This window comes from Paramisgurnus dabryanus, chromosome 24 (assembly GCF_030506205.2).
Source record: "Paramisgurnus dabryanus chromosome 24, PD_genome_1.1, whole genome shotgun sequence".
Taxonomy (NCBI): Eukaryota; Metazoa; Chordata; class Actinopteri; order Cypriniformes; family Cobitidae; genus Paramisgurnus; species Paramisgurnus dabryanus.
The window spans coordinates 15,120,700-15,264,878 of record NC_133360.1 but is presented as its reverse complement, the minus strand read 5'-3'; the positions used below and the strand labels follow the sequence as shown (position 1 = coordinate 15,264,878).

Here is a 144,179-nt window from a genome sequence, read left to right as displayed (position 1 = left end):
AGTCAATCAAGTAATAGTTCATCAGAGAATAGATCAGAAAGTGCAGCAGGTTAAGTAAATCATCCTGTAGTTCATCGGAGAAAAAACATCACAAACAGCAGGCAATAAAGTAGATGATCTAGTAGATCACTAGAGAGAAGGTCAGATAAAGTTGTAGATCAAGTCAATCAAGTAGTAGTTCATCAGAGAATAGATCAGAGAGTGCAGCAGTTTCAGTAAACTTCATGTAGTTCATCGGAGAGAACCTCAGATAGAGCAGCCAATAGATTGCATGATCTAGTAGATCACTAAAGAGAAGGTCAGATAAAGCTGTAGATCGAGTCAATCAAAGTAGTAGTTAATCAGAAAGAGGATCAGAGAGAGAGCAGCAGATTCAGTAAATCATCCTGTAGTTCATCTGAGAAAAAACATCACATACAGCAGGCAATAGAGTAGATGATCTAGTAGATCACTAGAGAGAAGGTCAGATAGAGCAGCAGATCAAGTAAATCATGTAGTAGTTAATCAGAGAATACATCAGAGAGTGCAGCAGTTTCAGTAAACTTCTTGTAGTTCATTGGAGAGAACGTCAGATAGAGCAGCCAATAGATTACATGATCTAGTAGATCACTAGAGAGAAGATCAGTTAAAGCTGTAGATTGAGTAAATCAAGTAATAGTTCATCAGAGAGGAGATCAGAGAGAGCAGCAGATTAAGTAAATCATCCTGTAGTTCATCGGAGAGAACATCAGAGAGAGCAGCCAATAGATTACATGATCTGGTAGATCACTAGAGAGAAGGTCAGATAAAGCTGTAGGTCAAGTCAATCAAGTAGTCATTTATCAGAGAGGAGATCAGAGAGAGCAGCAGATTCAGTAGATCATTTTGTAGTTCATCAGAGAGAAAATCAGATACAGCAGGCAATAGAGTAGATGATCTAGTAGATCACTAAAGAAAAGATCAGATAAAGCTGTAGATCAAGTCAATCGAGCAGTAGTTCATCAGAGAGAGCAGCAGATATAGTAGTTTATTAGAGAGATCAGATAAATCAGTAGATTGAATAGATAATCCAGTGAAAGATAGTAGTAGATTGAGTTGATCATTTGGAAAATGATCAGATATAGCAGCAGGTGTTGTAGATCATAGTAGATCATTAGACAGATCAGCAAGTAAAGTTTGTTCTTATCTTCCCTCTGATGATATATTAGATCAAGCAGCATATACAGTTGATGATCTAGAAGATTATGAAATAGAAGAGAGTCATAGATATAGTAATAGAATCAAATTATATCATTAGTATCCCATTGAGCTGAAGACACTAAAATGAGCATCAGGTAGAGCGACACATCTCAGCATATAGACCAGGGAGTTGAGGAGGAGAGTGTTAATGTTGTATGAGCCATGTTCAGGGAGCAGGGAGCGATCTGACTGTTGCGTGAGTGACATTGCATTCTATAAATAGAGCTTGTGTGCATAAGAGCGAGAGTGAGAGAGAAGTAAGAAAGGGAGGAAGAGGGAGGACTTTGTGCTCCACTGCAGTAATTCCCTCCTGGTAGCAGCCCATGGCACGGCAGAAGAGAGGTACAGAGAGAGCGAGGGTGCAAAATGAAAGAATGGGAAAGAGGAGGAAGAGTAAGATGGAACAAGGCAACAGTTGCAAAAAGATGGGCTTCACCACACCCACATCCCCTCTACGTATAATTTGCAGATTATTCAGTTGTCGTGGTCTGGTGACACCAATTATATCTTGGCATATATCCTAGTGGCTAGTATATCACTTTTTCACACCTCTCATCAGCTAACTACCTCTCCCTCCCGTCCTCGCCAGCCACGGCTGCAGGACGCAGTTGTGCTAATAATTGGAACTGCTCCCATTTTATCTGTTTTTGATTAGTAGTTGAGAGCGTGGATGGAACCGATTGTGATCCGGTTGCCATTTCGAAAGTGCAAGTTTGCGTGCCGGAAAATGTTTTACTCTTCCATTATGGTTGCATTGTAAATCTTTTCTCGGATTCGTTCTTATTTCCCCGCTTAATTATTCGTCGTTGGTGAAATTCTTGTAATAATTGGTGATCATTGCAACATTGCCATACTGAATTTATTTTGTTGTTAGTATTCCGTATCCTTCTATATGTGTTTTTTTTGTATTGCTTTGTATTGTTTTTTTCCGCTATTGTTTTTATATTAGTTACCATTTTAGTGTGCAATTTCTATCGAACCGAAATCCAAGCTTAAAACAAGCTAAAAATGTGATTGCGCACAACATTGAGGTTCAATGCCTATGAAAAAGAAATTCGTAAAACATCACAATAAAGGGAGAAAACAGCGCAACTGTTTTAAATGCTTGTACACAAAACGTAAAGAATTGTAATATTAATGAAATGGATAACCCTGTACCATGCTATTGTCAGGTATCTCCAAGCTCGCTATATTTATATCCCTTTTTTTATTTATAGTTTTTTGCGGTTTGTCGCAGATTTATTACAGTTAATAATTGTTAAAAGGTCAATAATATTCAGATTATTCGACATTGAAACAGCTGTAGAAGTGTTTTGGTAGTGGAGCTATGCAACCCAAACAAGCACGCACGAGAATCTGATTGTGTCTCTAGCGCTCAGATGCAACGGCGATAATTAACACATGCAACCTCTGTATGTGCTGTGCGATCGGTGCGGTCCTGTGAGAGAGAGACGGAGGGGAAAAAGGGTAAACCCTCCTGAACATGCTCTCTCTCCAGACTTTCCTAATCTGTACCTCCCAGGCCCAGACTCCCAGCAGCCTCCCGTAGAGCGAGAGAGAGAGTTTAGGGAGAGACGCACAAAGCTTTTGTCTTGGCGCCCGGCCCGGATCTGCAAATTTTTTTATTATTTTTTTTATAGCAGGGGTCGGCCCGTTCAATAATCTTCACCCCGAAACTCCACTGCACCAGCTACTCTTGGGAGGACAGCGAAGGGAGGGAAGGAGGGAGCAAAGAAGAGTTTCTAGTTTAGCTGGAAACATTTGAAATAGATGGGGTTTGAAAAAGGTGGGAGAATTTCGTCAGTTTTCTCCCACAAAACATCTAAAACTTGGAGACAGCCGAAGGTTTGCTTGACAGTCTCTGGAGAGGCACGGTTTCATCAGGGTTAAGGATTTGAGGATCTTGTTTGGACTTGCCGCCACAATGCACGGGAGTCTTGGGACGTTGATGCAAGTGTCCAGTACTGTTGAGCATTGTGGTCCGTTGATGTACACATATGCTTGCTATGGAGGTTACTAGATAGTGGTTTCTAGATAGTGTTACAGACTATGGAGGACAAAGTGCAGGTGCATGCAAACTTTAGCAGTACCTTAAATTGAAGTGTTTTGATTGAATCAAAATTTGTGACAAAATAAGTCCCACCCCAAATGTATACTCTTGGTGTTACTGTCAGTCTAGTTGGGATGGTCAAACAGATTTGTTGAATATTTTCACAATAAATTAGTCAAATTATTAGCCTATAGTTTGCCTATATCTAAATTTATAATAGATTTTCAATACCATTTTTGCTTTAGTAACACACAGCTCAAGTCCCCAATTCATAGAATTGGAAACAATTTTACGTAATGTACACGGAGACAATGAAATAAGCATTATGTTTCTTCTCCATGCTTTGTTTTGCTTAATGCTTTGTGTCCCGACTGTAACTTGGCAATAGCTACACACTGCCCCCTTTTGGTCGGGAAGCAGCATTGCTTCCTCGCAATGCTCGGGATCTCTGGTTGCCGCTGTCCTTTATGCCACTGTCCCGCTAGGAATACTCTGCGCTGTTCCTTTTCCTAGGTAGGAGGGGTCTCTCCTGATGGGCTCGTAGTTTGGTGCCAAGCCGTTATCTTCTTAGCTGGGTAGAAAATGATTTTATTAATTGCTTCATTTAACACACACAGCCCCCTCCGCATCTAAGACATACACATACATAATCCAACCCAAGTTGTTCACTCTACAGGGAGGTGAAGCACAGGAACAGGCTTCTCTGTAAAGGCCATATGCCTCTCCCACAAACCCATAATGGACCCCATCAAGGGACACGGGAGGCCTCGTGGTGGAGCTCCGTTAAGGGGTGGGATTGAGAGCCTGCAGCAGCTGCCCAGCCCAGTAGGAGATGCCCTTTGTAAAGGGAAATCGGGTTGATTAATAATTCTACCTAGGCGTGAACAAGCAACCGAAATCATCATCTGGTCTTGCTTTGTAGTTTTAAGTAAAAGCAACTGATCTGCACGGCAGACTTAAACGTAGGACCCTGCTGTTCACCAGCATATGTTGTGTCATAGCAGAACAGTAGCCTACTTCAACCAAGCTGCATAAATGGCATTAACTTGAGAATTTATCATTGTACATTAAGCCTCAGAATCATTAAATCGGTTTTTGTAATGTTTTTGAAGGTCAAGCATTTCGGCACCACAAATGGCAACCAATAAAATCGCATTTTGAACAGATTTACATAAACAATGCAAGTAGCACTGCCCCAAACTCACACCATTGGTTGAAACATTATCACGAATTTGCATCCAATTGGGCAACCCTTTAAGAAAATGACCATGGTTTCATTATAGTAAAAGTGTAGTAAGATTGCTTTTGTGTATTGTTTACCATTCGTAAAACTGTGGTTTTACTGCAAAAACCACGGTTACTGAACCCAGGGTTCCCACAGGTCCTTGAAAAGTCCTTGAAAAGTTTTGCATAGTTGTGTTTGACACATGAAGACGTCTCGGGTTACGTATATAACTGTTGTTCCCAGAGAAGGGAACGAGACGCTGTGTCTCCCTTGTCATACTTCCTGCATCCCTGTAATGCCGTCTTTGGCAATATTTCAGATAGCAATATACCTCCTGGCTCCCACGTCACCCTGTCTTTGTCGTTAAGCCTCACCATTGGTTGAATTTGATATACACATTCAGGCGCACTTACCCCCAAAGTCTCACCGCAGTGACGCAGCACGAGTTCCCTTAAAAGGGAACTGTAACAATGTATCTTAAAAGGTAACACGATGTAACCTTGCTCTTACTTGAAATGTGTCCCCACATTTAGTCCTTGAATTTGAGGGTATTGGACCTGGAAAGTCCTTGAAAGGTCCTTGAATTTGAAGTTAACTTAGGTGTGGGAACCCTGAATAATAATTTCTGGAAAACAACAATAAACTGCCGTGTTAATTTCAGACAAAAGCAGACAGGGCACATAACATCAGTGTTATTATTGGTCAGGTCACCTGTCAATCAAACTCCCGTAAAGTGTCAATTAAACAGCTCAGGTACAGCTTTTTTAATTTCAATGATTTTTTTCATCTGTTTCTTAGGGCCCACCTGGATCACAACCGTCTCCACATGCACAGCCCCCACCACACAACCCTAACAACCCCATGATGGGTCCACATGGCCAGGTAAGACCCTTGCTCCGTTTGCCCGCTCTATCCGTGTAACCTCCTCACATTTAACCTGTGGCATAGACCCATGCTGTCTTGTAGGGTAGACATTATGGAGCAGTTTCCCGGACAAGGTTTAGATTAATCCAGGACTAGACCTTCATTATTTAGGTAGTTTTACAAACAAACATTACTCTTATGCATCTTGAGACCAAACAATGGCACTGAAATATGTTAAGATATAAGCCCTGTCCCTATGTGCATTAACTTCTTTCCTTCTCCACATTCTGTGTCTGATGCCCTCCCTGTCTATCGGCGAAAACATCCCATCTCTTCCCTAGCTAGAGCACATCACCTGTTTCTCTAGTAAAGCGCACACACACTTCACGCGAGCGTGTATCTAGATAAATAATGCAGACTGCGGTGCGGCCTGGCCCGTAAGGAGCGGAGGTTCATCTAGCCTGGACTCGACAGACCGGGTTCCTCCCTACGGCCTGCACTCAGTCCCTCATAGTCCATCAATATCCTATAAATAATTCAACACGCACGCGGATAAACACACACAAACACGCTCTCACACTCGCATGTGCACATCGCGCATAAACACAGACACAAACACAAATATAGAAACAAAGGCGTATGGAGCGGGACAGATTATGTAACCTTTTTTTAACCAGACCCTTACACATCAGTCATTCGATTCCCAAATGCATAAATGTAAACGTCTGTAGGTACAAGTCTCACCTTTTGTGTGCAAGAATGGGTGAACTTTTGAAGTTTTTTGCCCCTCCCCCCCCCCTATTTTAATATACCACATTTCCTCATCTAAACATTTTAATAAAAGGACTGGCACTTTATAAGTGTAAGCTTCAATGGAGGAGGGTTAAGTGAAGTGCAATTGCGCCCCCTGCTGGTTGCTCACGTGCTGTGCTTCTCAAACACTATGACAAACACTTCACATTAGGCTACAGCCTTTAACAAAATTAACCTTTTCTTAACTTTACTTCAAATTTAGATAAACCATATGCTTGTTAAAGGTTTTGATTGACAGCTTTACTGCTTTCTATCCATAGCCTTTCATGTCTCCACGGTACCCAGGTGGACCCCGCCCATCACTCCGCATGCCAAATCAGGTACAAACCACGCCCCCTCACCTGAATAGTTTTTCTTAATCTTTAAGTTGTATGTATTGCTATTCGTGACTTTTATGATGCGTCTTCATTTACCATTTTCTGATCTCCTCTCTCTATTCGCTCAGCCTCCGGTTGGAGTCCCAGGGTCACAGCCACTCCTGCCAAACAGTTTGGACCCCACCAGACCGCAAGGTACCCACATAATAGACATTCAAAATCAATCTCTAGTATAGAGCCGTTGCTCGAGCATTTTTAAACTGACCCTTGGTTCTTCTCCTCCATCAGGACATCCGAACATGGGTGGCCCAATGAGGATGAACCCGCCTAGGGGAATGGGCGGCATGGGCCCACAGGTTGGTTATTATTATTATATATATTATTGTTTTTTTTGTTTGTTTTAGTACTGGTACTGAATTCATGTAATGTAATGTAATTATAATATATAAAAATTGATAATTTTTGTTTGTAGAACTATGGTGGTGGAATGAGACCTCCTCCAAACTCTCTTGGTGGTCCCGGTATGCCTGGCATGAACATGTGAGTCTATGCCACAGTATATACGCTGAAGCAATCTATGCCACATGCACACAGTAATGCTAACATTGTTTTTATTTCAGGGGTCCGGGAGGTCGAGGGCCTTGGCCTAACCCTAACGCAAACTCGGTAGGTACCCCTTCAAATAAGTTTAATTGTATCGGACGTAGTGATTTTATGTTAAGGATCAGTGATGACATCAATGCGTCTTTTTCCTACAGATAGCATACTCGTCTTCATCACCAGGAAATTACGTGGTAAGATTTTTGTCGCTTTTTGTCCTTTTTCCTTTGTTCTGAAATGAGCTTTCTTGAGAATTAATTTTCCGTTCTCATCACGCAGGGGCCGCCAGGAGGTGGTGGACCTCCGGGAACTCCCATCATGCCAAGCCCAGGAGGTCAGTTTGCTTTCGTCTAATCCTGAGGATTTAGTGGTAGTTGTATCCTGAATTTCATTATTGAATTCTTAAAGTTCATGAAATGATCTCCGTGGCTGGAGATTAGCTTAAAATACAAAGCTTTTGTTTTGTAAGACATGTCAGCTTGTCAGTACAGTTTGCTCTTCAATGTTTCTCAGAAACTTGTATGTGATTTCATTCCAGACAAAAAAAAATTAAGAAACGCAATTTGTTTTCTCAGACTCAACGAATTCCAGTGAAAACATCTACACAATGATGAACCCAATTGGCCCTGGTGGCAACAGACCGAATGTGAGTTTAAAATTTTTTTGCTAAAAGAGAAATAGTCATTGTGTGGGTGAGTCTGATCGTGGTCATGTATTTGTAGTTCCCTATGGGTCCCGGGCCTGATGGTCCAATGGGTGGAATGGGATCGATGGAGCCACACCATATGAACGGGTCTTTAGGTGAGACTTCTTGATAAGAATAGCTAGGATATTGCGTTTCTCAAAGTTTTAATACAGTTTGTGTTTGAGGTGTTTTTATGTAAACACTAATCATAGTTGCTTGTTGTAATTACAGGCTCGGGTGATATGGATGGGTTGCCAAAGGTGAGTATTAAATTATTTGATGGATTTTTATTTCCAAGTTGAACTAACGGATAATCGTGGCCAGTTTACACGAAGTGGCGATTTCGTATGAATTTGTACGATGTAAACTGTACTTGTAAGATTTTAAAGTAAAAAGCAGAATGAAACGTACGAATGAGATTTTGTTTTTTGTAAAATAGTTACGAATTGCGACGAGATTATGTTGTGAAAAATTTTATTTATTTATTTTTCTTATATAGCATCTACAGCCTGGAGTATAGTCGTTTTTTTACGTGTACACAAACTAGGGGTGTAACGGTTCTCGGTAAAGAATCGTATCGACCTGTTATCCTCCCACGGTTCTGCACGCACGTGCACCGCGGTGCACTGTGTTTGATTCGACCATGCATTTCTAATATAGTTTGGTGAAAAAACAACGCATAAACCGTTAATGTATGGTTCTGAATAAGCTCTGCGTGTGTTTACGTAAGAGTACCTGTCCAATCAACTCGTAGTATGCAAATCTGTTGCCAACCTCACAGTTCCTCCTCACTTGTTGGTGTGTGTTGCGGACCGTTTAGCGCAGCAAGCGAAGGAGAAAAGACGCTAATAGAGGCACTGCTAGCTTTGTTTAAGTCTACTGCAGCAGCGTTGCTCAAGAAAACGTGGACAAAATTGTAAAATTCGCGAGTGCTTTATGCTTAAGGCAATACATCTAATATGACGAGTCACTACTTGCGCTGTCATCACCAGGGTGTTGTTAATAGCACGCGATCGCAGGTGAGACAGAAATGGCCAGTGCGCATGTTGGTACATGTAGTATAATAATACATGTGCTCTTAAGTGAAAATGTTGATTTTGGCAGAGGTTATAAACTTCTTAGGTTTTGACCAAAACCCAAGCCTTGTTGTGACCAAAGTGTTAGGTGTTCATAACTCAATAAATATATTTTTTTTGACGGCACCTTTTTTTGTCCCTATAAACATACACACACTGAAACGTACCAAACCATGACCCTAAAACCGTAATACGCACCAAACCGGGAGTAATTTGAACTGTTACACCCCTAACACAAATGTATGCGCACAGTCGAACGCACAGCCTTGCAAAGCATAGTTTTTCGACTCGTACGATTAAACAGACGTTCACACATGTATATTGCGACAAAATGCAATGCATCTCCTGGATTGCATACTACATTCTCCTGTACAAAGCATGTACGTTTACAAAAATCTGGCGGTGAATGTAGTATTTAGCCCAGGAGATGCGTTGCATTTTGTCACAATGCCCATGCATTGAACGTCTGTGTACATGTATGAGTCGGAAAGACTATGCTTTGCTAAGATGTGCGCGTTCGAACGTGCGCGTACATTCGCGTACGGGGAAAAAAACGAATATACCACATATACGCAGACCCTTGCGTATGCCTAAAACCAGGACTATACTTCTAGCTTCACATAAAGATACAAATCGCAATTTGTAGCATCACGGAATAGAACATGTTACATAAACGTTACGGCAAGTTTAGTACCACCCTAAAGTAATACCATTGGTTAAAGGGACATTCCACTTTAAAAAAAAATAAAGGTTCATTTTCCAGCTCCCCTAGAGTTAAACATTTGATTTTTACTGTTTTGGAATCCATTCAGCCGATCTCCGGGTCTGGTGGTACCACTTTTAGCATAGCTTAGCACAATCCATTGAATCTGATTAGACCATTAGCATCACGCTAAAAAATAACCAAAGAGTTTCAATATTTTTCCTATTTAAAACTTCACTCTTCTATAATCAGATCATGTACTTAGAACGTAGGAAAATTGAAAGTTGAGATGTTCTAGGCCGATATGGCTAGGAACTATACTCTCAAACTGACGTAATAATCAAGGACTTTGCTGCCATAACATGGCATTACATGGTACGGCGGCAAATTCCTCGAGAATTACGCCAGAATTAAAGTATAGTTCCTAGTCATATCTGCCTAGAAAATCCCAACTTTTAGTTTTCTGTCAGTCTTAGTACACAATGTAACTACAGAAGAGTCAAATTATAAATATAGGAAAAATATCGAAACTCTTTATTTTTTGTAGCGAGATGCTAATGGTCTAATCAGATTCAATGGATTATGCTAAGCTATGCTAAAAGTGGTACCGCCAGACCAGAAGATCGGCTGAATGGTTTTTAAAACTGTAAAAATCCAAAGTTTAACTCTAGGGGAGCTGGAAAATTAGCATATTTTCAAAAAAAATGTGGAGTGTCCCTTTAAGCTAGAGTTGTTGTGTTAGGATACTCAAACAAACAGAGCAATGTTAATGTTTTGACCCAAATTGTTTACAAAAATCAACCTACGAATGGTTTACATTTGAACTAAATGTTATTCAGAAGAAAAGGTTTACGTCTTTCAATATTGTTTTCCATTTTTTCATATCTAGAATTCTCCGAACAACATGGCAGGTATGAACAACCCCCCAGGAACCCCACGGGATGACGGGGAGATGACGGGCAACTTTTTAAACCCATTCCAAAGTGAAAGTGTAAGTACACATTACACCAACCCACTCTGTATCTCTCCTCCCTCCTCTCCTTTAACCACTTGAAAAATCTATCGCTTCTGATCATCTGTCACTTCAGACCTGAAATATTGTCTTTTGCGGCCACATTATGCTAGAAAGTGACTATATAGACGGATAATGATACAGTATGTAGACGATTGTGATTTTTCTCAGATCTGAATATGTGGCTTACTTGTTATATATGTTATTGAAGACATTCATTTCAAGAACCGTTTTCATTGACTCATCTTTGTCCCTCTACTTCCCCCTTCCTCTCTTCTCATTGCAGTATTCACCCAACATGACGATGAGTGTGTGATTTTTCTTTTTTATTTTGTTTTTTATTTTATTTTTTTATTTTTTAAACCCCTCCTTCCCGTCCCCTCTGCTGCGTCCGGCATTTTTTATTTTGCTCGATCATTACTACCCTTTCCTCCCCAACCATCACCCTTCGACACTCTGGGCTGGTGCGGTGGCGCCCCCTAGCCGGTCGGCATGGCCGCGGACCGAAGGACTCACGGTAGAACCACCCAGTACAAAGCTGGCACGATGACGTCGACTGGAAGAAAGCACGGGAATAGCTTTCTCGCGGACTCTACCTGCTTCGTCACCGGTTCGGGACAATAAAGGTCCCTGATGAAACCACCGCACGTGTGTGTTTGTATGTGTGTGTGTGACTGTGCCAGGAAGACGTTAAAACGCTGCTCATCAGCATTGAGACTGGTTGCTTTACTTCGATCCTGTTTTATTGTTAATTTTTTTTTGTCATTTTTTTCGGCAATCGAACACTGAGGCGAGAGAGAGAACACTCTCGCAGTTTGATTGCTGTGTACATTTTGAAACGCTGAACTGGTGATACGCTAAAGGGCAGGAATGGTCTCATTACAATATATTTGTATATTATTGATAATATTATTGTTATAATTTTCATAAGTGATATTGCTACGATGTACTCATAATTTTATCCTGTAAAGGGCACACTTGTATCTCAACAACATCAATGACAAATAAGCACACATTCAAAAATGCACAATGACACTTCTGTTTACATGATTTTAGGTATTTTGTCTATTTGTTTTGTTTTAGTTGTTTTGTCAAATGTCTCTTTTGCATATACCTCTTTGTTTGTTTTTAGAAATGATGTCATCATCACTACAAAAAGAAGAAAAAAAAATAACGTACCAAGATGTTCAACCTCAGTTATCTGTCAACAAAGTGGCTTGTCATTGATTACAATCACTGGTTTAATACACCTGTATGGCACTGTATTTAAAAATTGGATTGTGTTTCAAATTTGTTCATGCGTATTAATGCATCATCCTTATTTGGGCCTAAAGGGCTGCATTGCATTCACTGCTATTGCATATTTCATCATCCTTGCCTTGATCACAAAAGGATCTAAACGAATACATTTTACCATCCGTTCTAGATCATTTGCTGCCTATAGTCTGTTGTGATATCTCCACTATGTGTTTGCCACATTGTTTTGCAAATCTTTTACGATATTACCCATGTGTTTGTAATAGTAGTTGAAATATGCAGACTGCTCTTACAAGCACAAGTTTTCTTGTGCTCTATAGTCCCATGTCTGTAAATATAACCGTTTGGTCATGGACCTTATTGGTATTTTCAATACACTACTTGTCTGTGAAGTTTGTGTGTGGTGCCATCTCTTCTTTTTTTATACAAGGTTGCATTCTGTTGCTGTTCATTTATGGTATCGTACGAGGATTATGATAAAATGGCAAAACTGCTTGATCTCAGGTAGACGTGCCTGGGTCGTATTTCACCTAAAAAATATTCAACCAAATCAAGTCGTCTTTCTACCAAATTTGCAGTGCGATTCATGCTTTTGTTGGTTTATTTTTTGCCACTCCCATAATTCTTCACACACTCAGAAATAAAGGAACAAAAGCTGTCACTGGGGTGATAAATCTACACCTTTGTACCTAAAGGGTGTATATTGGTACCTCAAAGCTTTATACACTCACCTAAAGGATTATTAGGAACACCATACTAATACTGTGTTTGACCCCCTTTCGCCTTCAGAACTGCCTTAATTCTACATGGCATTGATTCAACAAGGTGCTGGAAGCATTCTTTAGACATGTTGGCCTATATTGATAGGATAGCATCTTGCAGTTGATGGAGATTTGTGGGATGCACATCCAGGGCACGAAGCTCCCGTCCCACCGGATCCAAAAGATGCTCTATTGGGTTGAGATCTGGTGACTGTGGGGGCCATTTTAGTACAGTGAACTCATTGTCATGTTCAAGAAACCAATTTGAAATGATTCGAGCTTTGTGACATGGTGCATTATCCTGCTGGAAGTAGCCATCAGAGGATGGGTACATGGTGGTCATAAAGGGATGGACATGTTCAGAAACAATGCTCAGGTTGGCCGTGGCATTAAAACGATGCCCAATTGGCACTAAGGGGTGCCAAGAAAACATCCCCCACACCATTACACCACCACCACCCTGCACAGTGGTAACAAGGCATGATGGATTCATGTTCTCATTCTGTTTACGCCAAATCTGAATGTCTCAACAGAAATCGAGACTCATCAGACCAGGCAACATTTTTCCAGTCTTCAACTGTCCAATTTTGGTGAGCTTGTGCAAATTGTAGCCTCTTTTCCCTATTTTTAGTGGAGATGAGTGGTACCCGGTGGGGTCTTCTGCTGTTGTAGCCCATCCGCCTCAAGGTTGTGCGTGTTGTGGCTTCACAAATGCTTTGCTGCATACCTCGGTTGTAACGAGTGGTTATTTAGTCAAAGCTGCTCTTCTATCAGCTTGAATCAGTCGGCCCATTCGCCTCTGACCTCTAGCATCAACAAGACATTTTCGCCCACAGGACTGCTGCATACTTGAGGTTTTTCCCTTTTCACACCATTCTTTGTAAACCCTAGAAATGGCCGTCTGGCACCAACAACCATGCCACGCTCAAAATTGCTTAAATCACCTTTCTTTCCCATTCTGACATTCAGTTTGGAGTTCAGGAGATTGTCTTGACCAGGACCACGACCCTGAATGCAATGGAAGCAACTGCCATGTGATTGGTTGATTAGATAATTGCATTAATGAGAAATTTAACAGGTGTTCCTAATAATCCTTTACGTGAGTGTACGTGTACCTAAATGGTACATATTAGGACCTTTTTAAAGGGATAGTTCACCCAAAAAAAAAATTCTGTCATCATTTACTCACCCTCATGTTGTTACAAACCTTTATAAATTTCTTTGTTCTGCTGATCACAAAAGAAGATATTTGTTATGAAGGAAAACCACCACTGACTTTCATAGTAGGATAAAATCCTACAAACATTGCTTAAAATATCTTCCTTTGTGGTCTTCAGAAGAAATAAATTTATACAGGTTTGTAACAACATGAGGGTGAGTAAATGATGACAGATTTTTTATTTTTGGGTGAACTATCCCTTTAAAGGGTAGCTTTTCTACAGTGCATTTATTTCTGACCGTGCATGGTATGTCACATTGCTGTAATAAGTTGCATTACTGGGGAAAATTATTGCTAGATGTTACTTAAACAGGATAAAGATGGTATAACAAATACTAGATTTAAATAATTTACATTAATTTAATAAAATTAAAAAGCAGAAGTTGAAAGGTCCTAAAAATAGGTTTCCTCTTATGCATAATTAAAAATACTCCTGGTTAGAAAATCCTTTGTTTTTGTCAAATTCATCTAGACTGGAAATCAAATAGGTCTTACACGCAAATTTCATTTGGCATATTACATCATTAATTCAACCACTCCATGTCTACATTTATAAGGGATCACAGGATCTATAAATGAGTCGTTGCATTGAGCTCTCAAAATGATTTCTATCTCACTTAAATTGTTTTTATCCAGCGATATGTTAAGTTTGAACATCAGAGAGGCAGGTACAGCCTCCTGGTAAGTTTAGGAGAGGTGTGGAGTGTAATATTTTCTTCAGTTTGCCTGGTACGCAGCCTCCTGCCTAACCTTTCTTAAACCAACCCCACTCTTTGTTTTATTGTAAATACTGTAAAATGCATTTTGATATCATTGACATGTTTTGATATGTCAGTCACAACCAATGAGTAGCTGAAAATAAGTTATAAAGATTCTGTTTGTGTTTTTGTATTTTAAAGAGATGCTTTTGCTGTAAAAAGAAAATGTAGATCAATGGTCATTCTTTATTGTAAATCCTTTTTTTTTCAAAATGTTTTGCAATATTTCTTCAGAAATAAGCAACTTAACTTTAATCAAACCCTGAATTCCTCAAAGATTATGTTGGTGTGAAAAAATGGCTTGTGTTGTGTGTTAAAACACACACACACACCAGCATATGTTCACAAATGAAATAAACCAATATGCTCTTTTTTTATTTACATCATTTTAGCTATTTACATCAAATCAGTTAACCTTAAGGAAGTATTTTCGACAAGAAACGTTGAAACTATGAAAATTCTTGGTTACTTTTACTGATCCTCTTTTGGGTTTCAAATATACAATTGTCGGCCATCTCTGCTCTTCTGTTGTGATGTATTATATTGTAACATTAGGAAGATGTTTTGAAAAGGAAATGTATATTATGGAGCAGGAAGGGTGATATGAGGGAATGAGAGAAAATCTGTAATTTTCGTTGTCCTTTCTTGCAACATGACAGTATTCAATATGAAGCAGTCTGTCACATTGGGTTTGCTTTGTATTTCATAGTAGGTTAGCTCAGATCATTGTCCCTAGGGCCTTAGGTGTCTTGTGTAGGTAAATATGTCCTTTGTATGTTTCTTTATATTGTAAAGTTTCTTTAGACTGAAAGAGAAAAAACAAACAAAATTTGCTTATCAAAAAGAAATGATTGCATCAATAATAAATGTAATTTGATATTTTATGTGTTTCAGTTTTGTTTTTTAAGGGAACTAGATTCTTGTCCCATATGAAACACTTAAATGTGTTCGAGCTGAGGTCCTTTATAATTGTTAAAATACACGAGTAAATGCATTTAAAAATGTCATTACAAATTACAAGTCCCTGCAGTCATTGGAGCGACCTTGACGGCGTGACTTTTATTTTGAATTTTGTCGACTTGACCTTTAGCTCTACCCGGAAGTTGCACTGATTGATTCTTGTTTTGATGTCAAAGTTGTTGCTGCACGTCTCTGAGAAGATATTCCCACACACAGATGTGAGTATTCCCACATATTTTCATGTTTCGGGACACTTTTAATACAATTAAAGCATATAAACAAGCACGAAAGACTTATGTCGACACGCTGTTAGTAACGTTAGTCAGAAACTTTTAGCGCGTGGAGAGCCTTTACACGCGAGCAAAGTTGCTGGAACGTTCTGGAAATACTTCTGTTTCTAGAAATGCACACAGTTGGTTTAATTGATTTATAAATGTAATCACTTAATCTGCTTATCTGAGACGACACTCTTGGAAAATCTTATTATACAGCGCAGTATGGTAAGGTTGTTAACATTGGTATATTACGACATGATATTAGCATAAACATGTAACTTGCATTCAAAATACTGTCACTTTTTAAGAAGATTTATTTCTGTACTAGTTAAATATTAAATAACAGGCTTTTTACCATATCTAGCGTTATACTAGTAATTTAATACATAAAAACTAAAAAATTTTATATGTAAAACGAATGTTTTTCAGATATAAACCATGTTCTTATAAGTGCCATTTAAACGCATGGCATGAATATAGGTATTTTTTACTGTACGTAAGCTACGTAATATTTTGAAATGCATAAAGTGATGCATGCAATTTATGGCCATTCTCATTCACAGACAGTTGGATTCTTTATAAAGATTATTTGTCATACTTAAGGACTTTATTAAATACATTAATAAGGGGATTTGTACGGCATTGGTATGCCATTGCGTTTGCAACGCAAAGGTCAAGGGTTTGATTATTAGGAACACACATATATCACTTTGGTTAAAAGCGCCTTTTAAATATAAACAATTAAAGTTATTTTTTTAGAAATACTGGTTATAATTTACAATATCACTTATACCATTCTGCAGATCGGCTAACTGTTTATATAAGATTTTGTCAATGATTTACAGAAATGGTCAAGTTTAAAAATCAGAGCTGCTTTGTGCCTTCAGCAAATAATGTGGGCTGTTTTCTGTTTTCCATGTTAAGTTTGACCCATCTAAGGTTACAGGTTGACCTTCTCATTGACAGACTTTGCAAAACTTTGCAAAGTTAAGAGCTTCTGACAACTTGTGAGGAAATGTATTAACATTAAACAAAAGGTAGGAGGGGGCAGTACTTTTGCACTGGTTTTAGTCATTTTGCACCAGTATATTTTTCCTTTGTGTTAGACTTCTGGTGATGAGCCACTAACGCTAATAGTAATAGTAGTAGTATTGCATATGATATATCAGGCCACTTCTTCATTCATCCTCCCACTGGGTTATACATGGCAGGTGTAAATTTTTACCATGACTGTTTAAATCATGTTTTATGCATGCTCCCACGACATTGTTTTCTACTGTCTGGATATTGAAACGGACGTCTCGCACAAAAAAGGGAAATACGTCACATCTTTTACTTTAGCGTTCAAAAATAATGTGGATAAAAACTTAGCCAAAGTTTTATTTTTAGTTATATACTATTTTCTACATAAAATCATCCCATATAATGTAAAGATCATTCTGTGAAAATATAACCTTGATATTTTTAATATTGACTGAGTAAGATCATGTCAAAGAAAGAAATCAATGTTGATGCAAAAACTGTGATCTCACTTTAACCAGAATTTCACAGACAGGATCACAAATTTTACATGTGTAACATGTATAAATCATCTGCAGTGACAGTCTATAGTTATCCAGAGTCCTTCAGTTGTACATTTTCACAATCATGATAAGTTTCATTTTGTTTTTCATTCTGTTTCATCAATCTAAACCTGTCATTTCTCTTTTTTCTTTCATAGAGTTTAAGACCAGATGGCCGACAGCAAGGATGTGAACGACTCTGCCGGTGATAACAGGGAGGCAACGGTGTTGGGTAAAAAATCAGGGCATGCATCTTTGTTGGACAGCGGGGAAGACTTTGAGATGCTAGAAAACATGGACGATAATGTGGACGAAGACCTCCCACCTTTAGAAGATGCAGGTGGGGGGAAGAAATCCACAAAACCAGATGCAAATGCAGACCAAGCGCCTTCTACAGAACCAGAAGAGTGGCTGGATGTTTTAGGTACTGGGTATGCTATTGTGTTCAGTAGCTTAGGGCTAGATTCACTAGACAGACATTATAAAGGAGACATATCATGAAAATCTGACTTTTTCCATGTTTAAGCACTATAATTGGGTCCCCAGTGCTTCTATCAACATAGAAAATGTGAAATAGAGCTACATAGTTACTTCGTTTTTGTAAACCATTCAAAAAAATAGATCATTGAAATTTCGCTCCCCTTGTGATGTCAGTAGGGGATAATACCACCCTTTAATCTGCACTGTCTGACCACGGCACTGCCATTTTGTGCAGAGATAAACTCTTTTGCATTTAAGAACTGCTAATTTTTGCTCACAGCTACGAAGGGTCTATTTAAACATGTTTTAATAAAATAAAGACAACATTTTCATTTTTGGGTGAACTATCTGTTTAAGTCATCAGTGTTGCCTCACATGTTTTGTGTTCAACAATAGAAAGTCATATGGGTCAAAAATGATAGGAGTTAAAGGGATAGTTCGGCCAAAAATGATATTAAACCCATGATTTACTCACCCCCAAGCTGTCCGAGTTGCATATGTCCATCGTTTTTCAGACAAACACATTTTCGGATATTTTAGAAAATGTTTTAGATCTTTCAGTTGATTAAATGTAATGTTACGGGGTCCACGACCTTCAAGTCCAAAAAAAGTGCGTCCATCCTTCACAAATGAAATCCAAATGGCTCCAGGATGATAAACAAAGGTCTTCTGAGGGTATCCGTGCAGTGTTGTTGTAGAAATATCCATATTTAAAACTTTATTAAGGTAAATAAATACCTTACGGTAGCGCCGCCATCTTAGTCGCGTCCGCATTCAGGATGAGAGCTTACGCAGCCTACGGAGGCTACTCTGCTGCTGTTCTGTGCCCCCGCCCTCCGAATGTGTCATACGTCACTAAGAAAAGTTCGTACACTACGCTAATACTCTCTCCTGAATGCGGACGTGACTAAGATGGCGGCGCTACCGGAAGGTAGTTAATTACATTAATAAAGATTTAAATATGGATATTTCTACAACAACACCGCGCGGATTACCCTCAGAAGACCTTTGTTTATCATCCTGGAGCTGTTTGGATTTCATTTGTGAAGGATGGACGCACTTTTTTTGGACTTGAAGGTCGTGGACCCCGTAACTTTACATTTAATCAACTGAAAGATCTAAAACATTTTCTAAAATATCCAAAAATGTGTTTGTCTGAAAAACGATGGACATATGCAACTCGGACAGCTTGGGGGTGAGTAAATCATGGGTTTAATATCATTTTTGGCCGAACTATCCCTTTAAAGATGAAATAGTTTTCATTCTTAGATATTTAAGATTTTATCTTTGTCACTGTACAGGAAATGGACAGCTCAGAAAGAAGGTTCTGGAACCGGGTACAGGTCCAGACAGCAGACCTCAGAGAGGCCAAAACGTCACTATTCATCTTAAAACCACTCTCACAGATGGAACCGTCGTAGAAGAGCAGCCAAACTTATCTTTCACTCTTGGTGATGGGGATGTCATCCAGGTACATTTATTTTCTGATCCCATCTTCTGTGTCGTGTGACCACAAGGACCTCCAGATATCCGAAATTACAATATTAATTTTGTAAACATGTCTGTTGTTGTCGTCATTTGTAGGCTCTGGATCTCACTGTGCAGTTGATGGAAACCAGTGAAAAGGCTCTGGTTGAAGCTACTGCTAAATACGCATATGGTGCTCTTGGAAGGTTAGTATACGATGCCAATCGGACACAATTACAAAATTACTTTGGATACTTTATTGTAAACATTAATGATTTCGTACTATATATGATAATAGATATAATAGATTCTGTACCTCCATAAAGCACAGATTATTCCCCCCTTCTGGTAAGCATGTCTTAAAACAACATAAAATCAAATTTGGTCCTTTTTTACTTTTCTTTATAATTGATTGCTTGATATGCATATATACACACACACACACACACACACACACACACACACACACACACACACACAAACACACACACATATATATACACATATATATATATATATATACACATATATATACTTATACATATATATACATACATATACATATTTCTCATTTTAATAGACTTTATTGGACCCCACAAGTTTACAGTTTCAATGCAGTTTAAATTTGGTATCTAAACGATCCCAAACGAGGCATAAGGGTCTTATTTTGCAAAACAATTGCGCCTGAAATGAGACAGTTAATATTTATTTATTTATTTATGTTATTTGACAGGGACAATGCACAATATATAATTGGACCAGATTTTAGCCACAAGGCTAATTTACATCTGTTGTCCCTGGACAGGAGTTGATGTTATAGGTCAACATTAAAAGTAAAACAAAAAAAATTATAATAGTAATTCAATTAAGCTAAATGATTCATAAAAATAATAATAAATTTACTAGTTCTTATGTTGGCAGTGTGCACTATGTAGGGGAAATGGAACAATTCAGACAGTGTAAATATGCTTTCCATTGATGTGAATGTATGATATCTGCTACAGCGCACACACATACAAGTGTGTTCAGTTTCAGGTAGTTTTTACCAGATGATGTTATTTTTCCTGTCACGTAGCGCATAACCCGGTTTGTACATCTCCTCTATCAGCTCTTCACCAGCTGTTCCCCCTGATGCTGATCTCACGCTGGAGGTCCAGCTGTTGTCGAAAGCTGATGCGCCGGACCTGGAGCTCATGTCGCCCTCTGAGAAAATTAACCTGGCCAATAGAAAGAGAGAGAGAGGAAACGTCCACTATCAGCGTGGCGACTATGCCTTTGCTGTTAACTCGTATGGAATTGCACTACAGATAACAGAAGCAAGCTCCAGAGGTGAGGGGTCGTGTATTCTCAAAATTGACATGCTAATAAATGAATAATGATATAAACAACCCTGTGCTCATTTTGTAGAGCGTTCATTTCAGTAAGCTATGCTATATTTTTTCAAAATGTTTAAAATTAGGGGTATTTAGTCACAAAATGCCACCTCCATCAAAAATAAGATAATGATATATTAAAGAAATAGTTCACCCAAAAAATGAAAATTTGATAAATCATAAGAATGTATTTTTTGGCATAGCATGCATGCACTTATTAGGGTTCCCACGGGTCCTTGAAATCCTTGAAAGTTTGTGAATCTGGGGGAAACAATTCAATGCCATGGGAAGTTTTTGAAAATATACATACATAGATACAGGAAAGTGCTTGAATCTCTTTTATGTAAGAAGTTTTTTGGAAAAAAACCTTCATATTATTCCCTGTGTAGTGTAGTATTCCCTTCTTAGGGAACGTGACGCTGCGTCTCCCTTGCCATACTTCCTGTGCCCCTGTAAAACCGTCTTATTGGCAATATTTCAGATAGAGATATACTTCCTGGCTCTCGCATCAACCTGTCTTTGTCGTTAAGCCTCACCATTGGTTGAATTTGATATACACATTCAGACGCACTTACCCCCGGAGGCGTCCCAAAGTGTCACCGCAGTGACGCAGCGCTGTATCTTAAAACATAACTTGATGTAACCTTGCTCTCACTTGAAATGTGTCCCCACATTTAGTCCTTGAATTTGAGCTGGACCTGGAAAATAAATCCTTGAAAGGTCCTTGAATTTGAAGTTAACTAAGATGTGGGAACCCTGACTTATAACATATCTTTTATCTCAGTGGACATCAGTCAACAAGAAGAAGACGAGCTTTTGGATATGAAGGTGAAATGTCTCAACAACATGGCCGCCGCTCAACTCAAGCTAGACCACTATGATGCTGCGTTACGATCTTGCGTCTCCGTCCTGGCACACGAGCCAGACAATGTCAAAGCCCTGTTTCGCAAAGGCAAGGTTGGTTTCCGGGTTCCGAACATATAATTTTCACTCGCTCTCATTAAATAGTCATGACTTTTGTCTGTTTGGTTCCATTTAGATTGGCGGTCGGGGAAACATAAACCTTGATGGGGAAAACAGGAAGAGATTTAGGTGTGCTGAGATTAGAAACCACTGACATATGATGTGTGTATTGTCCGCAGGTACTTGCTCTGCAAGGCGAGATTGCCGAAGCCATCAGAACTTTGAAGATGGCCTTGAAGTTAGAGCCCAGTAACAAGGTAATACTAAGATTTGAAAAAAATAAAACATGATAATATCACAGATGACTGAGAAAGATGTAACCAAAGTCCCTTTGGTCAAGTTGCGCCACTATGCGGCCATGTTTGCTATGGGGAAAGAGTGATATCTCTAAAATTGCAATAAAACAACATATTTTTGACCAACACTTCCAACTATATCATAATAACTTTAGCTTCTTAAGCATAAATTACACACAAAAAACTTTTTTGAGTTTTTTTTAGATTCTGTGTTAGCAAGCGTCTTTATCGATTATTGACTGGTTCTTTAAACTGAAAGGCGGCCCTTGCATCGTCTCTCAAATTTTGCATTGTCTCCTATTCATAGTATAGGAATGCTTAAACTTGTTCCAGTCTCTTTGATATAAGCTTATAAATGGATGTTTTAGCTGTAAAAATTTTGTAGTTAATTATCTCGACATAATCTTTATACAAAAATCTAGTATAAACTACACTTGCATTCCCCACTATAATCAACAGATGGCACTGCAGACTCCCAAATGCACACTGTCCAAAAGGAAGACAGAACATAGTGTTCGCAAAGTCCCAGGATCTTATTTCTGTCCATGTCTAAAAATAGCCAGGTCCCACAGTACACTTGCCATATCTAAAGCAGCGTTCCCCTGCTTTGCTTACACAGGCAGACGGATGAGATTCCCTGTGTCCTACCATCTGACTGCTCTATGAGCGTCCTATCACTGCCAACCCACCCACGTCTGCACGTATACACCCCCTTGTTCTCATGTGTCTGGCCTTGACAGAGGCTCCAGTATAGCATTCCTTAATTCGATCTAATAGTCTTTGAATTTGTTTGCTGCTATTGGTGTTAGTCATTAAGTAATTACATTTTACAAGTTATTATACGAAATGACAGGCTATCGTGTAATATGTTGACTGAAGACACTTGAAAGTACACATTCCACAAATCATTGCAAAGATTGATAAAAATGTGTTGATAAAAAATATATTAAATATATTGAAAAAGCATTCAATAAATTGGTGATTCTGTATTTTAACATATTTGTTGTAACATGATTAAAATGAATTAGACTTTTCAAACTATATGAACCTGAAATAGGGTAGAGACTGGAAATTACAGCAGGAAAGTGTTTCACAAAATATAATAATTTTAAAGCCCTGTTCAGACTTGAAGCTTGGCAGCTTCTGGTGAAACGAGTCACGGTGACCCTGCGTCCAAAATCGCATACTGTGAGACAACGTGCCGAATTTGATGAAGTACCTACTCATCGACCGTTAAAACCGTACGTCCTATATAGCAGTGGTTCCCAAAGTTTTCATTTTGCCATGCACTCACATGCAGGTGTTTCCCATATAAACTACAGCAGTGTAGATTTAACACTGGTGATTTTGCTAGGTATAATCTATCTCATGACCCACCAACATATTTTTGGAACTGTATGAAAGAAATTTATATCAATTAATCATAAAATGGCCCTGATATGTCACTAGACATAAAGATATCATTTTCATTTCAAATACTTATATCACTGACAACAGTGGTCTGGCCAGGATATTGTCATATAAAAAGTGGAGTTGCAGCCCTCAACTGATGTTTATGTTGTCATGTTGTGTATTGGCCACCAGTTGTGTAATTGCAATACCAGTTTTGACCACAAGTTTTGTGATTGCAGTACCATTTTTGGCCACAATCCTACATACTGTTCCTTTAAATGAAAATATGAGAAAAATATACATTTGATCTCTTTGTAATTGAGTAGTTTTTATTTTCCTTGTCATTTTATTAATAAAATGTAAGTTCAATTGAAATAGCAAAATAATTTATACTGTATCATATCAATATTATGGTCATTGCTAGTCATTAATTGAACTAAACACACCCACAAGTGGGTCCCGACCACTGATCTATATAAATGACTGGATTGCGCATGACGTCACAATTGTGAAGCCACTGCGCCGCCATATTGGTATGCCCAAAAATTGTATAAAATCAATGGACGTTATCTGATTTTAATGATAAAACACTTCTTTACTAGCCTGACGTTGTCATACTCAATTTTAGTCGGAATTTGATACTGATACCGCTCCATTGGGCTATGATTATGAGGCGTGTCTCAACCAAAAAATGCCTCTGCACTCAATTGGATAGACCTATGACCAATCAGAGCAATGGAGTGTGTGGCGTAAGTTGAAATGACGTCTTTTGCAGCCTGACCGAACTGCTAGTCATTTCGCTACAATGACACTAACATTGTGATTATACTAAGTCTGGGTTCCCTGAGAAGGTAACGAGGGGCTGCGTCTCCCTTTCCATACTTCCTGGATCCCTTTAATGGCTTCTTTGGCAATATTTCAGATAGCGATATACTTCCTGGCTCCTGCGTCACCCTGTCTTTGTTGTTAAGCCTCACCATTGGTTGAATTTGATATACACATTCAGACAGCGCAAGTTCCCTCGAAAGGGAACTGTAACAATGTATCTTAAAAGGTAACACAATGTAACCTTGCTCTTACTTTAAATGTGTCCCCACGTTTAGTCCTTGAATTTGAGGGTATTGGACCTGAAAGTCCTAAAAAACGTCCTTGAATTTAAAGTTAACTAAGGTGTGGGAACCCTGATTTACTAAAAGTTGTACATTTTTGCATTTTAAACAGTAAGTAACTATACATTTATGATCTTCATTACAGTATCAGGATCAGATCAGCGGACAGCCCACAGCATATTTCTTATTAACGACAAACGTGCTCGTTAACAGATTGCAGCAGACAATTACATTAAAGGTTTTTTTTTTATCCCTGACGGCGCATTCACACGGGATGTAAGCGTTGACGTTTCCCAATCACTTTTAATGGGTGACGTCAAGCGTTGGGGAACTGAAATGTGGATCCGTCGGCGCCGCGTCAGTGCCGTTGCTCGCGGCAGAAGTTGAACATTTCTCAACTTTTCAAGCGGCAACGCGTGCGTCAGCCAATCATATGGCCTTATGCAAATGACCTAGGCAGAGCCAGCCAATTAGGTTTATGGAAGACCGGAGCTTGTGTTGCGGCCACAGTGATTGGCTGTTGGCCACGCTTCGGACAAGCCTTCCGTTAAGCGTTAACGCTTACGCCCCGTGTGAATGTACCGTTATCCTGCCCTATTAAAACATAAACATTGCAAATAACACCAGAAGTAACGATTAATTTACCTACACATATACAAAAAATTAATCTTGTGTGACTGATACACTGTAAACCGGGTGAATTTAGATCATGATTTTGAATTTAAGTCAATGACGCCCTTTGCCGGTTGGGCATACCAAGATGGCCTTCGAACTCTGCGCTGGATTCACCTCACACTGTTGCGTTAAGCGTTCTATGCGCAATCCAGTCATTTATATAGATCAGTGGTCCCGACCCAGAGTTTGAAAACTGTTGCTATATAGTATGAATATGGATAGTGTAAATGAAATTTGGACGTAGTACATCCTCCGTGTTGATACATCACGTGACACATATTGTCATAACAAAAAGTGCGTCGTAAACTGGGATGATGTTAAAAAAGCGTAATTTAACTACAAGGAACAACTGTTTTTCTTATTTTTAACACTTAAATAAAGTTGTGTTGCCGCTTTTTGACAGTTTTGAATATGACAACATCTCTTCTATTCGTTTTTCTCATTTGGGTGACTCCTCGGCTCTCCCGGGGGCTCACAGGATAGTAAAGTGTCCATCAAATGCGTATTAAGTAGTAGGTCATCCGGGAATTTTTTACCTATCACTGTAAAAAAAAATGCAGCATTTTTGTCAAATCAACATATATTTTTATTACTTTAAAGCATTACCAAAGAGTTTTTTTACCTTAAAATAACGTTTCCAAAAACGTTTCATCCACTCAGGGTGAATGGCACATTCACTTTGCAGGCCTCTATCGGCCAAAACCGCACCAAAGAAGTTTCCAACCGTCGGGTCGCGGTCCTGTAGTTCAAGTGAAAACTACAAAAACTTGCAGTGGTGATGGACCATTCCGCTTCCAGGCTGTAGGGGGAGCAAAGAGCAAAAACTCTTTAGTGTTGCTTTAACTAAAAATATTAAGTTATACAATTTTAACTTGTTTTTATAAGTTATGTCAACTTATCACAGGTTAAAACTTAAAATAGTAGGTTGAATTTAATTCCAAAACCAAGTTGTTTTAACTTCATGCTGCATTTTTTTTTACAGTTTACTGTTTTTTTTTAATAATATGAATTCGGACATACTACTCTCCTCACATACTGAATTTCGCCTACTAAATAGTAAGGACATGGGATATTTTTTATGCAGTGTGACTGTTGGTGTGGGCATGTCCAGCGAAAAGTTTAAATGTATGCAAATCATGAGTGACTTTCTGGAGCGACTACCAATGAGATCCCTTCATCCATCTCTCGTCATTAACTGCAGTACTAGACACTACTTGTTTGTTTATAACCAGACAACCACATTTAAGTACGTCGCCTCAATTTAAATAGATGGGAGACACAGAGTGAGAAAAGTTGCTGGTGGTGTGAAAAGGGATTTATTCCTGTATCTTTTCTTTGTGCTGACTATAATGAAATGTGACTTCTGTTTTTTTTTTTTTAAATAACATTATCATATATCGTCTATAATGTAAATACGAGTAACTGCAATGTCACTGGCTGAGAACATAGTAGATTTAAGCTTCCTAGGAATGCAAAGAATGAAGCTCAAGTTTCTTGTTTGGAGGTCATATAAGGGTAAAAAACAAGCATTTCATAGTAAGCCATACGTGCATGACCCACATTTCTTTAGTGCAAGCCACATTTCTTCACTTCTGCTTTTATCTTCTAGGTAATATTGAGAAACTATGAAGCTGTTTACATCTTGAACTGTTCATTTTTTGTTCAGTTTCTGTCAGCGATTGCCCAAATGTGTCTGTGTGCTGGCTTTTTGTCGTCACCACACACAAATTTCACTTTTTGCCCTCTTCTCGGCAGACCATCCACGCTGAGCTGTCGAAGCTGGTGAAGAAGCACTCGGAGCAGAAAGGTGCCGAACAAGCCATGTATAAAAAGATGCTGGGCAACCCGACGAACGCCAGTGTGCAGAAACACCGTGCCAAGTCCTCATGGGTGAGAGAATAAACTGTCCCTATTAAACTATTTGAGACAGTTCACACTAAGCTGTTTGTTTATGTGGTTTCATATCTTCGCAACAGGAAGTGGGTTTAGTTATTTACAAACGAAACACCACTCCAGTATGCGCTTACCCATTTGTTAAGTCACGTTAATTTACATGTTTGTCTTTTTAGGGTCTCAGTTGGAAGTGGCTCTTCGGTGCCACGGCTGTCGCAATCGGAGGCGTAGCTTTGTCAGTCGTCATCGCAGCTAGAAATTAACAGAAGTCACTGTGACAAGATGGTCGACGCGGTGATGCAGAAGACAAACAAAATCCCGGAGACACCTTACAGACCCGTGAAACAAATAGTTCATAAAATTTCATCGTAATTTTAAAAGGTGTTAATCTCTTTCAAGCATGAAAGATCAGAGAAATAGATATTATAAAATTCATATTTATGTACAGAGACGTTCCTAGTTAAAATGAAGAATTTATCTATGTACAGTAGGATGTCAAGTCGCTGGATAGAGTTTATGTTTTGTTGCAAATTGTCCAGCATTTCACTCAGAAAGAAAACGACAGACCTCGCTTTTCGTAAAGTTCAGTATCGTATTTTAAGGTACTGAAACTTGCTTGTGAAAAGTCTTCAAACGTTGAAGAACATGATTGTATTTTTCTTTTGCAGTATCTAAAGGCATCTACTTTTATTATTTTCTAACACTAAAGAAATCAAGCAGTTCTTACAATGTGGTACGTTGTTGTGGCTGGTGTTTAGTTTCTTCTCATTTATAGGTTGATGAATATCATGCAGTCGCAAAAGATGTGTCACTTCCCTTCATTTATACTTTGGAAAACCTCTAAGATATTCCTGAAAGGCCATATTGACATTTTGGCTATATGTTTTGCAGCTCGTACACGATAATAAGCATTTAGTGTACAATTTATTTATTTAGTATAACACACTGTGCATTTTAAAAAAATGATTTCCCATTCCTGTTTTGTAGACTTAGAAGCTTCCAACATTCCTTGTTGTATTCCATCCTAAAATAAACTTTTGCACTTTGAGTTCATAGAGTTGATTTTTATTCATCGCAGTTCCTAATGAAACTTTTAATGGAAACTAGATTTGCATTTCTTGGAAAATAAGGTTCGCTTTGCTGTGTTTACTGTACAGTATAAATGATTAATGCATGCAAAGAAGACAGGACCAATCACAATCCACGATATAAATAGATTAAAAAAAAAGGGAGGGCAATTGCAATTCAGTATGCAAATGTTAAATTACATCACTATTGTCGGCAGGGGCGTAGGAATGAGTTTAACATTGGGGGGGACACATATCGGAAACCTGACAGATCCGTTAATGATTTGAACAGAAATATGTCATACACTGCAAAACATTCACCGACATACTTTATTCTACTAAAATGATATAATTAAAGTGTTCACTTCTAATCATGTTCAAACTTTCCTTTAATGATTAACAATCTAAAATCACCTCACCCTTCATATAACACCTACCTGGAGCTCAGTGCTAGCTCTCCCTGCATTACCCTCACCAGTGTCACCACTGTTAGTTTCCAGCTGAACTTCATCTTATCTCTAATATGAAAGTAGTGGAAATGGACAAGGTATAGAAAAATCCTGATGGGAATGTCATCATGAACAAGCAAAAAACACACAGACAGACTAACTCATCATGTTCTTTTACAATCATCATCCTAAATACTGTCTTTAGTGTCAAATCGCTTTTCTCCATTACATTACTGGAAAGTCTGCCATATTTTCGCCAGCCTTTGTTGGCTAGTAAGGTTAATAGTAACAACGTTTACCTAGCAAGAGTGTAGCGTTACTAGTTAAATGTTGAATCACAACATCAGCTTAATATCAAGTCTAAGGCATGGGTTAAAGTGAAAAAAAAATCACAACATGGCAATTTTAACATGATAAATTATCTATATGGTATTTTGAGCTAAAACTTCACATATGTTCTCTGGGGACACAAAAGATTTCACATTTGAAATCTTAAAAAAGTCTTGTGAACTGACACTTTATGTAAATAGGTGAGACCAATAGCATTTTAAGGAGAGATGTTTTAAACTGCTTTAAAATTGTCAGTTTGCATATTTTAAATGGCATTTTTAATCTCTAAAATATACTTCAGTAAATACACTTTCAGTGCATGTTTATATTTTATTTTCTTCTGATTAATAGTAAGCTACCACTTTTTTTGCTATTAATGCAATATTGAAGTCTCATGTGGCATATATTGCCAACTGTCACTATAAAATACAGGACCAAAGGTGGGCTACAGCAGCAGTGCAAGTATGGTTTTGTGTAAATATAAATTTTATTGTTTTAAGCCATTTGTCAAAATGATAGTTAATCTCCTAATTTATAACTTTTATGCCTACAACATATGGTAGGTTTATTAATAGTTTGTAAATTTACAGGTTTACTTTTAACACAGTCCTTTAATTGAACCATTCCCTTTACTATATGTCTAAAACAAACTTGTGACTCCTGCACTAAGGGTTAAAAAAAACGTTATCCCCTTCATGTTAATTTTGTGACAAACTAAAAAAACATCTTACATAGATTTTGCTATTTAAAACACACGTACAGGCTGTGACTCACGCACGAGAATGTCCAAGCAAAGTTGGAAATGCTTTTGGGGCATTTCAGATTGAGGCGAAACAGCTACAGTAAATTACCCACTTTATAAAAAGAAAATATGAAATCGTATATCACCCCTGTAATGTACACTCGACGGGACGGGGTCTGTGATTGGATGACAGGTGTCGGTGATCATTATCATGTGCCGTGATCAGCAGCACTGCTGCTTATGCTGCGGGTTCGACTTCGGGCAGCGGTGCTGGAACCGACAGGCGGATGACATCAAAGAACCGTAAAAGCATTTCGATAGCAGTCTCCTCGTATGTTTTCTTGAATCGCTCTCACAGGATTTTGATGTCATCTGCCTCTAGGTTCTTGTGACGCCACATGAAGTTTAACAAACATGTACAGTCACTGATTAGATCAGCGTATCAGTTAAAAAACGGGACGCGAGTGGTCATGTAACGGGACAAATCCCTAGGCATACAGTGCAAAGACACCAATTTTACAAGCTTAACACACTACAGTCTGAAAACCCGGAGCGAAGTGATTTACAGAATGCTTACAGTGAAGAGAAGAACATGCTTTCGCTCCACTCCAGGCTTTGATCAAATCCCGCTTAGCAAGGGGAATACACGTCTTTATGAAAAGTGAATTTAAAAATTTTGCAATTGACGAAGAACTCCATGGCTTACGTTAGACATAAAATATAATTATCCTCCTGGACAAAATTTATACCAACTGACATTTCCTTTCTTTCTTTTCTTCCCCAGTAGAAAGAAATCATTTAAACTGAACTGCTGCTGTCTCTTCATATTAACCTCAGACGACCTGTCGCCAGCTTCAGACCCCACTAGCTGTTGAGGGGGTGGGGCGGGCCGGTGAAAAGACGCTGTGTTGCGCTTTCAAAATAAAAGCACGCGAGTTAAAGATTTTAAAATCAAATATTTTTCAAATAATTTTTGGGGGGGACAAATGAAACTGTCTCCAATATTGGAGGGGACACGTCCCCCCCGTCCCCCCCGGTTCCTACGCCCTTGATTGTCGGTAACACGTTGAATGCTGAACATTTTTTTAATGTCAGGAGATTCTCGTCAGACTTACGTTTGTTTTGAAGTGTAAAGTTTACCATAAACATGCCACACCCAAAATAAGCATAAAACAGTTTGAATTATGTTTGTACATTAAAAGTTTAAGGCTGCTTTTCTTATTGAGAGTCAGTAGTGCTGTAAAAGTTGTGCGTAATAATGAAACGTATTTGAGTGATGTAACCATCCCTTTCCCTTCCCTGGGCATTCCCTATTCATAGGGGTATTTTCACACATTGACGTTATTCTGACGCAGCTCTGAGTGAGTAACTAGCGTCCGCTCCAAAAGCTTCCCCCACCCCTAACCCTGAGTTTCCCGGTGTGCTTAAAATACAACTTACAATTTTTAAATCATACATTATATATTTCTTCCAAAATATTCCTGAAAAATCAATATCGCGACTATAATCTCTTTATAATGACACCATTCGTTTTTCTTTTCTCTCATTTGGTCTGTTCGACTTCAATCAGCGCTGCGCAGAGCAATCGGCGTATGAGATCACAGATATCGCGAGAGCGATTTACAAGTTGTGCTTTCCACCCACTCTCGCGATACTGTGATGTCTAACCGCGTGAAACCTAACACACCCCTAATCACCGAGAAACCACGCCCACTCCTGCCTGTACGTAATTCACGCCTCATGAATAATCATAGCCGTTCACTCGCTCGAGCTGCTTGTTGCGTTTACGGCAGAGGCGCGTGAGCGTGGTGGGAAATGCGAGCAAGATGGCGGCGTTGAAGGAGGAGCAGTGCTACGGACTGTCCTGTGGAAGAGTGAGCAATGGCAGCAATATATCCGTCTATCATGTCAAACTGACTGACAGCGCGCTGCGAGCCTTCGAGGACTACCAGGGCACCAAGGTAAGGCGCGCGTCGAGCACAACGCGAGATCCTATCAATAGTGCTAACAGGCTAACCGTGCGCGTTCACGGCGAGTAAGCAGCAGGCGACAGTTATTTCCCTGCCTGACAGCAAATCACCCACTCAGCTAAACAAATTCCCCTCAAAGCGAGAACGAACTTACTGTCTTAGATCACCTGTACCAGCTTTTCACTGTCGTTGTCTTACTCGTTAAAATACTCCAAGCAGGGATTGGATCATCAATTAAGCATCAGTTAATAAACCTAAATATAAGTTGTGTATGTTGGCTTGGTCGTGGTCTGGTGGCAGTTTGTTTAAAGAAACACTATTCCCACTATCATGGGAAATAGTTATTATTACGTATATTTATATATACAGTTATTTTTACCTTATGTTTAAATAACTGCGCATGAGTGAAATCCATAGAAATGTATTGTTCACAAAGCTTTGTGGTCTGAGCTAAATAACCTTATTACTCCATGTTATATTTAATATCTCTTAGCCTAGTTTTACAAAGCCACGAGCTTATCTACTTTAAAAACAGATAAAGTTATGTGATGTAGTCAGGATTTTACCAAGCCCGTGTCATTGCTGAGATAACACTGTTTGCTAAATGTATTAGTTCAGTTTGAAACACAGACCTTAGTAGTTAATGTTAACTGAAGTGGGATTGATTTGATGTTAAAAGACGCCTGCGACTTCAAACCAATTGCTTTTACTTAGTCTTGAATCTGAAGTAGCGAATGTTTTGTATTATTGGAATCTATCAGCGCATGACTGAAAACATGCTTGTCATCTTTAAATGGTTCAGGAAAATAAGACAACTTTGTGTATGTCAAATACATTTACATTAAAAAACCAGACACAACAGGTTTGTCAGGAAGGTGATATTTGATAACCTGCAGTGATAGGACTGTGGTGTTTCAGACCAAAGGAAGGCCGTAGTGGTGAATGGTTAATATCAGGTATAATAAGGCAAATGCAATTCGATACAAAGACACAACAAGGGCCAAGACTATTCGCATTCAACAAAAGCTGAAGTTGACTCGCACTTATGATGATGTTGGTAAATTGGATGATAGGGACAAAAATTCAAGCGTTCAGTCTTAACCCAGGCAGCTAAAATAAATGTCTAATTCGATCTGATTTGAATCTGGTTCAAGCATTGCACTTCTATGGGGCGATTAATGTGGACTATTCCTTGGATGTGATATGTGAAATTGAAGTCGACTGGTTACATGTGACACTCCAAAGCTGAAGCTTTGCTTGTGAGTATTTTTAGCTTTCAAGCAGAGTGCACCAATGGTGTACAAGAAAGTTTAAAGCAAGCCTTAGTTTAGTATGTTTGCATATTTGAATTTGTTTTTATTGCTAAGGGCATATTAGCTGCTTTGGGAAAATTTGACTAGGTCGATGATTTAACTATTTAAGCTTTCTAATTAACATGATGTCTATTTCAACAATTAGGAAAGTGGCTTAAACCATTTGAAGGGTCTCGGCTCATGTTTTAAGTAATGTTAGCTACTTGCCTGTCGGCTATCATGTAACACAAACATACGTTGATGTGGTGCCTATGATACGCAGGACCTATTTGCCCAATTGTACGTAGTAAAAAGTCTCTAATGTAATAAGTTGGATTTGGTATAAAGTCATATCCCGACTTGATTTTTATATTGGTGGTTTCCTTTGCAAAACCTCCCGCACAATGCTAGTAAGTTCAGGTGGTTGCTTACTGACTCAAGTCAAAAGATCCCAACCCTAAATCTATGATATTCTAGTTTTTAGATTTGATTTGGGTCTCCCCATCAATATTTTTCCTATTTTATGATCATCCAGTTGGAAATTGATAGTCGCTTAAATTTATAGCGCGAATAAATTGTACATATGGCTTGCTTCCGTTTCTACATGAGATTATTGGTAAATATTGTTCCTGGATTATACACAACACATGGATATATAGATCAATTGTGGCTCCTCTTTGTTGATTTTGACCCAAACAAAGTATGGATCTGAATTTGCAGGAACAGTGCTGTGCATCATCTTGTGGCAGCCAGATTGCATCACTTTTACACTTAAGATTCCTGGAAGAAAAAGTAGACCGTGTCTGTCGCTGAGTCATCTGTTGATTGCTGTATCAGGGCAGGAGCCGGGCTTTACATCTGCACTACACTTGACACTCGATGGAGAAAGAAAATTATACTCACAATGACAATGCACTGCAAATAAATGGGTCAGCCCTGCTGTTTGCACATCAATAGGCAAACGTTTTGTGGCACCTTTATTATATTAAGTTATGCTTTCCTGTGGTTGTCATAACTCCGAGTCCAAAGGTTTCGTGTTATCCGGCTGTTGGTTGTTACATTAAACGTTAAATTTACAAGCCAAAATCGTTTTGTTTACAATTAGCATACTCTTAAATTCTCATGAAGGCAAAAGTGGACTTTGGTTACTACTAATGTATATTTAATAGAAGTCATTTGTGTCCTAGTCAGTCAGTTTTATTGGGTCATAAATCATAAGTTGTTCTAAAGATGCGTTAATTTGTGGTGAATTTCGGCGACACAAGCAACTGTGACTATTTGCAACGTGAAGTGGGCTTGTCCAACGACTCACAATTTATGCAAATGGAAGGCGACTATCAATAAGGAATGAAGCAGTGGATATCACTTCATTCATGTCTCATCGACCGTACTGGGGTGTGTTTCCCAAAAGTTCTGCTGTTATCAATAGAGTTCAATAGAATTTACGACCATAGCTAGCTAGCAGTGCTTTGGGGAAACTAGAACAACCAGAATTAGGAATGCCTCCTAAACATCTCATTAATCGATTCGCGCGACACAAATCGACAAAGTCGCAATGGCTTCTAGGCAGGGTTTACAGTAAAAAAGCTTGAGCATACACGTATTCAAGTTTTGCCACATATAAGGCATTGAGGTTAACCTATTTGTTGTAATGTTTAAAACATTTTATACCACGTGTCTGTTGAATGCTGTATTCTGATTGGCTGAGAAATGTTCCGTGGGTATGCATTAATTTCTGATAACTGCACACCTAACTTGTCAAATGTCTTAAAAATAGGCACCCGAGCAATGTTTGTGGTAACCGTGGTATAAAAGGAATAATTGACTCCGGTCCTTTAAATTATTTGAAAATACTCTGCTTTGCGTAGTGCCGCATTGCACCTTGGGTGTGCATTATTTTAATACTTAATAATACTTAAAGGTGCTCAAAGCGAATTGACGCGTTTTAGACCATAAAACATTTTTTGTTACATACAGCAAACATCTCCTCACTATCTGCTTGCTGCCTGTCCGCTGATCAAACTGTAAAAAAACGCGATCTCTGTAGACAGCCCCGGCTTCACAAACGGCAATAACAACACAGTGGCCAAACCTACAAACAGAAACCATAACAAAGTGTTCCAGCCAATAAACGACGAAGGATTTGGGGGTGGGGGTTGGGCGCGTTCATGAAAGCACGGAGGGGAGGGGGAGGGGGAGGAGTTAGCTACGCTCCGTCTGTTTGAAAACAATTAAAACGTCAACAAAAACTAACATCTCGCAGATTCGCTTAGAACGCCTTTAAAGAGCACCTATGGTCGTATTCACGTTTTTGCATTTCCTTTTGATGTGTAAGTGTGTATTAGTACATGTTAACAATATGCAAAAGTTACATACCCCAAAGTAAATGATGACGCGAGTCATCAACAAACACACAGATTGTAGGCAACTGTTTACTTCCTGGGATTGGTGATGTAGACAAGACCGACATTATCATAATTCCTCCCTCTTCGCATTCAGCCTGTAAGTTAACTCCTGTTAGCATTGCATTGTGACCGAATCTTTCAAACATGGTAAGGAGTGTCACATTTCCTGCTGACATCAGAGGTATTCAGGCCAATCACAACGTACAGATTAGCTGGCCACGTAGGGACACAGCAAGCTTTTATACAAAATCTGTGCGTTTCAGGAAGAGCGTGAAATCTGGAGCTATAAAACTGTACGGTATGTGGAAAATAATGTGTTTTTTGAATAATAAACTACGCAAATACATTGTATTATACCAAATACACAAAATAATGTTGTTTTGTAGCATTGAAATGGGTGCACTTTAAGGGACATGAAAGAATCAAATTGGGCCTGATCTGCTCTTAAAGTCAAAGCCTTAGCAAAGAGTTTTAAGGTGCTAAGAAGTAATGAATCGGATATTCTTGGATCATGGTTTGGCTGTGTAAATTTCTTCATTACATTCTGTTAAGTCTATGCCAGTCCTCTTGAGAATAGCATGTACTGATCGCTTTGGTCAGCAGTCTGCTGAAAGAGTCATCAGGAGGACCTAATGATTTTCTGAGAGACTGTTTATCTGTTCCTTCATAGCAGAACTACATTACATGTGTGAGTGTCTGGTTTTGATCAAACCAGCAGCATCTTCACCCTCCATTGAGTTTGTTTTTGCTTTTCCACAGATGACTGCCATTGATTTCCTTGTCGCTTAAGTGGTAGATAGCTTTATAGGGAAGTTCCAGGCCAGGTAATAAACAAGTGTGCAAATAGTATTAATATTTTGGAAGTACTACAAGTTGTAACTAGCTTAGCAACATTTTTGGTAGTGTCTGTCACTGTTTTAATAACGCAGCTTTCCGGGTAATAAGGTAATTTTCCCCAACAAGTAGTATTGTCAGAAGTGCTAACGAGACCAGTTTGACCAGAGTTTCAGTCAGATGAAACTGTTGGTCAGAATGCTCATCTTGGAAAATCTTGGAAAGGTGAATGTAAACAGACCAGACAAAACCTTTGTGTCAGAATATTGGTTCTTTCAGTTGTTGATCATTAAATCTAACTGCAATAATGTTAAGAAAGAGAATACCACCAAGTATTTTTTGTAATATTACAAACCTTTGATTAGATATGTTTAGTAATTACTAGAAATTCGAATGATTACTTGAATAACATTGATAATAAAATGTACTATATGAAATACCTTTGTTCTGATATAACTATTTAATTATGAACTTTGTGTTTAGTTGCGATGGAATTGAAATTGATAAAGAGAAATGTGAATCGTATAAGTTTTGCTTTTGTGACGAGTGTAATGTTGGGCTGCCTGATTCCATTCCAACTTTCAATTTTTCGTGCTTATTGTTTTATGCGTTCAAGTTTGATTTTCTTATCCCAGGTATGCAACTTCCAAAAAATATATAATAGTTGTTTTAAGCAATAAGTCTTGCTTATCTGAACGATATTGACCTCCTAAGTGGCTTCAGTGTAGTTACTGTAAGTACTTTCTGTTATCTAACCACTTTTTCACTTCAGGGTAATCTAACTACTTTGAAAATGTAGTTTGCCAAGCTACAGGCTACTCATAAAATCACTTCCCCAACGCTGTTTTTTTATGGCATTAAGTGGTAAGAGTTTGTGTATCCAGATTTAAAGGTCTTCAAGTGCATTTACATTACGTGCATTACAGCATGCATCACTATAACACTGCTCGAATTCAGATGGGATTGAAGCCAAACTCACTATTTGTTAAGGCTTGTGTTGATGTCATTCTTCGTGGCATTTGTTGCACATCTTCTGCGTGTGTTGTTGAGACTGCTGTAGTTTTAGTAGATTGTGGCTGGATTCACATGGAGGTCAGTCACTGTGTCATGGATATTTAGGGAATGCTGAGTCTACATTTTTCAATTGTGGGACTTGGTCCTGGTGGACCAGACTTGGTGCCAAATATGACACTGAAATGTCAGGCTGTCATGAGACTGCTGGCTTGAGGTTTTGACCTTTTTTGACCAGTTTTGTCCTGTTGATGCCAAGCTTAAACATGTGGTAAAAACTATTGTGTAATATGTCATATGTCAATGACATCAGTGGTGGCTGTTTATTTTTGTATGCTGATTACACATATTTTATTTAAACCAGGTTTTACTACTCTGAATGTGCTAATCAAAGGGATGTAACGATTCAACCGTGTGTCCCATTAAAAATGCCTGTCTGAAATCGATTCTGATTTGCAAGGCTGCGATTCTTTGTTTAATGCACAGCTTGTGCGTGTACTACGGCATTTGGTCAGTAGGAAGTCCTTATCAATTTAAAATCATAACGAGTTGGAGTCGTTTATAACGTGCATTTAAAAAAGCAATACTCGTTAAACCAAATCATTTAAAATATTCTTTATTATCATGAAAATACCTGAAACAATTTGAAGAACAGTGATATAAATATTCCTGTACACATTTCCTGGAGTAGCATTCGTAATGCTGCTACTTCTGTGGCACAAAGGAAGTTTCTGCACGAGAGCGCCCCCTGGCGTTCGGATGTGCCTGGATTTCACCATAATTCATTCATTGAGAACGCGCATTTGCACGGTTAATCGTTACACCCCTAGCTAATAAGTAATAATTTGTCAATAAAAACACAATGCTGTATAGATGGTTTTAGCAGCAGCAACAAAAAAACAGCTTTTGTGGATGAACTTTTGGTAGACTTCCACATAGATTCAAATCCTTTAGAGTAGTTTATTTCAAATAAGAAGGAAAACAAATGATAAGTAAATTACCTTCATTCATATATCAGACTAATGCATATCAACGATTACACCAAAAGTTACTGTGTAAAGTTAATGTGTACAATGTTAGCTACAGATTCTTGAATTCTTGCCTGGCTGCCAAACCTCTCTGCACAGTTGTGATACATGCTCGTCGTCGTCTCTTCTCGTCTTTAGCAAACCAAAGCATTTTATTTTCGACAATATATTTCTTTAAGAGATCATTTAGGCACTAGCCAGACAGATAAAGAAAAAAAGACCGGACGTTTACTTTGGTGCAGGCGTGCAAACGCGGCAACGCGCTATGTCCGATGACAGTCTCTATAAGTCACCCTAGACTTATTTTTCTTTACATGATATGAATTTGCAGGTCTCTACACGAAAAGTGTAGAGTGACCGCCCCTTAATACTGACCGACATATCAGTTGTTGCTCATAGAAAAAACTTTGTAGTTCAAGGACAAAATCTTTATGTTGGTTTATAATTAGTCTTGTCACTCCATTGAGATGACTGAACTGCTGGGTAGGTACCCAACAGTGAGTGTTGGTCAGGAGCCATCCTCTGTCCCAAGGTTTGCTTTGGGGAACGTTCTGGGCTCGTGTCCCAGCGAATAGTGATATGTCAGCAGCCCATTCAAACAAATGGGCTGAGGGATGCACTCTTTTTAGGGCTATAGAGATTTAGTTTGATGCCTTTATTTATGATGCTTTTATCGATACAGTATCTGATCTAGATTGTCATGTTATCGCTTACGCTCATATTGAATGACCACTGCAAGAATTTCACATGAATTGGAGTTGATCTAAAATTGGACCCTTTATGAAAAAATGCATGTTCAAATTTGTCACTTTATAGCACTGCCGCTATGGTCGTACATTTAGGCAGACATTTTTGGCTGTTGTTTGATGTCTTATGCTGTTTTAAGCATTGTGCCAGATGTGGCAAGTCAATAATCCAACATTTCAGAAATGTGTCTCGAGTCAAGGATTTGTCTTTTAAAAACGCTAGCTGTGAAACATGTCTAATTGGAGTCAGGTGAACACCTTTAATAGGCCTTATTATACAGATCTTCCTTTAAAATAAGTCAACTAGTCATGTAGTCAACCCACAGATTGAATCCTGGTATTGTTCCCTACGTAGCATAAACATTAATATTTCCTGTGTCCTGGCTTCTCTGAATGTACAGATGCCGGTAATTACTGGTGGATTGGATGTGACGTACACAGCCTGGACCCACAGTGTAGCAGTGTTTCCATTACGTAAGCCAATCTCAGTCACAGATGGAATAAAAAAGATAATTTATTCATTTCCTGAAATGAGCCGGAACCCCACGGATGAGCACAGCGTTTGTACAATCTGCATTAAATGATCCATGGTAGCATGCTACTACAGTCTTATAATTTCAACTCTAATAGAGATTGTGAAAAGGTTTGGATCTGTGCAATATCAAAGATATTGGATATAAGAAGATTGAGCACGTGTATTATTGTGAATAGGGGATGTGAATGGGCCGCTCTGGTTATGGAAGTCCCCCCTTCCAATTAAAAGAATTAATCATCAATTATGCTTGCCAACTTTGAGCATGCGCAGTAGCTAAAACGATGATGTCGAAAAGGTTTTAATGTAGTTTGAGCTTAAAGGTGCAGTGTGTAACTTTGAGAAGGATCTCTTGACAGAAATGCAATATAATATACAAAACTATATTATCAGTGGTGTGTAAAGACCTTTCATAATGAACCGTTATGTTTTCATTACCTTAGAATGAGACATTTTTATCTACATACACTGAGGGTCCCCTCACATGGAAGACGCCATTTTGTGCCGCCATGTTTCTACAGAAGCCCTTAACAAACAAACTTTTGTACTAAGTTGTCTCGGACAATGACATGTTTGTCCTGTGGCGGCTACCGTTGCTTCTCCATGTGTTTCTGAGACGTTGATGGCAATTCACAATCTCACTGCTAGATGCTGCTGAAAATTACACACTGGACCTTTAAGAAACAAGTGTTATGGTACAGCTGATGCCAGGTTTAATTATTGGTCAGAAATGCGTTGTTTAATTGTGCTTTTAGCAATGAAATACCTGCCTGGAAGTTTTGCAAACATGGCAACAAATATAATAAGACAAACAAATATAATAAGAGAGCATGACAACCTTCAAAGGTGGTTTTTGCTATTCAGCATTTATTTTATTTACAACATTAACTCAATTTTTACATATAATGGATTTCTTTATGCAGGTAATTAATAAACAATCGGTATCGGCCTTTCTCGTGCTATTGCCGATATGCCTATGGTTTCAAATTAATCAAAAATCGGCCGATAAATATCGGCGGCCTTTACATCGGTGCATCACTAATAAGAACAAATAAAGAAATTACAAACAATTTTAAAAAGATCAAAGTTGCACATTAAGTAATGTTTAAAATTGGCATTAGGTACAGAAATCGAATCAAATGAATAAGAACACTTATATTTAATTTATACAATAAACATTGCAGAAGTGATTTACGCTTTGTCTTGGGTTGTTTGATTAACATTAATGACAGCCTTAATTCATAGGTTAATTGAGGTTACTGTTTCTTTAAGACTGGGATAAGCACGGACTGGTTTCTGCCTCTACTATATAGTTCATATGCTTAATGGAAAACACCATCATTTTTCACTATTTAACTATGTTCTCACCTCAATTTAGACAAATTAATACATATCTTTTTTCTTTCAATACGTACACTTAATCTTTGTGCAGCGTGTCGTAAATATGTTAGCATTTAGCCTAGCCCCATTAATTCCTTAGGATCCAAACAGGGATGAATTTATAAGCCACCAAACACACTTCCATGTTTTCCTTGCACGATTAAGTATGGTGGCACTAAATAAAAACTGGCATTTTTTTTTAAGTGGATAAAAATGAGAACTATATTGTATGGTGGAAGCTCACTTAGTTTGCAGCACTTCGACCTCAGGCGCAGTAATATTGACGGAAGCTTGAGCGAGAGGGAAATTAGTCAGGAGTGACGATGTTACTGTGTAACTGCAGTTAATAAAGTAGACTTTAGTTTCCCTCTAATTCTCTCCTAAAATGTATGATTTCATCTTGTTGCTCTATCAGTATCATTTACTGCGGGGATGTTTCTAAAGTAGGGAAACACAATGAGCCATTTAACTTTTTATGCCAAAATAAAGCAATTTGAATGATCAGTTCTGCAAATGGGTTTAAAGTTCAGAAAATGTTTATTCAATGTAACCTACGGCTTTTCTTCATTCAGATAAATAGGACAAATCGTTCGAAAGTTACGTGACTAAATTTCAACTTTCATAAATAAACTCCACAGCAAGATCTCCAGTCCTCTTTGCTAATGCCACCTTCTGCTTTTCTTCACAGTTTCCTTTTCTCCTCAACCCTATAATCTAAAGAAGGAAATCCGAAACATTTAGTGGTTTGAGAAACATTTCCTCATAAGCAACAAGTCCTTACAGGCTGGTTAACCAGATTGTTCACGGTGCGAAAGCTAAACAACAATCTCGTTCTTGGGTTTTTTGATATCATTCAGGCAAAACCAGCCAGACGGTTGTTCAACTCATCTGCCTCGCTAATAAGCCCCGAAGCACCTAGTTTCAGATCCAGCCATTTCATTGGCCGATTGAGTGGGACATAACAATCGATGCTACTCAGCCTTTCCGCCCCAACGTTAATGTAATATGTGCTCGATTACGGTGCTGAATCATTACGGCCGAGCAAAAGATGAAGCGAGCGAATTAACAAAAACTTTACGGTCCTACGCCGCTCGCCCTCGGATTGATTAGGCCGTTCCTGGTGCATCTAGACTGTTTACTGAATTACTTTGATGTCGATGAATGCTTGCATGTTATTTAGTATGAAGTGGGTTGTAGGTGGCATGATTGCTTTGGATAGTTATAAGCGAATCTGAACCCTTCATTTTCAAGTAGCCGGCACATTTGAAGGGCACGTGGCCTGTGTAGTGAGCTCCGGGACGTAATTGCTTCTAAATGGTCTATATAAATGTCACGGGTGACTATAAACGCCAACCTTTTCATTGAGAGCAAAGGCTCTGATTTGTTTACCTCACAGTGTTGGGTTTTCTTGGCACATGCTCCGATCTGGTTAGCCGCTGTTGAAATTGTGCTCTTACCCGATCTAAGGCTCTTTATATTGAGAAACAGGCCATGTTGTGTAAATGAGGAATTACCTGTAAAGTGCTGTTGTATTGCACTTGTTGGCCATTCTGCTCTTGTTTGTGAAGATTGCTTATTCGTTTTTTGTGATTATGTGCTGGTGTTGAGCAAACCTAGATGGTCTGTGTGATGGTTGGTGTTTGATCTCCACTTTTTGAAATGTCAGTGAGCATCATGTAAATTTACATTTGACTAATGGAAAAATACTTGGATTTGGCCCTATTGGCTGTGATATTATTTTCTGTTTCAGATGGCTTTCTTTTTTAGCTTTTTAACCCTTAACAAAGGCTAAATTTACCCTGTTTACATTTAAAACACATTCTTTGACTCACTCTTTGCATTTTTTCCTGTATCATATAAGTTACAGTTGTGTATCATATATTACAGAAGTCAAATAGGTTTTTAATGCAGGTGTGTTGTTGTCTTCAGTTTCTAATGTTAATATGCATCTTTGTTTCTTTCACAGGGCCTGAATGCTAAACCACTGATAAGATTCACAGGAAATCAAGGGGTGAGTGTATTCCTTTTTTTTTTATGTTTGCGCACTGCCTCTTTGGCAATGTATGGGACGTTAAATCTCACACAACACAGACTTGTTTCTTCTTTGTCTCATGTTAATCTACCTATAGAGTACATCCTTTATGTTTTTAAAAGATATATCGTCTGTGCCTACTCTTTCCAAATAATCCCAAACTGATGGAGGCGTACGGCAGGTGGCGCGAGTCACGAGCAACCCTTACGAAAATTAACCATGGTTTTATTGTGGTAAAAGTGTAGTAACCATGGTTTTTTGGTCAATTGATTACTATGAGCAAAACCATGGTCTTACTACAAAAAAAATAGATTTTTCGATTAATCGTTTTTTTTAAACGTGGTCGATTAATTAATAAAATTAATTTTTATTAATTACGCACTTGTAAACTGCTGTTCACTGTTCTTTTTTATTCATATAGTATGTGTATTAAAACTATATTCATTGAGTTGAATCGAGAATCGAGTATAAAAACCTACCTGAGAACCGGAATCGAAAATGTAATTGAGAATCGGAATCGAATCGATTTGATAGCTTGTGAATAGAAATCGAATCGATTTGGAACATCTGAATCGATACCCAGCCCTACTAACCATGGTTTAACTATGGTTTTTGAAAACCATGGTTGTCAAAACCATGGTTATTTTGTGGTAACCATGGTTTTACTACAGTAACCATGGTTTTTTGGTCTTAACTGTAGTAAAACCGTGGTTAATTTTCGTAAAGGAAGCCACAAACGCCAAACATTATCCCACTATCTCTGAATAACTTGTGATTCACTATAGGTTGGTGTTGTTTACATTACATTGCGGACATTTGATACAGTTTTACTTACCGCCTGTGACTCATGACCTGGTTGGGACCGCCCCATTTCAACAAAATCCAGCGTCAAAAAAACACACAAGCACAACTCCCCTGCTAACCTGGATAAACTATATCCATTGTTTCCATAAGGCTGGGTTCTTTGGGAAGCTGAACAAGCTGAAATTTCCCTCACAAACAACAACGCACTTTTTTGGTGACGTTGATTTTGTGTCAGCTCTTGGTTGATGTGGCATGCAATATTCTGTGACTGTGGCAGTATTTTACCCCCGGGAGGGTAATGCACCATTTTCTTTTTCTGCTGGTGGGTGCTCGTCACAACATCAAACAATGCTTAGGTCACTTAGCAACGACTAACAGATGCTCTGGAGTGTCAAACGTTATGGACATCGAAAACGTTTTGCGCATGGTTTAAACTGTGAAATGTGAAGTTAATGTGAAGCAATTGAGCATAATATGCTTGGCCATTTTGATGGGGTGCTCGATCCGAGCCCTGGAGCACCCACGGGATTGGCCCCTATGTGCTTTGTCTTTATTGTAGCACTTCCATCCATGAAACAACAAGTGAGAAACCTTTTTGTTATAGCACATTCTGATGGTGTACTGGTAGGAAAGATTGATACTTTTTCGCAACCTTAAAGGTAGGGTAACAGATTTGATCCTGAAACATTTTTAGTTATGCTGGTTAAACGTCTCAACACAGTGATTGCTATCAGGATGTGAGAAGTTATAAATGTATTTGTAGAAATTTATGTCATCGGTGAAATGCGTAGGACCAAAAAATGTTCAACCAATCACAGATTTAGATCCGAAAACGGACGTTTCCTTTTTTGTCCCTCATACGTAAGCGTGATTTGATCGTGATTTTATTGCTAGGCGGCTACCGTTAACATTTTTCCAAAAATTAAAACCTACCTTTAAGTGACCAAGAGAGCGTATCTTGCCTCAATGTTCCGCCCCAAGCCAGCGGGTCATCATTGATATTTTAGTTGCGCTCTAGCTCTGAGTCTGCTGGCTGTTTGGGTTCACGCGAACTTGAAGACATCTTGCTGGGCGAGATTGTACTTTATATTTTTCATAGTTTGTGACGTGCACACAACTGCAGGCCACAGTTCATCACCGTGGGTCGCATTTCACCACCATGATGGTGCAGTGGTAATGAAAACCGGAAAACCCCAATAAGGACTTCCATTGTTCTTCTACACAGAAATTGCCCATAAAAGAAATAAAGCAAGATTGTTACATATGAATCTTTTATGTTGGGAAAAAACTTTCAGAAACTTGGCAAGGTGCATTCGGTACAGAAATACACCAAGGGTCCAACTGCTTTTTCTTCTTTGCCTATGTTTAACATGAGGAATCCAACTCTTTAACTGTGTTAAGTCAGAATGCACAGAATAGATTTAAACACTATTTTTTTGAACGCATTTCACTTCATAGGTGTTCAAATAAACACCTGTAAAAACCCAGCTAAAGTCATTTTTAGTGATTACATTATGTAGGATGATTTTATGTATAAAACGGTAACAAACTTTTTGTGAAAAATCAGCTTGATATCTTTAATATTGACCGAGTAATGGCACCATTAAAGCATTAAAATCTCTATCTTTGGTAAAAAATAGGGATGCGCTGTTTGATTGGCTGCAGATCGGTATTGGCCGATTAACAGCATTAAATGCCTCGATCGGTACTCGTTAAATTTGCCGATCTCATGAACTGATCTTTCCGTTTACGTTTATCATCATCATGCGGCTGCAATTAGAGACAATTTTACGCAGTGCAAGCTTTTTTATAACACGTTGCCCATGTGCAACGTTTCTCTCTTTGCCTTTTTAAAGAGATGTGTAATTTCGATGAGGAAGCGCTCCAGTCCAAACAGCGCGACGCGTCTTTACATACCATCAAACAGCGTATACAACACATATCTATCGCGGACAATTGTATCCTCATGCCGAAAGTTTATTGTTTGCATGAGTTTTAAAGATTTGACAGTTTCAACTTTACTTTTCCTCACAGCTGCTCTTGTCTGCGTACACCCGGCACGTGCACACACAGCAGCCTTACAGCGGCGCACAATTACAGAGCGATCTTTCTTACGTCTTAAAGCTACAGTAACCTAATTCATCTCTCAATAAAATCACTCTCTGCTCTTCACTGAAGAACTGTTGTACTTCATACGAAGGCATATTAAATTTTTCTTTGCAGAAGAAATATTTGTTGTGTGCTTATTTATTTGATTCTCTATTTAAACAATAATATACCTAATTACTGCAAGCAATATAACAAAAGCAACATCTGCGGTATTACTTTTTCTAGAAAAACTGTTAAAATATTGATCAGAGTATCCCTAGTAAAAAAGACAACTGACACCGTTATACATCAGATATGCCTACTTTTATTTTGAATGGTAGCTATAAACCTCGAAACTTTCTTTGAAACGAGCTTTGTAGACCTGGGTCTTCCCCTAAGGTATTGTAAAGTGTCCTGTATGTGAAGGTAGGTAACAGAAAGGCTGATGATAACTTTCTGCTGCACAGTCATCCTTCACATTAACCACAACATCCTTTGCTTTGTTGCGAAATCAAGTCACAGGCAGCCGTTGATGTGTGTGTCATTTGGACAACCGGTCATTGAGTAGCACTTTAAAGTAGGACTGGGCTCTGTGTTGAATATTCACAATATCTTTGTGATGATTTTTGCTGTATCACCCAGCCCTACTTAGTGGTCTTTATTTACTGCACTGGCTAGGAGAAGAGGGCCACATGCCATCAAAAAGAACCACAAAATGAATTTCAAAACATGTGAAATGCGGTCAATGCCCATTTTCTTGCATCTTCTTTTTAACCACCCTGAGACAGGAAGCAGCTGACAGACAGTTTGTTCGATCAAATCCTGACCACATGCACCACTCTGCCATTTGCCGGTCCACATTGCATCCAACAGTTTCTCCAAGAGGCTGTCATCGAACTGTCATCAAAACCCACGTTTTTCTTTCATGCATGGCCCTGATCAGCAGATAGCCTTATAAACGTTAACGTTGGTGCTGTCTAATGTCGAAGAATGTAGTTTGTCTAGCTCTCGAAGATTTCAAACCCTCAAGCCATTTAAACCGAGCTCTTCTCCTCCACACACACACACATCTTACATAAACATGCAGCAATACAAGTGAAGTTTCGTTTAATGCTTGAATGCAACGTAAGAAAGCCATCTTTGTTAAATAAACCGTTTGGTAATATCATTCAAAAACAGTCTTTTTTATTATTAATTTACGCACCCTTAGGTCTGTTCAACCTGTTTGACTTTTTTTCTTCATTGAAGCGCAGGAATATGGAGAACGTTCAACGTTCGAATGATCAAAAGTGTTTCATCAGTGCTATTTTACTATCAAAGTGCTTGCTGACTGCGTGCAAGAACTGCACAGTATTTGGCTCTGGGAACCTTAAGGAGCAACTAGACACTTGTATATGTTTGTTAACATGAAATGTTTTTGCGTTGTAGGCCCCATTTCAGATTGGGTTGAAACAGTGCGTGAGAGACGGGGTGTGTTCGCTCCCCGCTTAACTGAAGTTTTTCTTTTTTTTTATAATTAAACGTCTCTGCGTTACGTGACACAGCGATTCGATTATGAAATTCGTTGCCAACTCTTAGTAATAGATTTTTTTATCGATTTAATCTATTCGTTCTTGCAGCCCTAATCCTAATAATCACAAAAAATTTAGGGATGCTTAACGATTAATCGCGATTAATCGTTAGCAGAATAAAAGTTTTTGTTTACATCATATATCTGTGTGAACTGTGTATAATAACTTTGTATAAATAAATGTACACACATGCATGTATATGTTTTAGAAATGTTTACATGTGTATATACATTTGTATATTTATGTATAATTTATATTATATTTAAATATAAATACTTGATATATAAAAAAAAAATTCTATATATAATATACATATTTATTATACACAGTTTACACACATATGTGATGTAAACAAAACCTTTTATTCTGCTAACGATTAATCGCGATTAATTGTTTAGCATCCCTAATTATAATTTAGATTATTATTAGGGCTGTCAAAAGATTAATCGCGATTAATCGCATCCAACATAAAAGTTTGTGTTTACATAGCATATGTGTGTGTACTGTGTATAAATATTATGTATATATAAATACACACACATTCATGTATATATTTAAGAAATATTTGCATTTAAATACTGTATATACATTTCTATAATTTATATTATATATAAATATAAATATTTTATATACAAATATAACAATTTTTTCTTAAATATATACATGATTGGGTGTGTTTTTATATATAAATAATAATTATACACAGTACACACACATGTTATGTAAACACAAACTTTTATTTTGGATGCGATTAATCGCGATTAATCTTTTGACAGCCCTAATTATTATTAATCTAATGTATATTTGGCTATTGGTACAAATATACCCGTGCTACTTATAATTGGTTTTGTAATCCACGGTCACATATTTAATTTAATTTATAATTGTGAAAAAAATTTGTGTGCTTCCCAACGAGTTTGATCTCAGCCTTGATATGCAATCATTAAGGCAATTATATTTAATAGGCTGTAATTGTTAACGGTAACAATTCCTAAAGTATGTGTCAGTATTTAACCTGTATGGTTGGTTTTAACTGCTGTTTGTCCTCAACTTTTTGGCAGCTATAAGACTGGTTGGTTCTGGTTGGTCTCTATTATTCATCCCCTGCAAAGTTACTCACACTGACTATTAATTATATTGGATTTCGTACTTCAAAGTGCGTCATTTTTTTTTGGCATGTGACGCATGCTCTTCCTTTAAAAGCATTTCCTCTCTTGTGGTTTGTTTTTCTGTGCATTACTGCACCAATGCTTCTGAATTTATTTGCTGTCTCATGGTTTCTGGAGAAAATCTATTGAGATAAAGAACTGCAATTTAAAAAACTATGCATAAGCAATTCATTGGCTGTAACTAAGTTGATATAAGTCACCAGTTTTCATTGCAATGCCACTGTTAATGACAGAGCTTATAGACTCTGCTGTTGAATCTCTTATGTAGGAGTGTGAAAGGAGCACACAAGCCAGCTCATTGAAGCGTTGAGCGGTGCGAGCCCTTGGGTTAGCGGTGCAAGGCTCAGACATTGGTTGTTATTTATAGCCGGCCACCTGCAGGCCACACACGTGTGAGGAACCTTGGGTAAACAGAGCCAGAGCACGGCATACGTCAGAGCCGTTCGTGTGTATGAAGGGAAATAACGCGGCGTGTCGTGTTTCGGTTCACTGTGTGCTTTTTCTTCCGCTGCAGGGATTTGGCATTTCACTCCAAAATCACGTCACCCTCACTGTCGCCTCCACACCTCCGGTACCTCCAATGAAAGGTCACTAGGAGTAATGTAACTAGAATTACATTCATAGACAAAATGATAATCACTTTTACCTTCATTTAGTTCAAGTCTTTAAGTTATTCAGTAGTTTTATAGCTTTATAGAACCTAAGTATGCAAACAAAAGATTCAAAGGATGCACTTGCATAGTAGGATTAAAAAATACTATAGAAGTCAATGCTGGCCAATCAGGGACAAAGCGCTTTTCAGATCGATGAACTTTGTACAAAATGAATGCGTTTGAGGAAGGCAGGATATCTGGAGGCTATATAGTGATTTCTTGAATTTGTACAATGAGCCTTAAGAACAAAATATGATCCTGTTTAGGAAAAGAAAAGCTTTATTTCATATCAGGATATATAGTAGGTGGCCTTTTGTGGCTGTTAAACACATTCGACCACATGAGCGTCTACACCACAAAACCAATCCGGTCGAATGCGTTGTTTTTTCAACTACTACAGAATGTGGTCGAAAGTGGACGAGCTCAAAGGTTTTACACCCCATTAACATCTGTATTTAGCATTTTCCACTTGTGAACAACCGTCTTAATATCAGGTGTAAACAGCCCCTATGGAAGGCCCTGAGAGCCACCTAATAGTGTGAAGTTTACACCAATGTTTGTCACCCGTTCTTAACTCGATATTCTTAACTGATATTATAGAGATGCCAAGATAAGAGGTGATTCGTTTTGTGTTTTTTCCATGTCTTCAAATAAGAGTAAATCTCTTCTATTGTAAAAATTTGAAATGTCTCCTCATTTTCCAGTTTTAACTTACCCACTGCTTGTAACAGACAGTCTGCTCCCATCTCTTCTCATTGCCTATATTGGCTGCTATTCTCTTCTGTCAACAGAAAATCTCAATACCGCAGTCAGAGAATCCAAATGAGCTACGAACGTTTACGTTCTACCTGTCCAACGTGGGGAAGGACAACCCCCAGGGCAGCTTCGACTGCATTCAGCAGTACATTACAAGGTAAGAGTGAAAACAAAGCATGTTTATTTAAACTTGCTGAAAATTCACATGCTTAAGTTAGCGTAACAATTTCAACTGCGTTTTGGAGTAAGTTGTGTTGCCATGGAAACCAATTTTATCAATGTTATTCAAGTTTTCCCTAATGTTGGGAACTCTGTGATTGCATTCATGTCTTTCGCATCGTTTCAAGTGCCATCTGTTCCTATTACTGTTCATCTCTGGCTGAACACCAGAACAGAGAGGATAAATTAAATTTGGCCAATTGTCCAACCAGACGAGAAATCTAACTGCATTCTTGTGGTTTAATGTCCTCTGTTGTTTGTAATAAAGGGTCATTTGAAGTTCATAAATGATACTTTCTTGTAAACTCTTAAATTCTGTAAAGACACTATACGACAGTAATAGAAAGCAAAAGAGCAGTGGTCTCCAAGGTTGCCCGCACAGAGTCTGTGAGGTGCCTGCCAAAGCACATTCTATTAATAGTCTCGATTGATTGATTGATTTTTATATTAGTATTGCTGCTTTTATGCTTGTTAACACTTTTTTTTACTTTTCATAAACTGGGAAACATTAATTATCACAATATGTTCAATTATAAGTGTCAGAAACAAAACCTCACCTCATAGGAGAAAAGCGATATGTAAAATGACTTTGATAATGTAAAATCTCTAGAGCAGTGGTCTCCAAGGTTGCCCGCACAGAGTCTGTGAGGTGCCCACCAAGCACAGCCTCTCGTACCTTATTGCTTAAATATATCATACCTGAATATACTCCTACATTTTAAGAAAACTGTATATACCTTCATAATTATACATGTATGTGCCTTACATACATTTACACACCCCATGTATCCATACAAAAACATTTATAATTATACACGTGCGGTTTGTTAACATTTTAAACAATAATAAAACATATCAACAAGTAAAATAAAGTTGTGAGTAGACTATGTCGAAAAGTAGCCCTCCAGATTGTTTTATTCATTGTTGTAGCCCATGATTACAAAAAAGGTTGTAGACCCCTGCTCTAGAGGTTTCAAAATACTAGTCATGTCACATTTTACCTTTTTAAATGGCCTCAGGAAAAATTGGGAGTCACATACTCATACTCCCTATTCAGACCACCAGCGATTTTCTCACTGCGTTGCCCATCTCTTTCAATAGCCATGTTTCCATCACACTGATTTTATGCAAATTTTAAAGTATAGTATTAAAAACGAGTGATGGAAACAATAAAAGCAAAGTTTATATGCACGCTTTAGAGCAGTGGTTTTCAATCTTGTCCTAGGGGACCCACAGCTCTGCATATTTTGTATGTCTCCCTTAACTGACACACCCAGATCTGTTCATGGATCTCTGCCTTAATGAGCTGATGATCTGAATCAGGTGTGTTAGATAAGGGAGACATGCAAAATGTGCAGGGCAGTGGGTCCCCTAGGACAAGATTGAAAACCACTGCTTTAGAGGCAGTTCATATGTTGCACCTGAAAACGCTAGGCACGTAGGTTTTTGTGACATGACCTGCGGTGCGCTTGAAAAGTTGAAAAGTTTTTAACCCGATGTGGATGCGCTTGAAAAAAACTATCACGTTGCACCACATCGCGACGCATCACTTCCATTATGAATGTGCATACCACATGCCTACATTTGAAATAACGAACTTGAGTGCGCAAAAGACGCAATATGTGAATCACCCCTAAGGTAACAGTGAACAATGGGAGATGGAAACCCATTTTGCCTGAAACATTGACACCTGTGTTATTAATTATCACAATGGTTCAATTATAAGTGTCAGAAACAAAACCTCACCTCATATGAGGAAATGGATATATAAAATGATTTTGATAATGTATACAAATGTTATATACCTACGTAACATGGGTACATTAAACCCATGTTACTGAAAAGTTAGAAACATTGCCAATCATGTACTACATGATTTTCTCTAAAATCTTGTCGACACTGGGTCCAATCGCTTCCTAATTTGTGTAGAGAAATCCAGCCTGAAGTTTCCAGAACTAAAGCACAAACTAGTATTTCAGCATTTTATCTCGCGCAAAGTTCATCGTTTCATGAAATCTGTCGGCTTCTTTAATTTGGGTGTCTGAGCTGAAGAATGTCGTACAAAATTTCAATTTGACCTTTTTGTTTGTAGATTTATGTGTTAATCGGCTCTATCAAAGAATTAGTCAGAAATTTCAACATTAGCAGCCAGTTACACATCATCATTGAGAAATTTGTCATTTAGCTGACACTTTTATCCAGACAAATACGCTTATTAAAGGGTAAGGTCTTGCCTCAAACAATCTGAAGTTATCTACTCATTCAAATACGTAATTATATTGATAATAATGGGAGCTGTGTGTGCGTTTGCATCTGGTATAGACAGCATAAGGGCACACAGCTGAAAGACATTTGGCAGCGATTTGGGATGAATGACCTGGTCAGATGCATTGCTGTATGATTGCACCTTATTTAAAACTGATAACTGGCTGGTTAATGTGGGTGGTGGCAACATAATCCACTTGCATTTACATTTGGAGTGTCTGACTGGTTTGGTCTTTCCCCAGTGAAGGGAGCATACAGCTGGACTGCTTGGGAGGGATCCAGGATAAAATCACGGTGTGCGCCACAGATGACTCCTACCAGAAAGCCAGGCAAAGCATGGCTCAGGCCGAGGAGGAAACCCGTAGCCGAGGAGCTATCGTCATCAAGCCTGGTGGGAGATACGTGGGTAAGTAACCAAAGATGACCCACTCATTTTTTGTAACTTACTGTTTGTTTTTTTTACATAAAATAAAATGTAAAGAACATTCTGTGAAAATATAAACTTTTATTTAGACAATGTCAACGATTTAAATCAATGATTAAAATCAAATTTTGATGCTCTAAATTTCATAATTCGATTATGAAACTTTACTCTGGATTTCACAGACAGGGTCACAAATGCCTTGTTTTAAAGAGTAACACACACTTTAAATTAGCAGCAAATTATTGTTATTGTTTGAAAGTTTGTTGTAGCCTCTTTTTTTTTACGCAAGCCACAACTTCTTTAATGCTAGATCAAGAACTTAATTTTGGCCATCTGCTCATCGAAAGTCAATTTTTACTCAAGCCTCAAGTCTGTCCGTCTACTCCATTTTCCGTCTCCATGTCTGGAACTTGCATGCTGCATAATTTACGAAGCTGTCTGTACCAATGCTCATGATGACAGTGCCTAAAAATATTACCCAGAGAAACCTGGCGACTCGAATACAACCTGCACAGAAACATCAATACTTCACCAGAGAACTTCAGCGATCGGTCAGTTTAATATCTTTCTGTTGCTGCGTTCAATAAAGCATGCCGTAATGAACTAAAACTGCCAAGCTGACCTGTACAATATTCATGAACCAGAACGTGACACACCACATGCTTTCAACACATTAGCTGTCACGTATTCGTCAACCGTGATTAGGTTAAGCCCTGTCACGTCCTGCACGTAGAAATTAAATACTTACCTGATCCTGTTGTATTTATGACCAATGACCGATCTAAACCCATATTAGTTATCTTTTTCACCTATCCACCCGATTGATATGCCACCAACTGAAACACTGAAGTGAAGTAATATATCTGGTGCATTTGTTCTGACTAAATGATAAGTGTTAAAACATGTAAGCCCGGATGATATTAACTCCTGTTTTAGTGAAAAACTGCGAACTCTTCTGTTTTAATGTCAAATGATCGTCTTTGAAATTTTAGAGATTAAACGCTGCCATCTAGATGATACTTTAAACTTCAAGCAAGTTTTCACACTCCCATCCGAAGCACATGCAATGAAGCAGCCGGCTCCTTTTCGTTTATGAACATGACATAATCAAAGACAAATTACGTTTTTTTTTATTGCTTTTTTCTGGGAAAACCGACCCGACAGCTCAAATTATAAATCATTATAAGCGTATTGTGAATTGGAGAAAGGTAAGGAGACCATTTTAAACAGATTTTTAAAAATCATATTCAATAACCGATCTTTAAGGAACACGCCCACATTTTGGGAATTTAGCTTATTCACCGTATCCCCCAGAGTTAGATTAAGTCCATACATACCTTTCTCATCTCCCTGTGTGCTGTAACTCTGTCTGACGCACCCACCACTAGCTTAGCTTAGCACAAAGACTGGAAGTGAATAGCTCCAGCTAGCAAACTGCTTCCAATAAGTGACAAAATAATGCAAACATTTTCCTATTTATATGTTGTGATTTGTATAGTCACACCGTGTACAAATAACAAGGTCATATGAGACACAGCCATCTTTTAACCGTATACATACTGGGAACTCTATTCTCAGAAGGCGAAGCACTGCTACTTGGGCGGAGTGATTTGCTCGCAGCACCCGAGAAGCCCCCTGGTGAGGAGTAAAGAGTTCAGTCAGAGTTGTGCAAATCACTCTGCCCAAGTAGCAGTGCTTCGCCTTCTGAGAATACAGTTCCCTGTATGTTTACTGTTAAAAGATGGCTGCGTCTCATATGACGTTGTTATTTGTACATGGTGACTATACAAATCAAACACATAAATAGGAAAATGTTTGTGTTATTTTGTCACTTATTGGGAGCAGTAAGCTAACTGGAGCCATTAACTTCCAGCCTTTGTGCTAAGCTAAGCTAGCGGGGTCTGCGTCAGACAGAGTTACAGCACGCACGGAGATGAGAAGGGTATGTATGGCCTTATCTAACTCTGGGGAATACGGTGAATAAGCTAAATTCCCCCCCAAAAATTACTGATTGCAGCTTTAATAATACAATGAAGTAGAGATGTGCAATATAGCAAAATTATCGAAATTCTGCATATGTGCCTAACATAATATTCAATGGTTAGCAACAAATAAGCGATTTAATTTAAATAATTTATAAAGTAACGTATGTCGATGTAATTTAGGATAATTTAGTATCTGGCAAGGTGTATGTTCGGATATGCGTACATGATGGCAGTGATGTTTATTTATTTAGTTTGTTTACGTTGTTAAATGTCTGATTTATTTTATGCAACAGTAAAACATGGCTGTCCACTTTCAGAAGTTGTTGTGATGCTTTCTTTTCCAAGAAATGTGAAATGTATTTTAAAGTGGAAATTTCGCAAGATTTTAAGGTGTCAAATAAATCTTTGGTGTCCCCAGAGTACACATGTAAAGTTTTAGCCCAAAATACCATATGTTATACTTGCCACAGTACGTGTGAGCAAAAATGGGCAGTTTCTGGGTGTGTATTTCAAAATGCAAATTAGTACTGCAATAAATGGCAGTGTTGTGGTTGGATAGTGAAGATTAAGGGGCTGTATTATCCCCTTCTGACATCACAGGGGGAGTCAAATGTCAATTACCTATTTTTTTCCACATGCTTGCGGAGAATGTTTTACCAAAACTAGGATACTGGTTTGATCTTTCCCACATTTTCTATGTTGGTAGAAGCAATGGGGACCCAACTATAGCACTTAAACATGAAAAAAGTCAGATTTTCATGATATGTCTCCTTTAATACAATTTAAATACAATATTTCTTTTTCAACCCTGTCGAATACCACATTAGTTAGTATGCTATAGCAATTTTCTACAATATCACACAGCCCTATGTTGGAGTGTATTTTTAACCAAATGAATTTTAAAAAATCTCTATTTTGACCGATTTTCTATCTCTGCCGTTTAGGTAAGCGGGTGCAGATCCGGAAGCCCTTAATGGGCGTATCCGACGTGGCTCCGTCGCGGCGGACCTCGAGACCCGTTATTGTCTCCAGCAGTCAGAAAAAGAGCCCACCGCGGCCGCTGAGGGAACGGCTGGTGCACTTACTGGCCCTCAAACCCTACCGCAAACCCGAACTCCTGGTGCGGCTCACCAAGGACGGTCTCTCTCCTCAGGACAAGGAGACGTTAGACAGCCTCCTGCAACAGGTTTGTTTATTTCCATTTTTATTTTTCATGCAGCTGGTGGCAATTACTGATTATATGATCCTCACAGAAGCATGAGTGACATTTTAAACTGTAAATCACATTTATGGATATGTCCAGAAACTGGCTATGTTTGAAATTGTAAATCGTAGTTGATGTTAAAACATCATGTCGTTTCACTTGAATGTAAAAGTTTTGGCCAATGGCTTTGTGGGATGCAGTATCCCTTTTGTTATATATGTGACACTGGATGAACCACAAAACCAGTCATAGGTCGCACGGGTATATTTGAAGCAATAGCCAACAATCCATTAAAGGTACAGCGTGTAATTTTTAGAAGGATCTCTTGACAGAAATGCAAAATAATTTATAAAACTATATTATCAAATGTTTATAAAGACCTTTCAAAATTAACCATTATGTTTTATTACCTTAGAATGAGACGTTTTTATCTACATACTGAGGGTCCCCTTACATGGAAGTCGCCATTTTGTGCCACCATGTTTCTACAGAAGCCCTTAACGGACAAACTTTTTTAACTGGGTTGTCTCCGAAGATGACATGTTTGTCCGGTTGTGGCTACCATAGCTACTCTATGCATTTCAAAAGCCAGGGGTGAGCTGTGAACTGAGCCATTGGTCACAATTCGCAACCTCACCACTAGATACCCCTAAAAAATAAGATATTTTGTAATTTTCCTACTGTAAATATATACATTTATTTATCATTTAGTAATGTGTTGACTATTTGGACAACTTAAAATGTGATTTCTCAAGGGTTTTTTTTGCACCCTCAGATTGCAGATTTTCAAATAGTTGAATCTGGGCCAAATATTGTCCTATCCTAAAAAAAAAACACAAATTAATGGAAAGCATATTTATTTTATTTATTTATTTATTTGATTTATTTATTTAAATCTCAATTTTAAAAATTGACTGGTCCGGGGTCACATCTATTTTACAGACAGTGTATCAGGTCAACCAAGTACCTTTACTGTGCATGCAAAATGCAAACACTGACCATAAATAGCCAAAGCATTTTTCTATTGCCTTGTTGCTGATTCAATAGGTTCAGCACTATTTTTGCAAGCATGTTTGCTGTGCGTTTCCTGCATACTTCAATTAATATGGTAATGTGCTATTTTGAGCATGGCCACTGATGCATAGACTAAGCTGTGTGTGCGCAGTATACATACTGTAAAAATAGTACAAGCGGTATGGTAGTAAGCTATTCTAGGCATAGTCAGTACGCCAGGATTGAAATGGTTTAGTCATTTTGAACCGTTTAGAATTTTGATGTATAAACCAACACGCATTTGTTATAAGACGAACACTGCAGACTCCTGTATTAGGCCAAGTGCACTAAACACAGATGTCATTAGTTTTTTTGTGTGTGTGGAAAAGCCAAAGACTGAGGCCTCTTGTTTCATTTTGCTTTTTTCACGTTATAGGTGGCTAACCTAAATAGTAAAGACAGCACCTTCACATTGAAGGATTGTTTGTTTAAGGAAGTTCAGAAGGATTGGCCTGGTTACACCGAAGTGGACCAGCAGATTCTGAAGAGAATTCTTGTACGGTAAGTTTCGGTTGCTATCTCCTGTATGCGATTGTATTTATATGTATACACTACACTGTCACGTTATTGTACCTATATGGTGGCGGCAACTGTAGATTTTCTCTTTGTTTTGCTAATGTGAACAGTATACCTTTGTGTTCCTTTTGTAGTCATGTGGCTATGACCTTTTCTTCTCCTGTTTATGAGAGGTGATATGAAACCAGTGTAGGCAAATGTTAACATTAGCATTTGCTGTCTGCATATCTGCATTTCGGCTCTACATGGAAAAATCTGTGTTCCCATGAACTCTGCTTGTGGATTACAGGTCCCTGGTTGCTAAATATAAAGAGGATGTGCTACGTGCTAGGCTGGGAAAAACATGGCGCGTGCTTTATCTGCACAAAACGAAAACAAAATATTTGTCCCAAGCAAACGCCAGGCATGCAGTAAAAGAGGCACTTGCTCGTTCGCCAACTTGCACTTTAAACCTCAGGGTTACACTTATCAGCTGACTGTGTTTTTATGTCCGTATACCCCCTCTCGTGCCTTCCTACATTTCCATCTGCTTTGCTTGAACACCCGGCTGTCACGCAAGAGCTGTGGCTGTTGTGAAGTTAGGAGGTTAGTGATGCAACCCTATTCTTGCACATGCTGATCTGTCTATGTGTGGCACAGGACCAAGGTCCAACCATGCATGGGCACACCACAGCAGCTCACGCCCACCCACCTACGTGCAAGCACAGTGTTGATCCCGAGTTTCAGATGAGTTGGCCCCTGTGTCAGACTGCCCTCTGTTGACATGCCCACAGCTCCCCTAGACCCAACACATGCTTACAACACTGCGTTAAAGGATTACTCTACTTTCTTAATAAAAAATCCTGCTAATTTACTCGCCCCCCATTTCGTCCAAAATGTTGATGTCTGTCTTTGTTTAGTCAAAAAGAAATGTTTCCACGGGTAACATTCCAAGATTTTTCTAAAATTTAAAAGCGTGATGAGTGATTTTTGAAAAACACTTTGGAAAAGTGAGTCCGGCCGAGTACCAAAACACACTTGTAGCCAATCAGCAATAAGGGCTGTGTCTACAAATCGACATTGTTGCCTGGTTTGCGTATGTGTGGGGCGGGTCTATCAAAAGAAGGTCCAGATTCTATTGAGGTAGGGGTGTTTAGGTGATTTCAAATGTCAACATTGTCCATCAGAGATCATGCACCGCACCTTTAATAGACTTTATTGGACCTCAACAGTTTAAATGCGGTTTAAATGGCAGTTTCAACACCGCTTTGAAGGTCTCTAAATGATCCCAAATGAGCCATAAAGGTTTTTTATATAAATGCACTTTTATACCACAACTTCTCATCTTGCACCAGCCTGGTAATGCGCCAGCGCGACCTTACTTAATGTGTAAGCACATCGAAAGGTCTCGCGTCACAAATGTGAAAGACGAGAATTTGTGGTTTAAAAGTGCATATGTTTACTTTTTCTTGCCAAAAATGACAATCGCTTTGCTAAATAAGACCCTTATGCCTCGTTTTGGATAGTTTAGAGCCCTTTGAAGCTCAGTGAAACTGCAGTTTTAAACTGCATTTAAACCGTAAACCGTTGATCCAATAAAGTCCATTAAATTTAGAAAAATCCTGGAATGTTACCCTCAAAAAACTTAATTTCTTCTCGACTGAACAAAAGAAAAGACATCAACAATTTGATTGACATGGGAAAGAGTAAATTATCAGGATTTTTTTAATAAGAAGTAGAGTATTCATTTAAGCAATGGTTATAAGAATGTAATAAATACACAAAATTATGCGATTTTTAGGGATGTTAAAAGCTGCAACTCTTTTTGGTAATAAATGAAGAGTTCAGATGCAAAAGCCGCTAAACGCCATCTCTGTCTAAAATGAGATTATATTATGATTGTAACAGAAATACTCTCGACACGTTTTATACATTCATTAGAGCTGTCGCGATTGCTTTTTAAATTTGTGTTCTCACCACTGATCTATATAAATGACTGGATTGCGCATAGAACGCTTAACGTAATATCGTGAGGTGAAGGCAGTGCAGAGTTCGAACGGCCATCTTGGTATTTCCAACCGGCAGAGGGCGTCATTGACTTCCATTCAAAATCATGATCCAATTTCACCCGCTTTACAGCGTATCAGTCACAGAAGGTTCATTTTTAGGATATGTGTACGTAAATGAATTGTTAATTCTGGTGTTATATGCAACGTTTATGTTTTAATCGGGCAGGATAATGGATTTATAAAAACTTTAAGGTGAGTGTGTCTGCTGCATTCCGTTAATGACACGGGTATAAATAAAGTTATTTTTTTTTACAGTAAGCTGCAATGTCAGCGTTATTTCTCTGAATAAGTTTAGGTAACTTGTAAAGATAACAGAATTACAAAACCAGCAAATTATTGCATGGACATACGGTACAAACAAAGCATGATTTTTTTATTTAGATTTCAGAATGAGCACGTTTGTCATTCATTCTAAACATGCTGCGGTCTGTCTGCTGATCTGATAACTAGCCATGTTTCCATCCACATGTTTTTATCCGAATTAAGTGATATCGAATGAAAAATGCCTTATGGAAACAGTAAAATTCGATTGAATTTCATGAATATCGACTCAAAAGAAATACGTTCGATCTCATCGGATTTTTTCTTGATCGATATGTGGCTTATGCGATAAACGCTGATGGAAACGTTATTTGCCGAATAAATAATGATTTGCGATTAAGGTTTAGGTCATTTTATGGTTGCAACCCACACACAAAACAAAGAAGAAAAAGTTTTAGGTCCGCTCTGGTGGCACACATGGCGTGTGTCAACAAAGTCATATGTAAGTGGACACACGACGAGACGAGATTCATTTAAAATTTAATTTACCAGAGAAAATAACGGCTATTTTAGAGCTGAAGATCTTTGCCCGAACCCGATGGGTTCGGTCGGATTCGGGCTTCATTTCTAACATTTTCAACGGGCTCGTGCTCCGCCTTTGCACGGTAAATGAGCGGTCAAGTTCAATCCTGCTGAATGCCCTATCAGTAAGCGCAGGACCACGCTGAAGCCATTTACAGTGGATTTAATAATTTCCTCAACAAAAATGTAGCCTAATCATGGTGAGTAAAGGTTTTTTAATGTTTAACTAAATACATAATTTAGACAGAGGATATAGACTAATGTTGGCATGCCGAAGCAAATCCCACGGAACCTTTATCTTAATTTCGTTATTCTCAAATAACCATCTTATTCAGAATGTATTATCTTAATTTAATTCGTTAAGAAATTATTGTTTTTATTGGCATGTTGGCCTATTTATAATTTATTGCATATGCCTATTAAGAACGAGATGTTAGTTACAGAATACAGATGACTTATTTTTTTTCTTTGTTTCAACTTCCAAGTGACGTGTAGCCCAGTTAGTCATTAATATATAATGTTAAAACATTTGTAAATTACTCATTCTTGATAAAAGCTGTTTGCGTGCGCACATTTAAATAATATCTGGCTGTAAACGGGTTCGGGCTTTTAAAAAGCTTTCAATCTAAATGTGCTTTCGGGTTCGGGCTGCATTCTGTCGGGCTCCGGTTATTTCAGGCCTAACTTTTAAGGCACGATTACAGCTCTATTTTAGATAGCAAAAATCTAAGAAATGCCATAATTTATTAGGAACTCGCAAAGGAAATGTCCAACAATGGTTATGACAAGACGTGGGACGTCCTCCGGAGTAAATGTAAGGTGCTCAAACAGCGATATGTGTTTAAAAAAAGAGAGTTATCTCGCAACGGTGCCAGAGGGAAAATAAAAGCAAATTCGACCTTGATGAGATGGATCCTTGGCCAAAGAACCCTCGTAGTTTCATTGGCTTCCAATATTAACAGCTCAGGAAATATATTTGTCGTTCTCATTTACGTAAAGCATTGATCCGGACTATCATTTCACGTTAATGCCTCCGTTGTCGTCGGGCATTTACATGCATCTGCATAATCATAGCAATTTGATGTTAACGTCATTTTCTTATTATTATAGCTTGATATGTCGCTATCAGCTCAGCTGGCACATAAGCACTTATAACTTGTATGGCGCAACCCATTTTGTCTAGCAAAACTTTGTTCGCAAATGTTTGCTTAAATATTGTGCGATTCAGTGTGAAAATGAATGGAAACACCTTCAAATGTCTCAAATCAATTCGATATACCAATTTGATCGCAAAACAGCATGTGACGTCATTACGTACAGGTTTTTATGCGCTTTAAAGCCGTTGGATGGAAACACACTTTCACCCGCTTTATTCGCATACGTTTTTTTTACCGAACTTCAGATAATTCGATTGACAAGTGGATGGAAACTTGGCTACTGTAATAAAGATGAATGTAAAATAACTGTTTAACAAGCAAAATGTAGAACATTCAGTAAATAACTATGTACATGCTTAGGACGTTTGCATTGTAATGTACAGGGAGACTTCAGATATAAAAACAGATACTAGTAAAGTGATGTTTTTATCATTAAAATCTGATAACGTCCATTGATTTAATAGAATGTTTGGGTTTACCAACATGGCTGCGCTGTGGCTTCACATTTGTAGCGTCATGCGCAATCCAGTCATTTATATAGATCAATGGTTCTCACGCTAAAATAACAACGGTTTCCTCCACACCACTAGTAGGCATGAACCTTATGTCTATCACCGTCTCTAAAGTGAAAGGGGTCTAAAGTATGGGAGTACTTCAGATCAGATGGTAATAAAAGGGTGGTTTGTAAACATTAGGTTTCGTTATCATTAGACTGTAATGGCTTTTAGATTCTTCCTTTTATTTGCTACACACAAGTTTTGATATCCACACCAAATGCACATTATAGTTATTTTTTTCTACTTTTATTGCACACAAACCAGTAAATTGTTGTAATTTAAATCTTTCCCCGCCAGGGTTTTAAAAAAATTCCAGCGCCAGCATTTTTTTATAATTTTCCACAAAGGTTGTTTGCTTTTCACAAAAGCATTTTTGGTAAAGGAGTTTTGTAAGCAATCAGATTCAGAACGATGAACAAACCATACTAAATTTAAACTGTTTTTGAATCAGTAGATGTTTAACTCATTCTCTGCCCATTGACATTATGGTAATCTGTAATACCGCGATTGTCCACTAGATGTGCTCTTACCCTATTCATAAAAAACTGAAGCAAAAAAGCATTTTTTAATTTTACGTGTATTTTTTGTTTATCATTCTAAATCTGATCTCTAAAAAACTCACAAAAATGCAATTATTATTTTTTTACATTTATTTTTGAAAAAAAAATACCCATATTTAAAGGGGACATATTATGAAAATCTGACTTTTTCCATGTTTAAGTGCTATAATTGTGTCCCCAGTGCTTCTATCAACCTAGAAAATGTTAAAAAGATCAACCCAATAACTTAGTTTTGGTAAACCATTTTCTGCAAGCATGTGAAAAAATAGGTCATTGTAATTTGGCCCTTATTGTGATGTCAGAATAAGGTAATACCGCCCACTTTATCTGCACTATCCAACCACAGCACAACCATTTAGTATGGAGAGAAAGAGAGAGATAAATTATTTCACAGCACAATTGAGCTTCAATTGCAACAAACCACCATCATTGTGATCAGTGGTTGCACTTCATCCGCTCATTTGCATTTTAAATGACACACCCAAAACGGCACACTTTTGCTCAGACCTATTTTAGACTTAGTTTACATCTTTAAAAAAATCTCATAATATGTCCCCTTTAAGAGTTTATAAACTGAGAAAAAAATAAAGATAGGATAAACCCCCCCCCCCGTTTTGTTTGTTTATTTATTGTTTGTTTGAAAGCAGAGGGTCCTTTCTTTCATTTGATATATTTGTTTGTTTATATATTTTTAGAAGAAAATTTTCCTGGAAGGACTTTTTTGAAACTTTTGTGAAAAATGCTGCCGGGCAACCTTTAAAAAAAGGCTGGCGGGGAATGATTTAAGTGTTTTATAAGTTGAGTAAGAGCGCCACCTAGTGGATAATAGTGAAAAATAGATTGCCGTAAAAACTCTTTATTGGCAAGGAAATGTTTTCTTCTAATTGATGAGATAACTTGTCAATGCATTGTTTCCCATACTTTGATTAATTCGTGGCGCACCACTTGCTGCCACAAATACATTTTTCATGTTAACCAAATTTTTATTTAACTATTTAAACTGCTTTATTCACTGTTGTGAGCACTTAGCGGCGCCTTTCTTGGGCGCGCTCTATCTCTGCTGCATACAGCGCCTCGATGGCATCTCTCTTACGTGACAGTAGGTGAAACAATTAAAAGTTGGCGGTGTTTTCCACGTGCGTTCCTCTGTGTACTTGCCTTTTCACGTAAACGTCAACAGATGTTACTGCCAAAGAAAACTGCTGATCGAGTTTATCATGACTTAACGAAAGGTTAGCAGTGTTGTCCCACAAACACACTGGTTTTCTGTGTGCTTTTGCGCGAGCTCTCTCCCTCCCTATAGTGCGGTATGTCCACACATGCTCTGTAGTAACTCTGAGGCTGTTTAAACTTGGCATTAACATGCGTTTTCGTCGATCGGATCACAAGTGAACAATGTTAATGCCAGGTGTAAACGGTGTTCAAAACATTTTGAACGTGTCCACTTTCGACCACATTCAGAGGTAGTCGAAACCACTTTCGATCGGATAGCTTTTGTAGTAAACACACATGTGGTTGAATGTGTTTGATCAGCCACACGCAACCGCCTTCTCTCTGCCCATTTATCTAATCTGAGGTACTAAACACTAAGTTTCACGTCTTTTCTGACTTCTAGCGTGAACACACGTGAACAGCATTATTTTTACCCTTTCATTGATAAAACTAAAGCGGAGGATCTCCGTAGTTTTGTTTTTAAAGCGTGTGAATGTTGCACGATCCTATTTCATCAATTGCGATTTAGGGAAAGCTCTAACATATACACGTACAAAACTCTATGCAGCACTTCTCTAAGTTTACTTGCTAAACAAGCAGTGGACTCCGACATAATATTAGTTTGCGTCCATATAAACTCATAATTACTCCCGCTCGCGTTTGAATGACAGCAGAGAGACTCGCCCACCGTCTCACAGACCACCCCCTCACAGTATTCAGGACAGAAGCGGTCGAAAGTGGACAAAAGAGACGGATTTTAATACCAGGTGTAAACGTAATGTGTCTCACTCGTCCACTTGTGATCCGATCGATGAAAACACATCTTAATACCAAGTGTAAACAGCCCCTCTGTGTAACAGCAACCGTGTATTCTCTCATATTTTTTAATTTGTGCCGAATTGTCTGCGCTATACGCCATCTACAATAATACTATCACCCGCATTTACAATTAAAAGCGCTCATAATGCAACAAGACAAGAAGAGCTTTTTCTCGGATTGTTTTGATCTTGTCATCTGCTCTGTTTAAACTGATGGTTCTCTTTCTGTGTCATTCTCAACAGAAAATTGTTTAAGCCTCAGAGTGGTACTCCAGCGTCAGGGGAGAACCCGGTCAGCCCTCAAAAAGAGCCGGCCAGCAGTTCACCCTCTCAGGTCAGCCTCAGGACATCAACTTATGAAAGATATACGTGACCCTGTCTGTGAAATCCAGGCTAAAGTCTCATAAACTAATTTTGAGATTAGCGACATCAAATTTTTTTAATCTTTGGCATGACCTTACTCGGTCAATATTAATTTAGTTCATTTTGAACATCCCTTTACTGTTTATTTGGTTGTAAGCAGCCACAGTTTTATAATCATTCCTCTTCTCATCCAACAGAAACGACCTGCAGCGGAGTTTATCGACCCTCTGGCCAATAAGAAGCCTCGAATATCACATCTAGCCAATAAGTCTACAGGACCCCTCAACGGCAAACTGAGCTCCTCCAATGGAAAGGACTCTTCTAGTTCTCAAGTGGCTGAAACATCCTCAAGTTCTCAGTTCCCTTCACTAGAGATCTCCCGACCCATCGACCCGCTTTCCGACGTCAGCAACGACTCCAACGGCCGAGACTGCGAGAGTCAGGAAGCAGCGGTAGCGGAGAGGTTAAGTCAGCCGGCGTCGCTCGCACCTCGCTCGACGACGCAACCGGATAGGCCAAGTTCAGTGTCGCCGGCACACGCCGGCATCGAAGGGTCCCAAAGCCGGCCTGCTTTGCCGTCCCTGCACGGGAAGTCGAAGAAAAAATCCAAAAAACACAAGGATAAAGACAAGTCCAAGGAACGAGACAGAGATTCAAAGAAAAAAGTTGAGGAGGAACGTAGCTCAGATAAGAAGAAAACCTGCGATGTAACAACAAATGATAGTAGCACAGGTGTGGATCAGTTTCACTGAATCATTTATGCGTTTTACTTTGAGGTGGTTTCTGACCTCATGGCCTCCTTTTTTTTTTCAAATCTAGTTACTAGTATACTATATTAAGATAACAAGGTAGTACCTTTGCTTGCACATTTCTATTCAACATATTGATGTTTGTTTCAAGGGCAACATTTTTCCCTCACTGTTTCTGCTGGCTGACGTTATAAAGTAGCGTCCTTGCTTGAAATGAAAGCACTTGAATTCTCGCTCTCTTTTTTTAGGTCTGAATGGAACGTGCGATGGCTCCAGCATTCCTGCGTCTTCGTCAGAGACGGCAGACTATTTATCGTAAGCTTCCTTTTTGCTTCTGAATAACAAAGGCCAAATAGTTTGACGTGCTTTTGTCTATACCTTTTGAGCGTAATGTGTAACTTGCAATACGTAGCATAAACGAAAGTGATGTAAAACAATGGATGTCTTTCTCAACAGAAAGTACACGGTGATACGTTCGCAAGAGCAACGTCAGAGCTACAAGACCGACTTTAACTCAGAGTACAGCGAGTACAGGGGGCTTCACGCACGTATAGAAAGCATCACCCGACAGTTTACTATACTCGACTCTGAGCTCAAACAACTCCAGCAAGGCACAGACAAGTACAAGGTATCGATTCATCTTCTCTGTAAACGTCTGCAGAATCATGCTTGCTTCGGTCAGAATTCTGCTTGTGCAATTACAACTTCCTCATTTTTTTATTAGTTTGTTATATGCTGTCAGAGCACAGTCGGAAAATGAGAAATGTTAGTTGACTCATCCAGAGTTCAGGCGTAGTTTGAACGTCAAAAGCGAGTGGGTTGGTAATTTGGGGAAACTGTATGAAAGCGTTTTTTATCAAAGAGGTATAGAGAAAGATAAACAAAGAAATTGGGACGAGTAACAAACTGATTGGTGCTAATAGTGGAAAATAAACAAAGCAGCATGTTGGAAAGTATTGCAATTTATTTTGTTTGTTTCCTGTGTGTTTAGGAAATTGATAAAAACCTTGTGGTTTAATGATTCGTTGGAGCTTAGCACATCAGTAAAATACAGAACTGAATTGATGTGCTATGAAAAGTTTTTGCATTATGTCACTCATGATGATCCATTCGTTTTGTCAGTTTTCAAACATGCGTGAGGATACGGGGGGCAGGAGGCTATAAGGACAACTCTCCGTTAACTTTATTGTAGGAGCATACCATCGTAATGACCTCAAAGTTCAATTCTTGTCGAAATCAAATCCCTAAAAGTTCCTGGCGGCTTCCCTTCCTCATCATTACAATAACTGTTCAATGCTATTAACAGGTTTTATCATTGTGTGATTTAAGGATGTCTAACCGATATCCGCAGATTGTTAACCGAACATTAACTGTTAACTGATAAGATTTTAAGGGGGACATTTCACAAGACCTTTTAAAGATGTAAATAAATCACTGGTGTCCCCAGAGTATGTATGTGAAGATTTAACTTTGAAGTACCTCACAGATAATTTATTATAACATGTTCAAATTGTCACTTTGTAGGTGTGAGCAAAAATGTGCTGTTTTGGGTGTGTGTTTAAAATGCAAATGAGCTGACCTCTGCACTAAATGGCAGTGCCGTGGTTGGATAGTGCAGATTAAGGGGCGGTATTATCCCCTTCTGACATCACAAGGAGAGCCAAATTTCAATTACCTATTTTTCTCATACTTGCAGAGAACAGTTTACCAAAACTAAGTTACTGGGTTGATCTTTATCACATTTTCGAGGTTGATAGAAGCACTGGGGACCCAATTATAGCACTTAAACATGGAAAAAGTCAGATTTTCATGATATGCCCCATTTAATATTAAATTGGTATTGAGTAAAAATGGAGTTGACGTTGTCTGTGACCCGGTGAAAACAAAACAAAAATTTCATGTCATTTAAATGTGCAAACAGCAGCAAAAGATCAACAGCAGAACCAGGATTCATGCATTATAACATTTTCATGCAACATGACATTATCCAAAGATATTAAATCCGGATTCATCTACCACAGTGGCCATTTTTAAAGCAGGACACTTTTCAAAAAGTTTTGCTTTTGGGTTGCTTTCTCAGTCTGTGCAAAAAGGCGGTTAGCCAATTAACGCCAGTCTGTCCGGATGCGCGCGAGTCGGACAATCTTGCATGCACACACTATGTACAGCTTCCAAACCATACTTAAGCACGGACACACATGCAATACAAATGATTACTTTACCAGACTGTCAAGGGCAGCAATAATTTGCATCATTTAAAGGCCATTTGCAAATTAAGGATAGAAAAGTGGCGAAATGTCTGTAGGCACGTGCATCAACACGTTTTTCTTTAAATGACAATGTTAATCGGTCATAAATTCTTATCATTGGTTAACAGTTAACTGTTCAGTATGAACATCCATAGTGTTATTTTATGTGAATTTTTATTGAAGGATTAGTCAATTTTCTTAAAAAATCCAGATAATTTACTCACCACCATGTCATCCAAAATGTTGATGTCTTTCTTTGTTCAGTCAAGAAGAAATTATGTTTTTTGAAGAAAACATTCCAGGATTTTTCTCATTTTAATGGACTTTAATGGACCCCAACACTTAATACTTAACTCAACACTTAACAGTTTTTTTCAATGGAGTTTCAAAGGACTATAAACGATCCCAAACGAGGCATAAGGGTCTTATCTAGCGAAACGATTGTCATTTTTGACAAGAAAAATAAAAAATAGGCATTTTTAAACCACAACTTATCGTCTATATCCGGTCTTGAAAAGAGCCAGCGCGACCTCACGCAATACGTCATCACGTCAAGAGGTCACAGAGGACGAACGCAAAACTACACCCCAGTGTGGAGAAAGAGGTCCGTTCCGACGTTGTTGTATGTGGAATGATACTAATTAATGTCTTTGTGTCAGTTTATTGTTTAAAATGGTCCGCAAATGTGCGTTTCATATATGCAAAACGTTACCTTTCTACGTCACTATGCATTCATTTGAGGTCGCGCTGGCGCTTTTCAGGACCGGAGATAGACGAGAAGTTGTGGTTTAAAAGTGCATATTTTTTATTTTTCTTGTCAAAAATGACAATGAATTCGCTAGATAAGACCCTTATGCCTCGTTTGGGATTGTTTATAGTCCTTTGAAACTCCATTTGAAAAACTGTTAAGTGTTGAGTTCTATTAAAGTCCATTAAAATCCTGCAATGTTTTCCTCAAAAAACATAATTTTTTCTCAACTGAACACAGAAAGACATCAACATTTTGGATGATATGGTGGTGAGTAAATTTTCTGAGTAAAAGAAAATGGACTAGCATAAGGTTGGATTGAGCATTCTCACCAGACTGGTTAAATATTCTTAAGTAGCGTTTTGGAGAATGTAATTGCTTTCATATCCTTATTGATGTACATTTAAAAAAAAACTGTTGTATGTGAAAACAGAGATGTGAAGATCTTGTTTCTCTTTTCACAGACAATCCACAATCAGATACTTGAAGAGTATCGCAAAATAAAAAAGGTAAGCCGGCAATCTTTTTTCCAACGCCACCAATGTATTTGCTCTTTAAAATACTGATCCTGATCTCTTCTCTTCTCGCAGACTAATCCAAACTACGGCCAAGAGAAGAACCGCTGTGAATATCTACACAACAAACTGGCACACATTAAAAAACTCATAGCAGAATATGATCATCAGCAACTTCAAAACTGGCACTAATATCGAGATGTTTTTTTCTCCTGATCTTTCATTCTCTTTCGAGGGAGAGAAAGAAACTGGATTTGTTTTTCTTGGCTTGCTCTAAAAAATGTAAAATGCCACGAAACTTTTTCTGTAGTAAGCCAAGTGCTCTAGTGAGGACAATGCAGACCCATTTCATTTTTTATTTTTACGGGACTTACCTGTGTAGCCTAATGCATTATGGGATGCCATGTGTGACCATTGGTTGCCAGCTCCTTTCCCTGTTCATTGTGAGAAAGCTTGTTCTTCGGAGATCTTGCTCTTTTTGCTTCGATGGCCGAACAGGGATACCAACACCGAAGTGGATTAGGTAATTCCCAATCCTAGTTTCCTGATACTTTAAGAAGCAGATTTAGAGAGAGGAAAAATTTAAGTGGTTATCGTTCTGAAATGAAAGGATCTAATGATAAACTATATTTTATTTTCTTTTATATTTATTTTTTCTTTTTGTCTTCCATAGGGAATGTATGTTTATTAATTTCTCCCTCCCTCTGTATGAATGCTAAACATCTCTTCCAAGCCCTTTGGTCTTTCTTTTCAGTCAGTATTTTATGCAAAAGCTGCCTTGGATTTTTAAGAGATCCCCTTTGCAGTCCAGTTTATATTTTTTAAGTGCTCCAGTGTATGAAATGGCACTATTTGGCTTCTCTGGTCTTTTATTTTGTGCAGCGCGCTAGACTATGTGCAATGGACATCTCCTTGGAGGCTTCGGTCAGTATTAACCTACAATGGAGACCGCTTTGGTAGACCAGGGTTGAACTTGTCATTCCAGAGGTATGAGAGCACTACAGTGTTGCACCAGGTTACAAAGCTTTGTGTAGATGGTTACCTGATCTGACCAGATCTTAACGTAGTACCACTTTATGACAAACCTTTCATATCTGAGGAATATCGGGTGTGATTGTGGCCAAATCTTGCAGCCGTGTGCCTCTTCTGAGCAGTGGTTCATCTCTCGTGTATCTACAGTATTGCGATTTGTAATGTATAACAGGTCCAGAGTCTATGGCCAAAATTACGATGGCATTCTTCCCTTTAACGTCGACAGGCCTGAAATACACAACCCTTTAGCAGGTTAGACTCGCTCGAACTTTGAGCGTTTGTGGGTCTCCATTTCCGACAGTATTTTCCTCCGCGACTGTTATATTTCATTCACTTAAAGCGTCTCATCAGAGAGCCCTATCCTGTGTACCTGTGTGCAGAGGATCTATTACAAACCTATGACGTATTCCAATAGGATCTCCTCACGTTACTGCGGTATCTGCCTCATGAAAGCTCATTTGTCAGGCCCTGTTAAAGCATCAATTGTACTTGTGATATCTGAACTTTTTTTTTTGTTGAAATATTAAAATTCAGCACTTTGCTCAGCTTCTCGCTCTTACTGCTTACCTGGGTTTTGTTGCAGGGAGACACCTGCCTTGTCTGTTTGTGTAAGCATGCTTTCTGACTGTTTAAAGAGGAAAGAGGAGAAAAGACCTGGGTTTTCAGTGGTTTTACACTGCTGGTTAATATTCAAAGCCAAATATTGATCATACCTGGCCAGAATTAGTTTGGTGATTTGAATTTCAATGTACTGGAGGGAAATGAAGCGCAGAGGCAAACAGATGTACAAAATACTTTATTCCTGAAAATCATTAAGTATTTATTTTTGAACACAATGATCAGTTTACTTGCAGGTTACTGTCTTTAAGTTGCGTATCAAGCCGTTTAAAAAGGATGCAACAAGTTAATGAAGAATGTGAATGAGGAACCCGTTGAAACGGTTCTGTGATGACAAGACGAAATGTCAGGGAAAATGTGCCAAATGACCTGTTGTATAGGTTTGCATCAAATGAAATATGTTGCTGTTTTAGCACAAAAAAGAAAATTAAGGGATCGAGGAGCTTTGGAATAGAAAGTTGTGGATGTCAACGCTAAAACCCAAAGCGCGCTTTTTGAAACAATAAGGGAACGGGGATGAGATTTATCTTGATATTTCAATAAAATTCTTGGAAACTGTCTGGTTTTGTGTTTGTGTTGTGCTTCAGTTGAGCTACAGACACTATGGGATGGTTTCCTGGACAGGGATTCGCTTAAACCAGGAATAGGCCTTAGTTTAAATAGAAAAAAATACTAGTTTGAACAAACATGCCTTACTAAAAACATTACTTGTGTACATTTTGAGGCAAAACAAAGGGCACTTATGTATTTTAAGAGGTGTCAGTGCAAATTGTTTTCAGTTTGGATACCTCTTACATTTATTTTAGTCTAGGACTAGTCTAATCCCTGTCCTGGAAACCACCCCTATATAAAGAGTTTGCTTCCAAAACCAGATAACTTAGTTTTTTATTTTTAAAAAATCTCGATTTTAAATGTGCATTATTAATTAATATCAAACTGCATTTGGTTTGTTTTTATTTAAAAGGGACCCCTCTACTTTTTTGAAAATATGCTCATTTTCCAGCTCCCCTAGAGTTAAACATTTGATTTTTACCGTTTTGGAATCCATTCAGCTGATCTCTGGGTCTGGTGGTACCACTTTTAGCATAGCTTAGCATAATCCATTGAATCTGATTAGACCATTAGCATTGCGCTAAAAATAACCAGTTTCAATATTTTTCCTATTTAAAACTTGACTCTAGACCGACAGAAAATTAAAAGTTGCGATTTTCTAGGCAGATATGGCTGGGAACTATATTCTCATTCCGGCGTAATAATCAAGGACTTTGCTGCCGTAACATGGCTGCAGCAGGTGCAATGATATTACGCACTGCCCGAAAATTGTCACCTGCTATTGGAAGTTACCAAGGGGTCTATTTTCGGGTGCTTCATAATATCATTGCGCATGCTGCACCCATGGTACAGCAGCAAAGTCGAAATATCGAAACTCTTTGGTTATTTTTGAAAATAGCATATTTTCGGGGGATAAAAATGCAGTGTCCCTTTAAGCCGCCATAACAAAAAATACAGCTAGCACAATAAAACACAATAAAAATGTGATAACATATTAACATGTTTCTTTTTAATTATCAGGTTTTGGAACTGAACTCTTCAAATATTGCATTAATTCCATTTATATGGTACAATTTGCATGAGAAAATACTGTAGTATGCTTTATTTTTAATACCAAAATTGTGTGTTTGAACTTTACTATGGTAGGTGCTAAAGTACTTCAGATTTTACTCCAGGTATCACTTAAGTTAATACTACAGTAATATACTATACTATAGTCTGTTGCTACACTAAAAAAGTGAATATTTTCTGGGTTAATTTAAACCAATGGCTGGGTTTGTCTCTTGACCCAACACTGTATTGAAAATCCAGCATTTTTAGAGTGTATATTATATAATATTATATTATATTATATAATAAAATAATACAACTTACTACTGTTTATTGTGGTACAATAATACAGTAGTTTTTCATGTGGCAAATTGTCTGCTACAGTGCTTAATTGAAAAATGTATATCCTGTTCAATCGATGACCACTAGGTGGCAGAACTGCCTTTGTTTAATGCAGCTTCACAAAGCTCATATAGTTGCCATATATTTGTATGTGCAGGTTAAAGGGATAGTTCACCAAAAAATGAAAATTCTGTCATTTATTCACCCTTATGTTGTTACGAATCCGTATTCATTTCTTTGTTTTTATTAACACAAAAGAATATATTTTGAGGAATGTTTGTAACCAAACTGATCATCCTTTTTTCCTACCATGGATGCCTATAGGGCTTCTGAATGGTTTTGTTACAGATAAGGTTGAGCAAATGAAAGATTTTTCATTTTTTTTGGTGAACTAACTGTTTAAAATACTTAAGTAATATAACACTATAGGCAATGCCATAAAAACACCACAGACCAAATATAAAATCAGATTAGATCAAAACTCATCGAATATCGATTTGTTTATAACAGATGTTTAATGGGTGGGAATGCCAACAAGTGTGAGATCCTCAGAAATCCAAATCTTGTTTGGCTTCAGGCTGCTACTTTGGCCTCGATTTTAAGGGGAGTCAGAGAGTTCAGTCTGGACACGTGCCAGTCTCTCGTCCCTGGCTCGTTTGCTTGTGTCCTCGTTCATCCCATTACACTGAACCCCCTGACAGGAGTCCCCGCCCTCAGGATTAAAGACTTTCCTTCCTGTTTTCTGTTTACTTAGGCCTATAAATTATACTCGAATGTCCACATTTACATTCTCCCTCAGGAATGTGGGAATGTCTTTAATATAGCTTATGAGGTTGGGGTTAGGGTTACTATGCATGTGTTTGCTTGGGGAAGATTAACAACCTTTGTTTACGACTCATGCATTGCGTCTTTTTTCAAACATAGTTGGGTGTTATATGGTATCCATACATCACTCTTATTTATTTATTTCACACTATTGCTCTGGGTGTGGCATTCTTGTGAATTCAGTCAATGGAAATAAAGTTTGTGGGGAATTAAACATCGCAGTAAAGGCCTCGTACAAATTTGGGACTTTGAATTTAATTCAGTTCAATGAAACACTTGAAAGCATCACTTTGAAATAGAGGGCCTGAGTCCACGGAGTAAATTTCAAGCCGGACAGAGATCCAGCTTAAAATGTTTTTTCCATCTTTTATCCACACAATAACCTGTAAACTGTATGCATGTTTAATATATAAAATTATAGTATTTATATATTTAATATAATGTTTAATATTTAAAATTATAAAACACATTCCTAACAAGAATTATTTTAAGTTTATACACTTTGGAGAATTAGGAAAATGCTGAAAATTTCAAAGAGAAAAAAGAAAATGAAGATTTGTGTTTGTCCTTCCCTGAACAAGTTTTTCACATGAGAAATGTTTACAGAAAGTAAACAACACAACAATTACAACAGTTTCGTGATATTTGTTTAAATGTATCTTGTTTGTCCTTGTAACTGTTCATTGATACAAAAATCCTTCAGGTCCTGCAGTATCTTTGCTGTTCGGCATCTTCTGCATAATTGAATCCTGTTCACCAGTGACTCTGAGATGTTGAGATTCATCTTTTCACATTGAGGACAACCAGGAGACTCATACGCAAATATTAAAATAATAAATATTGTCTGCAAATGTATTGGTTTCCTTCAGAAGACATTAAGAAGACATGGAGTCAGTTGGATTATTTTATTGATGGATATATGTGGTTTTTGAGTTATACTTTGAGCACCATTTGAGAAAATTACATGATGGCTGTTTAATATAAAATAATTTAAATAAAGAAGTCAGTCAATCTAAGAGTGAATTATGAGAACATTTTCATATTTCAGTGAACTATTTCTTTAAACATCCAAAGAAAAAAATGCCTACTTTCCAAAAAGAAATGGAGAAAGCCTATAACATTATATATAATATATTAATATACATGTATATATTGTATATACTTAAAACACACATGACATCATAAAATAATATTTATTTTATTTATTGCTGAATTAAAAGTACAAACTTGAACAGGAAAAACATTTATAATGTGAAGAATGATAAGAATGTATAAAAATTTAATTATTGCGGAAATGCGTCATCACGTGATCACCGGCAATCGCTTCTCTACCTTTCCCTTGACTCTCAAATCTTAAAAAAAGCTTCAGAAAAGTCTTAAATTTTTTCACACTACATTTTAACTTGAAAATCGTGTTAACCTACTAAATGTAGGACGCTAGAAAAAAATTAAAGCAAAGGCGCCTTTTTATCTGCATAGTAATATGGGCCCTTTACATGCGGCACATGAACTAGAAGAAAATGGTACGTCCCGCCTATTCAACGGTTATTGGCACCGGCCGGCATCGTGATTCAAACGTCCCGGTTAATTGTCGAACCGTGTCATCGTTACCCAGCCAATGTGAGAAAGTTGTCGAGAAGAAATCCCCGCCGTGTGTGTGTCAGAGTACGATCGCCTCGCCCCCTTCGTTTAAACACGCGCCGTTTTCCACTCTCCCTTTCGTTTCATTTTTGTTGGTACGTCCGGATACACACACGCGCGCGCGCACACACGCACGCATTCTTTCATCGCGAGCCGGTCAAGATGGCGGCGGTACTGCCGAGACGGAGTAGCCGCTCGGCTTGATCGATCTTTTTCTCTAAACCACCAAGACGGATTGCATTGAAACCGACCAAGTCATACGCCAAAAAACAGAAATAGTTTAGATATCGTCCGCGAGGTCGTAAAGCGTTGAACGGCTTTTTTGACGGAAAATGCCCTGCCTCTAGTTTATGTGTCTCGTCCAGTAGCTTGTATTGGGAAGAATGGGGGAGAAGCTGGAGTTAAAGCTGAAGTCACCGGTCGGAGCCGAAGCTGCAGGCTACCCGTGGCCCTTACCTGTATATGTAAGTAGTACATTGAGTTTTTATTCCAATCTAAACTAGAACAATCACCGGGGTTCCCTTGCTATCAGACGAAGTTGGTCAGGAACAACAGAACGTTAGTACATGGTGTGCAGACTTGAAATATTGCTTGTCTGGCGTTTTATATGGTGTGGCTGATTATGTTTTAGTGCCATTAAAGAGGGTTTTGAGAGTGCCAGTAAGGGCAAAAAATGTATATGTTTTGAAATGTGATCAGAAGCATGCTAAATGTTAACCAGACCCAAAATGACTAAGTTGGGTGTGATTTAAAGGAATGCATGTTTTGTAGATAGTCGATCGCTAAGGCTGATGATAATCCCATTAGTGTTTGAATAATAGGAAATACACCCCTGTCGTGTGTATCCCGCTGACCCAGTTGGCCATCTCAAATAGTGACCGTTTCAATACTTCGTTTACCGCCTACCTAGACAGCATTCTAGGCATCATAGACCGATTCGAATCTTGACCGAAATGAATCGTTCGAGCACGTGCGTTACCTAGATAGGGCGCACGCTAGATTTTGAGACACGACCACTAACTAATCTAAACCTGCCGTAGCAACGTAAATGTATGTCAAATACAGTGTCGTTTACATTGTGAATAATAAAAAAACAAAATGTTCAGGCGAATAATAAAGCACGCGTTAAAAACAGCAACATACGACTCGTTTTGTGCATTAAATATTTATGGTGACTGAAACTCACGCTAGCCCTCATGCTAACAGTCACCTAGCAGGACATGCTAACTTTATCTATTTTTAACCCAACACTAACAGTCAACCAAGTATAGGTAACATAACTAGTTCGAATAGAGTCAGAAGTGCACGCAGGAAACTATAGTGTATACTTAATGTTTAAACGACCTTTGTGTCGGTTTAATATCGTACAAGGGTGTTAAACAAAAGGCAAGAGGGGACATCATCTCCATATTGTTACTGTCTTATTGATAACCAGCTCTTATTTTGTCCCAACCTGTATTGTAGCGCAATCGTTTGTTTTACGTTATTTCGAAGGGTCGTATAATCCTTGCAGGTTGTATTTCGTAGCATAAATTAATTTTAAGACTCAATTGTGTTGTAGGAGTGACACATTCATCACTGTTGGCTTGAAAATGTGATTACTCATTTGGCAGCCTGTGCAGTGGCATGGTGTTGTATTTTGTTTGCCATTTGCATGCACGCTACGAGTGTCAAAATGTCCACCTAGCCCATATGGATGACATTTCTTGATAAATAACTTGCCACACAAGAATCTCAAGGTGGTTTGGGACTAACTGTCAAACTGGTGGTAACAAGTTCACTAAGGGACTTGTAAAACCTGCTGCACTTGAGGATTGGCTTTTTTTAAGGGAGCGTGGTAAAACGTTTACATTATCCACAGTGTTTTCTTTCAGAAAATGCAGTTGCGAGTTCTGTTGTCTTAAAGGAACAGTATGTAAGAAATTTATATCAATTAATCATTAAATGGCCCTGAAATGTCACTAGACATTAAGAAATCCTTTTCATTTCAAATACTTATATCACTGACAACAGCAGTCCGGCCAGGATATTGTCATTTAAAAAGTGGAGTTGCAGCCCTCAACTGATGTTTATGTTGTCGTTTGGTATATTGGCCACCAGCTGTGTGATTGCAGCACCAGTTTCAGCCACACGTTTTGTGATTGCAATACCAGTTTTGGCCACAATCCTACATACTGTTCCTTTAAATTGGTTAAAATGAAGGGGACACTTCAACCATTTGCATAAAGTTTTGTATAGTTAGAACCCCAGTCATGTTTTTGAATGGTCATGCATCATTTTCTCAGTTGCCGCTGAGATAGGAGAAATACAGATTTCAGTGTTGCACTTTCTTCTTTCAATGATGTTAAATCATAATTTTGCATCATTGAAAGCAGGAAGTCCAATATCTTTGCTGAGGGAGTGAGACTACAAACACCCCTTTTCTCGGTCAAATAGGCATCAAATTCTAAATGTATGTTACATTTCGACTACAAATAGGACACACTTTCAATAAAGATTAATGTTTCTACGGGTAAAATTCTCCTTTTAAGGGGGTCGCACACAGGACGCGCAGCTCACCGTCGCGCCGTTCTAAAAAACTCGAACACATTGCTTTCTATTAGTATACAATCAACGGTGGCGCCTGTCCACGCCGCCCAGCTACGACTCAGGAAGTTGATCAACTGTGATGCCACTCACATAGTTTAACATTAAATAACATCATACTTGTCCCAAATAATTAACTATTAACATTGGTTGCTAACGTATATTTTGCATTTTGAAGCAGACGCTATCTGACGAAGCTCTAAATGTGCACTTCCGGTTTACAATACCTCAGAGTTGTCTTCGACGCGCCGCTTAGCTGCGTGGCCGGTGTGCATTTGCACTTATGCATTTTGGGCTGACACATTTATCCAATGCAACTTACAGTTCATTCAATGGTTGTGTTCATTTTTGTTATTATTATGTGTGTACTTTGGGAATCTAACCTGTTACCTTTGCGTTTGTAAAGCAGTGGTCTAGCAAACCACAATGATGTTTTGCGGATTAAACGGATTGTTGTCAGTGGTCCAAGACCCCCTGACATACACATACTCTGGCATTCAAAGGAAAATGTCAGCCGGGAACAAGTACTTGTGTATTATGTATTATGCTGCGTTTACACCAGCCGCGGTAGAGGCGGCAAAAACGGGCTATTCGCGTGTAGTTGGACGCTTGAACATTTGAGTTCACTTGCTTTATTCGCGCGTGAAATTTTTGTCATTCGAGAAATTCACGCGGAAATTCGCGTCATGGGAGGGGCTGCTGAGACTCCGCAGGAGGATAATAATCCTCGTGTAATCGCATCTTTGCATTGACTTAACATGTAAATCACCCACACTTGCTGCCTCTACCGCGGCTGTTGTAAACGCAGCGTAAGGGATTCACAATGTTCAGTGACCGAAATTGTTTAGCTGCAAATAGCAAAAAACTATTTTCTGTGATCAGCCGAACAAGTGAAAAGGCGGAATAAATACAATGAGGTTTTTGACGTGATCAAATTAACCAGCGCAGAGTGAGAAACGTGCAAATGCAGCAAAAGCATTTTCAAGTGTCTGGGAAGGACGAGAAAGTCCAAGAATTTTAAATTATAAATTAAACTTTTTTCAGGAAAAATATCGAAACTCTCTGGTCAATTTTGAGCGCGATGCTAATGGTCTAATCAAATTCAATGGGTTATGCTAAGCTATGCTAAAAGGGGTATCACCAGACCCGGAGATCAACTGAATGGATTCCAAAATGGTAAAAATCAAATGTTTAACTCTAGGGGAGCTTTTGAGCTTTAAAAAAAAAATGGAGTGTCCCTTTACGGCAGTGTAATGAATAGGTTATTTGCATTTTCCGCATGAATTAATATCCGTTTAGCCTAGTGGTGCAACGGATCGCAGTTGATCCGTGATCCGTACGGATCACGACCCACGGTTCGGCTCGCATGTGATTCGCGGATTAATACGCAAATTTAAATAGGGAAAGTTTATCATTTGTAAGTGTTATAAAGGTTTGCAAATGTTAACATTCAAGTGATTTTAAACAGTTTAACTGCAAAACGGCGCTAAAGTGATCAGTTTACTTTACGCACAAACGCACGCGTGCGGTTGAATGCGTCCGGTCCAGCTCGAGTCAGACGTAATCATCCTTCAAAGATCAGAACTCTTGATGTTTAAATTTCAGAGAGTTGCGCTACTCTCTCTCATACTGTAGTGTATTAAAATACATTTGGCTAATAGAGCAATGAAAAACAACGTAACGTTTTTATGTGGGACGACTGTAATGCTGCGCCGTCTGTAATTCGCCCTCTGTCTGTGTCTGTGCGCTCGTTTAAGGGGACTCGGTAGTGCACAAACGGAGAGATGCAGTCTGTGCATATTTGGTCTTAAGAGACAGTAAGCTCAATTGACCTACTTAAGTCTGTGTCATTAATGTTAATCAAAGAACCCAAGACAAAGAGAAAATCACTTCTGAAGCTTTAAAAAAATAATAATTACATTTAATTTATACAATAAATGCAGTGTTATTATTCATTTGATTTCTGTAACTAATGATTTTAGACCTTACTTAATGTGCAACCTTGTTCTTTTTATAAATGTTTGTAATTTCTTGATTTGTTATTAGAATTTTCCCATACTTTTTTTTTGCTGATCCGAAAAATGATCCGATCCGTGCCTCAAAATCCGTAATGTGATCCGAACCGTGAGTTTTGTGATCCGTTGCACCCCTAGTTTAGCCAAAACTAATTTATTGAGAGAATCGCATTGACTAAGTGACCAGGTGTTAAAAGGCCCTATAATGACTGTAAGAATTTCATTGTTGAATTATGGGAAGGGAATATAGTAGAAAGGACATTCTGAAAATGTAACTTGTGCAATGGTGAGAAAATTGGCAAAATAATTATGAAAAAAAACAGTTTATCATTTTATTTGGCTTCTACAAATAATTTTCCTTTCGGTGCATCCCTATTATAACCTAATAGATCTGGTAAAAGGGTTTTCACGCCCATTATTAGTCACTAAAATTCTGTGTATTTACATTCTTTTATATCACATTTGTTTCAAGAAAAATGTTTATGTTCGGAAAGTCCTCATATTTTCTCGTGACTTGTCAATGTTGCCATGAACGATTGTGCAGTTTCAGTCATGGGCGGAAATGGGGGCAGATCAAAGAATGCGGTTACCACAAAGGCGACTGTATCATCTATCCTTCCCGCTGCTTAATATACTACAGATCGGCCTTTTTACGCAAACCGAGAATGTGGGTTTCTCAGAAGCGCAGACTATTTACAGCATCTTGGCTTGCTGCGTCACCCAAAACTCCTGTGTATTTCATTCATGTGTCATTCAAGGTGTCCTTTGTAGTAGTGTAGGAGCTGTGACCTCAGTGTTTTCAGTGTCATGATTGGCCTTAGGTGGCTTCTGTGAAGGACTTTGGCTGATAAGGGATATATGCCCCACCTACTCAAGTCTAAAGGTCTGCCCTGCTGTTGGGTACGCAGAATTACAGAGCGCCCATATTTGGCAATCCATAGTTGTGCCTAGCATGTTTTGTTTAGGGAGGTGGTGAGTTGTGTTAATTATGGAGTCTGGCTGGATGTTGTGCTTTTATGGGCTTTTTTCTTTAAAGGATTTCTCACCCAGAAAGGAAACCCTGTTGTTGTTATTTGCTCAATCTTTAGTCTTTTCTAACATGTTAGACTTTTCAATAGTATAACACACATTGAGATAGTAGGCAGAAACTTCCATACGCTGGAAGTGAAACTGAGGCTGTCAAGCTCCAAAAGTGACAAAAATAACAACTCTTTCAAATCTATACAAAAAAATACAGAAGTTTAAAATATTCTGTATGTATGCATTGTTTTTTCCCAAATCTATAGAAAGATAAACACTACGGAGGCATCGTAAAAGTGTTCTGTATGAATTATACAAAATCTATACAAAAAAGCACTACAGAAATATCAGAAAAGTACTATTTTCTTCACTTGCACTTCTTGGATATATATACACCTGCACAATATACAGGAAGTGCACTTTACCCTCCTGCTCTATAGGTTGCACTGAGAGGCTGGTTTGTGGACTGCCACCAAACACCACAACGAAGTTTGTACTCATGTTTACCGCTAATAGTTTTGTAAATAACTCTCAGTTTCTTCAAAAACCCATCAATTGGCTTCATATGGTGTCTATGTCAGCAGGAGTCACAGGAATTTCTTTTGTATTGAATATATAGGGTTTTGAACTTTTAAAGTGGTGAACTGTTGACTTGCATTATATGAATCGCAGAACCCTGGGATTTCTGCAAAATATCTTCTTTGTTGTTTAACTGAAGAAAAAATGTCACCAACATATCAGATGGCCTGAGGTTGAGTCAATAAATGGCAAATTTTTTGGGTGAACTGTCCCTTTTTAATAGCTTAAAAGTAGCAACTGTGGGTAACGCACAGCGTCGGATTTGGATAGGTCCCGTTAGGGCACAATCATATTATCCAAACCATGCCCCAGCGCGATGGTCCCCCTCCCTACTCCACCAGATGCACCCACTCACACTGTACTTTTTTCGATCCGAGCCCGGCATGCTTTCGTCATGAGGATGCAAGAATTGTTTTGAACAGGAAGTAAAGCACTCTCTTAACACTGGAACCCATCGAAATCTTAAGTCTGTGTTTTTTATTTAGAGTCGTTTGGTCCGCGATGATAAACAGCCCTCTCAAATGTCTACCATATTGCTTAGTTGACCTGTCACGTGTGCAGCTCAGACAATCACGTAACCCTGCTGCGTGCATCATAAGGTTTTAACGAAGACAGATGAATGTGAGTGGTCGCGCAATTGACGTCTCTCTTTTTGAAACGCGCTCTGTAGCAATCACACTGCGCCTTCCACGCCTAAGCCTGAAATAACCGCGCTCCAGCGGTTATCTGCAACCCGGCCAGGGCAGACTAACCAATCCACGCACGGGCGTGCTACAGAGCGATCACACTAGTCAAACGGACCAGGCTTTGGGGGTCAAATGCACCCAAGCGCGGTTTGATTTGGATAGTGTGAATACACCCTTTGTCTGATGCCTGAAAAAGGAGTGGCCCCAATACCGATCCCAGGTGCATCCCTAGTTTTTTTTTCAGATCTATAGTCTTCATTTTTGTTATTCAAAGTTGCTTTTTTCCATACATTTAAAAAAACGAAACAACCCTAGATGACTGAATGGCAGAATTTTTCTTTTTGGGTGAACTGACACTGCCTACAGATATGAAAAGAATCAAGGATAGAAAGAAGATAATAAGAGTGTTTTTCATGCTATGAAATTTTTTTCCTACCATTTCTGTCATGAGAGAATTCGTCCCTTAACCTAAAATATTTCTTATTCTCAGTGACCCTGTACATTGGTAACACAAAAAATCACTTAATTCATTTTTTCAGGCAAGCTTTTTTTTCATTCCTGATGTCTCAATGGCCGCCAATGGCTCTTCGTCCAGTAGTGTGTCATTTTCACTCACAGCTTTGCATTGTGCACTGGATAAAAGCATCCCACTCACCTGGAGTGGGAGAAATAAAAGGGTTTTCTATCAAACACAGAGCTTCACTGTTTTCCTTCTTCACTGCTGTACCGCACATTCACAACCGCTTGCTGGACGCTAGGGGTGTCACGATTCTCCAAATCCTCGATTCGATTACATTTTCGATTCTAAGGTCACGATTCGATCCGATTCTCGATTTTTACATATTTTTATATGGCATATAATTTAGACAAAAATGATATGCCATTATTTATTATTATTATTATAATACTTTAACATTAACATGCACATTGTACAACTCGCATGGGGGTTTGTGGGCTTCACTTAACGCGTGAGCTTGTAGAGAGAGGATTCCTTCTTGCACGCACATGGACTATGCGCGGTTGGCTTAATGGATCGGGCGGATGACGTGACGAAAAATAATATTTTAATTAAATTCAGGCGGGTGCCGGATCGACTGCTTGTTATTAGCTCTGTCCTTCTAAGCATGCGACATCTCTGTCTTTCATAGTGGCAGCCTCAGAAGTTCAAGAAAAGAACTGAAATGAGACGGTCTAGCCTTCTGAGGACCCATAATTTGCGTCACCTGTTGCACGCGCCCCCAGTAGCGCCCACCGCGCCTGTCAGCAGAAAACAGCGGAGACATTTCTGACTTATTAAAATAAATGTGTAAGCAGAAAAATATTAATTTATTTTAGAACATATGACACATTGATGTAGATTAATCTATTCAACAGCATATCAAATAATCAACCTAGAAATATACGCAACATAAACAGAATAATATTAACACAAAACATAACTTATAATACTAAAACAGTGACAAGAAAACGTTTTCTAATAAATACACAGTTTTATTTAATAAAGCTTTAAATTGTTTGGGATATCCTCGGCTGTTAAGGATCCATTGGTTCTATCATTAACAGCGCAGAAAAATGAGGATGCATTTTAACACAGCTCTTATCAACGCTGGCGAAGGAGGAACGTGGCAAACTCAAAAAATGAGAATTAAAAACAAAGGAAATAGAATGTCAGAAAGGGTTGCCTGGAATAAGTTTTACAACGTGGTAAATCAGGATGACACCAGCATGTATGTAATTCGTGCGTTTAATTTAGGCTATTTATTTATTTATTTTTGTCCCTGTGCGCCGATCGAAGACGGAGTTCACTGCTGATATTCAAGAGGTTTCTAGTCAGTTTTGAAAACTGGTCAGAAACGTTGGTGCGCATGGATGGTGGACGGATGATGAGTTTTTTATGCGGTTGCGGATGAAATAATAGTCCATCCGCGCATCTGAAGTCTGAACATAAACTAAAGTAGTAATCCTTATGTATTTGTTCAGTTTTATGCGTTTCATGCAAGCTGAGGCAAACTATCCTTTTGTTTAAAATATAAGTTAACCCGCTGCATCTTTGCGCCTCCCTCACTATCGCGCACGTGCAGAGAGCTGCACTCTGTCCAAAGTCAGATCACTGGTAATCCTGTTTATGATATGCATTTCAAGAAGTTGTAGCATCCCTCGTGTTTAAAATATGATCGCGTTCCGCTGGACAGATGTTTTTAAAAGGCATCTCTGAGAGTTTTTTCCTCGCTTGGCAAGCCGACCGGACGTGAAATGGGGGCGTGGCAGCATCGACGATCCCATTTTTTAATTCGAAGTTCGAAGCTGTGAATTAATTTCGATCGATTTCGATTTAAAATCGAAATCGTGACACCCTTACTGGACGCACAACCTCTGTCTGCATGCATATCTGGAAACATACATCAGTATTAAGTGATGTTGAAACAAGCTAATATCATATAAAATTAGCTCTTGAAATAAATTTTTAGACTTTGTAAACTTGCACGGCATTTGTGCTACCGAGATTTTTATACTTTGTGTTGCAAACCCTGATTATGAGCTGTAATAGTCACTCTGGAATGTAGTTTACACTAAAATTCAGACACTCCCCACAGCTCTGAACCGTTACAAAGCAACCCTTATCGTGTTAAACATGACAAAGCTCTAGTAATGCACAGAGGTGTGGCGTTATTCCTCCCCGCCAACAAGCGACATCATGTTCTTCCTTCCTACGCGTGCACGAGCGTAAAACTATGAAGTGGTCGCCTCGATGATGGGATAACTGAGGCGTGATTTCCTCTCCCCCTCACACACACCTCCCTTTGTGAGTCACATAGGGTATGTGAGGTGAACACAATGTCCACTTATGTATTGGTGAGTCAGTTGTACTAGCTCAGTCTGCTTATGGCGGGTCGCTCGTGACCGTTTTATTTTTGCTCTCTTTCTACCCCCTCCTATTTCTGGCGTGGTATTTTTAGCAGTAGCACTGGTGTCGCTTTGTGCACAGACTGCCAGAACACCCCGTCCTCTTATGCACACTCGCTCACTCGTTTCCCCTCCCTTTCAGCAAGGCACACTTTGAGCTGACTGCTTGTGTGCACAGTGCCGGCTTTCTAAACTTACTTCAAGTAAGGCCGTGTTTCGACTTGAGTGCCCTTGTTTGACTTCACTGTTATTTCTCAATGCAGTCACGACGGCAACGGTGGGTAGATGCCGGTCCAACCCGCCGAAAACCCAGCTGAGCGGGAAAATCGCTCTTGCCTGGTTGAGGAGGAGCTTTGGCCGAGATTCTCTCAGGATTCTGTTGATGAAAAGTGGGTCACTGGGTCATCCAGCGGTAAAGCTCAAACTGCTCCGTTACGACAGGCCTGAGCTAGTTCGGCGGTCCCATAACTGCTGTTTACACGCAGGAAGGGCCAAATTAGTCTTATTAACCATAGAGAATAACTGCCAGGCTCACACATGTGAAATCATGTTGGATATCGGGCATTGTTTATACAAGAAGTTGGACAAATTGCTAAGTCATTCATACATTTGTTTGTTAAGTAGGTTTCATTAAATTTACCTGCTGTATGTAAATGCTTTCAAGTACAGTTTGCACTTTTGTTCTGCCCTTGTTAGACATTTATGCCAGAATAGATGCTTTCATAAACTAAGCAAGTGGCTGACATAATAGATGGACTCATGACATGTCAAATAAACATTTTTATACGTATGTATGTATTCTACTTGCAATGCTTTCGATTCCATTAAAGTGCACCTATTTTGTTGCTAAAAACAATGTTATTTTGTGTATTTGGTATAATACAATGTGTTCTCATGGTTTATGGGTTAAACAACACATTATTTTCCACATACCGTACATTTTTGTAACTCCAGCAATCCTGCCTTCCTCAAACGCATTGATTTTGTACTAAACTCATTGATTTGAACAACTGTGTCCCTGATTGGCCAGCTAATCTGTATGTTGTGATTGCCCTGAATACCTCTGACGTCAGCTGGAAAATGACGCTCCTTACCATGTTTGAAAGATTCAGTCACAATTCAATGCTAACAGGAGTTAACTTATAGGGTAAAGTCAAAGCAGGAGGAATTATGATAATGTCGATCTTGTCCACCTCAACAGGCTCAGGAAGTAAACTGCTGCTTACAATTCATTGGTTTTTGTTGTAGTCCAAAAAAGACATGGTGTATAATGTTTCTGTATATATAAATACAAATGGATGCAATTATATAATTAAGAAATATTTGAACATGTATATACATTTTTATATTTATATATAATTTATATTATAAATATCAATGCCTAACGCTGGATTTCCACCAACTGCGGAGCGGCTGCAGATCGGCTCCGCTGCGTTACGGCTCCGCCATCCGCCAATACCCACCAGTTTTGTTGCAGAGTGGCTGCGTGCTGAAGTGACGAGGACCCAAGATGTCTCGCAAATTCACATGATGATCGCGCAATATCTAGTTCTGCCCATTATGACGTTAAATTATGGCGTTTTGCTGGACCAGCCCAGATCATAACATGAGATCTCACGAATTCAGGTATGATCACGCGATATAGTCATGGCTCCGCGCTGCGGCATCCGTCAAAAATAGAAGCTCTGCGTATTTGTTCTGGAGGGCTGCGGATGGCCGGAGCTGTGACGGATTCGTAACGCAGTCAGTGGAAATACACAGATTGACTTGAATGGAAACCGATTGACTCCACCGCCGATCCGCAGTCGGTGGAAAATCCAGCGTAATATATTAACATATTATTTTCTCACATATTATATATAAAATTATACAAGCGTGTGTGTATTTATCGGTGATTATGCGATCGCATGATTCAACGCATAATCAGCCAAAGTCTGCATATTTATGCAGTGGTCGCATTTTTTAAATACGCCGCACTTTCGCAGCATAAATTGCAGATTTCCGTGCACAAAATATGCGGGCCTGCATGATTTCATTATCACCGCATTTTCGTAGCAAAAATCACATATACCTTAGCAGAAAGTTGAAAGTACTTTACACAAGCGCAGCCATGTCCCCAGTTGCCATGGGAACGTTATGAAGTCATGTGATTATGTGACTAAACATCATTGAAAGCTGCAGGTTCCCGCAATTGCTGCGCATAAAATTGCATAAATATCCTGCATATTCCATCAATTTTTTTTACGAAAACGTGCCGCAAGATCAAGGATTATTGCCCGCAACAATCACAAAAAACTCTGTGTTCTGGAAGGACTGAAAATGTATATACAGTATGCATAATTATTATACACCGTACACATACATATATGATGCACACAAAAACATTTATTCTGCCAATGGTTTGTTACGATTAGTTGTAATGCTGCCCTACATAAATGTATATTATATGTATAGTCTTGTACTTTATTATAATAGCTGTCTCTTCCTCCAGGATAAACACCATGATGCTGCACATGAAATCATCGAAACTATTCGGTAAGCTGGTTTTAAGTTAAATTTCTCTGTCAATCTTATGTTAGCATGATATAATTATCATAAAGCTTAACCTGCTTTCTGTTTTTGTCCAGTTGGGTGTGTGAGGAGATCCCAGATCTTAAGCTGGCCATGGAGAACTATGTTCTTATTGACTATGACACCAAGAGGTGAGAGACCATTTCTATGGGACTTTATATTAAATTTATGCAAATGGGTGAGTTAATTTTGTCGTTTTTTTGCAGCTTTGAGAGTATGCAGAGACTGTGTGACAAGTACAACAGAGCAATTGACAGCATTCACCAGCTGGTATGTTCAGCTGTTATGTTTCCCACAATACTTTGCAGTTTTACTTCTCTAAAAATACAATTTATTACAAAATATGTTTGTGTTTTTAAACTACACATCATGTATCAAATCCAACAGTGAGTCCGATGCCAATTTGACAAATTTAGAGAGCCATTTGTTAAACAGAAAAGTGACAGTTTACCGTTTGACTGACTGGTTTATTAACCGGATCAACATCTTTCATTCCTGAGTCAGACCATACTGTTCTCGCTCTGTTTTTTACGCCCACAGCTATACAAATATGTGACTTCTTTATCAGACAAAACGATGAAATAACTACCATGGTATAGAAATTATTACATTTTAATCTCTCCTGTGTGTGTGTCACAGTGGAAAGGAACCACCCAACCCATGAAACTCAACAAGCGGCCTTCAAACGGCCTGCTGCGTCACATCCTGCAGCAGGTCTACAATCACTCTGTCACTGACCCGGAGAAACTCAACAACTATGAACCCTTCTCTCCTGAAGTGTACGGGGAGACCTCCTTTGACCTGGTGGCCCAGATCATCGATGAGATGGAGATGATGGAGGATGACACCTTTGTGGATTTGGGAAGCGGTCAGTAACTGTTACCCCAGAATAGAAAGTTTTGGTATTTCTTCCCCCTGAGCGTGATATGAGATAAAACAATACCGTCTATGTCAGTATGGTCTGATGTGACCCTCATTATTTTCAACAGAAGCTCAGATGTAAACTTGCATTTTGTGCAGCTTAGGAATGAAAACCATGTCTTTGAGTTTTCGTCATACACTGTTTTAATAAAGGTGTAAAAATTAAACATTATAAAAATGAAAGGTGGTTGTGACATCTCACACGAGATGCTTTGACTCGCATTTTAACATTTTATTCCACTTTGTAGAAAATACTGAAAATGTATTGAATATCGGCATTCATCAAGCCATTTGGTTAGTATCGACCAGCCCTACCCCAGAATGTCAAAATATACCATTTGGGTTGTTTGATGGAAGCAACCATGGCTGAATGTCAAATTTATAATAGATTTTTGTCTCATGTTTATCTTTTATGATTCGCAGGAGTTGGTCAAGTAGTTCTGCAGGTCGCTGCTGCCACCAATTGTAAACACTACTTTGGCGTGGAGAAAGCGGACACTCCAGCAACCTATGCAGAGGTGCGTCAGATATAATGGGGGCAGGACTTGATTTAATTATAATGTGATTGGGTTTATAGATGTGATGCTGTTGGTGGAATTGGTTTGAGTCTGAATTTTTTATTTTTGCAGTCAATGGATAAAGAGTTTAAGCGGTGGATGAAGTGGTACGGGAAAAAACATGGCGAGTACACGGTAAAGGATTGCATTAATCTCTACTTATTTTTTTTACATTTCCTTTGGCTGGCGTATATGTATATTTAGATATGTATAGATAAGCGTTTGTATAAGCTTACCGGATTACTGACGATTTGAACCTATGTAGTGGTCGGCCGATATGGTTTTTATTTTCTTACCGATTATTATGAAACCTGTATGGACGACATGAGGCTGATATAACAAATTTTATTAAAGTTAATCTCTCGACGCGCACTAGCTCGGGGGCGGAAAGACGTGAAATTTATTTACGCTGCTAACTATATATATATATATATATATATAGATAGATAGATAGATAGATAGATAGATAGATAGATAGATAGATAGATAGATAGATAGATAGATAGATAGATATAGATAGATATAGATAGATATAGATAGATATAGATAGATATAGATAGATAGATAGATAGATAGCCTACTGTCTACAAACAATAATAATATTAACATTACTATACATCGTTTAAAAGGTCTACGGGTTTAGCATCAGTGTATGGTCTCGGTTTTGAGATACAGATGCTCTAGCATCATAAATGTAGTATTTTGTTACAGAAGTCCAGATGACAACATGCAAAATATAAACGGGACTTCTTACCTTTGTGTTGGTATAATGATTGCAAATCGAATCCAGTCTGTTTCAGATGTGTAAATAACCCATAAAAACTCTCTAATAAAGTACATCCACTGACCATTTTTGTCCACAAATGCGTATAATCCGTGAAATATAGATATATTGTCCATTGTTTACATCAGATTTCACATGCACGTCTTGTAATAGATTATAATATACAATCTGAGGACTGCATATGTCGTAACACTTACAAAACCAGCAGTCAAACTTGTTTGTAAAAGTAGGCGGGAGTAATACATACTAGATAGAAAAGTTTGAAGACAAACTTTATGTTGGCTTGACAAAGCCTAGCCTGAACGTTTAAAACAGATTGAGAGAAATTTAAAACAAGTTTAGTTTAGTATTATAACTTTCCGTAAACATGATACCAAAAGTTACCATGTTAGCATGTTTAGCAGTAAGTTAGCATGATGCTAACATGAATTAGCATGAAGCTAACATGATCCTAACATGAATTAGCATGAAGCTAGCATGATGCTAACATGAATTAGCATGAAGCTAACATGATGCTAACATGAATTAGCATGAAGCTAGCATGATGCTAACATGAATTAGCATGAAGCTAGCATGATGCTAACATAAATTAGCATGAAGCTAGCATGATGCTAACATGAATTAGCATTAAGCTAGCATGATGCTAACATGAATTAGCATTGTGCTAACATGAATTAGCATGAAGCTAGCATGATGCTAACATGAATTAGCATGAAGCTAGCATGATGCTAACATGAATTAGCATGAAGCTAACATGATGCTAACATGAATTAGCATGAAGCTAGCATGATGCTAACATGAATTAGCATGAAGCTAGCATGATGCTAACATGAATTAGCATGAAGCTAGCATGATGCTAACATGAATTAGCATGAAGCTAGCATGATGCTAACATGAATTAGCATTGTGCTAACATGAATTAGCATGAAGCTAGCATGATGTTAACATGAATTAGCATGAAGCTAGCATGATGCTAACATGAATAAGCATGAAGCTAGGATGATGCTAACATGAATTAGCATGAAGCTAGCATGATGCTAATATGAATTAGCATGAAGCTAGCATAATGCTAACATGAATTAGCATGAAGCTAGCATAATGCTAACATGAATTAGCATGAAGCTAGCATAATGCTAACATGAATTAGCATGAAGCTAACATGATGCTAGCATGATTAGCAGGAAGCTAGCATGAAGCTAACATGAATTAGCATGAAGCTAGCACGACGCTAACATGAATTAGCATGAAGCTAGCACGACGTTAACATGAATTAGCATGAAGCTAGCACGATGCTAATATGAATTAGCATGAAGCTAGCACGATGCTAACATGAATTAGCATGAAGCTAGCACGATGCTAACATGAATTAGCATGAAGCTGGCACGATGCTAACATGAATTAGCATGAAGCTAGCACGATGCTAACATGAAATAGCATGAAGTTAACACGATGCTAACATGAATTAGCATGAAGCTAACACGATGCTAACATGAATTAGCATGAAGCTAGCACGATGCTAACATGAATTAGCATGAAGCTAGCACGATGCTAACATGAATTAGCATGACGCTAGCACGATGCTAACATGAATTAGCATGAAGCTAGCATGATGCAAACATGAATTAGCATGAAGCTAGCACGATGCTAACATGAATTAGCATGAAGCTAGCATGAAGCTAACATGAATTAGCATGAAGCTAGCATGATGCTAACATGATTAGCATGAAGTTAGCAAGATTTATTATGAAATTAGCATAAAGCTAGCACAAAACTAGCATGAAGCTAGTATGACTTAGCATGGAGCTAGCATAAGGCGAACATGACCAAAAGACCCAACCCCCATGTCTCTATGATGTTCGGATCCAGAGATATAAGGCTTTGTTCATTATGTTGCTAGGGTGCTCATATTTGGTTGCTAGGGGCGTGGCTTAATACCTCAATAAGAATCCTCCGAGACTGATTGGATGCCTGAGTAAAATGAGCCCACCCCCATGTCTCTGTGACACTGTGCTGCAAAGATATCCATCTGGGCATTTTATAATGGCAGTCTATGGGATATGTTGCTAGGGCGCCCAAAAATGGTTGCTAGGGGCGTGGCTTAATAGCTATGGGGCGATCCTGAGAGACTGATTGGATGCCTGAGTAAAATGAGCCCACCCCCATGTCTCTACGACACTCTAAAGTGAAGATATTCCATCTGGGACGCTTTTATTCCCTTATATGGGCATGTTCCCTGCCCCATTATAAGTCAATGGGGAAAATTGGGTGGTCCTTACGCCCCAGGGGTGAAACTTACCCCCCAACGTGATGTATGTTCTTACACAGTCTGACAGCCTCTTCAAATGTGGTAACCCACAAGTTTCTACAAATTTCTCGCTTGCAGCTATGACCCGTCAAAGTTTGTCGTAATGTTAAGTCAATGGAAAATTTGGGGTGTTTGAGCGCCCCGTTTAGGAATTCGGAAGGTCCCATCAGTTAGAAAAGATATAGCATAAATCTACGTACCAGTCTTAAAAGTTTTGTAAAGTTTTGTGGGTGTAGCTTGAAAGCTCTAGGAGGAGTTACTGTTAGAAAAAAGTGTGAACAGAAGAATAATAATAATAATAAGCTTAGATCGAAGAACAGTATGTTGGCTTTGTCAAGCCAACATAAATATCCAAAGAGCCCTGTCAAATATAGTGAAGTCATCTGACTCGCTCGTTCCTCCAATGTTCCTTGATAGACAGAACGTGTAGCCAATTAGATAACGACTCCAACGATCTTTGTGTGACGTTTTATTTCCTGGTGTGGAAACGGCATTTTATACGCTTACATAAGAATAAACGATAATAAGAACGAACGTGTATGCATGTAAACAAAAGACTTTTATTTTGGGGCTGACTGGCACTTAGAAAAGGCACTAGTCTTACAAAAACTCTTGAAAGAACCTCATTTTTGGGTCTATTGACTTCAAACGTGAAATATAACTTCTTTAGACTTGTGGCTTTGGCATTTCTAGGTTTCACACACATTTATCATTAAGATTTTTAGTATTACAAAAGGAAATTACAATATTATTTTAGTATATTACAATGTACTTCAGCCTCTCTAACTTTTTTTATTTTTATCTTAAAATAAATGTGAAACCTGGAAAATGAAGCTCAAAGTGTCTTCTATCTAATGATACCATGTTATGCTTATACTCTAAATGGTTTAGTAAAAACAGCCCTTTTAGTGAAATTAGGTCTTTTCATGGTTTGGGCCAGAGTGGGGGTGCTTTTCAAGAGGTTAATGAGACACAGAATATTGGAGAAGCTACATAAACATTTGTTATGCATAAAATTTCTAAATATAACCTTTTTAAGTACTTAAAACATATTTACATAATTAATAATTTACATTATAAGACATAATAAAAAAAATGTCATTAATGACTCACCCTCATGTCGTTCCATACTCGCAAGACCTCCGTTCATCTTCGAGACAAAGATTAAGATGTTTTAGATTCAGTCTGAGAGCTTAATTGAAAATCTATGTACGGTATGCTGTCCATGTCCAGAAAGGTAATAAAAACATAATCAAAGTAGTCCATGTGACATCTCTGGGTCAAGTTAGAATGTGTTGAAGCATCAAATACATTTTGGTCCAAATATTACTTTTCTTTCGGTTCTGTTGTGAACCTCGTACACAAGACTGAAGTCTCGTGACTGCAGTGACGCGGCTAACGTGTTATCTGGTGCGCCTCCAGCTTTTTTGTGCACCCAAGCTTCGTTTACAGTCTGAGAGAGACGCACGCTATAAGTTTAAAAATAAACTTTGCAAACACGTCTGAAGAAAACACGTCAGCCGCGTCACTGCAGTCACATGACTCCAGTCTCATGCACGGGGTTCACAACAGAGCCAGAAGAGAAGACAATGCTGAATAAAGTCGTAATTTTTGTTATTTTTGGACCAAAATGTATTTTCGATGCTTCAACACATTTTAACTGACCCGCTGATGTCACATGGACTACTTTGATGATGTTTTCATTACTTTTCTGGACATGGACGTCTTAATCTGTGTTCTGAAGATGAACAGAGGTCTTACGAGTTTGGAATGACATTAGGGTGAGTCATTATTGACATTATTTTCATTTTTGGCCGAACTATCCCTTTAATGTGTATCTGACATTTCACGATACTGTTTAAACACAGCATAACATCTTGTTATGGTAGAGAAATTTACTGGGCGATTAAAAAGATTTATCGACCGATGGGGGACCCCAAATATCGGCCTTTGCAAAATATAAGTCTATTACTAAACCTATGCCATTTTTACATTGTGTTAACAGTTGATTTTTTTTGTGACAGTTGGAAAGAGGGGATTTCCTTTCAGAAGAATGGAAAGAACGTATAGCCACCACAAGGTATGATCACAGACAAACTGTTACTCCATACCAATATGCTTATTTAATAACTAAATGTAACTGTCATTTCATGAGAATTCAAAACTGTCCGCATGTTGTCCATAAGTCCCGTGAAAGTGTAATGTGTTTTTTTACAGTGTTATTTTTGTGAATAACTTTGCCTTTGGTCCTGAGGTGGACCACCAGCTGAAGGAACGATTTGCCAACATGAAGGAAGGTTTGTAAAAATGCACCAGAAACTAGATTCATATTCATATCAACTGGATTCATCTTTTTTTTTTGTCGTTATAAATAAAAAAATAAAAAAACTAATATTGGCTAATACGGATATGATCATCCATATAGTGATGTTTAAAGGGCATGGCACTAAACTTCTTATATTTCTAAAAGAGCGTTGTCTCAGTGTAGCTCAAATACAGCTGTGTCAACACCTCATTCTGAAACATTTGACCTCTGTCAGACTGTTTTCTGGTCTCTATTGACCTTCCGGTGTGAATAAATTAAGTGTCAAGCAAATGACGTCAACATTTCTCTGACATCAAAAAGTCTTCTGACTTCATTTTGTCTTTCTAAGGTGGAAAAATTGTATCTTCGAAACCCTTTGCACCTCTTAACTTCAGAATAAACAGCCGAAACTTGAGTGGTAAGTTTTTTGAATGCACTAAATTGATTTATTCTTTAGACAAGCACCACTATTTTCTTTCAATAAAGGCAGATAATGAATTGAACAAACCTCTAAACAAAAATTTTTCCTAACAGACAACAAACTGGCTAAAATCCTTACAGGCTTGCAATGAGGAATATAAATATGCATGTTTTTTGTTTGTGTGTAATTTATTATTTTGTCTTATCTAAGATATTGGCACAATAATGCGAGTTGTTGAGCTTTCGCCGTTGAGGGGCTCGGTATCATGGACGGGGAAGCCAGTGTCATACTATCTGCATACAATAGACCGCACCATAGTAAGTGCACATTCATTTGGGTTGTGTTGATCCTCTTGATGTTTACAATTGAAGCCTTAAAGGATTAGTCCATTTTCTTAAAAAAAATCCAAATAATTACGCACCACCATGTCATCCAAAATGTTGATGTATTTCTTTGTTCAGTCGGGAAGAAATTGTGTTTTTTGAGGAGAACATTCCAGGATTTTTCTCATTTTAAAAATGTTTCGACACGTCATCCGTGACCTCTTGACGTGAAGACGTATTACGTGAGGTCGCGCTGGCGCGTCACAGGACCGGAGGAAGATGAGAAGTTGTGGTTTAAAAGTGCATTTTTTTTTCTTGCCAAATATAACAATCGTTTAGCTAGATAAGACCCTTATGCCTCGTTTGAGATCATTTAGAGTCCTTTAAAACTGCAATTTTAAACTGCATTAAAACTGTTAAATGTTGGGGTCCATTAAAGTTTACTAAAATTAGAAAGAAAATGGACTAAAAAATTTTTTAATTTGCATTAGTCTTTAGTATTACCCGTGTCTCTCATGTGACACACATAGAAACTTTGTGCTTTTATTTACCTGTCATTTGTATCTAAAGCATGTGTTCTGAGACCAATCATTTTATTCTGCACTTGCTACCAAAGACTTTAAACCCTTTAATAGGTTTTTCGTCATAATTTCTTTTTTATTATGCAGTGCAGTATAATTAAATTTTTACAGAATTTGGTATGCCTGAATTTAGAAGTCATCTACCCACGTACTTTAGAGTAAATTGATAAAAATGGTCATATTTTACAGAAAACTTTGATACAATGTGATGGAAAAATATGATGCAGCTTTGGTCCCAATGGTGGGATCGCAGAATAAAAGGGGTTAATTTATTATTAAGCTGCTAAAAGCCCTCAAGTCAATGAATTGTTTAACTAAAGTCTTGACTTCTGTTTTGCAGCTTGAAAACTATTTTTCTAGTCTCAAAAATCCTAAACTCAGGGTGAGTCTCATGTTTGTTTAACTCTTATTTAATGTCTTGTTTATGGGTGGTTCAGTGAGATATCTGTTCCCACAACATCCGAGCTGTTTGTTTTGGTTTAGGAGGAGCAGGAGGTCACCAGGAGGAGCAGACAGAAGGACAGTAAAGAGAACAAGAGTAACACCCCCACACCGACCAAACCCAAGGAGCACAAGGTAAGATTACAAATGATACAAGTTTTAGGCTGGGCCTCCTTTTGGTTTGTTGTTTAAGCAAGATGACATAAATCAAAATTGTGATTGATCCACATTGCGTGTTATTCTTCAGAAATGGATAATACAATTGTATAACTAATAACATCAACCAACATTCACGTTACAATTTAATAGTGATAAATAAAATTAGTTCTTTGGTGAACTTGTTTGCCGTTTGAATGTTGTTTGTAATGCATTTAACTTCCGTTATCCAATAAGAAATTTCATCTTGTTTTGAAGACACAGCACGAATCAGGTGGTGAGGAGGAGCGTTCCAACTCGCTCGTGCCCACAAAGGCGTCGCCCAAACCCAGGCGAGCCAAACTGCTGTCCAGAGGCCGTAAGCTGAGCAACAGGAAGCGTGGAAGACCCAAGAAAGCCGCCACTACGACCGCAGCAGAGCGGAAAAATAAGAAGAGCCAGAGCGCCCTAGATCTGCTGCATGCCAAGACTCTTTCGGCCGCCCCCTCTCAGGGTACGAATGCTGATCTTTTTACATTATTAATAGTTCATGTTTGATGGCATTGAATTCGGTCACTAATTTTTAGATTAACCCTTGTTTTTTTCATCCACAGATCCATACAGGTCACCTCACAGCCCATTTTATCAGCTACCTCCTAAAGTTCAGCATTATACATCGAACCAGCTTGTCTTAGGCCCTACTCCACCAGGTCTTCAGGCTCTTCTTGGTAAGATTTGCTCTAGTTTCTAATTCAGTATCCAAGTATTCAAGCGTTCAGTTAACATATAATCTCTCGTTTGTTTGCTAGATAACATCAAAGTCCAGTATATGCAGTTCATGGCCTACATGAAGACTCCACAATACCGCACCAACCTGCAGCAAGCTCTTGAGCAGGAAAAGGTAAATCGTCCATCTCCTTTATTGGGTTTTCATCGTTTGTAACATCCACACACTCGTAACCTTTATTATTTGACTTTTTTTCCATTGCAGCTGAGACACACGGAGCTGACAGGTCAAGCCCAGCAACTGCTCAACGCTTGTCATTCTCATAAAGAGAGAATCAAAGATCTTTTCCAAGCCAAACTAGAGGAGGTAAGGCAGGCAGTGTGACGATGTGTATATAATCTGTAACTAGTCAATTTAATGGTTGGGTGGATCAGCATTGCTATTTGAAGTAGCCCAGTGCCCAAAGATGTAGATAATGGTGTGAATGTGTTAAACCCGGATATTCCCTCTCACAGCTGGGTGTAAGGGCGGTAACTGTGGAGGACCTGGTGCAAGCTCAAAAAGAGATCACGGCCCACAACATGCAGTTGAGGGAACAAACCAAACAGCTGGAGAGAGACATGCTTGAGCTTCGGGACCAGAATTTGGTGCTTGTGAGTGATCACGAGTCAGGCTTTGTTCATTTGCCATGAGAAATGAAGTATCTAGAGGATCTGATTTTCTCATGCTTGTGTTTGCTAGCTAAGGGCTCGGTGTGAGGAGCTAAAGCTGGATTGGAGTTCCCTGTGTTTGGAGACGCTGTTAAAAGAGAAAGCAGCTCTGCGAAGACAAATCTCAGAGAAACAGCGCCACTGTCTGGAGCTCCAGGTACTGCAAGCTTTTACTTAAGTATCACTTTAGAGCAGAATAGTGGACCCAGTCATAGTAGCAATACAGTCTTATCACACGCTTTCTCTGGTGTCTCCTTAGATCAGCATTGTTGAACTTGAGAAGAGCCAGAGGCAACAAGAACTTATGCAGCTCAAGTCATCCTACAGCCCATGTGAGGTGTCGCCATACAGAAAATTTCTCCCCGGCCCGGAGCCCCGCCCCACACTGGATCCCGACTCCACGAAATTCACCCCGCAAGCCTCTGCAGGTGTCAACGGCCTCAGCCCGGAGCTCTCCATCAATGGCACCGCCTCGCCCGGCTACGACAGAGCCAGCAGCGCTGGGAAGAATGAACTCCTCACCCGTTACCTGCCCATTTCTCCCGACCACGAGATGGTGCCACCCACCCCTGACCCGAGAACCAGGCAGCTTGGGCAACAACTGCCCGACTACACCCGTTTTTCGCCAGCTAAGATTGCTCTTCGCCGGCACCTCAACCAAGATTCGACTGGCAGTCAATTTCGAGCGCTTGGAAACATTCACAGGTGAATCTCAGATGCAGGTTATGTAAGTAATGTCCAGGTGTGGTGTCTATGGGTCACTGATCACACTCACTGGCTGTTTTTAAGGGGTGACATTGGTGTGGTTTCATCTCCAACTCTGGGATTAAAACATGCTTGCTCTTCACCAAGTTCTTCTGATATTCAAGGGAACACCACACCCAAGAGCACAGATAGGGTAACTGACACACATTAATTGTTTGTGTGTACCCACACGTAAGCGTGCTGTCAATGTTAAGCACTTTTTATGTTTTCGCAGGCCGATAAGGAAAAGAGGCCTACTGCCCCAGGTGACTCCATCACTAGTTTACCAATCAGCATCCCACTCAGCACTGTGCATCCCAACAAACTCCCTGTCAGCATCCCGCTGGCCAGCGTGGTGCTACCCAACCGTGCAGAAAGACTGGTACATATTTAATACTAATAATGTACAGATGTTGTTTGCATAATTTTTTTTTTTATTTCAAGCTTTATTTTCGTTTAATAGCGGAACACTCCAAGTCCAGTGTCCAATCGTGAACCAGCCGGACAAAGCAATGGCAAGCCACCTCTTACGCCTACCTCAGGTACAAATCACACTTATACCTTTTGTATTCGCATTTGGAGATTATGTTAGTTAAATATAAATGCATATAAATTCCTCGTCACAGGGTACTCCTCCAGCTCAGGGTTGGTGAATGGCTCGCACTCGGCCATGTTGACGGAGGATCAAGACTGCGAAGCTCCGTCCCCTCCATCCCACAGCACGCCCGTCATGGGTCTCCCACCACGCAACTCTGGCCTCAGTCCTCCTTTGGGCACCGGCGGGGTGCTGCAATACGCCGACGGCCCACCGAGACTTCCCCCCGAGGACGGCCACGACCGCCAGGGCCCTGAATCTGACACGGAGCCTCTGGACAGCGAAGCTCGTCGCCGCATCTTTTTCTCCTCCTCCTCGTCCTCCTCTTCCTCGTCATCTTCCACAGGAGGTTCTAGGCTGCATCACGGCTCAGTGAAGCAGGGACACCATCATCACAGTAAGCATCATCACCACCACCACCATCATCATCACTCTCCAGGCACACACGGGCAAGAGGGCCGCAAACGAGGCCGGCGCAAGCGAAGTTCTTCAACGGCAATTCCTGCCAGCGGATCGCCCAAAAGGAGGTCCTTTCCTGGTATAGGTTCCTCGAGTCATCCATCTGGATCTCCACTTAATATCAATTCTATGGTGAGTTAAATAGTGATGGCGATTGTTGCTCTATTGTTACTTTTGATTGTATTTGTGGATGAAAATTTAAACACAATCCTTACACCCTCATTCTTCACCCTATGAACATAAATCTGTTTAAATAGGCAGAGTGCTTTAAATAAGATTTTGTTTCTGTGGCAGGTGAACAACATTAACCAGCCTTTGGAGATCTCGGCCATCTCCTCCCCAGAGCAATCAGGTCGCAGTCCATGCGGCCCAGATCTGGATCAGCCACCTGTGCTCAAGCGAGAGCGCCCTTTAGAGCTCAACAACACAGGCCGGTATTCCTCCACACCCAGCTCGGATGAAGAGGGTGAAAACTTTGCCCCAGATAGCTCCAATTCTTCCCGGTAATACATCTTTCCTTTTAGATCCATTTATATGGTGTGTATCTTTTTAACATGTGCCATTCTTTCCTTACCGAGTTGTTCTTCTTTCAGAATTGAAAGGAAAATTGCCACCATTTCTTTAGACCGAGATGGACCAATCAGAGATCTTGAAAGGGGTAAGTCCCATGTGTCTACTGATCAACTACTCATTGATCACATTTGAACATATTTTATAGTTTACATCATGCGTCTCCTCTGTAGGGTCACAGGGACGTAAATCTGGTCCCAGCAGTGTAAACAGCGAGGTTTCTTCGTCCTCAGGTGGCAGCAAGTGGAAATCCACCTTCTCTCCCATCTCTGACCCCAAGCCCACCTCTTCGGACCGCCAGGGTGGCTCCCCCTTCGGTGTGGGGGCATCCCGCGGCGCCGGAGGTGGCACGGACTCCGACTCAGACCAGAAACCGCAGAGGAGAGGGGAACGTGAGCCTTACGGAAACTCTAACCTGTTCCTCAGTCAGGACGGCGGCGGTGGTCGCTCGGTGGTCAACGTGTCTGAGCGTCCTCCGCAAAAACAGAAATCAAGGGATTGGGACCTCAAAACTGTGAGCGGATTGGCCAGCCAGAACCTCTTTATATCTGCTGCAGCCAGCGGGGGCATCTTAAGTGGGAAAGTGGGCGGAGCCACTACGGTTTCCTCCGCTCCCTCAGTGGGGCAGTACTTCCCATTGGGCGGGGCTTCGGTCCTGCAATCCTTATTTGGAGCTCAGACGCCCGGAGCCACCGGTGGAGCCCCGCGATTGGTCAATGGACATTCGGCGCTGGGCAGTTTCTCCAGCGCTGGGCTGGCAGGGGGCGCTGCGGGAGGTGAGTTTCTTTGTTTTAAGTTTAAGTCTGATTTTAGAATGGTCTCTCTTGGGTGCAGAGTAAAAGGTAAGTTGGGGTCCAGCTGCAACCTTGCCTGGCTCTCCCGCACCGCTTGAGCGCTGTTGATATACAAGCTGACTGTGCAGAGGCTAAAGCAACACACCCAGAAGAAATGACAAGAGTTTGTAATGGCGCATTGAACACAAATTTGATTTAAAAATGGAGTAATTTATGACATAAACAAAAACTCTTTTGAAGTTCAGCCTTCTCGTTTTTTCTGGGTCTTTTTGCTGTTCTTGTTTTTGGGTACAGAGGCATTTCACTGCATACCGGCACCTTGCAAACACAGAGGAACCTCTTAGGGTTTAAGATTAGTTTTTTGCAAGGTGTCTGCTGTACATGAGTGAAACTGCCTTATTGCTTTACGTATGCTTGTCTGTTTGGCTTGCTGCTATGCATAACCCGGCTGAGCAACCATTTTCTCTCTCTCTCTCGCTCCTCCTCTGTGCTGTGTCTGCAGGGATTTTTCACCACTTGGTGCCTTCAGTCTCTTCTCAGCAATCTGGGACAAATCTCCCAGGCAGTTCCCAGCAGAGGCATTTGGACACTATCCCCAAACCAGGGGTGTCATTCTTGGCCTCTGGCTCCACCCAGCCCAGCCGCACACAAACCGTTCTGCACACGCCCTCCCCGCCCGCTCACTCTCTCCCACCGCCCCCTCCCCTCCTCAACGCCACATCCTCCTCTTCCTCCGCCCCTACCCAAACCTCGTCCCCATCCCTGGTCGCTGCTTCTGCTTCATCTCGGCCCTTCACCGTGCACTATTCCCCACACCTCCCTCCTCCGCAACCCCCGAGCAGTGCAGGTTCAGTTGGGGCCGGGGCCTTGGGCGCCTGGAGGACTCTGGGTATGCAGGCATCCTACACGGCCTCGCAGATCCCTGGCAATCGCCCCAGATAGGACACGCAGAACGTGGGAGGGGGGTGGGATGGGCTGAAATGGGAAGAGAGACGGATACAGGGAAGCTGCTGCTGCATTTCGGCAGCTGTGGTGTTATCAGTCCAAACAAGGTATGTGGGAATAGCATGATAACACGCAACGTGCTTTGCTGCTTTCTTTTTATAGCTCGTTTTCACCTTTTGAGGGTTTTTTTTGGTTGACGCAATTCTGCCCAGAATTGCAGTTTCATTTTAGAAATGTTGTAATACGTTCAGGGTTCAACAATAAGTGTTGGCTGAATGCATTTTTGACGAAAAAAGTGATGGTATGAAGTGCAAAACATTACCCATACTGAGAATATTTTTATAAGTTTAATACAGACATTGAGAAACAAAAGCTCTCATTCCCGTTCTTATTGTTGATCCCTAAACTTAATGCCATAAATGCAAGTCATGTAACTCTTGCTTTTCTCCCTGACTGCTTACAGGTACCTGACGAAATCTACCTCAACCCAACATAACCTATGCAATGGACAGGTGTGGACCAACGGGCTCGACGTGCTCACCGGTGCTCAAACATTTGTAAAGCCGGCATTGTAACACTGGCATGGGTATCAGAACTAATCAAAAGGTGCAGCTTAACAGAAACACACAGACATCCTTATAAAGAGGTTCTCGAAGTCATATTCATATTTAATTCCTTGTTTTAAGGCGAGTTTTAGTGTAGCACCACGTTGGGGTGACGCTAACGGTCATGAATCGTTGCTTATTTAACATGGCCCTCCAGATGCTTGGGTTACTTTTATGTTCATGTTTCGGGAACTTGATCCAAATTTGCAGCAGATTGGCTTGGAAATGCTGTTTGCTAATAATTGTCTTGTCACACTCACAATGGACCATATACGCATAACAAATAACTTGTGAATCTTCATAACCTTGCTGCTGTTATACATCGAAACAAATGTGGCTTTTATGATTAACTCTTCATTGGGTGGAATGATTGAAACCCCGCCTCCTAAAGCATCATACAGTTTTCACCCTTATAGCTTGAGCTACCGATTAAACAAATATGGGAAAGTTTTGTGATTCTGTATTTCAAAAATAAACCTGTTTTATAGCAGTTAGGCAACCCTTTGGATTGGGTGATTTACCAGCACTATAAAAATGTAAAAGTTGGATTCACTTAAAAAATTACTTTGGTTGGTAACACCTAAAATGTCCTTTTTTTGTTTTTGTTTTTTGTTTTCTGAATTTTCAACTTTAAGTGAAAGATGTAAGTCGAAAATGTTTAAATATTTTAGGTGTTACCAATTAAAGTAATTTAGAAAATATTTCACCTACATTTTTTGCTTAAAGTAAGAAAATTTAAGTTGAAAAAACTTTAGAATTGAACCGTTACCATTTAAGTTATTTTAAGTTGTTCCAACTTTTACTTGCGCTTTCCATAGTAATGTTTGGTATTGAAATTTAAAATGAAACCACATGCTCTGGCTATTTAAGGGTGAATCTCAAAAAACATCTAGCAAAAACATATTTTACCCTAAAATCAAAAGGAAATATATATTTTTTTTCATATATTATACCTATCATTTATTTCATTTAGATGCATTTTATTCATCAATTTTCTTTTGTAATGTAGAAAAAAGTACTCTAAGGCAGTGGTTCTCTAAGGCTTTTTTAGCGTGTGTATGGCACATTCCTTCGCGCCCCCCCCCCCCCTCAAAGAAAATTTACGACAAAAAACTGTTCTAAAACTTAACTTCTAATTAAACAAAACATTAAATGATAGAAAGTAGTGCTGTTGGTTAGTAACCTTATTTTAGGTTTAATTCCACAGAATTCATGCTAAATTCATTTATTTTATAAAATGTCATCAAACTGGGGCCCCCCGGCACGATCTCGCGGCCCCCAGGTTGAGAACCACTGCTCTTTGGCTTTTTAATTTTTTCGTTAATATAAATTTAGTAATTGTTCACATTATTTAGAATTGTGAATGTTTCATTTAAAAATAATCAAATCTGACCCCAATCTTTTAAGGAAAATATAATTAAGGAAATTATTTTCTTTTGATTCTAAGGTGAAATATGACCTGTACATATTCTCGATAGGCTTACACGCATAATGAAATTATTTATTTTTTAACTTACACTGGATAACGTTACCTGTGGAGCTGTTATTTCAAACAGTATAACGGCGTACGTCATTTTTACGTGCTTGGCTTTTATATGTCAAAAAATTTCAACGGGTTTCATACACCTGCACCTTCCCAGAAATACACCCATAATAGGAATATCTGCAGGGAAAGAAGCGATTAGAGCCACAGAATGAGCAGATGCCTGTAAGTAATCTTTTAACCAGGTTAGTTACCATCGGATCGCAAGGAATCACTACGTTTACTGCAGTTTTAGTGATCTTTTTAGTTTAATACTCAAACTTCCGTAATCTTAACCGTTACTGCTGAACCTTTACTTCAATGCACATATTAAGTTCAATCTGGCTCCAGTGTGTTACACGGTACAGGCTTATTCAGGTGAATCTGGTGCTAAAATCATTTTCCTCGCAGATTTTACAAAGAAACTCATGTTTTCCTTTGGATAAAGAAGTCCAATGTTGTAATGGTGCTCTCCGAAACCTGGAAAACCAGCACAAACTTTACAATATCGCAAACATACACACTGGGGAAATGCAAAATATTTACAAAACAACAAACGTTCAAAGATAGAAAACTACTGGGCAACTTCAACTCATCTTTTGTGTATTTTATTTTGTTCTATTGTTCTTTTCTTTCTTTTTTTTGTACTGTGAATGGTGTTGTGTCTTTATATCTGTATAATTGTATATAATTTGGGTTATTTATCGTTTGAAATTGTTTGCATTTTGTATCCGAGCACAGCACAAGATGTGCAAAGTGTATGTACTTGACTCGCGATCTGAAAAAATGGTGCTATGATCTGTACAACTTAAGACTGTGCTTATTTATATTAACAACATACAGAAAAAAAAGAAATGAATAAAGATTCTTGGTGCTTCTTTTACACAGGGATGTTATCAAGCCTTGCGGCATTTCTTTTTTCGATATTTATAACGTAATCCTGTTTGTTGGTGCCCAGCATGAAGCAGACCCTGCTTGTATGGATAGTGCCGATTTTATACGGAAGAAACACCTTTTGGTCTTAAGAACCGAATACTTGTACATGGAAGTTCATACGTTGCAGAACTTTATCAGGAGGAAATTTTGTTGATTTTTAAATGGTGCTCGCCTCTGAAATTGATCTGTCGGTACTTAAAGCTAGTAATATAGCAAGACTCGACTGTTCAAGAAGCTTGTTTGAAATACTAAAGTGGTGCCAAAAGGCGTTTTGCGCTTTTATTCCTTAATATCCGGCTTTCTTTTTAAGAGAAACGTGTGTGTGTTAAGCCTGTTTGCCTGCCATCCTAGTCCAGAATGACTTGGTGCTTTTTCTTAAAGGGATAGTTCACTCAAAAATTAAAATTGTCGTCTACTCATCCGCATGATGTTCCAAACCAGACCTCACTTTTTGGGAATTTTAATCTCTTATTTATGGAAAGTTAACATGTACAATTTTCCAAAGGCTTCAATTGTTAAGAATTTTATGAGGTACTTTTAGGGTGCCATTACAACTTTTGTTAAAACTTAAAGGGGCGGTTTCCCAGACAGGGATTAGATTAGTTTTAGTGGCCTTGTCCACACTGACTTTCTATGCGGTTCGGCCGTATGTCCACACGGAAACGCAGTATGACGTCACTGAAACCGAACATTTTTGAAAACCCTGCCAGGGTATTTTAAGAAACGCTGTTTTTTGCCTTGCGATGTCACTTTTGTTAGGCTTTTGATTGGCCAAGGTGGCTTTACGATTTGAGTTATATCACCGCCTGCTGGTGTGGCATGCTCAAGACAGCGCGTGATCACGTGTTTTTGCTTGTTCATGTAGGCGGAGATTTATTTTAAGCTTGAGCATATGTGGAGGGGATTTTTTTTAAACCGCAGGTTATAAAAATACACGTGTCCGTGTGGACTAGGCCTTAGACTAAAATAAATTTAAGAGCTGTCCAAGCTGAAAATAACTTGCATTGACATATCTTAAAGGCGGGGTGCATGATTTCTGAAAAACGCTTTACAAAAGTGAGTCGGGTTGATTACCTAAACACAGCAGTAAGGGGCGTGTCTACCAAACGGCATTGTTGCCTGGGTTGCGTATGTGTGGGGCAGATCTATCAAAAGAAGGTCCGGATTCTATTGGGGTAGGGGTGTGTTTGTTTAAATGATTTTAAATGTAAACATTGGCTTTCAGAGATCATGGACCCTGCCTTTAGGATACATCAGTACTCTTTGTTTTGCCTCAAAATACACACAATGAATGTTTTCAGTAAGGCATGTTTGTTAAAACTAGTTATATTTTCTAATTAAACTAAGGCCTAGTGGTGGCTTAAAGGAATAGTCTACTCATTTTCAATATTAAAATATGTTATTACCTTAACTAAGAAGAGTAGATACATCCCTCTATCATCTTAGTGCGTGTACGTAAGCGCTGGGGCGCGCTGCTACACTTCGATAGCATTTAGCTTAGCACCATTCATTCAATGGTACCACTCAGAGATAAAGTTATAAGTGACCAAACACATCAACGTTTTTCCTATTTAAGACGAGTAGTTATACGAGCAAGTTTGGTGGTACAAAATAAAACTTAGCGGATTTAAAAGAGGAACTATATTGTATGGCGGAACAGCACTTTTGGGAGTACTTCAACTCGCCTGAAAAATCCGCTCCCCTTCTCCCTCTCATAATGGGAGAGGGAGAGTGTTACTGCGCCGAGTCGAAGTACTCCCAAAAGTGCTGTTCCGCCATACAATATAGTTCCTCTTTTAAATCCGCTTAGAAAAGCGCTACGTTTTATTTTGTACCACCAAACTTGCTCGTATAACTACTCGTCTTAAAAAGGAAAAACGTTGATGTGTTTGGTCACTTCTAACTTTATCTCTGAGTGGTACCATTGAATGAATGGGGCTAAGCTAAATGCTATCAAAGTGTGCTAGACTGTGAATGTGTTGGTCATACAGGTTTGGGTGTCATTATGATGAGTTAACAATGGCAATTTTTGATTTTTAGGTGATATATTCCTTTTAACCTCTTTTATATTTTATCCACAATGTAATCACTTCATCGTACTCAAGTTGGTGCTCCGGTTTATACAGATACCAAAATCTGCAAGTCACCGTCAAGACCTGTCCTATAAACTATGTTTTGTGTAACCAAGAGTTTAAGCTTATTGCGTATCTTAGTAACGTGAGGTTGTTTTGATGTGACTGATTGTACAGATTTCTGTCAGTAATAGTGGTCAACCGATGTTAATTTTTCAATGGCCGAGATAATATCTAGAGATTATTCATTATGGCCTGTATCATACACGCGCACACATGCAGATCAGTTTAGTTCATATAAATAAAAGGAATTTTAATTTAATTTAGGCTAAAGACGATTATCTCTAAATGGGAAATGATCGATCTGCCCCATATTTCTGTTACAAACGCAGGAGTACACCCATTTATAGTTTTTTGTTTTCGCTTTTTTCCTTTATGGTGTATTTTGTGTTTTGCTCTAGTATGTGCTCAAGGAAAAATCAACCTCACTTAAGCTTTATAGTCAAAATGCTGTTTAACAGATGATGGTTGTATGAGAATAATAATAATAATAAAATATTGTGTAATGGTCTTTCTGTAAACAAAGGATTTTTGATGAAATAGGATATTGATCAGTAAATGAGTCTATTGTTACCAGCACTGAGGGGTTTTTGTAGTGATTAATAATAATAATTATTGTGTTTTAATGGCCAATTTGTGTTTTGATATCTTTGCGACTGTTTTTCAGTGATGGTTTTGTTATGCTTTCATAATCTTGATGGTTTGAATACTCTTTACAACAGTAAGGTGCTCTCCTACACTTTAAACAAGGAAAATGCAGCTATGAAATTCATGCACCTCTAACATTGTGCTATAAAGAGGGGAACATTTAATAAACAGCAATGCAAGCGTGGCTTGTTTGACCAATACTGATGTCTCTCTCCAAATCCTTTGACCGTCACGCAAACTTCAAACTTCTTTGTTAGATTCGAAAGCTGATGTTAAACTATTTAGAAAGCAAACAATTCATAATTTTTGCAGATGTTGCATTTTCTCAGGTATGTGTTGTACAAGGTCGTGCATTACAAATGATTCATGTTAGATTTTAAATATTTAAATTCGTATAGATTCTGTCTAGTGTCTCAGGAACAGCAGCTTTTTGTTTTGCATATTTGAAGGGTATGTTAAAAAATAGCTGTCTTCCTATCTAATTGATATTATTGAGAATTGACAGGAAGGGGAGGGGTTAACCTTAAGAGTTTGCTTTATTGCACATAATTTACCTGCTTGCAGTTTCCTTTATTTATCAGTTACTAACTAAAAACTTTATGGAGCACCTTGTTTTCTGGATAGGGTTGATATAATCCTCATTTTAATCTTCATTTAAAATTGCATATCTTAACATACCCGTTCCATTGTTTTGCTTCAAGGTGCACACCAATAATATTTCTCTAAGGTCTGTTTGTAAAAACGAATTAAATGTCCAAATATAACTAAGGCCTAGTCCTGGATTAATCTAAACCCTGTCTGGAAAACTGCTCCTGAGATCTCAAATTAAGTGATTTGTACTTTTCAAGTGATTAAGAAATAATTGCATTACATTACAAATTTGTAATGCTTATATGATATCACACCTTTCTTTGTTTGGCAAAAACAAAATTGTGCAATGATAGCAAACTCTTACAGTATAGTTTGTCTCAGTTTGTTTGGTGCTTTTATCAGAATGCCTAATTCAACAAAAAAAATCTTTTTAAATTGCAGTTTTTTGTTTGACAAAATGAAAGTTTTCTAATAAAAAGCTCAATTTGATCTGTTTCTTTATTGCTTTTTTGCTATAATGAATAAAGATTTATTGTCTGGCTGGATGAAATAAGTACAAATTCTAATTATTAAAGACTTAATGTGTCTGTCTATACAAGTCACCCAGTCTGTGAAAGTAATGTTTTGTGATTTACTGTTTTCTACATCATCCTACATAATGTAAAGAACGTTCAGTGGAAAATAATAGAAAATGTATATCTTTACTATTGACTAAAATTCATGAAAGTGATTGAAATCAAGCTTTGATGCTCTTAATCTCATCATTACATTGAGACTTTAGCCTGGAGATAGTGTCACATACTGGGATGAACTACGGAGATAGGTTGTTCATTCTTAATTTTGTTTTTTTTCTTCAAGAATTAAAGCTAGCAAAAAATATTAAGTTCTGTAAAAGAAAAAAGAAACACTTTTAAAATAAGAGTACATATACATTCATGTATTTGGCAGGCACTTTTACATAAGTGACTTACAGGGCATCGCCATTTATACATGTTTTGTCATGCACTGTAAAATAAATCCAACCTAAAATCTAAAGGTGCAGTAGAATAAAAAAACACTATTTACCTAGCCATAGATGAATAATAAGATTTCTGTACATGGTAATTGCATATCATGAACCTCAAACACATTTGTTTCCTCCTCCTCATATAAACCTTGTGGATGCAAAACACCGCTGGAAAAACGGACCAATAAATCTCAACACCGACTGTGACGTTACAGTCGTGATATGCCCCAACATTAAATAGCACATTAAATTAATTACAAAGTTTTGACTGCTGAGTTAGCGCTATATGCTAATTAATGATATATGCTAACATTAAGGCTGAACTTCTACTATTTACGTTACAGTTACGTTTTGCAGGTCCACACAAAAAAACACAAACTTACCACTGGGAAACGTCCATTTACAATCTCCAAACAATTGGTTGTTTCTCAAAATCTGTATTTTCGTCTGATACCGGCTCAAACGTATAGGGTCTGTTTACTAATGTGAGCTTCTGACATGAGCCGCAGAGCAGAACTTAACGTTATTATTCATGACCCTTCCAAATAGGGCAATGATAGACCATTTCATTCAAAGGAGAAATCCTAGGGTTGTTAATGGACATGTAAAAATGTTTCTGGATCATTTTTTCAATGCATTCTTTGGCAACTTGGTTATGCAAATCAATGAAACCTAGTATGTTAAGCTAATGTTTAACTTTAAATGTTTAAGAAAATAGTTCCCTTTGTAACTTTCAATAGCAGGGGACTATTTTCGGGCACTGCATAATATCGTTGCGCCTCCTGCAGCCATGTTACGGCAGCAAAGTCCTTGATTATTACGCCAGAATGAGAATATAGTTCTTAGCCATATCTGCCTAGAAAATCACAACACTTAATTTTCTGTTGGTCATCGTACACGATGTAACTACAGAAGAGTCAAGTTTTAAATAGGAAAAATATTGAAACTCTGTTTATTTTTGAGTGCGTTGCTAATGGTCTAATCAGATTCAATGGATTTTGTTAAGCTATGCTAAAAGTGCTAGCGCCAGACCCAGAGATCAGCTGAATGGATTCCAAAACTGTAAAAATCATTTGTTTAACTCTAGGGCAGCTGGAAAATGAGGCTGTTTTCAAAAAAGTGGAGTGTCCCTTTAATTTGTTAAGTTGACATAAAAATGTATGTTGATATACAGCTTTATTTAGTGCCTCTTATCTTAGATATTCAAGAAATGCATTTTTTTTTTTTCATTTAATATTCCAGATATGGTAATCTAGCATTCGTGGCAGTTCTCAGCCATTCTTTTAGGCCATAGATCCTTGCCTTATCTCTCAGGACCGATGAAACACCTAGCACACCAGTGCTAGAGAGAGACCTTGAAAGTCTTAAAAACAGCAGCTGTGTGTCTAAAAAGAGGAATTTCACCAACACCAATGGTGTACCTCAGAAAAACAGTCAAGCGTTTTCTCAATTTTATTATTATTAGGATTTTATTATAAATATTAACAATATTGTATTAGTAAGTCTATTTATATTGAAAGCATACACACATAAAGGTTCTTCACAATGCACTAAAAAATATTTTGGGCTGTAAAAGTCCAATAAGATTCACATGAGGCATTCATACACTGTAAAAAAATCCTTGTTGCACTTAGATATTTAAATTGAATTAACTTGAATTTACAATTAATTTCAACTTTTTGACTTGTGAGGAGTTGCTATAAATGATAAAAATAAAGTTATAATACCTTGAGCTAATTCAACTTAATTTTTATAACTCCTCACTAGTCAAGAAAGTTGAAATAAAAACTTAAAACATTTAAGTGCAACAGTGTACAGTGTTTATTTGGAGTTGGCATAAAAGTGGGCACAGCAATGCAAAATCTTGCAGGGATTTTATCTAGACACAACAGTGAAACCGGAGCAAAAATGGCCAAAATATGTAGCCCAGCTGTCACTACCATTTCAAAAACTACAGCTTTGTACCTAAAGTGTTCATATTAGTACCTCAGAGGTACACATGTATACATATCTGTGCTTGATACATATAAGGACCTTGCCATGGTGGGGTACATATTTTCGAACAATGTAGACGAACAACAAAAATCTCACTCAACAGACCCAAGGACACAAATTCTGAAAAGTATAACTGCGCCCCGTGGGAATAAAACAAAGAGGGATATGATCTAAAAAAGGAATGGCACTTTGTTGCAATTTACTGTTATTGGAAACACACTGCAGACTGTTTGTCTGGGGTCAACACAGTGTTTCGTTGTCTGTGTGAGCTACTCCTCACCTTATCAAGCCTCAAAGGCATTCACTATCCCTCGACATTCACACATGCACCCGCATGCCCCGAATACCCGCTGTTACGCCAAGGACAAGCTTTCTTGAAAAGTTGGGTCCCATCTGGTCAGCAGGAGGTGTGTATATAAAACTCATCGCCGTTGCTGTTCCGCCCCAAAACAAGTGCTGGACTTCTCGGTGATTGTGGAAAGATGCTCATGCAAGCAAGAGTTTGGTTAATGCTGTTGCTGTGTTCGACTGGGTCGTACGGTGCCACAGTGGGACACACGGAGCGGGGCGACATTCAGGCCACATCAGGTCAGTCAAATGGTTTGAAAGACAGGTTTATGCATTTGTATTGCAGCTTAATAAAACTTTGAGAGGTACTCAACCCAACCGTAAGTTGAAACAACCAAGTATTTCTTTAAAAAGTGTAGCTTGAGTTTTTATATATGTAGGTCATCAAAGTACCAAATGGAGAACCCTTTGGTGAATTTTATCTTCAAATTTTGATTTCTCCTAAAGCAAGTAATTTTGCATGGTTCATATACCCTTAAATATTTATTCGATTGATGAACAGGAGGCAAAGGAGATGAGGCTGAAGTCGGAGATGTGTCCGGAAGGGTCATTGTAAAGCCAATTGGACCACCTGCCCATTCAACACATACTACTGAAGAGATAGCATGTAATGATGACCAGCCAGCTTACCATCATGCCGTGGATGATTTCGTGTCAGCCCTGAATGATGTCCGTGAAGCGGGAAGTCCGGATTTCAAGCGTTTGGGACTGTGTTCTCAACATGACGCAGTACCAAATTTCCAATATCTAACCGAGAGTGAACACAGACAACAAAAAGGCCTTAAGGGTGCACAGGCTACAGAAGGTAACTATACTTTTAAGTTTAGTATTTAGATATTAATTCATGTGAATGAAATATCATTAGTTGATGTAAATATTTGTCTACTGTGGACATTTTAGTAGATATCTGGGAGGGTGACAAGGAAGGTGAGATCATTTTGACCCTCAAATTCCCAAGGTATACCCGACCCACCAGCCCTGCTTCCATGATGCTCCTGTTTAATGTGGAATCCAAGGCAGATGGGTTGACTATTAAATTCGACGGTCATTTTCTTCACCCAGTTACACAGGTTACTATCATGATGATTTCTAGCACTTAATACTATACTTTTATAATATATGTTGGTATTTCTATAAAGTGAATTATATGCAGATACAGAGGTCACTTTGTGATGTCATCTATACTGTTATTCTCACCATTAAAGTCTTAGTGTTGAGTTTCCTCCAAGCATATATTACTACACAAATGCTTATGTTATATTTTCTTTGGATTTTTTTCTCTCTCTCTCTTTCAGACGGTTTGCATTTCGGAGAGCACACGTTTTTTCGTCCTTACCGGAGGACAGAGGGAGTCTCATATGCATGCTCACTTGAAACTGAGACTGAAAGTTGAACCATTGAAAGCTGATGGTAAGATATTTCTCATTATATAGATGCTTTCAAAGCTGGTTTGTCCCCATTAAAGCCCATTTTAACTGTTTTATCTTCATTGTAGGGAAGAAACCAAGTTTGTCTGAGGTACAGAAAGTCTTGATGAGGACGGTGGATGAAAGCAACACCACAATGAGGCCAATGATGCTTTTCATTGCTGAAGGAACAGCTCATTTAAAATACCATGGGTATGTGATGCACCTGCGTGAGGTTTAAAATGGTGACTTGAATCTTGTGATGTGATATAGATAGACTGAAAAGCGATGCAATTTTTCTGTATGCATGGAATATCCAGAATGATTCATTCGATTTACTAACATTTTTTAAGTTAAGTGGTTGCAATCAATTTATTTAAGCTACATTTTTTAAAAATATAGCTTAAATAAATGGAAAGGAACAACTTACCTTAAAAATTTAAGTACATTGAATGAATCATTTTTTTATTGTACATTTGGCAAAATGTTAAACGGCACGATACGCACAACTCTGTATCCCATAATGCAATTTTTTTATTAAATTACAATTGTATTAAAAATAAATGTTTGACTCCCATTTAGCTACGTTTCTACCCTGCTGAAAAAACTATAGAAACCATCACAGAAATTTGAATCGTTTTCATTAAAATACAATTAGCTTTTACCATTTAAACCACTACAAAATTCCTTATTCCAGTCAAATTTAATGCCCCCACCAATAGAACCCATCACATAGCAGTAGAGACCCACAGAGACCATTATAGTTCCCATTACAACCAATTAAATTCCCATTAAATCCAATAGAATTTCTGTGATGGTTTCTATTGTTTAAACAATGTTTTATTTATCCCCAGAATTCCTGTGGATCAACAACCTTCCAGCTCTCTTCCCCCATCCAAAACATTTATTTTCCTGTGCGAGCTGCAGAAGTTCTTGATGGACGTCCTTCCCCAAAAGGAGCCACCGGAATCTCAGGAAGAGGAGAGCGGAGTCTCCTTAGAAACACTTCACTCCCTGCCACCTTTGACGCTTGGAGGGTCGTCCCCGCAGTCTCTTCTTTCAGGCCTGATGAATTCCTCCACTCCAACCGTATTTCTCTTCCCAAAGCACAAGCAAATACTGCAGACACACCACGTGGAGCTGAACCTGGAGCCTTCTTTGCTTTCTGTGCTCAGACTGAGATTGGACGAAGCCATGGCTCAGGTGAAAAAGGAGGAGGCGGGACAGAAGATGATTGACAGGCTGCAGAGATTAAGTGAAATGAGTGCTCTTCCTTCAGAGGGAAAGGATGGTGAAGCAGGTGAGTAATGCATTTATTTCGATATGATCTACTGTAGTTAAATAACCCTAGTCACAATGTGCTTTTTCATTGACTTTTTTGGGACAAAATGCTCTTTAAGTTTGATTAATGAACCTGAAGCCCGGAGTATAGTCTGTTTTTTTACGTGTATGTGAACTTACGAGCGCGGTTGAACGCACAGCCTTGCAAAGTATAGTTTATTTGACTCGTACGTGTAGACGCCGACATTCGACGCATGCGCATTCGTACTACATTCTCCTGTACTCCTGGCCTAGGCATACAATGTACGCGGAGTTTCTTTTTTATTCAACAATTTCTAAAGACTTACAAAATTGTATCATGTACTTATTTGTAACAATATCAAACATGAATCAAAAACTAAAAGGAAAGGAAAAAATAATAATTACTTAAAAAAAAGAATAAAATAAAAGCCAGAGGGGAATTATAAGAGGTTAGCTTACATTGAAAGCAAACGTTAACTTTTTTATGCCAATCAAAAACAAAAGGTAAGAATTATAATCGCTTAACATTTTTTTTTTCATAAAATAAAAATCCGGCTGCACTCTTCTGATGACGAAAATTGCGTCGCGCGCACTGTACGCCGACACTCGCGTGCGTAAATAGTGGACCATACTTCAACCCTTCCGAGTTCCTTCTATATGAACTATAATAAAGTTTAATACCGGTTTTATTCTATTCTATTTTTTACTAATTACTTTTATTTTTTAGTAACTACAGAGCATAAAGAAGCCCAGTACAGGTCCGTCCTGCTGCTGAAGGCGCTGCAGACAGTACTCGGCATCTGGGAAGTGGAACGGGCCCAGAGGGCAACCAGAGCGAATGAGGACGGCTCGACGGCCCCCAAACATTGTCGAATACAGTCCTTGATCGTGTCCTTGAGGAAATACTTCATTCAACCTACCACGGCCAAGATCAATAACTGCGAAGGGACCTGCACTTTCCCTATAAGCACGAGCAGCAACAGCCACGTCATCCTCCTGATCAGCCACATTCAGAACGGCAATACCGTGGATCGCTCTCCTTGTTGCGTGCCGGTGGAATATAATGACCTCTGGGTGATTCAGCTGGAGAGCCAAGGCACCAATTTGTCCTGCAAGACCAATATGGTGGCGACCAGGTGCGAGTGTCGCTGACAGCCCTTATGTGTATTCATATAGTGCAACATACGGATGAAAGTTCACAAATCTGCATAATCTGCGTTTATTTTTGCCTGTAAATGCATAACTGAATCCAAAACCGATGCAAATATAACACTGATATTTGTGCAGAAATGCAACATAAGCTATCTGCATTTGAAATGTAAAGAGGTCATTTTAAAGAAAATTAACATAGACAGTAGCCTACTTTTTTTAGATCACGAAATAATCAGCTAGATTTGCTTTTAACGTGTATTTGCATCTGCATTAAGCTTCTGAAAATCTGTGTTTGAATAAAGTATATATAAAACATATTTTCTCTTTGTCAATTATATTATTGGGTCAATTTGATTTCAATATTTTTGGTATCCCCATTGAAAAACATGTCAGGTGGTACAACCAATCATGCAATCCCAGTGTCATACTGATTATTAAAAGTGGCATTTAATATTACAATCCTGAAAATAGTTTAAAAGTGTGAAACACTTTACTATAAATTTAAGAACAATATATATATATATATTTTTAAATTATAATAATTATACATTGGGTTTAAATAACTTATGCTGGGATGTTTCAACACATGGTTGTGTCAAAATTTTCTAGGTTAATATGAAACAGCGGTTGTGTTTGTCCATAAAATTATTATCTTATTAAAACTATTTAGCTTAATGTTTTTTTTATTTCTTAGATGATCCATAACAGTAACTTGCACCTTTTGACTTTCTTGTTGCACTACCTGACCTCTGCAATGAATTTACATTTGACAGACTTCTAACTGGATGCTGGTATAAGCCCTTGTAATATCAAATTCATAAATATAATTTTTAAATACAATTAAAATGTGTTTGATAAAATAGCATTATTCTAGTTTTCATTGGTTGTATCACCCTAGACAGAAAGTGTACCAGCCTACCCATTACATTAAAAGAGACATTTCAACAAGACTTTTTAACGAAAATGTAACTCTTTGGTGTCCCCAAAGTACGTATGTTAAGTTTTAGCTTAAAAAAACATATAAATATACAATTATAAATACATGTTAAAGGCTGGGTTTTTGAAAAACACTTTGGAAAAGGAAGTTGGGCCAAGTACCAAAGGGGCATGTCTACTAACCCACATCGTTGCCTGGGTTGCGTATGTGTGGGGCGGGTTTGAATTCTATTGGGGTGGGATGTGTGTTTGTTTAGGTGTTTTAAATGTCAACATTGGCTTTCAGAGATCATGCACCCCTCCTTTAAAATCGCCACTTTGTAGGTGTGAGTAAAATGAGCTGAGTTGTACTGCCTTGACGTTTGAGAACATCCAAATTGTTAGACAAAATCACCAGTGTTAAATGTACACCACTGGGGTTTATATGAGTACCACCAGACCTGTATATATACACCAGCAGTGTACATTTAACACTGATGATTTTGATATTTGTGAAATGTTTTTATAGGAAAAGTTGTGAACATAAAACACTTCCAAAGTATCTTATTTGAATTTTAATAATTTAAACAGTATTTTTTACAGTTGTCTTAAAATGCTCATTTGTACGGACAGTTGCCCGCCTGCCTTTTTACAAATTTGAGATGCCACACCAAAGAATAGTATTTATTATTAAAAAATACTGAAATGTATTTAAACCAAATAAATTTTATAGAATAAATTGACACATGTCATTAATATATCAAGTTATTTATAGTACGCCTACATAATGTTTCCGGACACAAAAATATGCATGTAATTGACCCTTATAATGAATGTAAATGTTTTACAGTAACTCGTTTTATACGTTGCACATTGATCTGACAATTTTTGGTATTAGATTGAAATGAAACGCATAAAACATTAATACGGTATATAAGAAAATGTACTTTTTTGAAATACCTTTTTGTGAATATACTAACTTATTCTTGAACATCTTATTGCACTTTTACTGTAATAATTCTAGATTGTTCCCTCTCTTTGAGTAATCCTTCATCCAGTGCTTTGTTACGGATCTTTCGTGGTTCAGTCTTCTCTGTTGCCAGTTTTAGCCTCGCTGCTCTTTTCTTTTTAAACTCATCGATTTTATCCTCAGATTTCCAGTTCCAGATGGCAAAGGTGTCCCACCATGAAAAAACCTAAAGTAAAAAGACATTTTCAACAATGATGAACTGTCTAAATAATGTTTAAACAGAAAACCATATACCCTACCTCCTCTGACAGGTTACCAGGCTGAATCTCCAATCCAAGTTCTTCTGTCTCTTCAAAGTATGGCTCTACTACCTCTGTTACAGAGTAAATGCTTTATAAAATACTTGATTCTCATTGTCCAAGAGTAGCATTTCGCTGACAAATACTTTTGGATAATAGCAACTTAAAGCTTCTCAAGTGTAATGTGTCTTTATTGTATCAGTCTAACATACTTTTAATACGTGTCAAAATCTTATGCCCATTTACAGTATTTAAACTACAACAGGTTGATATATTATTTATCCTGATTTTATTATTATTTATTTCTTAACCTCATTTCAGCATATATGGCTATATTCAGGGTGAAAACCAGTTAATCCATACACAATATACACAAGCTGGCATCTCCAGTTCACAAAGCCTGCATGTTACTTGACTGTAAAAAAAAATGCAGCATTGATGTCAAATTAACATAATACTTTTATGTAACTTTAACTTAACAAACCAAGTTGATATATCTTCATGCTGCATTTTTTTACAGTGTGTGTGAGAAAACCAGAATTCCTAGTAAACCCACAATGCAGGAAAAACATGCACACTCCACACATAAGGCACCTAGCTGAGGCTTGAACTGAGGACCTTCTTATGAAGTAGCAGGGCTAACTGAGCCACCCTCATTTATTTTGGGAAAATGTTGTGTTGTTTCAACATATGGCTGGATAAAATATGGACAACCACTCTTATGTTATTATAAACCATATAAATGTCTTTGTTCTGATGAACACAAAGGAAGATATTTTGAGAAATGTTTGTAACCAAACCATCCGTGGACCCCATTTACTTCCATAGTATTCTTTTTTTTTCTACTATGGAAGCCAATAGGGTCGACGAACGGTTTTGGGTGAACTATCTCTTTAACATAGAAAATGTCAATATTTGACCCAACCATGTGTTCCAGCATAAGTTAATTTGAACCCAACTGTTGTGTTTGTCCATATTTTACTGGACCATGGGTTAACACAACTCTGCATTTTATGTAATACTTGAATTTCATACATGCACACAAATATTTATTGCACGACTCACATATAAGAATTCACCTTGTACTGTTTCAATCCCTGAGCTGACCGCCACGATAACCATGGCCACTAATATGCAGCGATTCAGAGTAATCTCTTTCCATGGATTCTCCACCTTACTCAAGGATTCCACAGGAAATATGCGCCGATATTTCACTGTTGGGTGAAGATGGTTAAGTGTAACTGTAACAGTGTAATCCTGTTAAAGGGGTCATAGCGTGAAAATCATCTGACTTTTTCCATGTTTAAGTGCTATAATTGGGTCCCCGGAGATTCTATCAATCTAGAAAATGTGAAAAAGAACAACTCAGAAACTTAGTTTTGGTAAACAGTTTTCTGCAAGCATGCAAAAAATAGTTCATTCAAGTTTCGCCTGTTTGTGACATAGATAGCGAGTCTTATTATAATAATAGCGCCTCTAAATCTGCACTATCCAATCACGGCACTGCCATTTAGTGCAGAGAGAGAGAGAGAGAGAGAGAGAGAGAGAGAGAGAGAGAGAGAGAGAGAGAGAGAGAGAGAGAGAGAGAGAGAGAGAGAGAGAGAGAGAGAGAGAGAGAGAGAGAGAGAGAGAGAGAGAGAGAGAGAGAGAGAGAGAGAGAGAGAGATTGAGATTTCATACACCTTTATTAAACATATACATAAAGATCATACAAACCAACTTAAGTCAAAAACAAACCAAACAAAACCAAACAAAAACAAAGTCAAAACATATACCCAAACTCAAATTAACAACACATCAAAAATTAATTCTCCATCAATTACAACACAAATAATATTATTAAAACACCACTGTAATTCAAAAGACTCCAAATCATTCATTAATCGATAATACTTATATTCAACACTCACTCTAGCTTTTAAAAAAGCTTTAAAAAGAGTTACAACATCTTCATTTGATCTGTTTTCAATTCTGTTTCTCCTTGAGACATATATTGCAAATTTTGCCTGTCCAACAATAAAGTTAATCAACTGCCACTTTACTCTCTGCTTTTGACAATATCTCAATCCTAAAATAAACACTTTAGGAGAGAAAGTTTCATGAAATCTTAAAAATAAATCCTTCAACAAAGCAAAAATTGGTCCCAACCTGAAACACTCTGTAAAGCAATGATAAACAGTCTCTCTTGTCCCACAAAACACACATTTATCAACAACATCTGAATTAATAACAGAGACAAAGGCATTCACCGCTATAGCCCCATGTAAAATCCGCCACTGCAAATCGCCAGTCTGTTTATTCAATGGTGGTTTGTATAACACCCTCCAGACTGGCTTATCTTCCTCTAGTAAACCAAATTTTTCTCGCCAAACAGTATCTTTCTTTTGGCTTAATGTCCCTTTATTTAACATTTTAACAAAACACTTATACAACTCTTTCCCTTCAGCTAAACCCAGATCCATATCTTTTAAACCTTCTATATCCAGCAATATGCTAGACATACCTTTTAAATCAGGAGAAATTGAAATTTTAGGAAAAGGATCTTTCATATCTGGTATCAAACTTCCATCAGCAAAACTCTGTAACATAGTTAATTCTTCCTCTGTTAGTCTTTTTTTCCAGAGTTTTAAAATAAATTCAGTTTGGCGCGAGGACCTTTGACTCAAAACAGCAGCCAGCGCAGGAGCATCGCTTAAATAAGGCCCAGCCACATCAATCAAGTTCCTTAACTTTACCAAACCAGAGCCACAAAGTCTTAATGAAAGACCTGGCAAACACTCATTTGATAAGTCAAAACGAGACCCTTTAACCAAAGGCTCCTCAAGCAACCAATACAGTGATTCTGTTTCACAAACCCTGGTAAGATTAAAAAGTCCCCACATTTTAAATAGTCCATGATAAAAAGAAGGAAGTCCTTTAAAGTTCAATTGTTTATGATCCGTAAAAACCAGAGTTCTGTCAAGTCCAAGTCCATCAATCCTCTGTAGTATATTCTGAGCCACTTTCCTCCAAACTAGATCTTCAGGCCCAGTTAAGAGTCTCTGAATAAACTGCAAACGAAAAGTTGCAAGTCTACTAACCAGATGCACAAGGCCTTGGCCTCCTTCTTCCACAGGCAAAAAAAGTACGCCTTGAGGGACCCAATGAAGCCGATCCCAAAAAAAGTCTACCAATATTGCTTGTAATCTGGAAAGCAGACCAGAAGGAGGGTCTACACATACCAATCTGTGCCACAATGATGAAGCAGCCAAATTGTTAATTATTAAAACACGTCCTCTAAAGGACAGTTGTGGATGAATCCACTTCCATTTTTTTAACCTGCCCTCTATTTTTTCGACCACGCCAAACCAGTTTTTTTCTTGTATGACAGCATCTCCAATAAACACCCCTAGATATTTAAGACCACCTTTTTTCCAAGTTAACCCACCAGGTAATAATGGTGGCCCCTTTTCCCATTTTCCAACAATTAAAGCATCACTCTTACTCCAATTTATTTTAGCAGCAGATATACTTCCAAACTCTTGAATAATTTTTACCAGGGTATTTATATCATTCTGCCCATTAACCATTATCATTACATCATCAGCATAAGCTGATATCTGATGTTGCAAATTAACATGAGGTAACAGTAAACCTTCAATATTAGACCGTAACTTATTTAATAAAGGTTCAATTGCTATGGCGTAAAGCATTCCAGAGAGTGCACAACCTTGCCTGATACCCCTGTTAACACTAAAAGGGGCAGACAAACCACCATTGATTTTTAGCATACTTTCAATGTCTTTATATAAAACTTTAATTGCTCCAATAAAACCTGGGCCAAAACCAAAAACATCAAGGGTGTTCCAAAGGTATTGGTGCTCAACCCTATCAAAAGCTTTTTCCTGATCAATGGAGATGAGCCCTAAATCAATGCCCAAAAGGCCAGCAACCTCTATTACATCTCGAACAAGAAAAATATTATCAGAAATGGACCTGCCAGGCACACAATACGTCTGGTCAGGATGTATGAGGTCCCCCATCACTTCTCTTAATCTATTTGCCAGAGTTTTAGAAAAAATTTTCAGATCGGAGCACAGCAGGCTCACTGGTCTCCAGTTCTTGATTTCCTGAAGGTCACCTTTCTTAGGTAGGAGAGTAATCACAGCTCTCCTACAGCTCACTGGTAAAAAGCCTTCAGCTATACTCTCGTTGAGGACGTCCAAAAGATCCTCACCCAACACCTCCCAAAAGGCTTTATAAAACTCAATTGGGAGCCCATCAATTCCTGGAGTTTTTCCACTCTCCATAATCTGCAATGCTTTCCATAGCTCTTGTGCACACAAAGGCTTCTCTAGTGCCTCCCTTGACTTTTTTAAGAGCTTTGGTAAACCTTGATAAAAACTAGCAGACATTTCCTCATCATCTTTATATTCACTCCTATACAGATCATTATAAAACCTTACAGCCCTTTGTCTTATTTGAGACAGCTCTGTGAGCTCTTGCCCGTTCTCTGATCGCAATGAGTGAATATATCTACTCTGGCCATTCTTTCTTTCCAAATTAAAAAAGAATTTGGATGGGGCATCCATTTGTGTTAGGTTTTGGTAGCGTGACCTGACCAAAGCACCTTTCGCCTTCACGCCTAGCAAATCTGCAAGAAACATCTTTTTGGACTTGAGAGCCTCAACACAATTTTGTTCTCCATTAGACTCCAATATTGTTTGCACCTCTACAATTTCCTCTTCAAGTTCCTTCATTTTTTGTGTAATGTTTTTAGAGACATTGAAAGTATACTGTTGACATAATAACTTAATTTCAACTTTTCCAACATCCCACCATTGTTTTAAATTTATAAAACATTTTTTCTTTAATTTAAACTCTGTCCAAAAAAAACGAAAAACCTCTTTAAACTTTACATCACTCAACAAAGAAACATTAAAATGCCAATAGGCACTCTTAGACCTTATATTGGATATAAACACTTTACAAATAACAACAGCATGATCAGAAAAACCAGATGGACTAATCACACAACTTTTCACAATATTAAAATGATGTTTAAAACAGTAGAGTCTATCCAATCTGGCCAAAGAAATAAAATTCTCCCGGGTATGCAACCATGTATATTGTTTATCATTTTTGTTTAAACGTCTCCATATATCACATAGTTTATGAGTTTCAATCAAAGTACGTATGGCACGGCTAGAAGCTACATGGGGCTCAGCATGATTCCTATCTAATACACAATTCTCAGTACAATTAAAATCACCACCTAAAAACACATAATCATCTGAATTACAATTCTGCAAAATTCCATTAAGATCATTAAGAAAACATACTCTCTCTTTACCATTATTAGGAGCATAAACATTAATAAACACCACATTAAATTTTTCAAACTGTGCACGTACAAAAATTAGTCTACCAGCAATTTCATTCTTTACCTCAAAAGAGACAGGAGTGAAATGTTTAGCAAAAAGCACAGCTACCCCTCCTCTAGAAGAGCTCATGTGAGAGCACACCATCACCCCTTCCCATTCTCTTTTCCAATTAATTTCATTTAAAACATCGCTGTGCGTCTCCTGAATAAACATCACATCAATTTTCTTTTGCTGTATTAATTCAAATAACAATGCCCTTTTATAAGCATCTCGTGCACCATTCATATTAAGAGAGCCTATTCTCACCACACTCATAAAAAAGAATGAGAGAAAGGTTACACACAAGGCAAATTTCAGCATGTGAAGGCAGAGAAAACTACATTGTTTCAAACCCATCTTCTGCCTGAAGTTCTGATCTTAATTTAGCAATAATTTTCCTTAATCTATATATTTCTTGAACGGTGAATTTTTCTTCACCCTCACTCCTCATTAACATCCCAACAGAATCAATAAACATTTTACGATCAGGAAAAGTATCTGTAACCTGCACATTTTTCACATTTTTTGATCTTTGTAAAAAAGATTTGACTTTATCAAAAGAGTAGTTACTACATGTGTCTCCTCTACTCTTATTGTCCAGAGTTTCACTATCAGAATCTTCAACAGGACTACTTTCAACATTATCACATTCATCAGCTTGTGTTTCAGACCATTGTTTGGACTTTTCATTCCTCATCCTTACTTTATTCCTTTTTCTCTTAACAGGAGGTGTCTTAAACAATGCATCATCACTCACATAATCTGTATTATTTTCTTCTTCAGTCACCCGTTTAGCTGCTTTGACAGTATCCTTTACAGTTTTCCCCTTTTGTCACCTCAGGTACTCCCACCCCGGCATAACTCGTTCCTGCCTCTGGCGCAATAGACGCACCTTCAGCCTGATCAGATTCAGCCGACACAGGGACAACATTATTTACAACCTCTTCATCAACCGCTACATTAGCGCTGTTATCCGCGGTCTGTATACGACACGAACTTCTAATGTGGCCCTCTTCTCCACACTTAAAACATTTCATAGTCTCAGAACTTGCATACACAACATAGTCAAAACCATCAATTTTAAATTTAAATGCCACACTTAAATCCTCCACTTCACTTTTAAGGACCATAAAGACTTGTCGTCTAAAAGAGACTACGTGTTTAAGTAATGGCGATTTACAGCCTAGCGGAACTTTCCTCATTTGTGAAACAATTTTTCCATGTCTGGACAATTCCGTTATCAACAATTCATCTCTTATAAATGGGGGAACATTGGACAAAATTATCTTTTTTGCTGGTTGGACTAAGGGAATTACTGGAGTAAACGTCTCCTGAATAATAACTCCATTTTCCACCACCCTGTTTACTTTCTCAATGTTATCTAAAAAGATCACCACAGCACTATTCATTCGGGAGGCTGACATTATACTGTCGTGTCCAACAATTTCTCCGACCGCTAAACTACAGTCTTCAACTGAACAATTCATTACCGGCGCGATTTTAATGCCATGCCGGCGAGAAAGCCGCTCATAGCTCACGCGCTCTGAAGACGCCATCGTCTACCAGCACTCGCTGGAAGACTGCGTTTCCTGAACACCCCACGCAAATCTACACTAAGCTTTGACAAACAAAACGCAACAGTAGCTTGGAAAAAAAGGAAAAGAAACTCACTCTCACCGAAGAAACTCTCACCCACACGCTCCTTGCACTCACCCAACAAACGCACGCACGCGCACACGAGAGAGAGAGAGAGAGAGAGAGAGAGAGAGAGAGAGAGAGAGAGAGAGAGAGAGAGAGAGAGAGAGAGAGAGAGAGAGAGAGAGAGAGAGAGAGAGAGAGAGAGAGAGAGAGAGAGAGAGAGAGAGAGAGAGAGAGAGAGAGAGAGAGAGAGAGAGAGAGAGAGAGAGAGAGAGAGAGAGAGAGAAATAATTGACAGCACAATTGAGTTTCAATTGAGTGCAAATCAGTGTTTGCATTTCATCAGTTCATTTGCATTTAAAAGGACACACCCAAAAACCGGATTTTTTTTGCTACAAAGTGGCAATTTAAACATGCTATAATAACTTATCTATATGGTATTTTGACTCTGGGGACATAAAATATTTTTTGACATCTTAAAAAAGTCTCATAATATGACCCCTTTAAAAATTACAACAAAAATACATTCACACGAGGAAAATACAACCTATATTTATGCAGCCTTGATGTTAATAGATGATACTGTACATACTTGTTCTGGTGATTCTTTCTGGAGCTGTTATGGGACTTTAAAACAAAGTTGTCTTATCGGTGAACTTGTTTGGTACTGACATTTGTTGAAACAATTGTAACTGATGTTGCATCAAGAATGACACAAATATGTCATAAAATGTGACATAATTTTACATATACAACGTGAAAACATAGAATTAGGTGCCTGAACTTACCAAGTGTCTGATAACAGTCCTTATTTTGAATAAGCCTGATAAATATATGCAAATATATAAATATATACATAAACCCACATATAATTTAAACAAAAATTATCAAATTAGTAGTTGTTTGAAGCTAAAAAGACAGCTCTTACCAGGCAAATGTGGTCTTGTAGAAACACAGAGGTGTATGAGGAGGTAGAGGTTTTAATGTCAGGCAGTGTCTCAAGTTCTTCAGAGTTTTGATAGACAGGCACAGCTGAGACACAATTATTAAAAATACAAGCGCTTATGATTTTACAATATTCTATATGCAGTTTTCAATTTTAAAAAATGTGTTATTAATGTTTAAATACAAACATAAACAGGAAATCATGTCAGTGTCCTGTTAATGCTATAATAATAATAATGTTTATTAAAATCTTTTGGATAACTTCATATTTTTATATACTACATATAAGGAATATTTAATGTAGCATATTGCTTTAGACTAATAAAATAAATATTGTGCATAGCCTGACATTTAAATATAATGATATAAATATAATAGCTTATATAATAATAAATATATGTTAAGAGTGATGTAACAGTAAGACTTCTGTTTAATAATTTAGTTTAATTTTTTTAACGGCTCTACAAAGCAATTGTCACATTTTGTAACTTTACATTCTAATATAAATTGTTTTTTTCCACTCGTCTGAAAACGTGACGTAGTGATGAAGACACGCCCACTCGCGCGCGTCCGCGTTCCCACTATAAATATTGCGGGCCTACAATCTTAACACATTAGGTCGGAGCACGGGAAGAAAACTATTCGTGCATTGACGTTGGCCGGATGGTTAAATCCAACCTTCAGACGATACTGAATAGTCACTGTTTTGTCAGAGAAAAAGAGAGTAATATATCCAAGATGCCAGTGATCGAACTGACCCGTAATAAACCTGAGCGTGAAAGGTAAAGTAGGACTTTATGTAGGACTTGTAGTCAGCTAACGTTAGCTCACCGGAGGCCTTGTTTGAGCAATGAAGCCTGTGTTATGCTTTAGCATCTAAATAATGATGAAATACAATGAAATGTATATTCGTGTGTCTGTTTGGTATTATTATACATATTAAGTCTTATAGAAAAAGCCTGAGTTAAATCATTCAGTGGCGTGAGTTGTTATTCTCCAGCAAATAATAGTTAGTCTGTATATCAAATAGAAAGAGTACCTAGTCTACGTAAACGATTTGTGTTGTCAATCAGTCTGTTAATTAAAATGATTGACGGGCAAGTTAACCGTTTTTTTTTTTTTTTTTGGCGCGTGCGAACATTCTAGAAACAATTTGGTTCTAATCGGTCAGTTTTTACTGTCATATGTTGGTTTAAATGACTACATTTGGGTTTGTGACTGTCTTAAAAAAAACGACTGTCGTTTAATATCCACAGAGTCATCTCATAACGCGAAGTTTCTTTACATTCTTTTTGATATATAAATGTTAATGCGTTTGTCGCTTTATTCAGGTCTATATAACGTTAACAGCTCAACAAGTGATTGACGGATTGGTTTTAGCACGTTAACATGCTAGCTTAAGTCAATCATAGAGAGAATTACTAATATGACGCTGCGTTTTGTGTTCTTGAGCTGTATTTTGCGTTAGTTGTCATTAAAAAGAATAAAACGATCCACAACTTTGTCTGTGTGAATCTGTTTTAATAACCATTAATCGCAGGTAAGGTAGGGTGCTAATGGCTAACATGTCGCCTCGCCCATCCCCCACTTGTTTGTGTCTCGTGCGTCATTGCTACTGTATGTATTACCATGGTGGTGAATCATTTAATATAGGAAATGAAATGGGTAATAAATTACAAAATCTAGGATACTGTTGTTACTGTTAAGTAGTGCACGTATGTAACATACCAAAAGCTGACTTGACTGGTAAATAAAACCTTACGTTTCCCTTGATAAACCACGTGGTTTTATTATAGTAAAGTGTAATTAAAGCGTTTAGTTTTTGGCAGAATTATTACCATTTGTAGTATTTTAATTACAAATACTATATTTAAACACCTGTTACTACAGTAAAAAAAATTAATCAAATCAGCAAATAAAATTGTAGGTCATAAGAGCTAAATATGTGATTTCTCGGTCTTGTGATTTAGGTGTTTGCATGTCATAACTTGATCATTGCAGTATGTTTATGCAGTTTACCTATCGGCTGCATCGTTGTAGGAAGTTGCGAAACCCCCTTTGTCTGAAATATGGAAATGTGTAACACATCCTGATTTACAGGCTTAGAAATTTGGCATTACATTTGGTTCCAGCATTTGTCACCTATCGTGAAGGCATTTATTAAATATTTCCTTAGGTAACCACCTTTACTCATCAGGTTTAAATGATTGATGTACATCAGTGTTCATTCGTTTATTACTGGCTGTTGTGTAACTAGTGTTTACCCCATCCTTTTTGGCTGCAATGATGTATGGTAGTAAGCCTTCAGTGTGAGATGCAAAATTAAGCTCTTTTTTTTTTTTGTTACTTCCATTGTATAGCTTTGTTACGTAAAATATAAAAGTGAAATTGGGTCACTCTGGCTTGTGCAGCTTCTGTTGCGGTCAGGTTGAGAAATTTTCATATGCATTCGGCATTCAAAAGTTACTTTGGTCTGCTTTGTTTACAGATGCTGGAAAATCTTAAGTGTGTTGGTTTCGGTATAGTTTGTCTACTTGCATGTGCAAGACGTATGATAATTGGATAGAACTAGGAACAAACTGTGTGATCCTGTCTGTGATATCCAGGCTAATCTTAGTATGTGATAAGAGAATCAAAATTCTATTTAATTAATTGATTTTTTAATATTTAAATCCGTATTAAAGGGATCAAGGTTATATTTTCACAGAATGTTCTTTACATTAATGTACGATAATTTTATCTACAAAATAGTAAATCACAAAGTTGTTGCACGGACTGCGTCACATCTAACAACATTTGTGTCTTGATGCTCAGTTTTTAAATGCCAGAGGTTTTTCACCCATGCATTGGTGTTTGAAAAAGCTGTGTTTTTTTTAGCAAGTTTTTGCTTTAAATGTTTACTGTAGAATTTTGCGCCATCTATTGGTGAGACTGTGAATTGCAACCCACAGCTCAACTTTTCCTTTTGAAACGTATAGAAGAAAAAACATGTTATCTGAGAGAACAAAGTGACAAAGTGTGCTCTGTTAAGCAGTTTGTCTGTTTAGGGCTACTGTAGAGACGTTACAGCGACTTCCATGTAAGGAGACCCTCGGTGCATTATCATTCTAAAGTAATAAAAACAATACCGTTCATTATGTAAGGTCTTTATACACCATTGATAATATGGTTATGTGTATTGTGTTGCATTTTTGTTAAGGGTCCTTCGTAGTTAAACAATGCACCTTTTAAAGGGACACTCCACTTTTTTTGAAAATAGGCTAATTTTTCAGTTCCCTGGTTAATTTGGTTAATTTTGAGCATGATGCTAATGGTCTAATCGGATTCAATTGATTATGCTAAGCTATGCTAGAAGTGGTACCGCCAGACCCGGAGATCGGCTGAATGGATTCCAAAACTGTAAAAATCAAATGTTTAACTATAGGGGAGCTGGATAAAAGTGGAGTTTCCCTTTTAAAGTGGCATTTATGTCTTGTGTTCTCATTCAGTATTGTTTGTCAGCGGTGTTTTTGTCCTGTCATAATAGTAATTAGTTGTGTTGTGTTTGCAGTTCCCATCGCTGCAGTAACCCGTGTCCGGGGCCTCTGTGGTGTTCCTGATGTCCCTCACCCACCCCTGAAGATCCCAGGTGGGCGAGGGAATGATCAAAGGGATCACAGTCTTTCAGCTAAGATATTCTATTCTGTAAGTACAGTGCTTACGGCCTTGTTTCTACTTCCTTTATTTATAAATTAAGGAAATGCACTTTATTTTCTGAAGAATTTTAACCGTAACCTTGTTTGTGAAATCCAGAATAAAGTCTTAATTAAATTGAGATTAAAAGCATCAAAATTTGATTTCATTTATTGATTTCAGATTGATTTCAGTCACGTGACCTTACTCAAGTCAGTATGTAAGAGATCAAGATTATATTTTAACAGGATGTTCTTTACATTATGTAGGATGATTTTGTTGAAAACAGTAAAGTGACCTTAGCTGGGTTTTCACAGGCAATGTCCCATAAACTTTTAAAATAAAGGTGAAACTCATACATTAATTCGTATGCCATTGGCAGATGTGGCATAGAGTTCATAGAGACCCTGTGACAGTTCTTTATTTTGCTGACTATTACAGCACTGTCTTTGTATACTTCACAAAGATAGCGTTTATTGCTCCCACAAAGCAGCGGTTTCGAAGAGCAAGGTTCAACAATTCCAAGCGACACATTAATCCCATAATGTCATCTCGTTTCTCTTATAAACAATTAAAACTTCTCAATTCCACCATCTAATTCCTTCTCTTATTAATGTAATGGATTGTGTATTTGGAAATTGTTTATATAAATAACTTTGTTTACTTCATAGGATGCTCAGTTACTAGTTCTTGAGGAAGCTCCTCAGGTCAACAGCCGCGTTCGATTTTTGCTCTTTGAGCGTCGCTGCTCTGTGAACAAACGCTTGGTGTGGAGGGGTGCGCTAAAGGGGACAGGTCTTTACATTGAAATTCCCCCTGGTGTACTTCCCGAAGGGAGTAAAGAGAGGTTGGTTAAATTTATCACACTACTTCTACATTTACACATTGCGATGGATGATTGAGAGATGAGATTATCCACTCATTGGTTATATATATATTTTTTTGTTCTAGTTTTTCACTCTTGCTGGAGTTTGCAGAGGAGAAGTTGCAGGTTGATCACGTTTTCATCTGCTTCCACAAGAGTCGAGATGACAGAGGTGAGGCTATTTGCTTTTCCTATTCCAGTTTTCATGTCTCTTGATGTCAACTTCTGTCTTGATTTTAATCACATTTTTTTCTTTCAGCATCATTGCTGCGGACGTTCAGTTTCATGGGCTTTGAGATTGTGAGACCAGGTCATCCCCTTGTCCCAACCCGCCCCGACGCTTTCTTCATGGCTTACAGGATCGAAAGAGACTCCGATAGTGACGCATAGATTATAATCACATCCTTGCTTGTAATAACTATACCATTTCACCTAAACGTGGTCACTATTAAATGAAACATTGAGTTTGAATGTGTCAGATTGAGACATCTTGTTAATTACCGCGTTGTACCTGTAACGATTGTGCCGTGTTTTCATTTGTCATATTTGCACTAGTGTAACCAAATTTTCAGTGACCATTAGTCTACAAACCATTACTACTGGGTTCGGCCAAAAAGTAATTGGTTTTTATGCTGGTTTTTCCCCTTTTCCCATTCCCACACAGTGATTGTTATAGGGTGTAATATTTATGGTTAAGATTCCCCAAGCAACAATCTATGTAGAATCGTGGTTTTCATTGCTGATATTGATTTTTCTTTTATCTGTGTTTTCAAGTTGTTTCTTAATGTGTGCATGAATCTTGAGGATTTTAGTTATGATTTCAATTGGATTTGTTTGCATGTTTACTACAGTGTGCAGAATAAAGTGCTCACCCTACACAGCCTTGGTCTTGGTACTTTCACATCTGTATGCATGTACGTTTTTATAGGATCATGTTTCTGTTAATTTATTCTGTAATGCCCTTCAGACCCCTAAGGATATTTCGTAACACTAATTTTTCGAAATAGTGTATTGTTAATAAGTAAACTTTTCAAGGTCAAATTATAACAAACTAAGCTGATTTCATAACACCGTTTGAATATCGTTTTACTTGCTAAAATGTAGTAATCTGCACTGTGTGACTAAAAATTTGATTGGCAAATGTACTCTAAGCTAAGGATGCATGTTTTTGCAAGAATTACCCCGAAAAATAGTTCTACTAAAGTCAGTGTTTTTGAAACGTTTAGGCATGCACGTGTAGGGTGCATCCCTTTGTGGGCCCCCAAAGAAAAGTCATGCAATGAAAGCTCTCAAACTTAAAATGTTAATTAGACAAAACAATAAGGGGCGGTTTCCCAGACACGGATTAGACTAATCCTAGACCAGGGTTCCCCAAATCTTACCCTAGAGAGCCGGAGCACTATAGAGTTTAGCTCCAACCCTAATCATACTTACCCGCCTGTGATTTTCTAGGGATCATGAAGACCTTGGTTCGCTTGCTCAGGTGTGTTTGATCAGGTTTGGAGCTTAAGTCTGCTGTGCTCCGGCCCTCCAGGGTAAGATTTGGGGAACCCTGTCCTAGACTAAAAAAATGTAAATGTAAGAGCTGTCCAAACTGAAAAGAACTCGCACTCACATATCTTAAAATACATGAGTGACCTTGATTTGCCTTAACATTTTTAGTAAGGCTTGGTTGTTAAAACTAGTTATACTACCCAATTAAACTAAGGCCAGGCCTAGTCCTGGTTTAAGCTAATCCCAGTCCAGGAAACCACCCTAAAATTATACAATGTAGTACTGTTGCTTGGTAGCTATATTTTTTCTGAGGTTAGATTACAAAGAAGTTAATAAATTGTGTTCTAAAATGTCATAAAACTGGTTCATCCTGGCCCACCCCGTTTGAGAATCGCTGTGGTGTGTAATCGTGAAAGGTATATGAATAAGACGTGACAGAATGTGAATCACAAAGATAAGACTTTGGGACAGCAATATCTGTTTATTGTAATTGAGAAGTTTATAGATCATGTATCTAAGTGATCTTTGGGTTAGCTTGCCAACTGTTTATTAGGCTACAAAATTTTAAAGCCTAAATAAAACGTTTAATACTTTAAACCGGTCTTACAAAGTTGTGAAGACCTAATTGTGCCGTTATGCTATGAAGCGTCTCGATGTCTGTAAAAGATAAATATTGCAGGCAGAGATAATCTTCCCAGTCCAAGCCATGCTGTTCTCGAAACAGTCCTTGCTCAGCGAGTTTGAGAACCAAAAGAGATTGCTTAACTAACAGCCAGTTAGAAAACAAAGTGCTCTCCATTTGGTTGTGCTGGAAGAGTCCCTTTCTGGGACCCCAAAGTAGTACCTGGAGGACACTTGGTACATCCGCCATTAGTATCTCAGGTTTATCCGATGAGAGCTGGGTGATCAGCCAAAGCAAGCCTGGAGAGTATGGAGTAGGCACTTTGCACAGGGCCGAGCCACTGTCGGTGAGGTGTAGACAGTACTTGAGCAAATCCCCCAACTGGTGTTCTTGCAATGTTGCTTTTTCCTCATCCTCAAAGTTGAGCAACACACGAGGGGTGCCCCATTTCTCCCATAAGGCTTGACACATCTCGCCTTTCGTCTTCCCGTTGTCTAGTTGGTCCTCGGAGACTGTGATCTTATTAGGTTCACCCGAAGAAGGGTCTGAATTTACGTCTCTTCCCTTCTTCATCTCACTCAGGTATTCTCTAGTGTCCACTGCCTTCCATGTGACACTAGGCCACACTAACATGAAACTCTGTGGTTTCAGTTCCTTGTGAGTTACGTTGTATTGTCCAAGGACCTGTAGTCCCATTACCAATTGGAGGACAAGAAGACAAAGCCTCCTCTCATAAACCTCAGGGTGGGTACAGTGCAAAGAGTGTCCCTCCTCAACAAAGTCCTCAAGTGTTCCCAATGGAAAGTCTCTTGACACAGTCACACTGACACCTTTCTCCAGGAGAGAGACAACTGTTTGCTGTTGGCATGCATCTGTGCTGCCCCCATGTGATGGATCTGGTGTTGTCTGAGGACTTTCTGGTTGTAAGGCATGAGTTCGATTTAGAGCTGTGCATTGTGGGAAATGGACCACACCTTGTTCGAGGTTTGGATGTAGCAAAGGACAATCTGATGCCGAATCCTCTCTGTGAACCTGCAAGAAACATTGAGGAATTAAGTTTGGGAGTTCATTCAACATTCCAGTATCGGAATTGTCACAATATTGTTATTTACTCAAAAACAGCATGTGTCTTCAAAAAGACGTTATAGTGCAACTAAAAACATGCAATTAAATCTACCCAGCATATGTCAAACTGTCGTGCTGTTGCTCAACACCTGGCATAATGGAGGAAGTGTGGTTTGAGGCTTTTTGTACTTCTAGCCAGAGTTGCCTTATAAGGATGTGCTTTCTGCATGTGGTTCGAGGGCTCAGCCTGGGAAAGTGTTGATGGCCTATTTACAGTTGATGATTAAATAACTTGCATATTGCTAAACTAAATAAACTACATTTAACATGTAACAGTGTTTAGTTTATAGTTAATGTTATCACCTTAGCTGCAAACAGCCTCCTGGGAATCTTTGGACAACACACCAAGTAGTAAATGTCCTTCCCAGTCCACTGCTGTCCGCTAAGAAGAAAGTCATTCGGGTGGGACGTCTTCACAATCTTGCTTTCCTGCTCGTTCACGAAGACGCTTGTTTCAATCGTCTGCAACACTTCCCTCAGAAACTGTAGGTAACACTCTTGAATGCTCATGGAGACCTGCTCATAGCTCTGGAAGCTTCTGAGGAGTCTGCAGAGTTGCTCATCCGGGATGTCGAAAGTCACCTGTTGCAAGATCTGACCTTCACGTAGCTCTTCTTCGTAGTTCTCCTTTTGTTCTTGGAATGGTGTTTTCATGTATAGGGGATTATCATAGTTGTGGGTTCCTGAATAAGGTGGGTCCAGAGCATCTGTTGGCAGTGATATGGTTCTTCTCAGACTCTTTTTGGGTACAGGAGGAGGAGTTTGGTCTGAGAAGAATCTCGCCTGGTGATGTTCTGTGCAAACGACAGATAGGAGAGTGTCAGTATTACAGTATTCTGTGCAATTGCACGCACACCTGCATAACTGCATGCATAGATCTGGTACATGAGTGCAAGAAAATGTCAAGAGAAATAACGAAATGAAATTCTGTGGAATCCGAAGTGGTTTTGGTTTATCAGGTGTTACTTCTACTTTAACAGAAATGGAGAAGGCTTTGCATGTGACATATGCCAGTATGCACCCCTCACATTACCTAGGTCCTTATTTTCTGCAAAACTAAGCTCGCTTTTTATCTGTATAAATCCATTGTGTACTTACCGTATCGATGTATCGGACAGTGGATCGCATTACAGTCAGTAGATACGAACACATCAGCGAATGGTGTCAAAGGCGTCTGTGGTTCAGACAACGGTAGATCTACGTTCAGCTCTACATCCTGGATGGAGCTTGAAGATGACTGACTCCTGCACATGTGCACATGCAAATCACATTGATCCGGAAATATGATAACATTAGAACATGTTACAAAGCTTTTCATTTGTCAGTTCACTTTACCGACCAACTATTTTTTAAGCAATACGAAGTTTCTTACATCACAGCTGTTATGCGTCAACATCTTACCTGCGCTGTTTGATGGGCAATGCAGGTGGCAATGTCCTTCCTGGCTCTCCCAGGAGAGCGTGGTCTCCTGCCTGATGCATTTTAGTTTAGCGTGTGACAGAGTAAGGGTTCGATTATGCATTGCACCCTCCTCCAACTGTCAGTTCCTGTAGTTTTCTTCCAGTGTCAGCACACATGCAGCTTTTTTATGTGCTCTCTCTCTCTTTTTGTCTCACACACATAGCCTCAGATTATCTTACATCTGAGGTTGGCAGCGGAAAAGTATAACGCACATCTGTTTACTACAACTTTGAAAAGTTGTAATACAAGCTTACTGTAAAGTTTTAACATTAACTTGCAGTGTTCTAATGCACCGGGCCAAATTTGTGTAAAACCAAGGTTTCATTTTTGGTAAGTATTTCTATACATAAAGGAAACACATTTTGTGGTATCTAATAGTTTTGCTTTTTAGAGAACTTGAAACCAAATTTTATTGCAGCTCTACTGATAGTGCATGATACTGGCAATGCCATATAAAGTGACTTTAAATTGCACGGTAAGTAAGATGAAAGTTTATGCCAAATGCATTAATGCAAGCGCTTTACTCCAGACTGGCTGACAAAAAATTAAAGTTGGGGAGGGATGTTTAATAAATGCTATTTGTGGTTACTCACTTCCTTGTAATATGATGTTTAAGCACAACCAAATGTGTGAATGTGTTCTGCATAAAATAAAAGCCATATAGGACATTATAAACACATTATTAAAGAACATTTTATTTAGGTTACATGAATGCATTAATGTAGAGATGTTTATCGAAATCAGCTAACATTAAGGTAAACATGCACTGGGACAGTTTTTAAGGTCCTTGTTGTGACAAAATAACCACAAATCTACAACAATAAAAAACCCAGCACATAACAGAGGCATAGAGGTTGTTCTCAAAATCATTAATTTAAGATCACTAGAGGGTGCTGTTGTTCTTTTTTTACACAATAAGAAACCCCAAGCATGAAATTGAAGTCTAAAGATTTAAAGATGACGTAGTTCAGTTTGACTGAGGCATTAATACTACGTTTGATGCACATTGTGGACTTACACTCAATGAGCTTTTGAATAGTCAGCCATCATCACCAGCCAAAGCTTTTATAGTCATCAATTTAATTTGCAATTAGACAAAACCAGTTTGAACCTAATCTGTGATTTGCATGTTTTAGTGAATATCATCTCTCATGGTTTGGGCAAAGAGTGCAAACATTGTTTTTTACACATTGATCATTTCAAGTGCAGATCAAAGGATGAATTGCTCACTTCTAATTTAAGAAACGGGTGCATGGTGCGAGGTCGCTTTCAGTTGCTAATGAAAACGAACAAGGAAGAGAGCAATAGAGAGATAGAAGAAGAGACCTAAACAATGAAGACTAAGAGGTGGATCGTCATTAGACTGAAATGTTGCACTTAGTAAACACTTCAGTAAACATGCTGTGGCTGGATCCTTATTATGCACAATTGCTGATTTACGTCAAGCAGTGTTTTCATGCAAAACCAACCAACTTATGTTGCGAACCAATTTTTGGACCTAAATAAATATCTTACTCAGACGTAACAATGACAGTTGAAAAAACAATATGTAGATACTGTATAATAGTACAGTGGTTCTACACTATAAAAAATGCAGAATAAAGTTAAAACAACTTGGTTTTGCAAGTCAATTCAACTTAATGAATTTAAGTTTTAAGAACTTAATGTTTAAGTTAAAATAGCATAAAAATATTGGTTGATTTGACAAAATGCTGCATTTTTCTTTTTAGACTGTATGCAGACTTTCTAGTCTACTTATAAAATACACTGTGTGCAGAAATATTATGCAAGTGATGATTTTGACAATATCTTCAGTTTGTTCATACTTTCCAACTCAAAGCTGTAAACTTAAATGCTGCGTGGATTTAATGCATATCAGGTGATATGTGTTTGTGTTACGAGGTAGGGTGTGGCCGAAAAAAATCAACACCCTATATTAAGGTGTCCATTATTAATAGGCAGATTGTTCTCCTAAAGAAAAATGGGAGAAAAAGTTTATCTGACTCTGAAAAATCAAAAATTGTAAAAGGTCTTTCAGAGGGATGCAGCACTCTTGAAATATCTAAGATTTTGGGGCGTGATCACAGAACCATCAGACGTTTTGTTGCAAACAGGGTCGCAAGAAACGTGTTGATAAGAAAAGACGCAAATTAACCGCCAAGATTTTAGAAGAATCAAATATAACGCTACCAGGAAACCATTATCATCCAGTGTTGCCATATTCCACAGCGGCAACCTACCTGGACTGTCAAGAAGTACAAGGTGTTCAGTTCTCAGAGACATGGCCATGGTAAGAAAGGCTGAAACCCGACCACTTCTGAACAGGACACATAAGCTGAAATGTCAACAATGGGCCAAGAAATATATGAAGATTGATTTTTCAAAGGTTTTGCGGACTGATGAGATAAGAGTGACTCTTGACGGACCAGATGGATGGGCCCGTGGTTGGATCACTAACGGACAAAGAGCTCCACTTCGACTTAGACTGCAGCAAGGTGGAGATGGGGTACTGGTTTGGGCAGGTATTATTAAAGATGAGCTAGTTGGACCTTTTCGGGTTGAAAATAGACTCAAAATTAACTCTCGGAACTACTGCCAATTTATAGAAGATACATCCATCACATGCATTAAAGTATTCAATTGCATGGCTGGCCAGTAAAGGCCTAAAAGATGAAAAACTAATGACGGGGCCCCCTTCTTCATCTGACTTAAACCCTATTGAGAACTTTTGGGCCCTTCTTAAGCAGGACATTTTCAGTGAAGGTAAACATTACACCTCTCTGAACAGTGTCTGGGAGGCTGTGGTTGCGGCTGCACAAAAAGTTGATTCTGACCAGATCAAGAAACTGATTGACGTTAATGAAAGGCTTGTGACTGTTATCGAAAAGAAGGGAGGCTATATTGGTCACTGAGGATTTTTTCCGAAATTTCCGAAATGTTTCTTTGGAAATTTTTAGTTTGTTTAATATTCTCACTTTAACAGGTCCAAATAAACAAGTGTGACGGGAAAATCTTTGTTTTTCATGTAGTTGCATAATAATTCTGCACACTAATAGTTGCCTAATAACGGTGTAGATCTAACTACTCTCTTAAGAAAGGCAAAACTTCACTTTTACTACTTAATGTTCAGGTTTGAGGGTTTTTTTAACATTTTGGATTGGCCAAGAGCACTGTACTTGTACAATAACACTTGCCTAATAATTCTGTGCACACAGTGTATACTATTTAGCACTTTTATTACAATTTATTTCAAGTTTCTTGACTAGTGAGGAGTTTATAAAAAATAAAGTTGAAACGACTTAAAGGGGACATATCATGAAAATCTGACTTTTTTTTCATGTTTGCTATAACTGGGTCTTCAGTGCTTCTATCAACCTAGAAATGTAAAAAAACAACAACCCAGTAACCATGGCCGTAGCCAGGGGTTGAAAAGTAGTGAAGTCCAGGGCAGTTAAGAGTTAACAAATGCACTTTAAGTAGACTTCGTAAATGTACTATTTTGTGCACTCAAGTTGTGGTTAATATACCAAAATATACCCACGCTAATAGATGTGCCATTTGATTACGATTTAGGTGCTTGTGACCCCGTGTTGCCAGATATTAGTACGAAAACAAATAAAATAGGCCATAAAGAAAAAAATATTTTAATAGAAATAAAACTAAAAAGACATTGCTAATATTAACCTGCACCTTCTCACTATACATTTCCCAAAGTGTCACAATAATTGATAAAACATAAAAAAAGGAGGATTTTCACAATGGGATTAGGCAACAATGCAAATGCTGCACTCATGGCCGCCAACGTCTCACAGCTGCTTGACTCAATCTCCGTTATTTTACGCTAAACTATACAGTAAACTGTCCAAACTTCATTATATAAGCGAAAGCCAATATGAGTCATTTATAAATGACTAATTAGTCATTCAGAGAACTTCAAATGTTATTTTTTAATATGAAAAATTTACAGTCCGGACCACGGTGGCCTCATAGCTAACTATGGCCATACCAGTAACTTAGTTTTTGTAAACCATTCTCTGCTAGCATGTGAAAAAATAGGTAATTGAAAATGTGCTCCCCTTGTGATGTCAGAATAATTTGATAATTATGTTCGTAAAAACCAATAAAATGTCCTAATTTAACTAAGAAGTAGTCCTGGATTAATCTAAGCCATGTCTGGCAAACCACCCCATAGACGGTTTGATCGGACCTACTCCTGTTGTTGCAGTAACGCGTCTGGACGAAACATAACTTCCGGTCTCTGTTTGTTTAATGATCTGACTAGTGGCTAAACTGAACTCTGGAACAAATACATTGTCGAAAATAACAAATGTTTTGGTTTCCTTAAGATGAGGGGAGATGGTGATCATGGATCACCGCTATGTAAAGGGAGTTTTGGCAGCCAATCTGTAGTTAACATTATATACATTCATTTTACACAGTAACATTAGCTCAGTGTAGTTTTTGATATGCTTTAGCTATGATTTGAACTAAGGTAATCTGCTTGTTATTTATTTGCTTGTTATCAGAAATAAACTATAAATCGACTCTATATTGATTCTTTTGATTCGAAATTTAACGGAATAGCAGGTGTTCCATGAAAGCCGTTTGTTTATGTTGTTACTGCCGAAACTGTCTATCATATAAACATCAATCTTTACAATTGAAACAAATGCATCACTTTAATTATGAAGGTAGCTGTACTTTTTGAAGAAGAGTATCATAGTGCTGAACCACAGAGATCATAGTTTGTTTTGATGCCCATTTTAGTATAGTCACCTAAAAAAGTTTTAGGAAACCTCAGGCAGCATTTAAAATGTATAAATGTCACTGCATTAGATAGAAACCAAGCATTACCGTATTACAAATTAGAGCTTTTTTATTTAAAAAAAGATTGAGGCAGATTTAGTGGATCTATAAAGTCAGATCACACGTGTCCTATAACATCACACTGATCACATTAACATTTAAAAGATTAAACATTTATAATAATAAAAAAAGTTAATAATAATGTAGTTTAATAAATGTGACGTTCGGAAAGTGTCCAAATGCTGTATGTTGTTATAAAAAGATGTTTCATGAAATGCTTTGCCTAAAATATTCTTGTCACTGGTTTTGATACTTTGTGGTATAATGCAATGACATTAATGCACATCTAAGTTTGGCTTAAGTGTCCAGATACATTTTGGGAATACTGTAGGTTAGAGAGCAGAGGCTTTTTAAACATTGGCACGTTCAAAAATACTTTATTTTTCTTGGTCAACATCTGTAATTCTTAATATTTGAACATACAGAATAAATAAAAAATTTACATCAAGAAAACATAAAGCAAGAACTTCTGTTTTTTGTCATCATATTTTAGCAGTAAAGCTTTAATGTATGTTCATCCGAAGATTCAAATTGAAATCGAAAGAGTTTCCTTCTGGTTTCTGAGGTGTTTGCGTAAAACTCCCCAAAGGCTCCTCTTGCTTTTGGTGACTGGCGTTTGGCTAGATGGAGAGGGGTGAATATCTTTCCTCTGAGCCAGCTGTCTCTGAATCTCAGTTTCTGTAACGCTGTGGCTCCTAAAGAACCGATTGCTTGCTGGAGAACGATTTGAAGAGGTACTGGCCCGTATTTGGACTGGGGATGTCCTAACAGGAACGCTTCTTTTCATTTCAAGCTTAGGGTGTCTGGAAAAGATCTCTTCAGGTGAACGTCTGTGCCCAGTCTGGAAGAGGAGTGTCTCTTCGCTGGCCATTTGTGGGCTTTTGCTTAAAGTGATGAAGCCATATGGGGTGGTGACTTTGGGTAGGTGAGGCAGGGAGAGGGCTGCTCTGCTTGCATGGTCAGAGCAATGTTCAGCCTCCATGAATCGACAGCAGAACGAAGGGTCACTTTGGGTGGGCATCCGTTTGAGGGTGGGATGATCCGAGATGCCTCCAACTAGTTTCCTTCCAGGACCAGGAGATGAGCCGAAACCGGAAGATGAGGATGATACTGATGAAGAAAGCGAGGAGGACATGAGTTGAGGAGGGTATGTCTCCAAAATATCTTCGGTGCTATACCAGTCCTCATCTTCTTCAGACTGTTTCTCATTTGATTTGGATCTAAAATTGTCCTCCAGGGCAAGTTTTGGGATGGTGAATTGAGGGATGCTGTCGGGTGTCACGACGATACTGCGTATGCTGTCTTTACTCCCGCGGCTTTCTGACCCAAATGAACTCCCGAACGAGCACGCGCTCGCAGTGGCCCACATAAATGCGCGAATGCCCGCTGAGCTGTGACGACGTGCGAACGGGAATCCCACGCTCTCCGACTCGCTCTCGGTGCACGTTCCTGTGCAGTTTCCAGCGCTGGCAGTGCGCGTAACCGTCATGTTCTTGTGCATTGCTGACATGCTGTATTCTGTTATACTTTATGTATGCAAGGATGTGTTTATCATCACCCGTTTGTGCCTGAACGTGCAACTCCCGACTACATTAAAAGTCTATCATCTCCTTCCCCTTTATATTTCCCCCAGTGTTATTGTTTTGTGCGTGCGTAAATGTGACGTGGGTGGATACATGTCCAAATATGGATCTCCCGGGGTATTTCCGATCTGACAGATCTCCTGCGTGACACAGATGACAGGAAGCTTTACCAAATGGTAAGCATAGTTTGCGCCCAAATACTACAGTTATGTTAAGTATGATTTCACCAGTCTTTAGTGCATTTTAATGTATTTTGATGAAAATGATGGTAAAAATGCAAGAGAAACCTGTTAAGTCCAAACATTAAACCCTACAAATATGTCACGTAGGAAAATTAACATACTTATAAAACTGAAGAAAAAAAATTGTCAGGTAAACCATAGTTACTTTGTGCATTGAGTTTTACCTAAAAAAATGTAATGTGTATTAGTGTAGAATTTAGCATGAAATTTTACAGTACATTATTTTAAAAGGTACTATAGGGGTAGCATGGTACAGTACAGCAGTTCTCAAATGTTAACTCTTTTATATTTTTTTATAGCATAACAAATTAAAAAATAAAAATATAACATTAATGTGGTAACAATAACACAACACTACCACTATAATTGGTGTTAGTATTGTGTTTAAATATATCCACTGTCTTAACAATTTCGTTTTATTGCCGAGTAATTCACGTTATATTGCTGAGTATTGTGTACGGTTTCCGTTTCCCATACTATAAATAACTTGCACTAGATACAGATACAATACTGTGTAGTGTAGTATGCAGTACGCTATTCTTCGCGCAGGCGCGCAGACAAACCGCACCTGTTGTAATTAGTGCGCGCGCAGCAGCACTGATTGCACGCAGCGCGTAAATTGACAGTGAAACGCTAGAATCCAGTCAATGCTTTAATGAAAAGAGTGCATCGAGATGACAAACCAATGCAACTACACCGTTGAGTCTGACATCACCGAGGGTCAAGAGGCAAGTTTGTTTAAATGCATTTAATCCCTGTAAATTTTTGACGTGTACACGGTGCAAGGCCTTCGGACCATGAGATACACAGAGGAACACACGAGCATGAGTTTGTTGCAGATGCGTACTTTGAGTTATGTAACTTTTCTCAACAGAAGAAAGCTGTGGCGAAGAGAGGCGTTATTTCATCCATCCTCTGTCGGATTTCACAGTTTTGGCCAGTCAGTTTTACTGTGAGTAGTGTTATTGTTTAAGAGATTTATCGTAGCTGCACTCTTGCAGTCAAGTATCTTTGCGTTATTGTGGTCACTTCGTATGTTACTTGTGTTTTAAATGGCTGACTGTAAACACATGTCTGTGAAAACCATCCTGTTAAAATCATCCTACATGATAAACGAACATTCTGTGACCAATATAATCTTTATCTTTTAATATTGACTGAGTAAGGTCATGTCAAAGATCAAAATCAATGATTGAAATCAAACTGGCATCTTCTCTGCTTCTTTCAGATGCGGGCTCTACGTGGTTTGTGGTGGTTGTTTGGCTTTTCTGCACCAGTGAAGGCCATCTCGCCATCGGCTGAAGCGAAACAAGGTTCCCCTAAAGAACGACAGTGCAGAACGGTCCGAAAGCGTCTCCGCAGGGCCACCCGCCTACTGTTGGCCATCCTGCCCCGGCGCATCCAGAGCGCTCTGGGTTATCCGGTCTGCACCAGCATTGGCTGTGCTGTGTCCCCAGGTGCGTATTGTTTTCTTGGCTGAATTGGTCGAGCATTGCATTACCCAGCGCAAATATCTGATTTCTAGTGAACACAATTATATTCCTTGAATGCAGCATAAGAGGGTCTGCCAAATGCATGCAAGTAATTTAAATGTAAATCGCTGTACTTGTGATATGATTTAACAATGTGTTGCATTCTAGTTGTCACCTAATCAAGAATGACACGGCTTTCTGTTTATTCTGTTTTTAGAGGTGCGCTGTTCCCCGACCAAACCCTGTGGCAAAGGCAGTAAGAGAAAGCAGGATGACCTGGATGAGGAAGAGGAGGTCGAGCAGCAGTCGTGGGTTGAAGCACTTACTCAGGAGCTGGCAGAGGAAGATCATGCAGATCCAGACTACGAGGTTTGTTCTACCTCACAAATTCACAAGTCCAGTTGATTTTAACATAAAATCACCTTACATAATGTAAACAACATTCTGTGAAAAAACTCTATATATAATATAATAATATAATATAATATAATATAATATAATATAATATAATATAATATAATATAATATAATATAATATAATATAATATAATATAATATAATATAAAAACCTTGATATCTTTAATAATGACTGAGTAAGGTCATTTCAAAGATTAAAATGAATGCTTGAAATTTTACTTTGATTCTCCTAATCTTAAAATTAGATTGAGACTTTCATCTGAATTTCACAGACAGGGTCACATATAGATAAAAATAGATGAAGCTTGCTTCCAAAACACAAAAATAAATTAGTTACCGCCAAAATCAGTATTTAATCTGGTCAGTATAAAAAAGTAAATTCTTTATTTTACGCAAAATCCGATAAATGCCGTGGTGTTCTGTCATCTTTTCTCCCTTTTTTACAAACTGTAGTCCTCCTCCT

General features: G+C 38.4%; 8 protein-coding genes across 15 annotated transcripts in view; 7 read left to right on the top strand and 1 right to left on the bottom strand.

The window, feature by feature from the left end:
• ssbp4 (single stranded DNA binding protein 4) overlaps positions 1-12,212 on the top strand; it is a 107,922-nt gene extending 95,710 nt beyond the window's left edge. For both annotated transcript variants that reach the window (XM_065246579.1, XM_065246578.2), the window contains exons 6-18: positions 5,292-5,375; positions 6,431-6,490; positions 6,616-6,682; positions 6,776-6,843; positions 6,960-7,027; positions 7,108-7,153; positions 7,246-7,281; positions 7,367-7,421; positions 7,663-7,733; positions 7,810-7,888; positions 8,004-8,032; positions 10,441-10,542; positions 10,850-12,212. In XM_065246579.1, coding sequence (XP_065102651.1) covers positions 5,292-5,375; positions 6,431-6,490; positions 6,616-6,682; positions 6,776-6,843; positions 6,960-7,027; positions 7,108-7,153; positions 7,246-7,281; positions 7,367-7,421; positions 7,663-7,733; positions 7,810-7,888; positions 8,004-8,032; positions 10,441-10,542; positions 10,850-10,879 — 795 coding nt within the window. In that variant the 3' untranslated portion in view covers positions 10,880-12,212. The remainder of the gene's footprint in view (positions 1-5,291; positions 5,376-6,430; positions 6,491-6,615; positions 6,683-6,775; positions 6,844-6,959; positions 7,028-7,107; positions 7,154-7,245; positions 7,282-7,366; positions 7,422-7,662; positions 7,734-7,809; positions 7,889-8,003; positions 8,033-10,440; positions 10,543-10,849) is intronic.
• Positions 12,213-15,636: 3,424 nt separating this feature from the next.
• fkbp8 (FKBP prolyl isomerase 8) lies at positions 15,637-28,056 on the top strand. 2 transcript variants are annotated; one of them, XM_065246577.1, is made up of 9 exons: positions 15,637-15,736; positions 17,514-17,779; positions 19,137-19,306; positions 19,420-19,508; positions 20,411-20,631; positions 21,460-21,632; positions 21,818-21,895; positions 26,866-27,000; positions 27,180-28,056. In XM_065246577.1, exons 2-9 carry the CDS (start codon positions 17,527-17,529, stop codon positions 27,264-27,266), a joined length of 1,206 nt encoding a protein of 401 aa, XP_065102649.1. In that variant the 5' UTR covers positions 15,637-15,736; positions 17,514-17,526; the 3' UTR covers positions 27,267-28,056. The 2 variants fall into 2 exon arrangements, 1 of the variants encoding a protein (XP_065102649.1); XR_010525627.1 differs by lacking the exon at positions 27,180-28,056 and having other exon boundaries at positions 21,715-21,895; positions 26,866-26,936.
• Positions 28,057-31,358: 3,302 nt separating this feature from the next.
• On the top strand, positions 31,359-71,555 carry ell (elongation factor RNA polymerase II). The gene is made up of 12 exons (XM_065246576.2): positions 31,359-31,552; positions 42,756-42,800; positions 49,898-50,019; positions 52,589-52,752; positions 55,700-55,941; positions 57,389-57,513; positions 64,967-65,057; positions 65,284-65,818; positions 66,084-66,150; positions 66,292-66,463; positions 69,297-69,341; positions 69,423-71,555. The coding sequence occupies exons 1-12, from the start codon at positions 31,418-31,420 to the stop codon at positions 69,537-69,539; spliced, it is 1,860 nt and encodes a 619-aa protein (XP_065102648.1). The 5' UTR covers positions 31,359-31,417; the 3' UTR covers positions 69,540-71,555.
• Positions 71,556-75,267: 3,712 nt separating this feature from the next.
• dot1l (DOT1-like histone H3K79 methyltransferase) lies at positions 75,268-106,718 on the top strand. Of its 6 annotated transcripts, none has more exons than XM_065246570.2 (29): positions 75,268-75,871; positions 87,689-87,732; positions 87,825-87,899; positions 87,975-88,038; positions 88,408-88,636; positions 89,113-89,207; positions 89,319-89,381; positions 94,360-94,415; positions 94,553-94,632; positions 94,990-95,058; positions 95,272-95,378; positions 96,306-96,347; positions 96,449-96,541; positions 96,827-97,055; positions 97,156-97,269; positions 97,351-97,442; positions 97,533-97,634; positions 97,784-97,921; positions 98,010-98,135; positions 98,238-98,683; positions 98,768-98,876; positions 98,958-99,104; positions 99,186-99,264; positions 99,349-99,908; positions 100,071-100,279; positions 100,370-100,434; positions 100,520-101,122; positions 101,643-102,192; positions 102,549-106,718. In XM_065246570.2, the coding sequence occupies exons 1-28, from the start codon at positions 75,791-75,793 to the stop codon at positions 102,080-102,082; spliced, it is 4,557 nt and encodes a 1,518-aa protein (XP_065102642.1). In that variant the 5' UTR covers positions 75,268-75,790; the 3' UTR covers positions 102,083-102,192; positions 102,549-106,718. The 6 variants fall into 6 exon arrangements, with proteins under 6 accessions (XP_065102642.1, XP_065102643.1, XP_065102641.1 ...); XM_065246571.2 differs by having other exon boundaries at positions 96,821-97,055; positions 100,580-101,122; XM_065246569.2 differs by having other exon boundaries at positions 75,269-75,871; positions 96,821-97,055; positions 102,549-106,717.
• A 5,109-nt stretch (positions 106,719-111,827) lies between these two features.
• On the top strand, positions 111,828-117,064 carry amh (anti-Mullerian hormone). Its single transcript, XM_065246568.2, has 7 exons — positions 111,828-112,120; positions 112,374-112,673; positions 112,769-112,938; positions 113,164-113,278; positions 113,364-113,487; positions 114,129-114,574; positions 115,304-117,064. The coding sequence occupies exons 1-7, from the start codon at positions 112,003-112,005 to the stop codon at positions 115,726-115,728; spliced, it is 1,698 nt and encodes a 565-aa protein (XP_065102640.1). The 5' UTR covers positions 111,828-112,002; the 3' UTR covers positions 115,729-117,064.
• Positions 117,065-126,498: 9,434 nt separating this feature from the next.
• On the top strand, positions 126,499-131,314 carry oaz1a (ornithine decarboxylase antizyme 1a). The gene is given in 6 exon segments (XM_065246567.2): positions 126,499-126,679; positions 129,448-129,493; positions 129,495-129,581; positions 130,241-130,416; positions 130,521-130,606; positions 130,694-131,314. Coding segments are annotated over 6 exon segments (645 nt in total). The 5' UTR covers positions 126,499-126,560; the 3' UTR covers positions 130,825-131,314.
• Positions 131,184-135,997, bottom strand: LOC135728925 (inactive tyrosine-protein kinase PEAK1). Its single transcript, XM_065246566.2, has 4 exons — positions 135,077-135,997; positions 134,774-134,919; positions 133,979-134,469; positions 131,184-133,582 (listed from the first exon to the last, which is right to left on the bottom strand). The coding sequence occupies exons 1-4, from the start codon at positions 135,154-135,156 to the stop codon at positions 132,521-132,523; spliced, it is 1,779 nt and encodes a 592-aa protein (XP_065102638.1). The 5' UTR covers positions 135,157-135,997; the 3' UTR covers positions 131,184-132,520.
• Positions 135,998-142,395: 6,398 nt separating this feature from the next.
• The window catches only part of org (oogenesis-related gene), a 3,148-nt gene continuing 1,364 nt past the window's right edge, over positions 142,396-144,179 (top strand). The window contains exons 1-4 of the mRNA XM_065244308.1: positions 142,396-142,555; positions 142,702-142,779; positions 143,056-143,284; positions 143,517-143,668. Coding sequence (XP_065100380.1) covers positions 142,502-142,555; positions 142,702-142,779; positions 143,056-143,284; positions 143,517-143,668 — 513 coding nt within the window. The 5' untranslated portion in view covers positions 142,396-142,501. The remainder of the gene's footprint in view (positions 142,556-142,701; positions 142,780-143,055; positions 143,285-143,516; positions 143,669-144,179) is intronic.

Excerpts from the sequence above, each read along its gene's own strand:
- fkbp8 (XM_065246577.1), top strand. The coding sequence starts at position 17,527 with ATGGCCGACAGCAAGGATGTGAACGACTCTGCCGGTGATAACAGGGAG. Across the intron at positions 17,780-19,136 it reads AGAGTGGCTGGATGTTTTAG|GAAATGGACAGCTCAGAAAG; the intron begins GTACTGGGTATG and ends GTCACTGTACAG. Across the intron at positions 20,632-21,459 it reads AACAGAAGCAAGCTCCAGAG|TGGACATCAGTCAACAAGAA; the intron begins GTGAGGGGTCGT and ends CTTTTATCTCAG.
- ell (XM_065246576.2), top strand. The coding sequence starts at position 31,418 with ATGGCGGCGTTGAAGGAGGAGCAGTGCTACGGACTGTCCTGTGGAAGA. Across the intron at positions 52,753-55,699 it reads GCCTGGTGGGAGATACGTGG|GTAAGCGGGTGCAGATCCGG; the intron begins GTAAGTAACCAA and ends TCTGCCGTTTAG. Across the intron at positions 65,819-66,083 it reads AACAAATGATAGTAGCACAG|GTCTGAATGGAACGTGCGAT; the intron begins GTGTGGATCAGT and ends CTCTTTTTTTAG.
- dot1l (XM_065246569.2), top strand. The coding sequence starts at position 75,791 with ATGGGGGAGAAGCTGGAGTTAAAGCTGAAGTCACCGGTCGGAGCCGAA. Across the intron at positions 96,542-96,820 it reads CCAAACCCAAGGAGCACAAG|ACACAGCACGAATCAGGTGG; the intron begins GTAAGATTACAA and ends CTTGTTTTGAAG. Across the intron at positions 97,056-97,155 it reads TTCGGCCGCCCCCTCTCAGG|ATCCATACAGGTCACCTCAC; the intron begins GTACGAATGCTG and ends TTTCATCCACAG.
- amh (XM_065246568.2), top strand. The coding sequence starts at position 112,003 with ATGCTCATGCAAGCAAGAGTTTGGTTAATGCTGTTGCTGTGTTCGACT. Across the intron at positions 112,674-112,768 it reads GGGTGCACAGGCTACAGAAG|TAGATATCTGGGAGGGTGAC; the intron begins GTAACTATACTT and ends TGGACATTTTAG. Across the intron at positions 112,939-113,163 it reads TTCTTCACCCAGTTACACAG|ACGGTTTGCATTTCGGAGAG; the intron begins GTTACTATCATG and ends TCTCTCTTTCAG.
- LOC135728925 (XM_065246566.2), bottom strand. The coding sequence starts at position 135,156 with ATGCATCAGGCAGGAGACCACGCTCTCCTGGGAGAGCCAGGAAGGACA. Across the intron at positions 134,470-134,773 it reads CTGTCCGATACATCGATACG|AACATCACCAGGCGAGATTC; the intron begins GTAAGTACACAA and ends TCGTTTGCACAG. Across the intron at positions 133,583-133,978 it reads GGAGGCTGTTTGCAGCTAAG|GTTCACAGAGAGGATTCGGC; the intron begins GTGATAACATTA and ends TGTTTCTTGCAG.